The sequence below is a fragment of the Brassica napus genome, chromosome A1 (assembly GCF_020379485.1).
Source record: "Brassica napus cultivar Da-Ae chromosome A1, Da-Ae, whole genome shotgun sequence".
Classification (NCBI taxonomy): domain Eukaryota; kingdom Viridiplantae; phylum Streptophyta; class Magnoliopsida; order Brassicales; family Brassicaceae; genus Brassica; species Brassica napus.
In genome coordinates this window covers 28,712,490-28,822,710 of record NC_063434.1, presented here as the reverse complement: position 1 = coordinate 28,822,710, position 110,221 = coordinate 28,712,490, and the positions used below count along the sequence as shown (strand labels likewise).

General features: G+C 35.0%; 17 protein-coding genes, 3 long non-coding RNA genes and 1 pseudogene across 22 annotated transcripts in view; 7 read left to right on the top strand and 14 right to left on the bottom strand.

The window, feature by feature from the left end:
* Positions 1-366, top strand: part of LOC125579188 (probable glycosyltransferase At3g07620) — a 2,330-nt gene extending 1,964 nt beyond the window's left edge. Inside the window, exon 4 of the mRNA XM_048742955.1 lies at positions 352-366. Within this exon, the coding sequence (XP_048598912.1) occupies positions 352-366 (15 nt within the window). The remainder of the gene's footprint in view (positions 1-351) is intronic.
* An 850-nt stretch (positions 367-1,216) lies between these two features.
* On the bottom strand, positions 1,217-6,633 carry LOC106404135 (LRR receptor-like serine/threonine-protein kinase RPK2). Its single transcript, XM_048758251.1, is given in 21 exon segments — positions 1,217-1,613; positions 1,616-1,663; positions 1,666-2,397; positions 2,400-2,423; positions 2,426-2,720; positions 2,722-3,467; positions 3,470-3,541; positions 3,544-4,429; positions 4,431-4,513; positions 4,516-4,826; positions 4,914-5,011; positions 5,083-5,192; positions 5,285-5,326; positions 5,329-5,434; positions 5,536-5,621; positions 5,624-5,675; positions 5,774-5,835; positions 5,838-5,983; positions 6,073-6,214; positions 6,288-6,417; positions 6,515-6,633. Coding segments are annotated over 21 exon segments (4,512 nt in total). The 5' UTR covers positions 6,599-6,633; the 3' UTR covers positions 1,217-1,356.
* An 8,026-nt stretch (positions 6,634-14,659) lies between these two features.
* Positions 14,660-15,050, bottom strand: LOC125587566. Its single transcript, XR_007323843.1, has 3 exons — positions 15,021-15,050; positions 14,823-14,911; positions 14,660-14,728 (listed from the first exon to the last, which is right to left on the bottom strand). It is a non-coding gene; the product is annotated as an uncharacterized LOC125587566 (long non-coding RNA).
* Positions 15,051-16,140: 1,090 nt separating this feature from the next.
* On the bottom strand, positions 16,141-17,601 carry LOC106404157. Its single transcript, XM_013844900.3, has 5 exons — positions 16,901-17,601; positions 16,744-16,810; positions 16,589-16,660; positions 16,455-16,507; positions 16,141-16,369 (listed from the first exon to the last, which is right to left on the bottom strand). Exons 1-5 carry the CDS (start codon positions 16,931-16,933, stop codon positions 16,286-16,288), a joined length of 309 nt encoding a protein of 102 aa, XP_013700354.1. The 5' UTR covers positions 16,934-17,601; the 3' UTR covers positions 16,141-16,285.
* A 25-nt stretch (positions 17,602-17,626) lies between these two features.
* Positions 17,627-19,310, bottom strand: LOC125587504 (protein SPIRAL1-like 3). The gene is made up of 2 exons (XM_048758168.1): positions 18,562-19,310; positions 17,627-18,468 (listed from the first exon to the last, which is right to left on the bottom strand). The coding sequence occupies exons 1-2, from the start codon at positions 18,835-18,837 to the stop codon at positions 18,370-18,372; spliced, it is 375 nt and encodes a 124-aa protein (XP_048614125.1). The 5' UTR covers positions 18,838-19,310; the 3' UTR covers positions 17,627-18,369.
* On the top strand, positions 19,112-21,440 carry LOC125579170 (annotated as a pseudogene).
* LOC125587481 (probable mitochondrial-processing peptidase subunit beta, mitochondrial) lies at positions 21,163-24,237 on the bottom strand. Its single transcript, XM_048758082.1, has 9 exons — positions 23,456-24,237; positions 22,763-22,927; positions 22,552-22,689; positions 22,322-22,473; positions 22,142-22,250; positions 21,935-22,033; positions 21,788-21,853; positions 21,601-21,708; positions 21,163-21,502 (listed from the first exon to the last, which is right to left on the bottom strand). The coding sequence occupies exons 1-9, from the start codon at positions 24,113-24,115 to the stop codon at positions 21,416-21,418; spliced, it is 1,584 nt and encodes a 527-aa protein (XP_048614039.1). The 5' UTR covers positions 24,116-24,237; the 3' UTR covers positions 21,163-21,415.
* Positions 24,238-24,361: 124 nt separating this feature from the next.
* On the top strand, positions 24,362-25,730 carry LOC125587494 (40S ribosomal protein S19-1). Its single transcript, XM_048758119.1, has 4 exons — positions 24,362-24,578; positions 25,014-25,104; positions 25,199-25,382; positions 25,474-25,730. Exons 1-4 carry the CDS (start codon positions 24,495-24,497, stop codon positions 25,544-25,546), a joined length of 432 nt encoding a protein of 143 aa, XP_048614076.1. The 5' UTR covers positions 24,362-24,494; the 3' UTR covers positions 25,547-25,730.
* A 1,041-nt stretch (positions 25,731-26,771) lies between these two features.
* On the top strand, positions 26,772-28,112 carry LOC125587468 (membrane-anchored ubiquitin-fold protein 1-like). Its single transcript, XM_048758043.1, has 3 exons — positions 26,772-27,248; positions 27,500-27,664; positions 27,752-28,112. Exons 1-3 carry the CDS (start codon positions 27,116-27,118, stop codon positions 27,808-27,810), a joined length of 357 nt encoding a protein of 118 aa, XP_048614000.1. The 5' UTR covers positions 26,772-27,115; the 3' UTR covers positions 27,811-28,112.
* Positions 27,875-29,897, bottom strand: BNACNNG29080D. Its single transcript, XM_048758020.1, has 5 exons — positions 29,516-29,897; positions 29,281-29,430; positions 28,862-29,120; positions 28,499-28,717; positions 27,875-28,427 (listed from the first exon to the last, which is right to left on the bottom strand). The coding sequence occupies exons 1-5, from the start codon at positions 29,798-29,800 to the stop codon at positions 27,979-27,981; spliced, it is 1,362 nt and encodes a 453-aa protein (XP_048613977.1). The 5' UTR covers positions 29,801-29,897; the 3' UTR covers positions 27,875-27,978.
* A 725-nt stretch (positions 29,898-30,622) lies between these two features.
* LOC111209479 (lamin-like protein) lies at positions 30,623-31,787 on the top strand. Its single transcript, XM_022709402.2, has 2 exons — positions 30,623-30,913; positions 31,170-31,787. The coding sequence occupies exons 1-2, from the start codon at positions 30,739-30,741 to the stop codon at positions 31,523-31,525; spliced, it is 531 nt and encodes a 176-aa protein (XP_022565123.2). The 5' UTR covers positions 30,623-30,738; the 3' UTR covers positions 31,526-31,787.
* Positions 31,788-32,406: 619 nt separating this feature from the next.
* LOC106425534 (cyclin-dependent kinase C-2 C-like) lies at positions 32,407-35,782 on the top strand. Its single transcript, XM_013866260.3, has 8 exons — positions 32,407-32,982; positions 33,095-33,379; positions 33,468-33,785; positions 33,867-34,100; positions 34,207-34,307; positions 34,400-34,502; positions 34,592-34,948; positions 35,028-35,782. Exons 1-8 carry the CDS (start codon positions 32,623-32,625, stop codon positions 35,157-35,159), a joined length of 1,890 nt encoding a protein of 629 aa, XP_013721714.2. The 5' UTR covers positions 32,407-32,622; the 3' UTR covers positions 35,160-35,782.
* Positions 35,552-38,771, bottom strand: LOC106404104 (SNF1-related protein kinase catalytic subunit alpha KIN10). 2 transcript variants are annotated; one of them, XM_013844857.3, is made up of 11 exons: positions 38,753-38,771; positions 38,035-38,227; positions 37,759-37,943; positions 37,509-37,691; positions 37,280-37,411; positions 37,008-37,193; positions 36,826-36,915; positions 36,646-36,729; positions 36,429-36,566; positions 36,109-36,342; positions 35,552-35,927 (listed from the first exon to the last, which is right to left on the bottom strand). In XM_013844857.3, exons 2-11 carry the CDS (start codon positions 38,222-38,224, stop codon positions 35,814-35,816), a joined length of 1,536 nt encoding a protein of 511 aa, XP_013700311.2. In that variant the 5' UTR covers positions 38,225-38,227; positions 38,753-38,771; the 3' UTR covers positions 35,552-35,813. The 2 variants fall into 2 exon arrangements, with proteins under 2 accessions (XP_013700311.2, XP_048613917.1); XM_048757960.1 differs by lacking the exon at positions 38,753-38,771 and adding an exon at positions 38,633-38,650 and having other exon boundaries at positions 38,035-38,228.
* Positions 38,772-40,481: 1,710 nt separating this feature from the next.
* LOC106404096 (transcription factor MYB34-like) lies at positions 40,482-41,881 on the bottom strand. The gene is given in 4 exon segments (NM_001315542.1): positions 40,482-40,939; positions 41,009-41,343; positions 41,411-41,540; positions 41,613-41,881. Coding segments are annotated over 4 exon segments (1,014 nt in total). The 5' UTR covers positions 41,746-41,881; the 3' UTR covers positions 40,482-40,523.
* Positions 41,882-44,117: 2,236 nt separating this feature from the next.
* LOC106404079 lies at positions 44,118-48,018 on the top strand. Of its 2 annotated transcripts, none has more exons than XM_022706001.2 (4): positions 44,118-46,117; positions 46,280-46,627; positions 47,417-47,646; positions 47,731-48,018. In XM_022706001.2, exons 1-4 carry the CDS (start codon positions 45,211-45,213, stop codon positions 47,992-47,994), a joined length of 1,749 nt encoding a protein of 582 aa, XP_022561722.2. In that variant the 5' UTR covers positions 44,118-45,210; the 3' UTR covers positions 47,995-48,018. The 2 variants fall into 2 exon arrangements, with proteins under 2 accessions (XP_022561722.2, XP_013700291.2); XM_013844837.3 differs by having other exon boundaries at positions 47,728-48,018.
* Positions 48,019-48,248: 230 nt separating this feature from the next.
* Positions 48,249-48,732, bottom strand: LOC125579161 (starch synthase 2, chloroplastic/amyloplastic-like). Its single transcript, XM_048742865.1, has 2 exons — positions 48,455-48,732; positions 48,249-48,366 (listed from the first exon to the last, which is right to left on the bottom strand). The coding sequence occupies exons 1-2, from the start codon at positions 48,730-48,732 to the stop codon at positions 48,249-48,251; spliced, it is 396 nt and encodes a 131-aa protein (XP_048598822.1).
* A 166-nt stretch (positions 48,733-48,898) lies between these two features.
* LOC106404087 lies at positions 48,899-49,953 on the bottom strand. Its single transcript, XR_007323697.1, has 3 exons — positions 49,531-49,953; positions 49,288-49,460; positions 48,899-49,200 (listed from the first exon to the last, which is right to left on the bottom strand). It is a non-coding gene; the product is annotated as an uncharacterized LOC106404087 (long non-coding RNA).
* Positions 49,954-59,893: 9,940 nt separating this feature from the next.
* LOC125587409 (starch synthase 2, chloroplastic/amyloplastic-like) lies at positions 59,894-61,091 on the bottom strand. Its single transcript, XM_048757846.1, has 4 exons — positions 60,743-61,091; positions 60,584-60,661; positions 60,401-60,499; positions 59,894-60,306 (listed from the first exon to the last, which is right to left on the bottom strand). Exons 1-4 carry the CDS (start codon positions 60,743-60,745, stop codon positions 59,995-59,997), a joined length of 492 nt encoding a protein of 163 aa, XP_048613803.1. The 5' UTR covers positions 60,746-61,091; the 3' UTR covers positions 59,894-59,994.
* A 671-nt stretch (positions 61,092-61,762) lies between these two features.
* Positions 61,763-62,560, bottom strand: LOC125587428. Its single transcript, XR_007323699.1, has 2 exons — positions 62,108-62,560; positions 61,763-61,987 (listed from the first exon to the last, which is right to left on the bottom strand). It is a non-coding gene; the product is annotated as an uncharacterized LOC125587428 (long non-coding RNA).
* Positions 62,561-63,138: 578 nt separating this feature from the next.
* LOC106435636 (peroxidase 27) lies at positions 63,139-64,565 on the bottom strand. The gene is made up of 4 exons (XM_013876546.3): positions 64,280-64,565; positions 63,996-64,181; positions 63,747-63,906; positions 63,139-63,680 (listed from the first exon to the last, which is right to left on the bottom strand). Exons 1-4 carry the CDS (start codon positions 64,490-64,492, stop codon positions 63,280-63,282), a joined length of 960 nt encoding a protein of 319 aa, XP_013732000.2. The 5' UTR covers positions 64,493-64,565; the 3' UTR covers positions 63,139-63,279.
* Positions 64,566-65,299: 734 nt separating this feature from the next.
* LOC125587383 (pyruvate, phosphate dikinase regulatory protein 2-like) lies at positions 65,300-66,941 on the bottom strand. The gene is made up of 3 exons (XM_048757697.1): positions 66,487-66,941; positions 65,611-66,250; positions 65,300-65,522 (listed from the first exon to the last, which is right to left on the bottom strand). Exons 1-3 carry the CDS (start codon positions 66,853-66,855, stop codon positions 65,416-65,418), a joined length of 1,116 nt encoding a protein of 371 aa, XP_048613654.1. The 5' UTR covers positions 66,856-66,941; the 3' UTR covers positions 65,300-65,415.
* Between the last annotated feature and the right edge of the window lie 43,280 nt (positions 66,942-110,221).

Below are 110,221 nucleotides of genomic sequence, written 5' to 3'. Positions count from 1 at the left end.
TTGTAAAACTCTTTTCATGGTAAATGAGAATCGTTCAATTGTTGTACATCAATGATTTAGTAAAACTTATAATATTATTCCTAAATCGATGGAATAACCACTATAAATTATTATTTTCTTGATAAACGGAGATGACAAAGCCTCCCAACCTCTTGGACATCTATTTAGTAGTGCTAGGTATGAAACTATTGCATTAAAACAATATTGTAAATATTTTTGAATTTATCTCAAAATCTATGGGCATTTAATCTTTAGTGTTGTTTAAAATTTCGAAATCACATTCTTTAGTGTTGTTTTATTTCGAACCACATTCTATAATTTGTATCTAACCTTTTTCATGTACAACAAAAGTTCAAACCTCTTTGAACATCATCATATATTAGTGCAGGATGCAACTAGGCATTAAAACAATATTGTCGTATTTTTTGAATTTTCTCAAAATCTATGTGTTAACCCCTACGAAAATATGAGTTTTTGGTAAATGTTTTATATACTGAAGCCTATAATTTTTATTGTTGTTTAAAAATTTCTAACCACATTCTAATTTGTATTAATGTATTTAAGCTCTTTTATGGTATATGTAAAGCGTTATAGTTTTTTATCAATTAATTTAGTAAAACTTCATAATACTCCATAAATCGATGGAAATAACCACTATAAAAAACACTATTTTTTGAAAACGGAGACAAAGAGGCTTCATACCTCTTTGAACATCATCATATGTTAGTGCAGGATGAAACTTTGCATTTAAAACAATATTGTCGTATTTTTGACAAATTTTCTCAAAATGCATGTGTTAACCCCTACAAAAATATTGAGTTTTTGGTAAATATTTTTATACTAAAGCTATAATCTTTAGTGATGTTTTAAAATTAGAACTCACATTCTAAAATTTTTATTAATGTATTCTAAGCTCTTTTTCATGGTACAAAATGAATCATCTACATTGCCGAAGTAAACTAAATACTGTTGCAGTTTCTAAATTTGATTCTCTTATGAGATTTTGCAAAACTGATTGTGCTTATTGTTTCGATTAAACTTCAACTTTGTTACCTGAAAATTTTATTGACAAAAATGAGAGGTATATTATTTTAAATTAAGCATTGAACATATAACAACTCTTGCTACTATGAACTTCTCATCCTCCCTACATAGCCTCTGGGGATTTCTGGCTCTGCAGCCTAATCAAAGAACACAAGTTCCTGCCATCATCAACTCAGAGATCAAACTTTCTATACCTTTTTGTTAATATATACATCTCTTCTTCTAACTACTACACAACATGTTAACTACACAAGTATGTTTACAACTGTACAAATAAAAAAAATAATCAAATACAAATTACTGGGGGAAGAGCTAACACGGCGGCTGAAGCTGCTTCAACCGCCGTACAACTTGCTTCATCGTCGGCCTCGTCGATAGAGAATCCACAGTACAAATAACCGCTAAATGCAGAACCTCAACGAGATCATCGTGCGGACCAGCATCCCATAACCCTGCCGTGAAAAACTCCTTGGCCCGTCCTTGTTTCAACAACATACAACCCCACTGCACAATGTTGAATCCATTACCGTACGAAACAAACGACGGATCAAGCGCTTTCTTGTCTGAAGCAGCTCCAGAAGCACCACTCCGTAGCTGTAAACATCCGCTTTATCTGAAACCGACAAGTCATCGCGTACTCAGGCGCTACATATCCGAACGTACCAGCCACGCCCGTTGTTGCGTGCGTCTCTGATGTCCCGAGCAACCTCGCTAATCCAAAGTCCGATAAATATGCGTTGTGATCATTGTCTAAGAGGATGTTGCTTGGTTTGACATCACGGTGAAGAACTCGTGGGACGCATTGGTCGTGGAGGTAAGCGAGAGCTCTAGCTATGTCAAGCGCGATCTTGTGAAGATTTCTCCAATCTACAGCTCTTGTGGATCGCTCTTGGATGAACTTCTCGAGGTTGCCTCCCGGGAGATAGTTGTAAACCAAGAACATCTCGGTTTCGCTCGCGTGGTAACCAATGAGAGTGACCAGGTTCGGGTGTCTAAGCCTACCTAGTGTTTTTATCTCTGCATGGAACTGTTGGACGCCTTGGAACCGTCCAATCGAGAGGCGTTTAATAGCGACGATAACCTCTTGAGAGATCTCAGCTTTGTACGTTGCTCCAAACCCACCGTTACCGATCAGATTGCTCGCATTGAAGTTTCCCGTGGCTCTAACAACGTTGTCGAAGGTTATTGCAACTCCCATGTCCATGAACATAGTGACTTCTCGTTTTGTAGTAGCCATGACCTTCGATTTCGGATGCCATTTCCTCGTGTAGAAGAAGAGAATCACAAGAGCGATCAGAACTGAGACAATGGCTGACGCAGATGCTATGGAAGCAATCTCTAGCGAGTTGAACCGTCTCTTCCTGAGTTCTGAGACGGATGTTTTCGACAGGGGAAGATGCGTAATCCTGCGTGCTAGAATCTGCCATGGGGCCTCTGGGATCCGAAGATGGTGTTGTCAGGGAGAACACACGGCAAGGCTGAAGATACATGTTTCCGACCACACTGCTGCATTTGGTCAATCCATTGGTTGGAGGAACAGGACCTGACATATTGTTGGAGGAGACATTGAAAACCGCAAAAGTAGAGAAACCCGTGGGGATTTGTCCAGAGAGGTTGTTGTTGTTGAGAAGCAGCACAGTGAGATTCTTCAAGTTGACGAAATCATGAGGAATACCCGCCGGATAGAGAATTTGAGGAGAGATCAAGAACTTGCAGGGAATGCAACTGACCAAAACCCTCAGGGATTTGCCCCGTCAGGTTATTATTCGCAAACGAAAGAAACGTCAAAGCATTCATCTTCTTCCCCAGGCTTCCCGGTAGATGACCTTGCAACTGATTCCAGCTCAGATTAAGTGCAACAAGCGAAGATAGATCCCCAAGGCTCGATGGAATTGTCCCAAAGATCTGATTCAAGGAAGCATCAAGAATCTTAAGAGAAGGACACATGTTGCTGAGCCCTTCAGGAATCCGACCTGAGAGCTTGTTGAAGCTTACGTTGACGTAGACAGCTTTGAGTTTGTCGCAGCTATCAAACAGATTCCCAGGGAATTGCCCGTACAACTGATTCCCTCCACCAGAAAATATGAAAGAGATGTTCTTTCCCAACCGCTCTTGTGCAATTGGTACAGACTTGAGAGTTCCAGTGAAGTTGTTGTCTGCGAAGTTATGAAACACAGCAGGACTTCCGTCACCTCCAACAGCAGTCAGGGAAGCTCCAACTTGAGCCTGCTCGGTGAAGAAGGAGAGATAAACAGACGAAGGGTCGGCGTTATAAGATTCAATAGAAAACCCGTCAAAGTAAACAACAGGAGGACAATGGGTTGTGGTATTGCTGAGAAACTCCGGGATTAAACCCGATAAGCTGTTTCCGCCAACGTCAAAGACACTCATGCAGGGAACCGACATCTCTTTGAGAAGCTCTCGGTAAGCATATTCGAGCTCAAGTCAAGAAGACGAAGGTTCTTGCATTTACTAAGACCTACAGGAATCTCCCCTTAAAGAAGTTCTGACCCAAATTAACCATCTCCAAGCTTTGACATGAACCCCAATCTCGTGGAAACCTCCCTTCTAATGTAGCTCTCGGCACCCAAAGTATCTTTAGCTTTGGAAGCCTAGTGATTTCCTCCGGAATCCCTCCTTGATAGAAATTGAAATCTTCGGTCATGGAGGTTAAATCAGCGCCTGGAGGTTGATCTGACTCCCCTCTGACGCTGCTAATGTCTTCATACACATTGTACAGGTTCGATAGCACAAGAACAGACAAGGAAGAGCAATTCCCAAGCTCTGCAGGTAACGGACCACTAAGAGTGTTCTTCGAAACATCCAAAACCTCAAGCTTCCCAAGATTCCCAAACTCTGAAGGGATGGTCTCTTCCAACGTATTCATATACAACAACAATGACTTCAAACCACGACAACTCCCCAAACTCTCTGGAATTCTCCCAGATAAGAAATTACCAGACAGATCCAAATGCTCAAGCTTTCCACAGTTATCACCAATATCTTTAGGCAGAGAGCCTTCAAGCCAGTTTAACAGCAAGTGCACCACTCTGAATCTCCCGACAAAACCAGGAACAGTTCCATTAAGCTTGTTACCACCTAAGTTCAGAATCTCCAACTTGGAAAGATTCTGCAGAGAACTAGGGATTTCACCTGAAAATCTGTTAAACCCTAGATTCATGACCCGCAAACTCCGTAGCCCCGTAAACTGAACAGGCAATGACCCGGACATCAAATTCCCTTCAAGATCAAGAACTTCCAGCTTCTCCATTTCCCAGATTCCAACAGGAATCTCTCCGCTAAACGAATTGAAGGGCAGAGACAAAACCCTAAGTTCTGTGAGACCCACAATGACAGAAGGCAAATTCCCAACCAAAGTTCCCAAGCTTTCCGGCGCAAACCCTCCGAATACCAAACCCATACAGAGGAAACTTGCCAATATCAGCACAAGTGAAACGGTTTCGACTAATTTAGAGCTCCCCTTATCGCTTCCAGAGCCACTGATGTTAAGAGCCATGACTCGGGAGGTCGAGTCGCAAGATACGCCAAACCAGGAGCAGTAATCTTCGCTCTCATTGACCCAACTAGCTAGAATCGAACCAGGATCCGATACCGTTTCCTTAAACCGAAGCAGCACCGATTTGTCCGAATCAGCTAATACTGTGATTCTTCCGGGGAGACAGGTTGTGATACAGAGTAACCAGAAAGAGAAAAATATGATCGGAGGCATCTTTCTAGGGGGAGAAACGCCATCTGATCCGAATTTACGCTCAGAACAGCGGCTGAAAGATATGAATCATACCATCAAATTATGAATGAATGAGCATCCATAGACATATAAATACAAAGTTTCTACTGATGCAACTTGCCTGATAATGACAGCTTGGTTTATCTGATCCATTTTACAATCAATCAGCTTCGCAGTTATTGCCTTCACGATCCATGGTTCAACCTCCTCTCCCTTTAACTGAAACACACAGAACAGTAAGAAACTAAAAAATATATTACCATTATTTCAGGGTTTCTGAGTTTGTATACCTGTAGAGTGTCTTTAATTGAGGTGTAAGGTATTTTGCCAAATTCATCAGACGCTAAGTGCACTAGTGACAACAATCTCATCTTTGTTACACAGTCTTCATCGACAAGTCCTAAGGACCACCAGAAATAGAAATTAAGGATTTTCTCCGGAGATGGGACGTGTTTACAGAAAAAGCAGTAAACGGATTTACAATTTGGTTACCATAGCTTTGCAGACATTCTGAATTTGCAGTTTGGAATTCCTGTAAGCATTAAGCCTCTGAGTTAGAAAGATCTTCAGCAGCTGGTGAACTGGTCCATATTTAGGATCCTTCTCTAGTTGTGCTACGGCTGGCAAGTCCAATAAATCACACTGCAGTTACAGAAACATTGATGTAATTATGACGGATCTTAGACATGAAAGACAGGATCCTAGACATCCCAATCACACTATGTTTTTACGAATTATGATACCTGGAAGATGTTGGGAGCTTTTACAAATTCAATAACTGCACGCACAGCCTCTTCCTTAGCTTCACCTAAGGCCTGAGCATCCTCTTGGAGAAAGTCGTTAGATACTTTGTCAAGAACTTGAGGGATTCTTTCACCAAGCTGGATGTGTATAAGAGAAGACAAAAATCATGATGGAAACGAAAGAAGGAAACCAGGTAGAGAATTACTGATGATGAAGTAATAATTATGGTGCAGTACCTTTGTTTTCTCTCAGCACATTAGCAATGGCAAGGAAGAGTTCCCTCTGATCTTTAATGTCATACTCCACTCTTCCAAAAAACTATCAATCTTCTTAAAAGAAGGAATTACATACTCGGTAACCTTCCCAGTAACAGCTAGGGATAAAGCTTTCATGTAGACTTGAAAACGAGCATACGGGTGGTCCAGAAGGCTATATAGATTGAAGAGGCTATACAAATACCAAAAAAAAAGAATGAGTAAGTATGTAACTTATAAACAAATCACTTTTTGAACTTATAAGCTGGAAAGAAAGCATACATCTTCAAACGAAGTGAAGCTTTATCATTTGGTTGCTGAACAAGCTTAGCAGAAATAACTTTCACGATATCCAGGACATCATCCTCAGGGCTATTGGCATTCTTGACAATGCTGCAAATGATGCTGTATGTACACTCAAAATCTGAATCAAAGATACACACAACTGATGAGAGACGACAACACACACACGCAAAAATGAGTATAGAGAAACAGACCTTGCTGAGAAATCTTGGAAGATGCCAATTCAGCTGAAGCTACTAGTAAAGAAGCTAACTCCAACCACTTTCGTGCTACTATGAACTCCTCGGCTTCTTTGCAAAGCCTGGCGATTTCTGGCTCTGAAGCCTAATTGAGTTCAAAAATCAGCTGAAGCTATTCTAGTCTACCACTCAATCAGATCTACGAAACGAAATGGTTTATGATGTTAGTGAGGTGGTGGTACCTCGGCGAGCTGAGAAGTGAATCGGACGACGGAGAGAAACGGATCTCCTTCGGAAGTGGGAAGAATCGTCGTCGTCGTCGTCATAGCGCAGCCGAGCCTTAGAGAGAGAGAGAGAGACGGAAAAGGAAAGAAAACCCTAATCTATTATTTTATCTTTTCCGGTTATGTTTAACCGCGATTGGACCGGGTTCGCAAAAATTAAACGGTTTATCCAAAAAAGAATATCCAACGGTCATGATTGAGCTTTAAGATCCGTCGTCGTGTTCTGCCGGATGGTCACCGTTGCCACCGATTGAGACTCGAAATTGGCACTTAATAATAATATTTCACACCTTATTAATTTCACGATCAATCATTTGATTTGACTCGGCTTCTAGTTTACGATGGAACATATATTATTTGAGGAGTAGATTGTGAAAAATGATCTTATTTGTTTAATTTTTATTTAGATTGGTAACATGTTTGTTTTTTTCTTCTTGAAATTTGACATTAAGGTTTCTAGTAGAAACTCGTAATGAAGTCTGTGTAAAGTCGAGATCAAGCCTTGGCTCTTCTTCAACAAACGAAAAGGTTCCAAGAATCTAGAGGCGTGTGATGTTTATTGGGATCTCTCGTCTGCTAAATTCGGATCCAGCCTGAACCTTTAGGTGGGTGTTGTTGTGGATAAAGAAATGGTTCTTCTTCTTGGTGATATGAAGAAAGAGGCTTTCAAAAAGACTAAATGCTGCAGCTGCGCTGTCTTTTATCTATTGGTGCTGTGTTTATTGCCAAGAAAGAACATGTTTTGGGTAAGAGAACGTTTGCAACAAAGGCTCAGTTCTCAGGTGATGGAAAAACACACGATCTTGTCATCGAGTGTGACACAAGTGTTTAGTGATCCTAACCTCAGTGTTTGTGTTGATTGGAAAGATCTTGATGCAGGTGAACCGGCAAGTTCCGTGGTAATCTACACTTACGGTTGCACAAACAATTCTGTCGGATATAAGGGTCAAACTAACTAAAATGTGACATTCTTGCCAATATCACACATAACACAAACCGTACAAAGAAACCATATACTAATAAAGAGTCGTAGGAGGCAAGCCTTGGGTTTTGAGTGTCATCTATGTGCAATTAATAAACATAAAACATATGGTTATATATGTGGTAAGAGGAGCTCGAGAAGTAGCATTAAGAAAACATAAAAGCATGCCCAACAACATATGGTTTAGTAGCATTAAGAAAACATAAAATCACACACATGAGTTTTAGCATTCTGACAGAGCAAAAAAGAGAAAACAACCTGAAAGAACAGTTTTTCGGTTTAGACAGAGACCATAGTTATTACATAGACCACCAGACAACTTTTCGGATTTCTTGAATGATTCACCCGCTTCTTCGACGTAGAGTTAGAAAATTTTCTTGATACAAAAAAAAAAAAAAGAAAGCATTAGAATTTGTTTAAGGGAATAAAAATCTATGTCCTCTCTCTCTCACTCGACGTACCAACGTAAAGTCCCGTAATAGCTCCTAGGGTAGCAGCTACTAGGGATTGAGTTACAAAAGATTTCACTGCAGATCTTTTCTTTGGCTCTACAATCACAAATCAACAAAAGAAAATCACAGACTCGAATTTGGTAGATCAATCACACAACTTTTTTTTTACCTTTGCCGTCACCTGCGGGTGAAGAGAAATTGCGGCGATACCCCACTGATTTCGACGTCTGATGTACCTGTCGAGACCCAATCGAACAAGTCAGAATCTCTAACAGATAATTAATAGGATTATTCAGGTTCTCGACGCACCTAGCATAGATCGATCTCATATTCGGCGGCATGGTCGTGAAATTAGGGTCCTCCGCTGTTCACAAGTTTCTGCCAAAGCCTTTCATAATTTGAAATTACTTTTTGTATAAAATATTTAAATTATTTGAATTATTCTAAAACAAAAAAAAAATCAAGTAGATATTCATATATTTACTCTGAAATTCTATCTGAATAAAATATTTTCATTTTTTTTTCATTTTTTCACTAAATATATATATTTCATTTTTTATTAAAATAACCATTTTAAATATTTAAGTAATTTTAAATTTATATTTTATTTTTCACTTAAAAAAAACTTTTAAATATTTAGTTAATGTCGTGTTTATTTTTAAATCAAATTTATATTTCATTTTAACTAAAACAAACTTTTAAAATATCTAACTAATTTTGTAATTACAACTAAACACATGTATAGATTTGTATTAATCTGTGATATAATTTAATATAATAATACTTTTTTAAATGATCTTTCACCAGTAAAATTTTTCAATTTATAATTTTGTATCACATGATTTAAAATGTGCTTTCACTAAAAAATTTAAACAATAAAATAAATTATTGCAAGTGAACTATAAAATTATTATGTTTTAAAATGTTTTATAAACAATTAGTAATATTGTAAATATAGTGGAAAATTTTGTAAATTGACAAATTTGAAACATGTACGTGCCGAAAAAGAATCTAGTTGATTTATAAAAGTAAAGCAAGGATAAGAAAAAGACCAAGGCCACAATTTCACCACACACAACTGAATCAATTAGTTTAGGACAGAAACCACATAGCAACTTACATGAAGAGGAAAACATTAGAAATCCCTCTTCAAGAGATGAAGAGACAGACAATCAGAAGATGCAAATTACAGACAAAAAAAAAGAAATACAATGCAAGCATCAATCCCTTATATATTAATTGATGAACATTTGAAAAGATGTAACCTCAATTTTGTATTAATTAAAAGAGGCCCTAATGCATAGGTAGCACTCAATTAGCAATTACATTCAATTGAAAAATAAGTAGGTCCACATTCGATTTTTATATGTTGTTAGATACATAAGTTGGTCAAACTATATGATATAACTAGGATAAGACCCGCGCCTTGCGCGGGATTAAGTTATTCTTTTTATTATATTTTGGAGAATGAAACAATAGTTTGGCTTCATTTGGATTAGGGGTGTTCAATCCGAATATCGGGTTGGTTTCGGTTCGGTTCGGTTTTTTTCGGTATTTCGGTTAGTAAAATATAATTACTATTCTAAAACCATATTTACTTTGACTTTAGTCTTTCACATACTTTTGAAAGATTTCAACTGGACGACTAAATTGATCAGCCAATCTTGTTGCTTTAGATCATTAGTATTTATATATATATATATATATATATATATATATATATATATATATATATATATTATTTAGTTTGAATATTTATTAAATAAAAATTCATATGCGTTATATTTTATGATCATTTGTAACTTATTATAACAAAAAAAAAATCTATTAATCAAAAACTTTTCAGAGTGGGAATATTCAAATTTCTAATAATATATAAACGTTTTGAAAAATTCAAAATAAACATATAAGAAAAAATATAAATTTTTATTATATATTTAATGTGATTTTTTAATATCTTTCAATAATATAAAATTAAAAAAAAAACTAAGATACCAAAATTGTTATCAAATATTTATTATTCATAATAATTAATTTTCATATATATGTTAATCATATTAGGTAATTTCGTAGTTTCTAATTAAGGAAAGTGCAAAAACAAATTTGATAGATTATTATCAATTCGATAGTTAGTTTTAGGGCTGTTCAATATGGTAAAACCGAACCGTACCGAACCGAACCGAACCGAAATAGACAATATGGTTGGTTTGGTATATACCATATAAACCGAATGGATATAATTTTATAAAAACCGTAGGATTTGGATATGGTTTGGTATATAACCGATTAAACCGAATAAACCGAACAAAACCGATTAAAAGTAAAAACATGTAAATATGTATCTATTTTAAAACAATACATAAAATCTATTTGTTACATAAGTTAAATTTGTGTTAATAACTATTACCATAATTTTATAGTAATAAAAAACCTTAATTTGTAAAACACTTGAACTATAACTAAATAACAATACATCGCAATTCATACATCTTATTTCTAAGTTTTTTTTGATCTTTTTGATTTATTTTAGTCTTCACTTAATTAATATGAAGATTATAAATTTGATGGACAATAATTAATGGAAAATTTTCAATTGAAAAAGCATGACTTTAATGAACACTAAATATGGAAGAGTGGAAAAACTTTTCTTTTATGTTTCTGTTTTGTTTCATATTTTTATTTTCAAAATTTCAAGCTTTGATTTTAGTTATAGAATTGATTATTTTATTTGATGGTAGAAGCATTTTTACTTTTTTGTTCATCTATTTGAACATGTAATATATTTTAATAAATAAATGTGTTGACAATATGACTCTAAAATTCATATAATATGATCTCAAACAAAATAATTATGTTTTTTGGTATAAAATCGAATAAACCGAAAACCGACGGTATATAAACCGAACCGAACCGAAGTAAATATGGATTTAGAATGGTAGTTTATTTTACTAACCGAAATACCGAAAACCGAAAAAAACCGAACCGAAAACCGAACCGATATCCGGATTGAACACCCCTAGTTAGTTTAATAAAAAATATAATGTAAGTTAAGATAGTTCAACCTATTTTTCTAAGAATAGTATATTTTATATAGTCATTTATTAAATGAGAATTTATAATCATACAGTTCTATGATCATTCATATCATTTTATAACTGAATATTTAAATCATCGATAACAAATTTTCAATGTGAAATCTTTAATAAGTTTATAATTTATAAATGTTTTTGAAAATTCATTGAAAGTTTTAATATTAAAATATTTATGTAATCTTATGGTATATAGTATAATCTATATATATATATATGTGTTTTATTTTTAAATGATATTTTTTACTCATATGGTTTTAAAATCATGTGTATCTTCTTATAATATTAAATAAAAATTCATATTAATACAATTTTATGATCATTTGTAACTTATTATGACAAAAAAATAATCTATTGATCACAAAATTTTCAGAGTGGGGATCTTCAAATTCTAATAATTTATAGACGTTTTGAAAAATTCAAAATATAACATATAAGAAAAAATATAAATGTTTTTATTATATATTTAATGTGATTTTTAAATATATTTTAATAATATAAAATTAAAAAAAGAACTAAGATACAACAATTGTTATCAAATATTTATTATTCATAATAATTAATTTTCACATATACGTTAATCATATTAGGTAATTTCGTAGCTTTTATTTAAGGAAACTGCAAAACATTTTTTGGTACGTTATTTATCAATTCGATAGTTAGTTTTATAAAAAGTGTAATATAAGTTAAGATGGACCAACCTATTTTTCTAAGAATAGTATATTTTGTATAGTTATTTATTAAATAAGAATTTATAATCATACGGTTCTATGATCATTCATATCGTTTTATAACAAAATATTTAAATCATCGATAACAAAATTTTCAATCTGAAATCTTTAATAATTTTATAATTTATAAATGTTCTTGAAAATTCATTGAAAGTTTTAATATTAAAATATTTATGTAATCTTATGGTATATAGTGTTTAATCTATATATATATTTATTTATTATTAAATGATATTTTTTACTCATATGGTTTTAAAATCATGTGTATCTTCTTATAATAAAAATGTTAAACCATTGATCATTAATTTTTAACATAATAATTTTAATAGTTTTAGTCATTTATTGTCGTTTTTAAAAATTCAAAATATAACATATACGAAAAAATCTAAATTTTATTTTTATAGCTAATTTGATTGTTTAATTTATTTTAATAATATAAAATTAAACAAAAAATGATGGAGGAGATATACATTGTTATCAAATCTTTATTATTAAACTCATTAATTGTCATATATATATTAGTCATTTATGGTAATTCTGTAGGTTTTATTTAAGGAAATAAAATATCATATCATATCATCCCCTATATATTAATTGAGGAACATTTGAAAAGATGTAACCTCAATTTTGTATTAATTAAAAGAGGCCCCAATGCATAGGTGGCACTCAATTAGGTAGTCAATTACATTCAATTGAAAAATAAGTAGGTCCACATTCGATTTTTATATGTTGTTAGATACATAAGTTGGTCAAACTATATGATATAATGATATGATATGTTATTTTCTTTCCTTAAATAAAACCTACGGAATTACCATAAATGACTAATATATATATGACAATTAATGCTTTTAATAATAAAGATTTGATAACAATTTATATCTCCTCCATCATTTTTTGTTTAATTTTATATTATTAAAATAAATTAAACAATCAAATTAGCTATAAAAATAAAATTTAGATTTTTTCGTATATGTTATATTTTGAATTTTTAAAAACGACAATAAATGACTAAAACTATTAAAATTATTATGTTAAAAATTAATGATCAATGGTTTAACATTTTTATTATAAGAAGATACACATGATTTTAAAACCATATGAGTAAAAAATATCATTTAATAATAAAATAAATAAATATATATATATATATTAAACACTATATACCATAAGATTACATAAATATTTTAATATTAAAACTTTCAATGAATTTTCAAGAACATTTATAAATTATAAACTTATTAAAGATTTCAGATTGAAATTTTGTTATCGATGATTTAAATATTTTGTTATAAAACGATATGACGTTCATAGAACCGTATGATTATAAATTCTTATTTAATAAATGACTATACAAAATATACTATTCCTAGAAAAATAGGTTGGTCCATCTTAACTTATATTACACTTTTTATTAAACTAACTATTGAATTGATAAATAACGTACCAAAAAATGTTTTGCACTTTCCTTAAATAAAAGCTACGAAATTACCTAATATGATTAACGTATATGTGAAAATTAATTATAATGAATAATAAATATTTGATAACAATTTTTGTATCTTAGTTCTTTTTTTAATTTTATATTATTAAAATATATTTAAAAATCACATTAAATATATAATAAAAACATTTATATTTTTTCTTATATGTTATATTTTGAATTTTTCAAAACGTCTATAAATTATTAGAAATTTGAAGATCCCCACTCTGAAAATTTTGTGATCAATAGATTATTATTTTTGTCATAATAAGTTACAAATGATCATAAAATTGTATTAATATGAACTTTTATTTAATATTATAAGAAGATACACATTATTTTAAAACCATATGAGTAAAAAATATCATTAAATAATAACACATATATATTATATATATATAGATTATACTATACACGATAAGATTACATAAATATTTTAATATTAAAACTTTCAATGAATTTTCAAAAACATTTATAAATTATAAACTTATTAAAGATTTCACATTAAAAATTTTGTTATCTATGATTTAAATATTCAGTTATAAAATGATATGAATGATCATAGAACTGTATGATTATAAATTCTCATTTAATAAATGACTATATAAAATATACTATTCTTAGAAAAATAGGTTGGTCCATCTTGACTTACATTATATTTTTTATTAAACTAACTATCGAATTGATAAATAATCTACCAAAATTTTTTTGCACTTTCCTTAATTAGAAGCTACGAAATTACCTTATATGATTAACGTATATATGAAAATTAATTATTATGAATAATAAATATTTGATAACAATTTTGGTATCTTAGTTCTTTTTTTTAATTTTATATTATTGAAAGATATTAAAAAATCACATTAAATATATAATAAAAACATTTATATTTTTTCTTATATGTGATATTTGAATTTTTCAAAACGTCTATATATTATTGGAAATTTGAATATTCCCACTCTGAAAATTTTGTGATCAATAGATTATTTTTTTGTTATAATAAGTTACAAATGATCATAAAATATAACGCATATGAATTTTTATTTAATAAATATTCAAACTAAATATATATATATATGTATAAACACTAATGATTTAAAGCAACAAGATTGGCTGATCAATTTAGTCGTCCAGTTGAAATCTTTCAAAAGTATGTGAAAGACTAAAGTCAAAGTAAATATGGATTTAGAATAGTAGTTATATTTTACTAACCAAATACCGAAAAAAACCGAACAGAACTGAAACCAACCCGATATCCGGGTTGAACACCCGTAATCCAAATGAAGCCAAACTATTGTTTCATTCTCCAAAATATAATAAAAATAATAACTTAATCCCGCGCAAGGCGCGGGCGGGTCTTATTTAATTATTATTTTGGTTGTTGTCCACAGCAACAAACATTTCTTGAGAGTTCATCCAACTTCGACTGCGCCCACTGAAAGCGTGAGAAATAAAATAAAAGTACAAGATGTAAATTCTCCATTGGTCTTTCAAAAGCAGACACACACACACATGTAATCAAATCATACCAGTTCTTTATGACGTTGTAACATGCGTTCATGTTCTTCCCTACATATCAGGAACTTGGGATAGTAGTTTTTATAAACCTTGTACACCGCTGAGGTAAGAAAAAGGAAGACGCAGTAAATCACAAATGTGCAATTTTCTTGTCATATATATATGTAATATGTATATATATTATTTTTCAGAAGGAAGGAATTATCTACCAAAACATGCAGAAGCAGCGAATCCAAGCTAAACCGAAATGCCAGGGCTAAACAGATTGTCCCACTCAGCACGTTTCGAAGCTGCAATCGGAAAAAAAAAAAATCACAATTATACATTCAAACAAACATCACGATCCAAGGAAAGAATCAGAAAACCTGCGGATGAAGAAGAGAAATCCCGGCGAGACCCCATCGATAGCGATTTCAGATGTACCTGTGGAGGAGACAGAAAGAGCACAAAAAAAAAAACAAAAAAAGGAATAGTAATATACCGTGATCGGATTCTCGACAAACCTGTGCAAAGATCGATCTCAATTTCGGCGACATGATCGGAGAAATTTAGGGTTCTCTCGCGATATTATCAATCAGCTCGTGGATAGAGTGAATCGGCCTTGGGTTTCTTTTATATCTTAATCTAAAGTAAATCCAAGCCCGCTTGTCTATTAGGTCCAAAGTGGATAATATCGTACTAATAATATCAGAGCGGTTTGACAAAAATTTGTAAGAACACCAAAATTAGGGTAAGTAAGAACGGGATCCTTTAAAGACGAAAAATGAGATTTAGCAGATATTAGTCCGAAGATCTTGGAATCTGTGATGTTGTCATAGAAAGAACATTCTCAAAGGAAGCCATGCAATTACTGGTAAAGAAGATTTAGCAGATATTAGTTGGAAGATCTTGGAATCTGTGATGTTGTCAGAGAAAGAACATTCTCAAAGGAAGCCATGCAATTACCGGTACAAAGTAGTGTCAAAGATGATTCACCGAAGGAAACATACGAGACGGATGTGATAGAAGTATTGGGAAAACATTCTAACCTTAAAAAACATAATTCCCAACAACATATATATTACTCCCTCCGTTTTTTAATATAAGTCGTTTTACAGCTATGCACGTAGATTAAGAAAACCATTAATTTCTTATATTTTCTAAACAAAAACATCATTAATTATTTACCTAACCACAATTCAACCAATAGAAAAATATAAGATATATTACCATTGGTTATACAACATTAATTATTAATAAATTTTACATAGAAAACCGAAAACGACATATAATTTGGAACAAAAAATTTTCTCTAAAACGACTTATAATAAAAAACGGAGGCCCAGAAAACACACACGAAATTAAAATATTTTGACTGAGCGAAAGAAAGCAATTGCAGAGACAAGTATTTCAGTTTAGACAAAACCACAACGGACACATAGTTGTCATACCATACGACACATACATCTTATACATAATAATTAGCAAAAGCCAATTAATTGGCTGACCTAGGCAACTTTGAAAGATGGGACAATATCGCTTCGCTTCTCTTGAAGTATTCCTCATCCTTCCTCATATCCTGTCAACACAGACGATAAAGATTAGAAGACATCATCGCAATTATGGTCACATCGAGGGCGGGCTTCTTTGATTTTATTTTATACCTCTTCCAGCCGCTCCAAAAGCTTCTTATCAAAATCACCAACTACATAATTGCCTTGACCAAAAACAAAACAGAACAAAAAGGGTATTAAAAGCTGATTTAAGAGGATAAAAGAATCTCTGTCACTCCACGTACCAGCGAGAAATCCGGAAGCAAAACCTAGGGTTCGAGTAACAACATAAATCCCCATAGCTGTTTTCTTCGACACTACAATCACAAATTATTGAAGAAAATCACACTCTTCTTCTTTTTCTTTTTTTTTAAAGGTCTCGAATTTGGTACAACTTTACCTTCGCACTTGGTTGAGGATGAAGAGAAATTGCGTCTATGCCCCGCCGATACCGATTTTTGATACACCTGTGTCGAGAGATACAACCGATCGAACAAACAAAAAATTTTAGAGGATAACTCAATCGAACAAATATAGGATTCAGATTCTCGACGCACCTGAGCAAAGATCGATCTCATTTTCAGCGACATGATTAGGAAATTTAGGGTTCGTTTCTCACACCGTCTCGTTTATTTTATCCCAATCTATTATTTGGCCCTAGCCCTACCTTACTTCAGTATTATATAAGCCCATTAAAATTTGTAAATGAAAGGAAAATTGTTTTGCCGCGAATTCTGGATGCATCTAGTTTTTAGAGTTTACTATAATATATCTAAGAGGTAATTTTTTATAAACGTTGGTTTGGTGCTGCACTCGAAAGCCATTGCTCGGTCTCCTTATGTGAACCATCTTCTTGCTTCAACTGGTGTGACTCCTGATAGATGCATGCGCATACGTGTATTTTCGAATAAAAAGACTGGGTTGTGGCATTGCTGAGAAACTCAGGGATTAAGCCCAATAATCTGTTTCCGCCAACGTCAAAAACACTCATGCAGGGAACCGCGCGATATCTCTCTGAGAAGCTCTCCGGTAAGCATATTCGAACTCAAATCAAGAAGACGAAGGTTCTTGCATTTACTAAGACCTACGCCCTTGAAGAAGTTCTGACCCAAATTAACCATCTCCAAGCTTTGACATGAACCCCAATCTCCTGGAAACCTCCCTCCTTGATAGAAATTGAAGTCTTCGGTCATGGAGGTTAAATCAGCGCCTTGAGGTTGATCTGACTCCCCTCTAACGCTGCTAATGTCTTCATACACATTGTACAGGTTCGACAGCACAAGAACAGACAAGGAAGAGCAATTTCATATTTGTTACACAATCTTCATCAACAAGTCCTAAGGACCAACCAGAAATAGAAATTAAGGATTTCTCCGGAGATGGGACGTGTTTACAGTAAGAGCAGTAAACGGATTTACAATTTGGTTACCATAGCTTTGCAGACATTCTGAATTTGCAGTTTGGAATTCCCTGTAAGCATTCAGCCTCTGAGTTAGAAAGATCTTCAGCAGCTGGTGAACTGGTCCATATTTAGGATCCTTCTCTAGTTGTGCTACAGCTGGCAATTCCAATAAATCACACTGCAGTTACAGAAACATTGATGTAATCTATAAGAGCTGTGTCAAAGCAAGAAATACGGATCTCAGACATCCCAATCACACTAAGCTTTTACGATTGATTGAGCTTTAAGAGCCGTCGTCGTGTTCTGCCGGATGGTCACCGATTGAGACTCAAAATTGGCACTTGATAATAATATTTTTTCACCTTATTAATTTCAGGATCAATGATTTGATTTGACTCGGCTTCTAGTTTACGATGGAACATATATTATTTGAGGAGTAGATTGTGAAAAATGATCTCATTTGGGCACTGTTTGTTTATTTTTGATTTAGATTGGTAACATGTTCTTTTTTTCTTTTTGAAATTAAGGTTTCTATTAGAAACTCGTAATGATCACAACAACAACCATGTTTATGGAAGATGTACATTTGATTAATTAAAAATCTTGGATTGTCGGAAGCAGCTTTCATTTCTTTACAGAATCAGCAGCATTTGGTCCTCCAAAGAGATAGCCAAGAGATGATACGCCACCAGGAGCTGAACGAACCTTAGTAGATGGCCTCTCCTGTGTCACATTTTGGCATTTCTATCAGTTTTCAAATTTAAAGTTTCATTTTTTTTTTCATTCTGAAAATGTAACATAATATCTCTTCCTTACCGTGAGAAAGTTTCCAGAGTTTTGACCTTCTGATCTGAAGTAGTTATTAGGACTTCCTCTAACACCTGCAGCAAATCTATTATTATTATCAGTGACGGTGGTGGTCGTGGTCGTAATTGGTCTTCTTCCGGTTCCGTCTGTGGTAGTTGTGGTGGTTGTCGTGGTTGTGGTCCCCATTTTTGTAGCGGCAGAGGATGGAGAATCCCCGGAAGAACCAAAGAGATAACCGAGAGAGCTTTGATGAACACCACTATTTACTCCTCTTGCTTTACCCATCTTTTGCTTCTTTTTTTTTGTTTGATCCTGCTAGAGATAGAGAGATCTAAACAATTTGAAAAATGTTTACAAGTTTTAAGTTTGTGTTCAATGAGTTGGGGATATTTAGAAGAGGAGAGGTTCCAAATAGTATTGTTATATTGAGTTATTACAGACACGTGATAAGACAGATCAAAAGAATTGGTGTTTGTTTACCTCTTCTGGCTAATCTTCTTTGCTGCTTCTTCTTCTAGATTTGGCCTCAAATCAAGGAATAGAAACAAACAGGTGGAAAATGGATATTCACAGTAAGAAAAAAAAGTAAATCTATAATGGGCTTTATGGGCCTTCTTCCGACTTTTATATCTAATGAAGCCCCTCTCAGTTTTTGATTGACTATTGCCTCTACGTCTACCTATCAAAAACTTCGAAAAGTCTAGTGGTCTATGTGTTACATCATTTGGTCGCTTATCAGAAGGGTTGGATCTGAACTTCAGTTTGTTAACTAGACAATAAATTCATTAGTTCCATAGACATACCAAACTTTATTTAGTTATCCTTTTTGAAAAGAAGAAGCCATGTCTGCAAAACTTATGTATAACTTGTCAGATGAGAACCCAAATCTGAATAAACAGTTTGGATGCATTGATGGAATATTTCAATTGTTTTACCGGCAGCATTATCCGGTGAGACCAGTCTCCGTCTCCGACAATGTAGAAAAGTCTTCAATACTGGCGACAGCCGCACCGGTATAACTAAACCAAGAACCAATCCCTCTAAATCACTCATGGTTTACCTTAACCGATGACTCTGTTTCTTCTTATTGCAGCTAAAGATTCACTTCAGTTTCTTGTCCAATGGCTTCACCGGTTTCCGAAATACAACCGCCGTGAAATTTACATCACCGGCGAAAGTTACGCCGGACATTACGTCCCTCAGCTCGCTAGAGAAATCATGCATTACAACAAACGATCCAAGAATCCAATTAATCTCAAAGGAATCATGGTAATATTTAAAAAATTCAAAATCCTCTGTTTCCGTTACCGTTATTGAATTTTCGCGCGTAAAACCGTTTCGTTTGGAAGGTTGGAAACGCCGTGACGGACAATCACTATGACAACCTCGGAACGGTGCCGTATTGGTGGAGCCACGCGATGATCTCCGACAGGACGTATCATCAGCTGGTGAACACTTGCGAGTTCAGTCGACAGGAGGAATCTGATGAATGCGAAACGGTTTACTCTTACGCAATGGAGAAAGAGTTTAGTAGCATCGATCAGTACAACATCTATGCACCGCCGTGTAACAAGTCAAGCGACGGTAGCTGTGGGTTTCGGTGGTTCTTCTGATCGCGGGAGGATGCGTCTCCCTCATCTTCCCCACTCCGTAAGAGCCTCTTTCCTCTGCTTTTCTCTTTCGGTTTGGATCCGGTTCAATGTTCATAAGCAATGTAGCCGGTTATGTCTACTGAGAAGGTACTGAGGAAAATATTAGGGTATGATCGATGTACCGAGAGATATGCAGAAGTCTATAACAACCGGCCTGATGTTTAGAAAGCTCTTCATGCCAACACCACCAAGATTTTGTAAAAATGGACTGCTTGCAGGTTCATTCCATAACTAAGATCATATGTTAAATTTAGTTGTCGGTTTTAATTATAGTTAGTTTTTTGTTGTCAGTGAGGTGCTGAACTGAGATTGGAACGACACAGCTTCATCGGTTCTGCCTATATACCGGGAAATGATTGCCGATGGGATCAGGGTTTGGGTTTTCAGGTCTGTGGTTTTTCATTCTTTCATTGATATTACCTTGACACATTCCCTAAGTCGTTACGTTAGTCTTTTTGTTATGGTTAAGTGGTGACGACGTCGATTCAGCTGTACCGGTGACAGCGACTAGGTACTCATTGGCAAGACTTAGTTTGAATACCAAAGTTCCTTAGTATGTCAAGAAACAGGTACTTAAAAAAACAAGCTGGTTCTTATTTTGTTATCTCCGGTTTAGAAAGAAAACATGGAATTTGAACAAACATTGTGGACTTAGATGGGAGGGTGGCGGAAGTGTTCGAGGGACTAACGTTCGTGACGGTGATAGGAGCAGGTCACGAGGTTCCACTGTCCAAGCCACATGCTGCTTTTGAGCTGTTCAAGTATTTCTTGAGAGGCAAGCCACTTCCAAAGTAGGTGACCATTTCTATATGAACTGTTTTTAACCTTTTAGTTCAACTGCTGTTGAGTTTAAGATGATATTCTTTTTTTCCACTTGATATAATAAAATCTAGAGCCAATGCATACTACACATATTTATATGGACGAATGCAGAAGAAAGGAGACCAATCATTCCAAATAAGTTTCAAACCAATATTCAACTTCTTATTAAGTTGTATGAGAAATTATGGAGAACCAAACAAAACAATAAAACAGAGGATCTCTAGTATCTTCTTGTAGAAGAAAGAAAAAGAGTGGATGGTACATTTATTTTACCAGCGATGGGAAATTAAGAAAGATTACACTAAAAGGAAACCCAAAAATAATGAATCCATCGCCACCTTGTTCTTGCTCTCTCCCCATGGGTGTTATGTGACCGTTCTTTCAGAGGCTTAGTAACGGTTAAAGTAGGTTCTGCGTCTGAACTTGTTGTAGTCTGGCAAATCTTGGATCGGACCAATGGCTGAGATTGCAATGTCCTGCGCATTATCCCCAAAAACATTCCCTTTCATCACCCTTTAGTTTTAAACTCTGTGTAGATAGATAAACAAGACGAGGGAGAGAAAAGATAACTTACCTTGTCATAGACAAACTTGTTGGCCACACGTTTAACGGTGCTGGCATCAACAGCATCGATCCTAGCAAATAGTTCAGCGGTTGGGATTCTTCTCCCATAGGTCAGCAGCTACAAATATCACAAAGTCTCTCGGGTTGTTATCTTTGACCAACGCACATATTTTATAAAGATGTTATTGGTATCATACCTGACGACCAATATCTTCAGCAATTGGGCTAGTTCCATCCATGTGAAGCAAAAGCGACGATTTGAGCTGAAGGGATTATTTAAAATCAGTTAAACAAACAAGTGAGTTAGACGCTGAATCTTGGGAAAGAGATGGGTGTTAGTAAACCTGATTCCGTGCACGGGTCACATCATCGTCTGAAACTCGGAAGGCCAACTTCGTTACCTCATGCATAATGGCATATGATAAATCATCTAAGCAATCGGCCTGCAAAAAGTAGCTTACAATATGTTAAAAGTGATATGATAAGACTGCTTATCCCTAGAAAATTTCAACAAAAGAGATAAACAGCTATGTGGATTATGTTTGGTTGACCTTAGCAACTGCGTACACGCCAAACAATCCAGTATCCTTGTAGTTGGTGTTGAATGCCATTATGCTTTCCGCTATTTCATTAATGGCAACCCTCTGGATCAGAGCAGAACTGCGCACACACAAAGAAAACTTTATCGTTGAATCCATGCTAAGCAATATAGACAGAAAGCAAAATCTCACCCCGTGTGTTTGCCACCACCAACATTCTTGTTCCATGAACCCAACATGGTTTGCATAACCATAAGAGCAACAGAATCTGGATCTGTCCAAGATGCTCCTTCAAAGGCAACAGCAAATTGTGCAAGGGGTAGGTCGTCATCAATCATTCGAACCTGACAAAATGAGATTTAGACAGCAAGCAAAAAAAAAAATTAAAGGAAAGACAAAATCACAAAGGGCTGTGTATTTACCTCAGAACCAGTAAAACTAGCAGGTTCTTTGGCGACTAGTTGAGTGGTAGAAGTTGGATCAGATGACAACTTGTTAAATAGCTTCTTCACTTGCTCAACAACTTCCTCATGCTTGACAGCTCCTGCCGCAGCAATCACCTGAAAAATATATTTGCATGATCCAACATAAGAATACAAACAAAATCAATAATTGATTCAAGAAATGTTATACCATCCTGGAAGCTGTGTAGTGAGTCTTAATGTAGTTCTGCAGATCTTCTCTGGTGATAGACTTGACATTCTGAGCAGGTCCCAGAATAGTTCTTCCAAGAGGTGTGTATTGGAACGCAGTAGCATGTAGATGGTCAAGAACAACTTCATCGGTTTGTCCCTCCACCTACAGAAGAACCAAATTACAATAAAACTAGAGCTTAACAGAGTGAACAAACAAATAAACCATAACGAATAGAAGTAATAAAAGACTCAAATATCACCTAAATAATGTAAAATTCAAACGTAGTTACTTCTTGACCTTGCCAACATATGATTAACTAAGTCCATAAATCAATAAACGAAGAAGCAGATACATGTAAAAACGACACGTAATTTAAAAGTATATAGAACATAACAAAAGGCATAGAGAACTACAGACCATAAAGTTCGAATTTTTAAGACATAACTGAGTGAAGAAACCGAACAGACACATCAAGAAACAAAAGACTCACAATTACTCAAGACACACTGATTAATATAACATCTAACTTGAATATATATAGAACAGAACATAAAGTTCGAATTTTTAAAGAAGACGCAACTGAGTGAAGAAACAGACACAAGACTCACAATCACTCAGACAAACATAAATAAATAGTGATACAACATCAGAACATCAAAGTTCGAATATTTAACAAGATAGAGTAATTACCTCTTGCATTTCCCTGAGGATGACATCACGCTCCCTGTTAATCCTCTGCTCCTCGAACTTAGAGTTCTGCAAGATATCAGCCAACACATCCAAAGCCTGGTTCACATCGGACTCCATCACCTTGGCATAGTAAGTGGTCTGCTCCCTCGACGTATACGCATTCAAATGACCACCAATGTCCTCGATCTCCTCCTCCAACGCCCTCACCGTGCGCCTCTCCGTGCCTTTGAATATCATATGCTCCAGAAAATGCGCCGTCCCGTTCGTCTCATCGGACTCGAACCTCGATCCGGCGTCGATCCACACCCCGACGGTGGCGGTCTTCGCGGAGAGATTCGATTCGGTGGCGACTCGGAGGCCGTTGGGTAAAGTGGTGACGCGTGTCTCGGGAGATGACAAGATGTGGTTGTGAGAGGCGAGGATTGGATGAGGGGATGCGTATTTGAGGAATCTCTGATCGGGATTCTCCAGCCTCTTGAGCTTCTCTTTGGTGATCTCGGCGGCGTGGTCGTAGGGCATGAGAATCGGCGTCGCCGGCGGGGGAGGGGAGTGAGTCGCGGAATCGAGAGCTGAGATCGAGGAGGAAGCTCGTGTCGCTTGATTGAGAGCGAGACGCCTCTGAGATCGGAGAGCCGAGGTCAATAGATTCTTAATCGCCATTGCTGATGGGCTCTACACTCTCTCTCTCTCTCTAGGGTTGGTGTTTTTTTTTTAATTACTTTGTCAAGAAAAATGGAAGAGACGACTCGAGATGCGAACTATTCGCCAGTAGTTATGCGATGATGATGATTCCGACAGCTTCTAGACGACGTCGTTTTATAATGGATAGAATAATAAGGCCCAATTAATAATTGTGGCCCATCAAAATGGGCCCATTTTGTTTCTCCGGATTGGGAGAAAAACCCTAAGCAAAATGTAATGACGACATATATATAGACATTGTTCTTGGAGATTGAAAGCCCTAGCCTTTCGAGGAGTAACGTGAGAAGATTCAGCTGCCTTGCGCAAACTTCCCAGACGAAGATCTCTGCTTTTAGATATGGCAACTGGTAAAACAGTGAAAGACGTATCTCCACATGACTTTGTCAAGGCTTACGCTTCTCATCTCAAGCGATCTGGCAAGGTTTGTGCTCTTCTTTCGTGTTTTAGGTGTGTTTAATGCGGACTTAGAACTTTTTAGGGAGTTAAATCAATCCAATTCTCCACATTTCGACGTTCTGTTTCTTCTTCACCATGTGTTCTTCTGTTATGCTGTGTTTGAGATTTTTGTTTTTTATTGTTGGAATGTTGATAAATGGATCTTACACTGTCTAATTAAAGTTACAAATACATATTTTATTAGTCTGTCGTATTGAAATTAGTTTCTTTTAGCTGGCAATGTTTGTTCATGCTGAGTTCATAACCACTTAATAGTGTCTTTTTGATCAATTGAAAATGTAACGAATGTTCATTGAAAGCAGGAATGTTTAGTGATTGGTCATCGTCATTACTAGTTTGTTTGCTGCTTCGTAACTTTGTGTTTTTTTTTCACCTGACTCGTATGCTTTCAATTACGCAGATCGAGCTTCCCTCATGGACAGACATTGTGAAGACCGGTAAATTGAAGGAGCTTGCCCCTTATGATCCCGATTGGTATTACATCAGAGCTGGTAAGCTCTCTCTTTCCCCCTAGTCTCAGCTTTATTTCTCAATACTCATATAAATAAAAGTTCTTAAGAAGACTATACTCTTTTATAATGGCAGCATCTATGGCAAGGAAAGTATACCTGAGGGGAGGTCTTGGAGTTGGTGCTTTCCGTAGAATCTACGGTGGCAGCAAGAGAAACGGCAGTCGCCCACCTCACTTCTGCAAAAGCAGCGGTGGCATTGCCCGTCACATCCTCCAGCAGTTGGAGACTATGAACATTGTTGAGATAGACACCAAAGGGTAATAAACTTTCTTCAAATAATAGCTATCTTCTATATCCATTCTTTGAGCTTGACGCTGATGGTTACAATCTGTTCTTCTTCTTCTTCAGAGGAAGAAGAATCACTTCCAGTGGGCAACGGGACTTGGACCAAGTTGCTGGACGTATTGCTGTTGAAGTTTGAACATCTGAAATGTTGTTTTGAGGCTCTACTACTTTTCCGAAACCAATGTTCTGTTTTTAGTGTTTATTTTTTTTTCTCAAAGAACAATTTATTATCAATATCATTGCTGAAGACTGCTCCCATAATGTTTAGAAACCTTCTTTGTTTTGGTTCTTTGATTAAATATGAAGTTATCATCATCTAAGATATAGGCAAAACAAAATTAAATCCTTTGGGATCAAACCTGCTGAGGATTTATACCAATCAATTGACAGAATGAAAGACATTACTCTACCATGTAGATTCAAGTTCAGGTTATAACTAAATGTAAAAACTGAAACAAAAATCACAGCAAGGTCCTTCACCTGGTAATTAACACACAGCACTGTAATGTCAAATGAATCAGACAGATTAAAACTGAAGTGTATGCATATAATGAAATCTCCATTTGATTACATGTCGTCCCATGCAAGAAGAAGAAAAACTGAAAGGTGAGGTTGTTGTTATAGTCCAAGGTTGGTAGCTGTTAAAACCAAGTGAATTGGTCTGTCTCTAGACACTTAGGCTGCTGCAGCCTGCAGGCTCATCCCATTTCTTAATCTTCTTATCCTCTGTTTTGTTTCCTTTTTCCTTATATGTTATTGCCTTTGGAAACGGGAAGCAAGTAAGCTTTGTTAAGGTCCATGTGTTGACCAAATCATGATGAGACTATTCCTGATGCAGAGGATTATTGTTGTTGGTCAGATTCTTTGTTGCTTTCTCCCTTTGTCCTATCTTTTCTCTCGGATCTCATGTTACATTATTTTGTACGATGATGACTTCAAAATAAATGATTTTGCTATAACAATGAAACATGAATAACAAGATTTTCATAGTTGTGATTAACACTATTATAGGTTCCTCACTATAAGCTTTCACATTCAAGCATACAAATTGGATTGAGAAGTGGTCGGCCTTCTCTTCTTCTTCTTTCCTTTGTGATTGATTCCAATAAGGGAGAAAGAGAGAGAGATAGGGGCAGGTCCAAAGGCGCATAGATGGGAAGAATATCAGATAAATATGGAAAACTTTGACCCCGCCCCGCCCATTTGATTGATTCAATACACTGACTCTCTTCATCTCATCTCATTTCCCAACTCTCACTCTTTACTTCTCTCTCATGCGTGTTCTTGTTTGATTCATCGGCTCACATCAGTCACATAGCCACAGTAAGTAATCAGTCACCTAATTTTTTGAGAGTTTTTTATTCTTTTTCTCCTTTTTCAAATCTGGATTTGTTGTTTTAGACCAGCAGCTATACATGATGAGGACATGTGTTCATTTTGTTAAAAATCCTCTGTTTTATTGCTCTGTTGCATTTCATGCGATCCATTTATGAATCAAGATTCTGTTAAAGAAGATTATTTACTAAGTACCCACTTATACTTCTTGAGGCTTCTTCCCAGTCACTAATTATTGTTCTTTTATCATTGCAGATAAAGAGTAAAGAGCAAAAGAAGGCCCTGTGGGATTTTGATACTACTGATAAACTGCAAAGTCTTTTTGAACTCTTCTTTGTAGTTGTTTGGTTGGTTCTTTTTGGCAATATAGATGGCAGAAGTTGATGATCAACTAGAGATCAAGTTTCGCTTAAACGACGGTTCTGATATCGGTCCTAAAGCATTTCCGGATGCTACCACTGTTGCTGCATTGAAGGAGACTGTTATCTCTCAATGGCCTAGAGGTCAGTTTCTTAATGGCTTACTTTACCCTCCTCATGCACTTTGCGTTGTAAAGGCTTGAATGTTTCCTGTAACCAATGGTTATGGCATGATTTTCTATGATTACTTGTGAGAATCATGTCACTCTTTAGGATAATCTTATGCTTAATGTTTATCCTAATGGACACTTGCTGAGCCTGTGCTCAAACAACTCTTTTGTCACTGATCAACCTACTTGTGTCATTTGTTCTTGTCTGTTCATGATTCGAGCTAGAGAAGGAAAATGGACCGAGGACAGTGAAAGAGGTGAAGTTGATAAGCGCAGGGAAAGTTTTGGACAACAACAAAACGGTTAAAGACTACCGAAGCCCTGTCTCTACTCTCGTTGACGCTGTCACCACAATGCACGTCATCATCCAACCTCTGCTTACTGAAAAAGGTATTCAAAGAGAAACAAAGCCTCTACTTAAGCTTCAAAACTCTGTTCTCGACTTGACATTGTTTCTTTGATTATGTTTTGGAACAGAAAAGAAGCCTAAAGATGGAGATCCTAAGATGAACAAATGTGTCTGTTCAATCATGTAAGAGTGTGTTTCAGATTTGTGGTTTGGTTTTAGATTGTTTATCGATACAGATACATGATCAAAAGAGTTGTTGAACGTTTCTTTTATAAAGTATAAAATCAAATCTCTTTACAAGACCGAATCGTTTCTATATTCTTTATAAGACTAACGATGAATACTATTTGTTCCATCATCTTCGTTTTCTACCAGAGACGGTCTTCTTAACAGCACCAACAGAGACTAAGAACTGATCAAGAGAAGAGAGAGTCCTCATATCATCCGGAGGAAAATAGCTGGCCGCTTTACCCATCAGCGAAGTGAAGAGAATAGAGAGCGAAGGAGGACGGTTCACATATCTCTCCCCTAGAAGATCATCAAGAAACCCGAACGCAGCTAGAAACTCTGACCTCCCTGCGTTTACCGGAGCCTCGAAATGAGCTGGGATTATCCTCTTGAATCTCCAGTCACTCGCTATCTCATCGATCCAATCCCTCACCTTCTCGGGGACTTTGCTAAAGACCAGAGTCTTGACAATGGGAGAAACTATCAGCTTCTGTGACATTTGTGCAAAGCTCGCGTTTGGCTCCAAGAGATTAGACGGGCCGAGAAACAGGATTTGCAGAACCATTCTTTCCCATCCTGCACGTTAAAAGACACTCATTGAGATCTTTTGTTTGATGAATTTGAATTTCAAGAAGTTGTTGGCTGACCTTTTTGGCGGGTGTTTGGGGTATCAACGACAGGGTCATTAGGTACTTGTTTGCCTTTGCTAAGTATCTTCACAGCCAGTCCGTTCTTAGCCGAGGCCAGCAAGGACTGGCTGCTGATACTCGACGGCGGCTTCCGTGGGACGAAGATGACAGCATCAGTGACTAGTAGAGTTCTTGAACGCTTATGGTAGAACGCTACTTCCACATACGGTCCAATTCCTGTATATTATTTATTCCATAAGTACAGGGCCGACCCTCAGATTTTGGAGGAGTATAGACGATTTAATAAATGATTTTTAGGCGAATGTTTCATGAGGCTTGGCTAAGGACCGCCAACAGGATTGAAATAGTGAAGGAACGTACCGACTTCAGGAGAGCTTAAGACTTTCTGCTCGATCTCATCAGCCCACGGGGTAGATAAGTCTCCGTCTTTAATGGTTTTGGCGCGAAAGATACCGAAAAACTCGAGTGGTAAGTTCAGTGGCCAGCTCCATTGTCTTGGCGCCACCCATACTTGAGCCTTGGGGAACTTTCTAGAGAACGGACCGACGAATATCTTGTGCTCGTAAGCAAAAGTTGGCAGGACAATGTACTCAACCGGAGCTCCCAACTCCTCAATAAGCTGCTTCAACATAAAAGTAAGCAAATAGAGTTCAGACATCGTTTAAAAGTAAATTATTCACAACCATGTGTTTATGAAACTAAAGCATGATACTTTTATCATTTTAACAATTCTCTGGAGATAGTAATCAATCAATAGATTAAATAAAAAAAGGGGGAACCTGAATACACTCTTTGGTGGGAGCAATGGGAGCATGAACCCATAAACCACCGGATTTGAGTTTGATGACAGTCATTCTTATATTCGTTGAGACACTGCTGAAACCTAAAGCTTGTTCTTGTTCAAACATCCATATGCTACCTTTTACCGCCTGCATAACAAGCAAAGGTTCGAAATTCGAGATTGCTAATTGAAAGGCACTGTAATGGATTCTCAAACGAGTTCGAAAGCCAAACCTCGGTTCTGATGGTGCGCCGGTTAAGGAAAGGACCAAGAGGAAATGGGAATCCAGTGAAGTTTATGTAAAACTGTTTGCTTCTATCGCCATCTGTAACGACTGTCTTGCTCGTCGAAGCAGCAGAGACCGTAACCGGACCTTTCATTTTCCGGTTAACGGACATGGGTCGACCGATCTTCAAGGACACACCGAGAAAGTTAGAGTTTTGATTCAATGGAAGCTTGGGATTAGGAAGAAACGATGCATGTTTCGGGAGATGAACGGCTATGGCCGCTGCCGCCATTTCTCTTGCTTCCCTTCTTCTTCCTTCTCAGTTCGATGCTCTGTTTCTATTGTTCGTTCAGGTAATGGAACTAGAAGCTGTTATGAGAACACGTGGATGGGTGTAATGGATAGTCGTTCCTACGTGGATTTTATGACTGATATCGTGTGGACATAAACCAATGTGATGACGTCAAAAACAAAAGATAAAAGGAAATTTAAGAAATATTCGTGGTCAACAACACGACGTCGTCTTATCGAATTACAATATCCATTGGTTGGTTCGCGGAAATGGTTACGACGTGCTATTATCAGTTGCGTGTGCATGTTATTGCGGGAACATATGATCTGCTTTTTTGTATGCGACGAGCCATTACATATCTCGTTATTTTACTAATTAAGAAGTACAACTAATATAAGTACTCACATATAGTTTTGGAAATTTTGATATGTATCACTGTTATAGTAATTTATTTTTATTTTAGTTATTATTTTAAATATTCAAAAGATATATATATATATACTCATTTCGTATGTTAATAAAGGAATTGAATCTTTGAACCCTTGAAAGAAGAAAATGGAAATAAATTCCCGCCAAAAAGGTGAGAAAATATTACTACAAAACAGAATAATGTAATAACCAGAGAAAAATAATAATAATGCCAGCAATTAAAGCCTAATTACTCCCTTAACTATATAACGCGTACCTTTAATTAAAGTGTACTTCATCGTCAACATCGAGGTTGATTAAAGTAGTAATAAGATTCCAAACGTTAGTTGAAGAAATTACGGATCTTGAGAGATCTTTTCCCCGTAAAACGAGAAATTTGTATGTCTGATTTGACTTGGAAACAGCCCCACTCACTCATATACATTCATTCATAAAACTGCTATTTCTTGAGAGATAAGACTAAGAGTCATTAAGCACTGAGCTTCTTCTTTTTCTTTCTAGAGTGATCGATGGCTAGACTTGCGTTGATGGCTGCGGCAGTGGTTCTAGCTTTTCTTGCGGCAGTTCCGGTGACTGAGGTGGCCGCTAAGAGATGGATAGTGGGTGATAACAAGTTCTGGAATCCCAATATCAACTATACCATTTGGGCTCAGGACAAACATTTCTACCTCGACGACTGGCTCTGTACTATTCTCCCTCACTCTCTATCAACGTTGATTCTTGTCACACTCTAGATTATATGATTTTAAAAACTTTGTGTAAGATCTTGTCCAACACAATCAATCTTATCTTGTCTGAAAAGGACCACTAGATTCTTTCCTAGTCGTTTTCTTACAGTAAAAGGATAGTAAACTAAGATTAATGTTTATCCTTTCACGTATCTTGTTTGACTTATATAGTTTCTATCCATGTGTCTCTATTTGTTTTTTTTTTCTTTCAGATTTTGTGTACGAGAGAAACCAATACAACGTTATAGAAGTGAACGAGACCAACTACATAAGTTGCAATGCCGATAACCCGATCGCTAATTGGAGCCGTGGATCTGGAAGGGACGTTGTTCATCTCAACGTGACCAGACATTACTATCTCATTAGCGGTAGCGGTGGTGGATGTTACGGTGGTATGAAGCTCGATGTTTTAGTTGAGAAACCGCCTCCCCCACCAACCGCAGCACCTATCAAGAACAATGCAAGACGAGCCTTCTCCAACTTTGGTTTTGCACATCAGTTTGTCATTCCAGTAGCTGTTTTTACAATGATCGGGACAATGTGGGACGCGGTACTGCGGTTTTGTTAACGAGTCTTGACTTCTTTTTATGAATAAAAAACGATTGTTTAGATTCTTAGCAAAGTGAAACTCCTTCCTCCGTAGCTCTTAGTGTTCGTTACTCTCTATTATGTTGGTTTCTTGGATCTTCAGTCATTCGTTGTGTCAGTGTGTCTGTGCCTTGGGAGATTGTTCATGCTTTGCTTTTGTTGGTGGGAAATCAATTGTTGAAACCTGAAAGATAAGTGTAATTTGCTTTATATGATAAGAAAAAAACTTTATTGGACCTATATTTTGGGCTTTGATTTGTAAGGTATATAGGTATTTCAGTTTAGAACCATTGTAATGGTAGTTGCCACTATTACACTTTATATGATGTAACATGTCAATGACATCTATACACAACTATATGATAAAATAATATTTATTTCTAAACTCAATAAGTGCATACCGATAATCTGGCCCATGAGTCAGACAATATATGTATTTGATGTTGGAACATGACTAAGTTTTTCCCAAAGACTTGTTAGTTGCTATTTTAAAAATTTATCCAAAAGTTTTTCCCCCATATCTATAGTTTTTCTTCACATCTATAGTTGTTTATTCACATTTACAGAAATTATATGTTCTCATCCAGATATAATTTCTGTAAATGTGAATAAACAACTATAGATGTGAAGAAAAACTATAGATATGTTGTTAAGCAGTAGAATTTGGGGGAAAAACTTTTGGATAAATTTTTTAAAACTTTCCCTTTAAACTTTAGTAATTTTTCGTTTTTTTTTGTTTTAAAATGTGCTTGTATGATATATATAAATCTATTGTAAATTACAAAGACAAATAGTAAAGATAAGAAGATTAAATTTTCTTTTCTATTTCTCTTCCAATGTATAAGGAGGATTGTTTTATTCTCCGTAATTATCTCTCTCTATTTTACATCCAAACCTATTTTCCTCTCTTTTGAGCAAAACCTAATTTCCTTTCAGTTTTTGAATTTTCTCACTTTTTTTTTCATTTCTTTATGGTCTAATGCGGGGATTGTCCTCCCTGCGTTGGACCCGTTACCCGACTCGGGTCCATACTCACGCCACCCGGAACCTCTCCTTTGATAATTAGCTTTCGTTATTATGGGTTGCTTCCACTCCAAGCATTCTTCTCCCGCTGGTCCTCCACGCCATCTCCGCCGCCGTTTAGACACCGCTGTCCACCGGAGTCATCCCCAAAACAACCACAAACCTCATGTTCTTCCTAGTCCTCCACCTCACCGCCGTGTTGTTAACTCATCTCCAAAAAAACATCGCAATAAAGACGATGATGCTCCAAGATCAAGGACAACCGGAGTTAGCCTGAGATCGGGATTGACGCATGGTAATGTAGAGGCTGAGCAGGTGGCGGGTGGTTGGCCTTCATGGCTCAGCTCTGCCGCACCGGAGGCCGTTCATGGATGGAGCCCATTACGCGCGGAGGACTTTGAGAAAAGAGAGAAGGTTTAAAAAATAACCCTATATCTCTAAACATTCCTTGTAATACAAGAGACAGCCACTATCTATGATGTCAACAATTAATTTCTTCTTCCATTTTTTTTCTATAAAATCTTAGATTGGGCAAGGTACGTATAGCAACGTGTTCCGGGCTTGTGAGGTATCGACGGGACGAGTTATGGCTCTAAAGAAAATAAGGGTTCAAAATTTCGAAACTGAAAACATAAGATTCATTGCGAGAGAAATCATGATTTTGAGAAGATTAGATCATCCAAACATCATGAAACTCGAAGGGATCATCGCGTCACGTAACTCAAATAGCATGTACTTTGTGTTCGATTACATGGAACATGATCTCGAAGGCTTATGTTCATCTCCTGACATCAAATTCACTGAGGCACAAGTAAGAAAGACACACAAGAGAAAAAAACATGACGTCTGGCGCAAGTAACTCTGTTTTGTTTTACTGATAACCCTAATTTCCTTTTCAGATCAAATGCTACATGCAGCAGCTTCTGTTGGGAGTAGAACATTGTCATTTACGAGGGATAATGCACAGAGACATCAAAGCAGCAAACATTCTGGTAAATAACAAAGGAGTTTTGAAGCTAGCTGATTTTGGACTAGCCAACATTGTAACGCCAAGAAACAAGAATCAGTTAACAAGCCGGGTTGTGACGCTATGGTACCGTGCACCTGAACTTCTAATGGGTTCCACGAGTTATAGCGTATCAATCGATCTTTGGAGCGTGGGATGTGTTTTTGCTGAGATTCTTACCGGAAGGCCACTTCTTAAAGGAAGAACAGAGGTGAGGAAAGGGACCCAAGCTATATATATAGAAATTACTCATTCCAAATAGAGATAATATTTATTTGTTTGTTTTATGTAGATTGAACAACTTCACAAGATTTATAAACTCTGTGGACCACCAGATGAAGAATTTTGGGAAAAGAACAATAAGCTTCATTCTCAAACTAAGATGTTTAGACCACAACATCAATATGAAGGTTGTCTGAGAGAAAGTTTTGAGGAGTTTCCAAAAACAGCAGTTAGTCTTCTGGAGAAATTATTATCTACTAATCCTGAGAAACGAGGAACTGCCTCTTCTGCTATCATGTCAGAGGTGAAAAAAACCCCTAAACTTTAATCAAAAATATCAAATCAATTACAGACATATATATAACCTAAACTAATAACATGTGGTCTGTTCTGTGGTTTTGTTATTTCAGTACTTTAACACAAAGCCTTACGCTTGTGATCCATCGACATTACCTAAGTACCCTCCTAACAAAGAAATGGATGCTAAGTACCGTGAAGAACTTCAACGAAGGTTTCAATCAATATCGATTTTCACAAACTCTTTATATATATGGTTGTCTATGTCGTTACGTGTGTTGTAAGATTAAAATATTTGTATTGCAGGAGAAGAGTTGTTATAAGGAAAAGAGATAACTTGGCACCCAAGAAATCAGGGAAATCACGTAGAACAATCAAAGAGCCTACTAACAAGTTACCAACCCAACAGGTATATATCGAAGCTGGAATTAGACCGGAATAAACCGATGCTTTAAAACCCTGGTTCTTTATTCGTAATTTGGTTAAATGTTAACGCAGGAAGGAAAGAAGGAAGCCGAGACGGAGATCATTGTCCAGACACCATCCGAGACATCTCAAGCGACGACTCGAAGCGAGTTCCCGTACATTGGTTTATCTCAAACCACGGCACCGGCAAGCGGGTTCGCATGGGCTGGGACTAAAAAGAGGAAAGAAAACGACGCAGCTTCAACGCTGACGTATAATCAGCCTGCAGGATCTGCGAGTCATGTCAGTGGTATGAGCATGGCTTTTGCTAAGAACACTTTTGGGTTAACAATGAATGAAGACAAACCGAGCTTGCTTAGGCCGCACGTTTCTCTAGACTCCTCTGACGTGTTGTTGTTCCCTGGCGTGCATCACAAGAAGTCGGATACGGTGAGTCTATCATTTTGAATTTGGAACGATCTTTCATGATTTGGCGCCTTAATTTTATTGTATGACGATATCTTTTTAGGGTTTGACGAATGCTGGGGCGAATCCGAAGATTTTTCAAACTAATGGGATGAATGAGATACTACGGAGGACTGAAAGTGATGCCATTGTCGATGTTCGAAGACCGCCAAGAATAGAAAGAGGTTTAAAATGACAGAAATAATCAAATATTACGTTTAGCAAATGTCATATTTATATATATCTTCACTTGGCATCATTTGTAGTTCACACATTAAAAACTTGTCACAAACAAACAAACAAACAAACAAACAAACCAAGAGGGGTCTGAAAAGTTCATTTGCATATATATATATATACATGCACGTTTGCTTATTATACACATAAACACACACCTATCATGTTCGGTGGTCACCATGTTGTGAAACAATGGTTCAGCATTTAAGAATGTAGTTGCAACATTGTCAGATACGTTAACATTGTCTCACGATTCCATGCAATGAGCCTATTTTCTTTCATTGCGAGAATGAAACAAGCGAATGTCCTATTTTCTTGAGACTGCCTAAAAGAGACTGGCTAGAAAATTTATGTACAAATGGCGCTACAAATATCATATATATAAGTCGAGAAACTTAAAACTATAAATTATGTACAAAGCTGCTCCTGGTTATTTCTTTTACTCGAGTTGCCCGGTCTTACATTATAAATTAAACGAGGTATGTTTAGATGAGTTCCAAAAAAAAAAAAAAACTGAAAGAAGTTAAACGTTTAATGTCTTTGTGAACATTTCTTAGAAGGAGAAACAAAGGAAAGTGGGAAGATTATTCTTGAAGCGGTCCGGTTTGATTATTCAGAGGACTCGGAGCTGAGCAAGAAAAGCAGCACAGAGGTCCAAGAACAGGAACTGAGGACCATGTACTCTCTGCAGATCCAGCAGATACTTGTCGTCCCGTGTTTTATACAACTGTTCCACCATCAACAACAAACATTCATCAGCCCCAGAGATTCTTATCATATCCATATTGAACTGAACAAGTTTAGTTCTATTTCTATTCACACATCATAAACAGCGTGCAAGCCCCATCTGAGTCATAAAAATGTGTGCTTATCAAGAAGTGCTCCAAATGAAGAAGAGGATTTATTACCTGAATTTCAAATTTGACAACATTTGGAGACTTAACAGCTGCGTCGTTTTCTACTATGCTGGAGTCATCTCCAAAGTAGTTGTTATCGTGCATCGAGTTACTGAGCATTCCATCTGAGTTGTTAGGAACCCATCTGCACTTCATGTTGTAAGGCCCTATCTTCTTCCAACACACACTCAGATCTTGCAGGGCTTTCAGTACCTCTGTCATTATTTCACGCGGATGAGCCCTAGACTGTTGGATCCAGTGGTTTGAATTATCAATCAAACGGAACAGATAAAAAAATCAAAAGCTATAAACTCAGAAAAAAATATAAAGACCTGAAGTCCAAGAGCCCATTTTCTCTCAACAGGGTATTGAGATCTCAAGCCAACTCCTTGGAACTCCATCAGTCCTGGAAGCCGATGGCTAACTGGTGAAGCTACGCTTTCTGCTGGATGCATTCGCGGAGTACCTTCCTGATTAATTTTTAACATTCAAGGATTAATTTCAAAGATCTTTTGCTGCAGTAAAAAAAAAGGACAGTGAGAGACCCACCATAGTCTCTTGAAACTCGGCCCCGAGATAACCAGCAGAGACACGGAACCGGTTGTCCAGTATCAGATAGTATGTCACAGTGCCCTGGAAGATAGCAGTCGATAACAATTGAATATTTTTTTTACTTTTGAATATAAGAAGCAAATAGCAAATGGCCTAGAGGCTGAGAGAAACACATACATCATTTTGAGTTCGGTTGCGGAGAGACTCAATGAGGAGGTTTCTGTCAAATCCCATATTGATAACTTCTTGGAGAATCTCCTCGTCAATCTACAAATGAAACCAATGCTTTTAAGCTATTTTGATAAAAGGGAAATATAAACAATCTCTGATGAAAATGAGAGTAGATACGTCAGGTTCACCTTTTTGGCCTGCTGCACCGTATCTGGAGGAGGAACAGCTAAATACCTAGGAAGATGAGCTTGGAACCAATTGTGTTGCCGGATCTCAGGGATGGTTACTCTTTTCATGGGGTCCACCACGAGCATCCTGGGGATCAAATCTCTAGCACCACCAGATAAATGGCTAGGCAGAGTATATATCCCTCCCTAAAAGACGTAAAGAGAAAATATATAACTTGAAGAACCCAAATATAACTAAAAGATCTCAAGTAACAGGACGTGTTTTGCAGTACCTTTATCTTCTTAAAAAGGTTTGGAATGTTCTCATCATCGAACGGAAGAGTCCCACAAAGAAGAGCGTAGAGTATCACACCACAGCTCCAGACGTCTACTTCAGGGCCAGCATATAGTTTACCCGAAATGACCTGAAACAATTGACTGATCTCGATTAAAACTGATCTCCAAGAATACTCCCTATATATAGACAGTGCTCCTCAGATACATGAAGGTTAAATAACTCACCTCAGGAGCAGCGTAATTGGGACTACCACAGCTCGTCTTCAGAAAATGACCATCTCGCATAATGTTGCTCAGTCCAAAATCAGCAATTTTCACATTGCATTTGGAGTCCAAAAGCAAGTTCTCAGGCTTAAGGTCTCTGTGAACTACCATATTCCGATGGCAATACTCCACTCCCGATATTATCTACATCAAAGTCAAGTCATGACTCATGGCTAGCTCTCAAATAAAATGATAAATAGAAAACAATTACCTGCTGAAAAAAGTTCCTGGCCTCGTCCTCCTGTAGTCTACCCTTCTCTACAATATAGTCAAAAAGCTCACCAGAGTTGACATACTCCATGACAAGATAGATATCAGTGGGAGTCTCAATGACCTCATAGAGACGGATGATGTGAGGATGCATAAAGAGTCTCAAGATTTTAATCTCTCTCCTCACTGCACCAAAGAGAAAACAGGAAAAAAAGCACAAAAATGAATGAGATTTGATCAAAAGAAAAGCTAATAATATCCAAAGCATATAGTGTACCTTTTTCCTCCATCTCCATGTTCTTGATTTTGCGACGGTTGAGGATCTTGATGGCAACTTTATGACCGGTCAAAGAGTGCTCAGCAATCTTAACCCTGCCAAAGGAACCGATACCGAGAGTTCTGCCAAGCTTGTAGTTTGGTAGAATCGATTCCACGCCGCCACCTCTACCTCCTCCTGATCCATCCATTTTCTACACAAAGAGCTAATAATATTAAATCTTCTACACAAGACTTTGAAACAAACTGCAAAGCATTGTTCAGTAGCGAGGATATAAACTTTATTATGAGTTAAACCAAACTCTATTCAATCTTAATTCTCCCGATTCTTGCTATGATAGAACAAGATAGAGCTTTAAAATAGCAATTTCTCAAAACTACATCCCCAATTCGTTATAAGAACCCTAACAATCCAATAATTACTAATTAGATCTCTAAGTAATTGGATCTCTCTCGTACCCCATAGAGAACCGACGGTTACAAAAGCGATCAAACACACTCGGATTTGCAAATTCAACATCAAAAAGAGAGACAATTAGTTTCCGAAAATAGAAGATTAGTTTCCGAAAATAGAAGATTTCAGAGAGATCGAGCTTGGCAAAAATAAGATAAGTCGAAATGCAGCAAAGAAACAAAAAAAAAGGACCTAAATTTCTGAGCTAAGAAAAGTAGAAATTGAGATTGGAAACGGAAAGAAGATGAAGAGATGAGCTCAATACCAGATTCTGAGAGATTCTCTCGCTCTCTTCTCCTTGCTCTTGCTTGCTTGCTTGCTTGCACAATTTTTTTTTATTTTCTCTTGTTTTTGTAAACGGGTTAATTATCGTTAATGTGGGGGACGTGGCAAAGACTCATCAGCTTTCATCTTTTCCCAAAATATTCAGACACACTTGTGGTAATGATGATTAGTCGTTACTTAATTAAATTAAATATCTAATAATTTAATGAATCCAAATGACAATAAAATGGATTCTTGATGTAACGTACGTTAGTGCCATGTCCTCCTTAAGCTTTATGTATTCGAGAATTTAGAAAAGGGTGTGAGATTCCATAAGAGAAAGTATGTGTAGACGATTCATAGGTTGTAGAGTAGATTCTTATATGGCTTTAAAAGAGTGTTGAGAAGCATCAATGTGAGAATGTACTCAGGCAATTGGAATCATTTTAGATTGTGAATTATTATTGGATACTCTCTTTACATAAAGAAACTAAAGGGTAGATGGATGACATATCAAAAGACAATATTAGACCAACAACAAGGGCAGAGTATCGATGGTGAATCAATCTCCGCCCAGACCAGAGTTGAAGAATAGGGCATGACTTCATAAGAAGAACAAAACAGAGCTTTTCTCAAATTTATTAAAATAAAAAAGACACCATAACCCAATAAGCCATTCATATGAAAAAAAAAAAGGCATTTGAGAATGCCTTTCATGTTGTAAGAGAGAGCGTAAGACTGTTAGATCAAGAAGATGGTGATGACCAATATTCGAACCAAGGCCTTGAGGATTCGGAACGTTAAGCTTTCTTACCACAAAGCTATGTTCATATTGGTCCCTCTCATGCAGCCTACTATTTTCTTTAACGTAAAAAGGTGGAGGCCTTTTTCTTCACGAACGGATTTAACTGTTTTAAGCCCATATTGAGAGCCTTGTTACGCCCACTTTTTTCTTGTACACTCCAAAAAAATGTATCCAAGCTTGGCTTAATATAACAAAATCTACAAATTAATATCCAAGAAGAGTGCATTTTTTTTGTAAAAAGAAGAGTGCATTTTTGTATTTAAAAAACGATGAATTTACCTTTGTTCAGTTTCTTATGTAACTTTTAGTTTAATTGAATCTATTTATTATAAAGAAAATGACATGAAACTACCAAGCATTAAATTTTGTTTCTTTTGACTCAGACATGTCAACGTGTTGATTTTTAAGTACACCCTCTACATCTCTTTACATACAAATTTCAGAACGATGAGCAACAAAGATGAGGTAAAACCGTAAAAGTATTAAACATGGTTCATAGTCCCTCTATTCAGAGGGCCGGTCTCGATCATAGGCGAGGTAACCAACCGCTTAGAACATCATATTTTAAGCAAAAAATTTAGTTGTATATAAAGCATAAATTTTTTTTACATGAATAACAAAGGCATAAAATTTTAAATGAGCTTAGGGCATCAAGAAAAAAATTGAGAATGTTGGACCGGCACTGCCTCTGTTTCATATAATTTACATGGATATTAAAGTATTGAAAACTAGTTTCAAAGTTAAAAAGGAAATCTGAAGACGTATTCAACGTAAAAGCATTGTATTGTAAATGGATTTGCTATCATGCAAATATCAAAACATTGGAATGTGAAATATTTTTGTTGTTGTAAAAATGGTCATTTTCATGAAGTTTCATTCCAACACCCTTTACGTAAATAAAGTAAAGAAAAAAAAGACAAAAGTATTGGGAAGCTATCGACATTACAAATGAAAGTGGACCATTAGATCAGAACATGGTTGATGAATCGGACGGTGTGGAATCAACCAAGTTGAGAATGCTATTCCAGTAGTTCTTGTTGTCCTCATAGTAGCTGTAGTCACTCTCAGTGACCTCGACCGCGCCTGCAACGGTCTCCTTGTCTTTTTTACCGGTGGAGAGACTCCGATCACCTGAATCACCGAGCAGAAGGAGGCTGGTGAATCCTTCTTCGATTCCTTCTGTCGGACAGTTGATCTGCCTCATCCAGTCTTGGTCAGAATCTTTGACATCGGAGGAGGTGGAAGAAGACAAGGCGAACTCAGTCATGTTCTGAATCTCAGAGGATTCGTTGTTATTCTCTCCCGAAGGCATGATCATCAGATGGAGATTCTCGGAGAACGTCACCGTCGACGTTGGTGATTCAAGCTGTTGATCTCCTTTTCCTGTCGGAACATTCATCATTTGTATATATAAGTTATCAATAAATATTTAGTTTTGAAGATCATAATTACCTTGGTTTGGTTTTGTCCAATTTGTTGATGATGCCTTGTGAGACAAGCAATTATTAGGAGCCGCTGCTTTGTTGTTTTGGTAATGGAGAAGCTTTGATTCTCTAGCTAGCCTTGCTTCAGCTTCGAGACGAGCACTCTCCCATTGAGCCATGTGGCTAAGCGTGGCTGCTGCGCTCTTGGACTGACCTGTGGAAGACATTAGAGTCTCGTTTTTGTGCTTGTGAGTCACTGGATCTATCCCCATTTTAACCAGACGTTTCTTCAAGTGTGTGTTCCAGTAGTTTTTTATCTCGTTGTCTGTCCTTTTTGCTAAGTGAGTTGCAATCGCTGACCATCTATTAGAAAAATCAAGAGGATCACATCAGAGATCAAGAAATGACAAAAAAGGTGATTGAGTCTCACCTGTTTCCGAGGAGAGCGTGGAGTTGAATGATGGTTTGTTCTTCTTGTACAGTGAATTTGCCTCTCTTGATGTCTGGTCTTAGGTAATTAGTCCATCTCAGTCTGCAACTCTTTCCACATCTTTGGAGACCTACATGGAGTTTGGATAAATTAGATTTGAATAGAGGTAGAAGAAGATAAAAGAAATGTGGAAGTTAGTTACCAGCTTTCTCAGGCAAAGAGCGCCAGCTTCCATGGCCATGTTCTTCAATGTAAGCCAAGAGTTTCTGATCCTCTTCTGGTGTCCATGGCCCTTTCTTTAGCCCAGCCTTATCACAGCACGGCGATCTTCCCATTACAAATTATGCTAAAGCTACTGAAGAGAGAGGCTTTTTCTTTTTGTTATCTTATAACATATCTTCAACGTGATTTATGGTGTAATGTAGTGTATGAGGTAGTAGTAGTAGTCATTAGATGATCATGATGGTCCACAAAAGCTGCTCTCTTGGCTTGAGTCTTGATTTATAGAGGGAGAGACACAACAGAAGATGTCTCTATTTAGGTTCTGTAAGAGCCTCTTTCCCACGGTCTTTGACATGGATTGACATTCAATTAGATGGGGTCGAGATGAGTTATTACCCTTGTGGTTCTAACACTTAATTTTCCTTTTAACGATTCAACAGAGCACCCAAAGATTAGCCATCTTATTGCACAAAGTAAATGGTTAATTTTCAGAACCTGGAGTAAGTTTTCATCTATCCATAGATGCTCTAGGTTTCTTATGACTGGTATCCTAATAAAGTATGGTTTCTTGAAAGCTACAAAGTGATCATTGTTCTCTCTCTCTCTCTCTCTTAGCTATAACTAGTTACCGTAATTAGTTACACTCCTTTATCAAAAACGTGTTTGTTGATTTCTTTCTTTCACATTTTTGCTAGCTTTTACTAGGGACTCCACAACAGTAAATGCTGTTAAATGGCGGTGAAGAAGAGGAAGCTGGCACTATAACTGGAAAAGCAAATCAGACAGAGAGAATTGATGAGATTTGGAGTAACTTAGAGCAAATTTTTTGGTTACGATCTATAGACTCTAATAATAGTAGTTGCAAGTAATTAGTTGGTTGTCTATCATGGCATTAACATAGACTTCTTCTTTATTCAGAAGGCTATAACCGCGGTAAAAACCAAGATATTTGAAAATTTACTGCTTAAGCATGCAGGCCACAGTAACTTTGGAAGAGATTTTTAACCTTGTTACTAAACAGATAAAGCATTTTTGTGGTGGGGAGCAAGAAGAAAGGAGATAAACAACTTTTCCTTGTGTGATTCCTTCATCATTTAATGAAAGTCCCACTAGCTGGTACACTGTTCTTGGTGTCAAGTCATCAAAAGATCCATTTTATCACAAAGATAAACAAATAAAGACAATGAATAATCAAAAGCATCCAGCTTAACCACCAAATAGCTAACTGGGTGAGGTAAAAGTCATCATTTACGATTTAGTTTTTTACCGTTAAAACAGTAGCATATCACAAAAGCTACAAAAAAATTGATTATATATGATGTCTGCAACAACATTTATCATAAGCCTAGCTGAGGAAACTGATTAACTCAGATCATATACCTTGTTTCTCAACTGTTCATCATGCAACGTTTTTTACCAAAACGGTTTGAGTTTTTCTATATCATGCATGGACTGGTTAGTTTACAAGTGATCAAATGTTGTCGACAAAGGTAAACTTTGGCTGCCAAGAAAGGTAGACGATTTATGGTGGTGACGGTGACATTAAATAGATTTTACTAGACCAAACAAAGAAAGAGTATCCTAGTGTGTTCCATGGCATCAACAAGAGAAGGAATTTATTGAGGTGGGCTCCTAGCTTGTAGGGCGAGAAGATAGTATCTTCATCGACTCTAAGAGAAACCATAAGACAATCATAGGCCTAAAGAATTCTACCAATATTAGTATTAATAACACAAGAATTGGAAAAATATCACAGTGGCTGCAAAAGATGTAAAGTACAATGGTCCACCTCCTTTAAATGTCTTGCTGATTTTCATTGTGACAGCTTCTACTTATGGTCCAAACAGTAGTCACTAAGCTAAGCTTCACAGATGATGATGATGATTATGCCACTTGTGAAGATCACATCCATCCACGTAGCTGAACCTCCCAAGCAAAAATTGAGAGAAGTAAGAACCAATGAGCCAAGAAGAGAGGTAAAAGCTTTTAAAGTCAACTGTTAACCATTTGCTTTCCTTCATCATCAGTTTTTGGACCAGCTCAGTACCATGGTAATTTCTTAAATTTTCATATCAATGGTCCAAGTCTTTTGCATTAGTATGCTCGTTCACATGTATGAAATTCAGTAGGAGAACAAGAAGTCGCACACATGAAAAGCTACAAACTGTTACCATTTTCCAACTCAAACTTGGTGATTCTCAGCTAAACCAACCTTTCATCATTATCTTCAGCAAGACATTACCCTAAATCATCCAAACTAAAAGTAAACAAAAAGGAAGGAACCGAACATACAACTTTGACATTAACCACAGTAGGCCAAGCCAAGCATATGGATCATTTACTTGAGAGAACTTACGGCAAGAAATAAGCCACACAGATTAGAAAAAGAGTGCAACAAACTTAGTACAGTACTAAGTTAATATTAATACAATTTAAACCAGAATTAATGGAAGAGTACCTTCACAAAATAGTAGTGACGAGTGACGACTTTTGAGACCCTCTGGACCAATCCAAGACTAAGGATATGAGAGTTAAGTAACAGTTAGTTCATGTAGGGCCAAGAAACAGCTCAAATTTATTAGCTTTTAGGTTTGATTTGGAATTTCTCTAAAGAGGTCACATTATTTTAAAATAAATTGATCAAAAATTGTATTGGACAAGGCAAGCAAAATCCATTGAGAAGATCACAACAACAACAACAAAAGAAAGGAACAAAAACGAAGAAAACAAACACACAACCACGGCGAGAGATAACTAAAATGTACTGGACTATTGGGCCCTTAATATATAGGCTAAATGGGCTATTATAGTCACGTCATTGCATGGGTATCTATCTATCCGGAAGCATAGTAATTTGTTTTAGGGGACTGATTTGCAATTTTTACAGATATTTTAGCTGTACAGAGAGAGAGAGAGAATCCTTTGAGCGCCCGCGCCTTTTTACCGGAGAGATGGCGAGCTCACAGTTCAGTTCAGGTATACGCAGATACAAAACTGTATACTTTGATTCATTTGCAGGGTGACGTGAATCAGGCAATATCAATGGTTTCTTATTATGCTTCGTCTTCAGAGCCGGCTCAGATTCGAGGGAAGACTGTTTATATTCAGTACTCTAATCGCCATGAGATTGTCAACAATCAGAGTCCTGGAGAGGTCCCTGGCAATGTCCTCTTTCTTGGTCACCTTTGAAGGAGTCCAATCTCACCAGTGTTTTAGTAGAAACCCGCAATGTTCAACTTGGCTCTTATAATTTTTAAAATACAGTTATAGCCTAATACATAACTTATACTAGGTTTTAGTGAAAAATAATACAACGTTTATTTGTTACAAATTGGTTTTAGTTTAATTAAAAATCTGTATATTTTCCAACATGTTTATAACCAAAAACTGCATCAAACACTCAAGATGACTTGACCTTTGAACAACTTTATTTATTATTAATAATTAGTCGTCTGAGGCCAAAATTTCCAACAAGGCTCTTTCTAGGCAGCTTCTTCTTCATCGTCATCTTCTTCTTTTTTCTTCTTTATAAAGACACTCTCTTGAGTGCCTCTCTTTCTCTCTCCCCTCCCTCTTTGATGGCTTTACTTTCATCATGTTGGCTAATCATAGAATCCATTGTGATTCAGGATGGTTTCTTGAAATGGTCCTACATGAGATTATACATGCACCCTCTTGTTCTCTTTCTTTGTCAACTTCTTCTATGGCTCTCTGTCTTCCTTTTATGGCTTGTCCCATACTTTCAAGCGTCTTACAGCTCCTTTTTATCGTTCTTGGTCACGTTCTCAAAGCTATTTAATAGTTTTCTACGAGTTATTATGAGTAGAAGGGAGGTTACTTATAATGTTGTGTCTAGGCAAGAGAACAAGAACACCCTTGTTAATTTCGAACTTTCTACGAGAATTCATAATCCTGTTCCTTCCTTTAGCTTTTCGTTTAAACATCAAGTTGATAGTCAATTAAAAGTTCTTCTAGTTCTCCAAGAAGGCAAGATTCTTGAAGATGAAGATTTTTGCAGTCAACTTGATCAAGAAGATGGTGCTGTTCATTTTCTTGATGCTAAGGAAAGCGAGGAGGAAGAAGACACTATTGACTTTGTTGACGTTGTGAACGTGGAGAATAATCTTGAGTTTGAACTTCAGACCATGCCAATGGATCAAGAAAATATATTTCCTTTAGTCAACAATGAAGAAGAAGAAGAAGAAGAAGAAGAAGAAGAAGAAGAGGAAGATATTGTTACCTCAAACGTTGGGAACTATCTATCTTCTCTAGAAGCTAGTGATGATATAAATTCACTCAATAGCGATGGAGATCAACCCTCTCCTTTTTCTATATCAAGCTTGGATTCAGTACTACAAGAATCGATTGTAATAGAGAATCCAACTCATCGAGATGAAGATGATGAAACCAATGAAGTATACAATACATACTGCCAAAGAATGAGATGGTATGACATCCTAAGCCGCGATAGAACATATGGACTAAGTAAGTCTTTTATTTTATTCCCTTTATTGGTTAGCGACCGTAATCTACACTTACTCTACGCGTGTCATTTTATTACAAGTTACCATGTCATTTTATTACAAGTTACAGTTTATATCATATCATAATGTCATTGATGTTAAAATCCATTATTATCATTCCTAGGTGTGATGATGAACCAAGAAACGGCAAGTACTTTGAGCTTATGGGGAATAACAGCAGAGAAGAGGCTAAAACAAAGCATAGAGAAGGATCTTGAGCTAGTTTATATTGCTCAATCATGTTTATCATGGGAAGCTCTCCAGCATCAGTACTTAACAGTGAGAGATAGAATGAAAGCCTCTGATTCGAAAGGCGGGTCATATGAAGATGATATCTCTAAAGAATTTCAGAAGTTTCAGGTTTTATTAGAGAGATTTTTGGAAGATGAAAGGTGTGAAGGGAAAAGGGTATTGAGCTTTGTTCAAAGAAGGTTTGAGCTCATGAGCTTCTTTCAAGTCCCAAGACTTTCAGGTAACTGATTGATTTATTTATTTATCATAAACATTCACATCATATCCCTATTAATAATACTAAGAATTTTCTATAAACTTATATATATGTACTACTTTTCTTGGCGGGTTACATCGTGTATGAATTGAGAGTTCATACTATATAGTTTTTAATTACGTTGGTTGGAATCATAGAAACCATAATCTCATTTTTTGTTAGTAATATTATTATTTGATTATTCATTTATTCTCTTTTTTTCTTACATAATAGTATATAAGTTGCGGCCAATTATAAGTTTTTAACAGGTTCCTTGACAATCAAAAGAGTAATGACTAAGCTCCTTAAGAAAGGTTTTAAAATTTCAAGCAGCTTTCATTTTAGATACGACGAATCTATCAATTAGTTTTAAAATATACTTGCAAATAAATTAAATATCATACAATATGGAATTGTAATTTGCATTAGTGATAGTCAAACTTCGGTTCTAACATGTAATGTGTCGACATAATCCTTTGACGTAGGTTGGTAGATAAGTCACACAACTCACAACAAGAACACACAACCTTATCTATTTTAACGTGTCTTATTCAACTAAAATCTCGAAGAATTGTCAACTCTATATGTTAACCAAGAAAAAATGTGCGACCATGATTCAAAGAAATGTCAATGATTAATTTGTTCAATTCATTTTGAGTTTGTCTTATAATTTCACATTACATCCTAGATTTTTTTTCATATATAAATTTCCAAGTTTATTTTAACTAACGTATCTAAGCGTTTTGGTCATTTTTTTGTTGTTGTCATTTTAAGGATATAAAAGGAAGGGACCACAGGAAGGTGGAAGAGAGAGTAATGAGAAACAAGTGCTGAAAGCAATAGAGAGATGCATTACAGTCTTCTATGACTTTGTGAAAGCAGACATCAAGAGGCCTTTGGTTTGGGAAAGACTTAAAATCTCATTCGTCAACTCTCCTCTTATGGAAGTGGAAGATCCTAGAGACATTATGCTTTTTCTTAACCTTAAAAATTTACTCCAAAAGGTAAAAATCTTCAAAAAAATGTACTTTTCCAAATTTTTTACTTTTCTTACTAAAAATGTTAAAACATCTGGATTTATGAAGAAGGAACAATCATTGAAGGAGGCACAAGGGAAGAAGAAGAAGAAGATTTGGTTCAAGAAGAAGAAGAAATCTCCTTACATGAAAGAAGATGAAAACTCTATGTTAGTAACATTTATAAAGATAGAGTTAAAGCTTGTGTCTAGAGTTTTACAAATGTCTTTGGTCTCATCTTCTCACCTCAAATGGTGTCAACACAAGCTCAACAACATTGATTTCAATGGTGGCAAATTCTCTAGAACTTCCTCACCTGTTTTATTCCCATCTTAATATTATAAACTACTGTTTTCTTCACTTGTAACCATTGTTCCACTTTGTCAAGTCTATCACTTTAGTGTTACCTTAGAGAGAGCGCAAGAGAGATTTATAAAGAAGCTGACCCTTTACCACAAGGAGCTTACAAAGCATGCTAATTTGCCAAGCTTTCACAAAATCTACACAACTATGCTTCTTAACAATTCCAAAAGACAGATTCTTTACAGACACTAAAAGAAGAAAAAAAAAGAACTTTTATTTATTAACTCTCACCATTGATACTTAGCAGCAACAAGAACTTCTTCATAATTCTCAGCAGCATTATCCCAACTCAAATCTTGAGTCATCCCTCTTCTCTGAAGCCCTTCCCAGCTCTCCTTATACTCTCTATACGTCAACAAACAGTTTCCCAAAGCATGAATCAGCTTACCTGCTGAACGGTTCCATACTTCATCGCGTAAATACGTCAACAAACAGTTTCCCAAAGCATGAATCAGTCAACCCTCCCACCGCATGGACCACCGGAACGGTTCCATACATCATCGCGTAAAGCTGGTTTAAACCGCACGGTTCGAACCTCGAAGGCATAAGCAGAACGTCAGCACCAGCTGTTATCCTGTGAGCTGTTCTAACCGAGAAACCAACCCATCCTCGTGCTTTGTCCCTGTACTGATACTCCATTCGTCTGAGGACCTCTTCAAGATCAGGTCTCCCTGAGCCTAACATAACCAGCTGAACATCCTGGCTCATCATCCACGGAACCGCCACAGTTATCAGATCAACACCTTTCTGGTGATCCAATCTTCCGATAAAACCGATCAGAGGAACGTCCGGTCTAACAGGTAAACCGAGCTCTCTCTGTAACGCAGCTTTGCATTGAGGCTTGCCGATGTGAAGAGTCTCCAAGGAATAGTTTGTGTAGTCGTCAGAGTGCAGGTGAAGATCAAATTTTGGGTTCCATTCTTTTGTGTCGATACCGTTCACAATGCCTCTAAACTTCCAGTCGTTTTCGCTTATGATGTTGTGAAGACCTCAGCCTCCTTCTAAGGTCTTAACCTCCCAGGAGTATCCATGCCTAACGGTGAGAACTCTATCCGCAGCTTTAAGACCAGCCGCGAAGATGTTGAAGTGCTCTCCTCCCACAGGGTCGTACAGCTTGAAGCTGTCCAAGTAATGCCCCGGTAGATCCACGTATGAGAAATCATCTACCGGTCCTCGACCCTATTTTACCACCAGCAGGTTAAAATATAAGAATGAAGTAAGATCATTTTTATTTTTATTTTTATGGAATGGAGAATTTTTACTAACCTGGTGAGCAATGTTGTGGATTACAAGAACAGAACGTGTGTATTTCATTAATCCGTGATCTCGGTAATAGGCTTTCAAGTAGACAGGGAGCAAAGCAGTGTGCCAATCATTTGCGATGAAAGCCAAATTGCCATCTCCATAGCAGACACCTCCACTGGAACATACCAAGGAACCTGGACACAGAAACCAAACCTGGTATAAGGAGAAAGCAAAATTATGATATTGGAGCGCCAGAGGTTTTACCTCAACAGCGGCTTTGCAAAACAAAACCATGCGCTTCAAGATATCCTGCATTCATTCACAAAAAAAAAACCATACTTTGTCGTTTGCATCAAAGAAGCCAGTAGATAGAATCCTTGTTCGGAAACTCGCTAGGCGCTACGCGTGCGGCACACCCGGGCCTAGCGATTTATTGAAAAAGCGGAAAAAAATCGGAGAGTACGCGGGACGGAATTTTTTTGTATTTTTATACATATAATACCATATTTTTATACATAAAATTAACATTTTAAGATGCAGTCGTTATATAATATGGTTTCACAATTGTACAGAGAATTTACGTAGCCAAAGTAGTTTTTGATGCATTGTAAATTGAAGAAGTGAAAGGTTTGATCATTTTAAAATCAGATCAATAAAAAAAGTTATCTTGTAAAGGTCTTATATTTATACGTTTATAAGTGTACAATGATTCTCTATAGCGTAATTGGTAAGTGTGCATTGGAAATTTCGACCTGGACAGGGTTCGACGCCCACTGTATACTGTTATGTTACATTTACGCATTTATTTAGTAAGGGTAAAATCGTAATTTTGTGTTCGTCTTCTCCCCAGACCTATTTTTTTTTTCTGTTTGCGGCCGCCATTGTTTCCACTCGAGGTTTTGACGACTTCATCATATAATCAAATAGATTTAGCATTTGCATTGTAAAACAAATACTAATCACGTGTTTCCACTCCAAAATTAACAAAATATGAGCTTTTTCTAGTGTTTACATGATTTGGACAAAGCTGGGTTTTATCAATTCGACGTCCGCGTTTTCTTATTCTACGCTCTAGTTGGAAATTCCGCGTGTTACTGTACAATACAACCGAATCAAGCATAATCGCCACGTTCATCATCCGTAGAGCGTGTAGGCGGCCGCAAAATCGGTAACGCGGCCGCGTTTTTGAACAGAGGATAGAATTCACTCTCGTTTGTCTACAGTAACATTTTAACACCTATAAAAATCTGTAAAAATATTATTTTATATCTCCATGTAAACATAGGGTTACAATCGTCATTTTGCCACTCACTTACACACCACGCGCTCCACTTTCCACCTTCTTGGTAGATAACTAATTTCGACATTCTTTTTGGTTTTTAGACTAATTCACTCTTGTTTTTTTGTGTGACTGTTCGTGTCTATTACACTATAGACAATTATTCTACTAGACAATTATTCTACTAGTGCGAGGGATTAATTATTCTACTAGTGCGAGGGATTAACGAATGAAAGCTTACCGGTAGTGGACGCGTGATACGGAGGTGAACCGGAGGCGGAGGTGACAAAAGCGGTGGCGGAGGTGACTTGAGCGGAGGCTCAACGTAGAAATATGTTTTTTATTTGTTGTATTTTATAATTAATTAATAAAAATATTTTTTTTGTGGTTCATATTACTAATGAATAATGAAAATTACAACTGTATATCTTTAAAAATATATTGTGTTCTAAATTTAGTAAATAAATACTTAAATTGATTTAGGTGGCTTTATAGTTTTCTTATCATTTTTATTAATTAACTATTAATAATACAGTATTAATAAATCTACATCGTTTATACTTATTCCAATTATATAGGAATATCAAGGATAAAAAATGATGAATAAATAATTTTATATCATTACTAAATGGTAGATGATTTCACTTATAGACAATAAGTATCAATCAAGAAATTTTGTCTATGTATATATAAATGTATGCATTATTTAGCATAAGCGAATGCATGTTTGTTATCTGTCAACATCCTAATCTATAGAGGAATTTAAGTATACCACGTAATGTTGATACTATAAGATAATTGAGTTCGATTGCATGTCACGTAACTAAAATTGAATTCCGTAATTCAACGCTTCGTAATGTCGTGGATTGCATGTCCCGTAATCGTTAACCGAGAGAGCAAATGTGGATGCAAGCCCGTGTCCTCCATCGCTTATTGAGTAGAGTATGTGTGGGCTCTGGACACATCGTCAAAGCGGTGATGATTCACAAAGCCTCTCAACCAGCAATATCAACTGGACTCTCAAGACTTTAGATTCTTCCGGACTCAATCGTCCCCTTCTCTTCCCTGCACTTAGGGATTGACTTGAATGAGATTACAGGTTTCTTGAGCTTCAAAAACCTTGTTCCTCTCTTCACTCTGTTATCATGTTGATACGTACGAAGCAGAACGACCTCCGATCCTGTTTCACTATAGGAGAAGAGGACAAACATCTGAGAAATGATGAGAAGGACAGCTGGCTAGCGAGTAGAGTCGAGTAAGAATAAAGGAATAAAGGTCGTTATCAAGAAGATCTGCAGCACATGGCCTGTCGAGGATGTGCTGACGTGACTCGCAAACGTTTGAGGAAACGCAGAACGCTTGTGGGCATTCACGAGATCCTAGGAGTCTATAAAAGAGAGGAGAGAGTAGTTTGTTATGTTTATCATTGGATTGATCAAAGTTGTAGTAGGGAGAGAGAGTCCTTTAACGTCTCTGTAATACTTTGTTCAGTGAATACAAACAATCTTTTCTCCTAAGTTCTGAGAGTTCATACTTAAGAAATAAGTTGATCTTATTAACTTGGTATCAGAGCTCGTAGATCTAAGGGAAACGATGGCACCAAAGAGAAACAAGGCAGAATCAACCGCGGACCAGATGCAGCAGCAGATGGGTCGCATCTCACTTCTGGAGCAGAGCATGACCAAGGTCGATGCGATGGAGCAGACCTTGGCGGTGATGCAACAGCAGATGAGCGCTTTCTTTGGCCGGTTGGAGCAGGAGAAGAACGAGCAGGCGAGAGAGAAGGCTCGTTCGCTCGAAGCCGCCAAAGGAAAAGCTCATCAGGAAGAAGAAACATCAGTCGGAGAAGGATCTTCACCGGTAACGACTAAAGCCGGCCAGGTCCTGGATCAGACACCGATTTCGGTGGAGGAAGAAGGATCGGAGAGGAAGGGAGCGTTTTCTCAGGGATCCAGTCAGATGGAGGAAGACTATCGGAACAAAAGATTGGCCCGCCGGCTTGAGCTACCCTTGTTCGATGGCGAACAAGCAGATAGCTGGGTGCTGAGAGCGGATCAGTATTTTGAGATCAGTGAGTTCACGGAAGAACAGAAGCTGAAAGCGGTGAAGATGTGTTTCGTTGAAGACGCACTTTTGTGGTATCGTTGGGAGCGTGATAGAGACCCATTCCGGAGTTGGAGTCAGCTGAAGGAGAGGGTGTTGGAGCAATACTCGACGGCGAGAGATACGTCAGCCGGCGAGAGGCTCCTCCGCCTCCGACAGGAAGGGTCTGTCAAAGACTACTGTCGGGAGTTTATATCGCTGGCGACAAACGCACCGGAGCTGACGGACGCGGTGTTGGAAATGGCGTTCATGAATGGGTTAAAACCACGCATCCGAGCGGGAGTGAGAATGTTCGAGCCAAAGACGTTGCAAAAGATGATGAGTTTTGCTCGGAAGGTGGAAGAATGGGAGGGAGACAACGGGGAAGACGATTCGAAACCCTACCCCAGTTTAGCAGGCCGTAACCCGAAACCCAATAACCGCAGTGACGAGACGACTAATAAGTTGAGCTTTAATGGGCCTAATCAACAAAAGTCCAAGCCCAACTACACGTCAAGCCTGTCACCGCAGAAGGACAAAGGGGTTGCGGGAAAGACTACGACCTATCACAATAGGGTAAAGGCTCCGTTTCGCCGTCTGACGCCGGCAGAGATCAAGCAACGGAGGTCGGCCGGTCTCTGTTTTCGCTGCGACGAGAAGTTCTTCCGGAACCACAAGTGTCCCAAGCCGGAACTCACGATATTGATTATGCACGACGATGGGAAGGAAGAGGTGTTCGACGAAGAGCCGTGTGAGCTGCTAGATGAGGAGGAGAACGAAGTCGAGGCAGTGGTGGCAGAGGTCTCAATTAGCTCTGTTGTCGGTCTGACCTCATCTCGCACGATGAAGTTGAAAGGGGAGTTGGGAGGAGAGGAGGTGACTGTCCTTATCGACAGCGGTGCCTCTCACAATTTCATTTCGGAGAAGATGGCTAGTCGAATGGGACTCATAGCGAAGAACACAACACGCTACGGGGTAATGGTGGCTGGTGGAGTTAAAGTGCAAGGGAGAGGGGTGATTACGGGAGTAGAGTTGAAGTTGCAAGACTGTACCATTCACACGAGTTTTCTGCCTCTGGAGCTGGGTATAGCAGACGTGATTTTGGGAGTACAGTGGCTCGACACACTGGGTGAAATGCGAGTTAACTGGAAACTGCAGAGGATGAAAATCAGGTTGGATGGGGAGTGGGTTCTGATACAGGGAGATCCCAGCCTTCACTCAGCAGGAGTGTCTTTGAAGTCGATCTGGAGAACGTTGGAGGAAGAAGGAGAGGGTATTGTAGTGGAGTTTGGAGGATTGCAGGCTGGGGAAACGGGATTTCCCGTGACCGTCGATCAGGAGTGGCAGGCCGTGTTGGGACAGTACGCTGGGGTGTTTCAAGTACCCACAGGACTGCCACCATCAAGAGGGAAGGAGCACGCTATATTGCTGGAGGCAGGAGCCAGTCCCGTTAGTGTCAGACCATTCCGTTATCCTCAAGCACAGAAGACGGAGATTGAGAAGCAGATCGGTCTGATGCTGGCAGCAGGGATTATAAAGGAAAGCAATAGCCCATTCTCAAGTCCGGTGTTATTGGTGAAGAAGAAAGACGGAAGTTGGAGGTTTTGCGTAGACTATCGAGCTCTCAATCGAGTCACCATAGCAGACAAGTACCCAATACCAATGATCGATCAACTCTTGGATGAGCTCCATGGCGCCGTGGTGTTCTCGAAGCTCGACCTCCGCTCAGGCTACCATCAAATTCTGGTAAAGGCTGAGGATGTTCCAAAAACAGCTTTCCGCACGCACGACGGACACTACGAGTTCCTCGTCATGCCATTTGGGCTCTCCAACGCTCCAGCAACGTTCCAGTCTCTTATGAATGATGTATTCAGACCTCATTTGCGCCGGTTTGTCCTGGTCTTTTTTGACGACATCCTGGTCTACAGCAAGACAAAGGAGGAGCATGAGAGGCACTTGGAGATTGTATTGGGGCTGCTGGAGAAGAACCGTCTCTACGCAAACAGGAAGAAATGTCACTTTGGTTGTGAGAAGGTAGAGTATTTGGGTTATGTGATCTCAGCACAAGGGGTGGCGGCGGATCCAGAAAAGATACGAGCGATGGTTAACTGGCCAGTACCAAGAGTAGTGAAAGAGTTGAGAGGGTTCCTTGGTCTCACCGGCTACTACAGGAAATTCGTGCTAGGCTATGGGAGTATAGCACGTCCTTTGACCTCTCTGTTACAGAAGGATCAGTTTCTTTGGAACCAGGAAGCAACAGAGGCATTCAGGGGGTTGAAGGAAGCCATGACCACTGTCCCGGTCTTGGCGATGCCAAATTTCGAGGAGCTGTTTGTGGTAGAATCAGACGCGTCTGGTGTAGGGTTGGGAGCGGTATTGATGCAGCAACAGCGGCCTATAGCATATTTCAGTCAAGCGTTGACTGCTCGCCAGAAGCTCAAATCAGTCTATGAGAGGGAGCTCATGGCGATAGTGTTCGCTGTGCAGAAATGGAGACACTACCTATTGGGGCGAAGGTTTGTAGTAAAGACGGATCAGAAGAGTCTCAAGTTCCTGCTGGAGCAGCGAGAGATCAACATGGAGTATCAGCGCTGGCTCACCAAACTGTTGGGGTTCGAGTTTGATATAATTTACAAGCCAGGACTGGAGAACAAGGCAGCGGACGCCTTATCACGCAAGACTGAGGTCTCGGAGTTGTATGCGGTATCAGTGTCAACTGCTTTACAATTGGAAGAAATTGGCAGTGAGGTTGACAAGGATGTGGAGTTGCAGAAGTTAATAACGGAGCTCAGAGAGGACCCTTCTAAACACCCTGACTACTCTTGGGTACAAGGGCGTTTACTGAGGCAGGGGAAACTAGTGCTACCTAGAGACTCACCGTTGGTGGGGGTGATCCTTAAAGAACACCATGACAGTAAGATGGCAGGGCACGGAGGAATGTTAAAGACTCAGAAGAGGATTGGAGAGTTGTTCTACTGGAGGGGGATGATGACGGATATAAGGAGGTATGTGGCGGCGTGTCAGACTTGCCAGAGACAGAAATACTCCACACTGGCTCCAGGGGGGTTGCTTCAACCGCTGCCGATTCCAGGTCAGGTGTGGGAGGATATCTCGATGGATTTTGTGGAAGGACTTCCAAAATCGGATGGTTTCAACGCAGTGTTAGTGGTGGTTGATCGTTTCACGAAATACGCACATTTCATCAAGATCAAACACCCCTTCACGGCGCCAGAAATCGCTCAACTCTTTGTGCATGGGATCATCAAACTACACGGGTTCCCTCGCACAATAGTATCGGATAGAGACAAGGTCTTCACAAGTTCGTTCTGGAAGGAGTTATTTAAGCTGTCAGGGTCAAAGCTGTGCTTCAGTACCGCTTATCACCCACAAACCGATGGGCAGACTGAGGTAACCAACAGAAGTATGGAGACGTATCTGAGGTGTTACGCAGGGGATAAGCCAAGAACGTGGGCTAAGTTTCTGGAGTGGGCTGAGCTGAGTTACAACACCTCCTATCACACTTCGATTCAGATGTCGCCGTTCCAAGCTCTGTATGGAAGAGTACCTCCGACGTTGTTAAGGTATGAGAACGGGTCTACGGTTAATGCAGAGTTGGAAGAACAGTTGAAAGAGCGAGATAGGATGTTGGATAGCATTAAGGAGCAACTCCATCGCTCTCAGCAGTTGATGAAGGAAAAGGCAGACATCAAAAGGCGTGAGGTTGAATTCACAGTGGGAGATATGGTGTTGGTAAAGATCCGTCCTTACAGACAGCGCACTCTAGCCAAACGCATTAACGAGAAGCTGTCTGCTAGGTTCTATGGACCATTCGAGGTATTGGCAAAAGTGGGGCGTGTCGCTTACAAGTTAAAACTGCCCGAAGGTACCAAAATACATCCAACGTTCCATGTCTCACAGCTCAAGAAGATGGTCGGAGAGTTGGTGGAGACTGTGGCTATACCACCACAATTATCGTCGGAAGGGGTGCTGGAAACTGGGCCTGCAGCGGTATTAAAGAAAAGAAGGAATGAGAAAACTCAGCAGGAGGAGGTGCTAGTTCAATGGGAAGGGTTGCCGGCTCATGACTGCACATGGGAAGAAGTTAGTGTGATGAAAGATCAGTTCCCACAGTTTGACCTTGAGGACAAGATCAATTTCGAAGGGCCGGGTATTGATACGTACGAAGCAGAACGACCTCCGATCCTGTTTCACTATAGGAGAAGAGGACAAACATCTGAGAAATGATGAGAAGGACAGCTGGCTAGCGAGTAGAGTCGAGTAAGAATAAAGGAATAAAGGTCGTTATCAAGAAGATCTGCAGCACATGGCCTGTCGAGGATGTGCTGACGTGACTCGCAAACGTTTGAGGAAACGCAGAACGCTTGTGGGCATTCACGAGATCCTAGGAGTCTATAAAAGAGAGGAGAGAGTAGTTTGTTATGTTTATCATTGGATTGATCAAAGTTGTAGTAGGGAGAGAGAGTCCTTTAACGTCTCTGTAATACTTTGTTCAGTGAATACAAACAATCTTTTCTCCTAAGTTCTGAGAGTTCATACTTAAGAAATAAGTTGATCTTATTACATGTGTTTATAATCTACGCACAACATTATGTTCAGCTGTTGCTTTTGCAAACCAGACTTTATATTTCAAGTACTCTGCTGTGAGTTGGATATGAAATAAAATTGTTGACAAAAAAAAAGATATAACATGTGAATAACAATAATACACCACAACATGGCTGTCTAATACCATGTGCAAGTGGAACGGTTGAACATATCTCAAATATAAAAACAAGAAAAAATAAGCAAAAATTAAGAACAAAGTAAGAATTTTTTTAAAATATATAAATACATTATGATAAAAACTTTAAAATTTTAGATATATTCCTAGATTAGAGTTTATAATTTTAAAGAAACATCAAACATAATTATTAACTTTTAAAATTTCTTAATTAATTAAATCGTCAAATATACTATTAATATTTTTTGAACAGGATCTAGAAATAACAATTATACTGTTATAAATGACACTTCCGAGAAACATAAATTGTAACATGTGAATGATTAATGTATAAGAAATGACTCATAATGTTGTTTTATATAGGAAATAATTGAAATATGAGTGATTTTAAGATGGCAAATCAAAAGAGAAAACTTATTTGGGTCCAACTTAATCAATGGTAATCCATGAGGTTATCTTTAATATTAATGGTAATCACTGAATGATCACACAATAAAAACGCTGATGTCAGCTGAACCATCCCATTGTATTTGTAAACATGCAATTGTATGCCATAGGTTTTAGTCTCTTTGTTTAGAGTTGACGTAAGCGGAAGCCTCTGATAAGATCATAATCATAACCAGATTAAACCAGTGTCAATTTGGTCAAAGGAAATAAAGAAATGGCGTAGTGTCTCCCTACATTGGTGGGAGGAAGTCTTCCACTTACTTGTTCAATATGTTAGTTGGAAGTTATGTGGTTATTGTGTCTGTGTATTAAAGAAACGTAAGTCTTATTAAAGAAACGTAAGTCTTATTGAATGATATGAAGAGAAAATTGTAGTATCTTATAGTATCAACATTACGCGGTATACTTAGAGTCCTCTAGATTAGGATGTTGACAAATAACAAACATGCATTCGCTTATGCTAAATAATGCATACAAGGAGACAAAATTTCTTGATTGCTACTTAACTAGCTAATCAATTAATTAGGGTCTTCCTATAATCTAGCTAGCTAATAAATATTGTCTATAAGTGTCTACCATTTAGTAATGATATAAAATTATTTATTCATCATTTTTTATCCTTGATATTCCTATATAATTGGAATAAGTATAAACGATGTAGATTTATTAATACTGTGTTATTAATAGTTAATTAATAAAAATGATAAGAAAACTATAAAGCCACCTAAATCAATTTAAGTATTTATTTACTAAATTTAGAACACAATATATTTTTAAAGATATATAGTTATAATTTTCATTATTCATTAGTAATATAAACCACATAAAAAGAATCATTTATATAATATATTAATAAACATAAATGTACATATATTATTTTATGCATACTTTTATACAAAATAACCCAATATAAGTGTTGAAGAGTATAAAATTATGATCCGTAAAAAATAAAAATACATTCGTGTGGATGTTCGGGTCAAATTCTAAAAATGAGTGATAAGATCGACATCTCAAAAATAAAATATAATTACTCAATATAAACTATAAAATTATTATGTTTTTGAAATGTCATCTTAACCAATTATTTAATATAGATAAAGTTCTGAAATTTATATTAATATTTGTTTATAAAAGGTAAAACTAAATACCCGTGCGGGTGCACGGATCAAGCTCTAGTTTGTTTTTTATGCAGTGGCATAGACATGTAATTATTTAAGAAAAATCAGGGTTAAATATCAAATGTATTTCAGTTTTAATAGATTAGATTTCCAAAATTTATAGGTTTATATATATGTATACTCTAGATTAGGATGTTGACCAAAGGAAAAGATAGCAAACCTTAATCATATGTATACAAATCAGTAATACTGAATAATGAACGGATGACATAGTTCTCAAAACTATCATGTTCTCTTTAATTAACAAACGAACAAATTATCCGCGTAGTAATTATATTCCAACAAAAAAAAGCAATTGTACTGTTATTGTTATAAATGACACTTCCGAGAAACATAAATTGTAACATGTGAATGATTAATGTATAAGAAATGACTCATAATGTTGTTTTATATAGGAAATAATTGAAATATGAGTGATTTTAAGATGGCAAATCAAAAGAGAAAACTTATTTGGGTCCAACTTAATCAATGGTAATCCATGAGGTTATCTTTAATATTAATGGTAATCACTGAATGATCACACAATAAAGACGCTGATGTCAGCTGAACCATCCCATTGTATTTGTAACATGCAATTGTATGCCATACGTTTTAGTCTCTTTGTTTAGAGTTGACGTAAGCGGAAGCCTCTGATAAGATCATAATTATAACCAGATTAAACCAGTGTCAATTTGGTCAAAGGAAATAGAGAAATGGCGTAGTGTCTCCCTACATTGGTGGGAGGAAGTCTTCCACTTACTTGTTCAATATGTTAGTTGGACATTATGTGGTTATTGTGTCTGTGTATTAAAGAAACGTGAGTCTTATTGAATGATATGAAGAGAAAATTGTAGTAACTTGTTTTTTTAAGTATCAGCCTCAAAAAGAATAATCAAAACATTTATCAATTAATACGGCATGTTACTAAGAGCACCTTCTATATATGTTACTTCTTATTCAAGAACTATTGAACTGAAGTTCTACAAGTTTGAGATATCCAACAATAATATTTAATCAGTATTTTATATTTTAATGTTTGTCGAGAAATTTATTGAGAACTCTTCGATGGAAGTCCTATATATCTTAAAACTCTTCACGATCCCTCTAAACTTCCAGTCATTTTCGCTTATGATGTTGTGAAGACCCCAGCCTCCTTCTAAGGTCTTAACCTCCCAGGAGTATCCATGGCTAACGGTGTGAACTCTATCCGCAGCTTTGAGACCAGCCGCGAAGATGTTGAAGTGCTCTCTTCCGACAGGGTCGTACAGCTTGAAGCTGTCCAAGTAATGCCCCGGTAGATCCACGTATGAGAAATCATGTACCGGTCCTCGACCCTATTTTACCATCAGCAGGTTAAAATATAAGAACGAAGTAAGATCATTTTATTTTAATGGAAAGGAGAGAAGAGGGTGAATAAAATAATCTTACGAGTCTGTTTCCACCGTAAATGTTATTACTGAGATGCCGGAACACAGGACTATCAATGAAAACAAAATCCACACCATGGAAGTACATTACTTCCATATCCTGCAGTAAAGTAAAGTGTGCTCCATATGAATATACACTCTACCTCAAATATTTTAAATGTTAATTTATTAACAGCTGTTATACCTGCCCAGCCACCTCATATCTCTTCCGTACCCCTACATCTTTAGCTTCTTCATACTCTGCATACCGAGGAACCACAACCTAACAAGCAAAGTAACGAAAAATGATATTCACTAACAAGTTTGAGTGAGACGGAAACTTGCACTCTGTGATGAATATTACCATAACCCTATGTCCAAGGCGAGCCAAAGCCTTTGGCAAAGCACCTGCTACATCTCCAAGGCCACCTATCAAATCAAACAAAACAACAAGGGGGAGTCATGACCTGTTTTGGAAAATGGAGCACACTCTGCTGCTACCAGTATCACATTCATGACATTTGCTTCGGCCAGTGGAGATGGCTTCTCTTCATCCCTCACAGGTTCATTAGTATCACTGCTGGCTTCTTCTTCATGTGTTTTTTCCTCTTTTGTTTCCATGTACTCCTCGGTCTTTATACTTGGTGTTTTTGTCAGGTAAGAGGATAGTGGATCTGACCAAAACGCACCAGCACGAGAGTTACAGGATCAGAAGTGTGACAACCCGCCCCGTGGGACTACCCGTCCATGGGCCCCAGGCTCACAGCGCTGCAGCGCACCGACCCCAACCCCTCTATTATGAGTTCTCTCTAACTCCATAATTAGGTTGTTGGTGAGCCTCGAACCCAGGACCTCACCCTTTAACAGCATTCCCACAGGACAAGCTGTCACCAATTGATCTGCAGATCAATTGGTGACAGCTTGTCCTGTGGGAATGCTGTTAAAGGGTGAGGTCCTGGGTTCGAGGCTCACCAACAACCTAATTATGGAGTTAGAGAGAACTCATAATAGAGGGGTTGGGGTCGGTGCGCTGCAGCGCTGTGAGCCTGGGGCCCATGGACGGGTAGTCCCACGGGGCGGGTTGTCACAAGAAGTTTGCTTAGAAGACGGTTTATAAGGAGGATCTACACTAGAGGCTACTACGCTAGACCAAGGTTTCCCACTACTGGCTACACCGGATGGGGAAGAAGATTGCACAGAGGCTGAGCTTTGTTTGCTTCTCTCTAGAGGAGAAGTCTTGTTAGCTTCTGGTAATTTGTTCAAAAATGACTTGCCATAATTGCTTGGGCTAACACTAGCGTTTCCATTCTCCTCTTTCTTAATTGCACTCACAGAAGAAGAAGAGCCATAGTCTTCTTTGGCAGAAGGTTTTGCATGATCCAAGTTAGGAGTGGTGTCTTTTATAGATGAGACCAGCTTCCTCTGAAAGAGTAACAGGATTAGGTGAAGTGAAAGAATCTTAAAGACAAGTGGCAAAGAGCAATTCAATGCATCCCATCTTAAATATACTCAAGAGCAGCCTCCAGCAAAAGCAGATTAATTAGAGTAGAGTTAAGCATCGAGTTCATTCAGATCCTTGCACAATCACCATATCTTCATCACATTCTCACTAACAGCTCCGGAATATGAAAAAAAAGAAAGAAAGAATAAGACTTTTTTCACAATGTAAGTTGAAACGCAATCTATCAAAGTCAGTTCCAAAATTACAAGGAAGGATCGAAATATCTACCTGGTGACGGAGGTTTCTTAGCATATCAAGAACCTTCTTGCTCTTGTCGATGTGAAGAGGAACTCTTTGCCCAAATGGGGCCCTGAGAAGATATCACCATAAACTCACTTTCATCGCGTGATAATCAATGAGAGTATAATATTTTATTTTTGATAATAATAATAATAATATATACCATAAATATTCATCTCTTATATTTGTGGTTCATCTGATTATAATGTTTTTGTTACTAGTTTTATACCTGGTTCATAGTTGAACACCGTCCAAATGTTTTAAAAGATACACTATACAATAATAGACATTTTACATTTTAAAACATGAAAATTTATAGTAATCACCCTCCCGAAAAGTTTATTGCATTAGGATAAACACCTTCCCGTTTGGTAAATAATGTTGAGGTTTTATTTTTGTTTCACAAAAATGTCCTCTTATATTTCTAATGTAGAATTTGTCAAAAAAAAAAAAATTCTAATGTAGAATTTTAAATAAGAATTCAGTTTTTTTTCTTATTATTTTATTAATTAGAAAAATATATTTATTTAGTAACATAGGATAAATTAGAGTTTTAAAATACTTTTTAATATGTTTGGAAAATTTTCAAATAACACTTCTTATGAAAAAGATATAAGTATATATATCATATTGTAATGCTCCTAATAGCTTTTACCATATACATTACTCATAGTGAATTTCAGAAACAATATTCTTTCTTTTTTCTGTCAGCAAACAATATTCTTTTAAATTCAAATTTTGATCTCAATTTTCTTTTTCTTTTTTAAAGATTATCTCAATTTTATAAAAACTTTATGACATGTACTTTTGCAAGAAAAAAAAAATTGAATGCATATAAAGCTTATCAATTCAATGTTCATGCAACTTTATTGAAACTTTTGATAAACTGAAATATTTCTAAAGAACTTTATGTATTTCGAAGACTATACGTCGAGGAACCTACATGCTCTGGAAGTAATAACTGAGATATACGATTTTTATTCAGAACAATCAATAATACAATCTCTTTTGGAAAAAGTACAAAGGCTTTATGTTTGACAAATTAAATACAGCTTTATTCCCAAGAAACACCAATCACATATAGTTTTTTAACGTTTTAAAAAGGAAGAAGCAAACCATAAGAATCAAACTCGGCGAGAGATCGTCATTCTTTTAATCTCTTAGTTAGGAACACGACACATCTTGCGGATCTCCCCGGTACGACCAGTAAGAACCCCGATCCGACCCATTTTCACCATTGAGACACCAAAGTCATGAAAGAAGGTTGACCCACGTGCCTGCTGCAAGACATAAGCCCTAGTCTTTGAGTTGTCCAATAGAGCAGCATCCGACTGGAAAAGCCCTCTTCTCTTAGCCACTAACTTGAAGTAGCTCACGTCGAATGTCTTGAAACTTCCTGGATCCATCTCTAGAGCCGTCGTTGTATCTGTTGGCTTGCATTTCTTCCTGAGGTTAGCTGCGTACTCTGAGTCCAAACTCGGGTCGCTGTCTCCTCTCCCGGTGAAGTTGTAAAGACGGTTTGTCATTAGAGGACAATGTCCCATCCCAATAGTGTGTCCACCTTTATAAAAAAACACAAAATAATTTGTTTTCCATATACCAAACTAAATCATTCACTTGTCCGTACCTGAAAGGATGACCAAATCTTTCTCGCTGAGTCCCTTTGTGCGAAAATCAATGATAAGCTTGGCGATGTTATCAAAAGGTGATGGCAAGTTGACCTCATTGATATTAGAAACCCTACCGTCTCTTCTTCCCGTTTCAACTTCCCATGACGGTCCTTCAAGCTACATATATATATATATTCGTAGTTAATTCAAAGAAGTCTTTTAATGTAGATTTTTTTTTTATGATTGATCATATGAAGGTTACTTACTGCAACCATTGCGTCCCTAGCGATAAGGGCTAAGATATCAGAGCATGAAACTATTCCCGGACACACTTTTTCTAAAGCCGCCTTGGAATCGTCTATGATGCCAAACCCTCGAAGGCTTAGGTTAGGAACCGCATTTTTCTCGGCTTGATTGTTCGATGAATCTAACAAAACTGATCCATCACAACCCTGTTGATATTTATGATCCACTCATTAGACTATCGCTTCACCCACAGTGATAACAAAGTGCGATGTAATGAAGTATATTAAAGTCAAGAGTCACTTACCCTAACGAAGCAGTCGTGGAAGAACATTCTGAGCAAAGGAGCACCAAGTGTAGGAGCTTTCTTCATGGCAGCAAACACGACCTTTCTAACTATACCCTCGGCATGTGGGCATGTTTTGCTGTAGAAGCCTACTTTCAAGCCTTGTGCATTGGCCTCAGCTAGCAACAACACTAAGAGAAAGCAAGAGACCACTAGTCGCTTCGATGCAACCATTAAAAAAAAAATGCTATTTAGCTATCTTAGCTTTTGTTTTTTTGCTCAATTGGTGATGAATTGTTGATGAAGACTGAAGGTATTTATACTGAATTATGTAAACAGAAATTGTGAATTATACTATGAGAGTTTGTGGTTAGAACATTGATATTAATTTAACATCAAAACGTAGTTGACTATCATAGGTCTGCGGTGGAATGCTTGTTGTCTTTATGATGTTTGTTATGCTCAAATCATTGCTCACAGAAATAAAATGAAGGCAATTTGACAAAAGTCGTCTCTTGTTTGTGTATATACTATTTGTATGTTTGCATAGATATAATACTTATGTTTTTGTTTTCAAATGCATGATGCTGCCACTGGCACCAGAAGGAAATGGCTGCCAAATTTTACAAAATCTCAAAAACACAACGTTAATTTGTGTGTTAACTACGGGAAAACACACAATATAAACTTTTTTTTGAAACAAGACAGAAAATATAAACATATGTTAAAATAGTATACTAATTAAACACTTGTAAGTATTTAATTAAATTTATATTTTTAATCTTATTAAGTATTTACATATATTAATTCTCGGACGTTATAGCAACGTGTATAACATTTGTCAACGAAATGTTTGAGTCTTGGACGTTATCGCAAACAATTATTTGCATGTTCTTCCAATTACAACCATCATTTGACCGCTACGTTTTAACCTTTTTTCTAGGTAGCAAGCGTCATGTCTTAGCATGCTATTACTCATGTGGATGAACAGATTAACTAGCAATCATAAAATCATAATCAAATAGAAATAATTTACTAAAGTGACGACGTAAACAGTATTACTATTACCTATAGAAAAGTTCGTGAAGGAATCCAAAAACGTCAATTTTAACACATACAAGTTGCAGTTTTATGAAAACTCTAGCAAACTGTTACGCTTAGAAGCGTTTTGAGATACAAGGTACAGAAGTACTACTGTCGCTACTGTCATGGTACAGCCGCAGAATCACAGCTGCGGTTTCTTCTATCGCTTTATTCGTCACATCTGCAACCCCCCCAAAGAATAACTATGATGATATTGAATGAAGAAAAATAGTAAAATCAGAGTGTGCAACAGCTGTTATTGTTATTACCTATTACCGCCCATCCAGGGTTTTTTGCATAGATCTTTGACGCGAAATCAAGTTCTTTCCGAACGAGATCGAAGCCAGAGTATCTGTTCTCTCCTTCCGTATCCACGCCTAACGTTTTAGCCCTTGTTCTCCTAATCGCTTGCAGCACAACAAGTTGAATCGTCAACGCGAAAACTTTCCTCGGTTCAACCTCGAAAAGCGTCTTGGGCGGTTCCACACCCATCACAAACGGTACATTAGCGACTTTGTAACCCTTTTGAGCAATGTAAGTGGACAGCGGCGTCTTTCCGGTCCGGGAAACACCGACAAGAATGATGTCAGCCTTGCCTAAGTTCTCGGGCAAAGTCCCATCGTCTTGCTTGATGGTAAACTCAATGGCTTCGATTCTCTTGAAATAAGCATCGTTGAGAGTCTTGACCCTCCCGGGCGCTCCACGGGTGAGACCAGACGGAGAAACACCCAAGTGAGACGCTATCCCTTCGATGATCGGTCCCAATATATCAACGGAAAGCACTCCCAACTGATCACAAGCTTCTTTAGCGGATTTGGACATAGAAGGATTGGCTAAAGTGTAGAAACACATCGCCTTTTGCTTCGCCGCCTGATTTATAATCTCTAACAGCTTCTCCTCATCCTCCACCTGACCAATCCCCAACCCGAACCAAACCAAAAGTCATGATAATTCCCCAAAAAAAACGGCATCCAGTTCCCAAAAACATACAATAGCATAGGTTTAAAGTTCATGTCTTTTTTTTTTTCCAATTCAAAGCCAATAAAAAAATACAAACTTTCACTAAAATGTAATAAAAAGTCAGAGAATCCCATAAACAGCATCTCATTTTGATAAAAAGGATGAGACTTTAAGTGTTTAAGTACCCAAGAGAAGAGATGGGTGTTGACAGAACATCCGCGATTGACCAGTCGATCTTCGAATTGCCCCAACGCGGCGTTGACGGAGTGCTCCGCCGTCCACCCTGTCCCGTCGGAGACCAAATATATAGACTTTCCCGCCGCCACGTCATCGCCGTCGACCGCAGACGTCTTCCTATCAGACTCCTCCGTCGTTGCTTGACGGTGAGGTGCGTTGATCGGACGGTCAATGACCTTGACGCCGGAGCGTAAAGCTCGGGCCATGGACCATCGGTTCAGTTTGGAGCTAGCCTTCAGCTTCGGAGAGCGAGGACTCGAAGCTGCCACCGGAGGAGATTCGGAATCAGGTTCGGGATGGCCTTGTCGTGAATCCATCGTGAAATGATCAACACATTCGTCTGTTTACGTCTCTCCATCTTGTTTACGCCGGTCTCAATTCTTATCCAATCACGCCGCCCCCAAACGCTTTTTACCGCTAAATTGAATCTTAAGCGTTTCAATCACAGATTTTGACGGAAATGTCCTCATTTGATACTTGGGCTTTCAAAAGTCCAGTTCAATCTAGTGTGGCTTTTATGGTTGTCAGATTATTTGGGCCTTAATGCAGAAAAAACAGCCCATATGGGTGGTGGAGGAAGCGTTTCTTCGACATGTATTATTGCTTTTGGGCTTCTTTGTCTGAAAACATCTATTCTAACAAAATATTAAATCATGACTTCTTGTTCATGTGTGATTTTTTTTATAAAAAATGGACTATCTACTAGAGTTGGTCACATTACATTTTTCAATCATTGATAATCTTGATATTAAATAAGAGACATTAATATAATCTGATGTATTCCCTTAACGATCAGAACCAACTTATCTCACGGTTATGTTTTAAGAAAACTACTATTCCTTTTGGTTTAACGCTAATTTGAATGATTAACATATATTACTTTTTTTTTTCTTGGACGACACATATATTACTTTTATCATACCCATATCAATGATAAAATAAAATCATTCTACGAAAACATATGAAAAAAAAGCAAGATTACTTTTGTTGTTCAGTATGAATACTTTTGTTTTATCAGTCAAAGACATATAACCTATAACTCGTATGCCAGTTTCTTATTTGTAATGAATATGAATTTTTATTGTGTTTTCGTGGTGTTTTTTTTTTTTTTTTTTTTTTGTTTGTTTTGTTTTCGTGGTGTTGTTTTTTCAGTATAAATACTTTTGTTTTTCAGTCAAAGACTTATGACTCTATAACTCGTATTTGGACCGAGTTTATGATTGTAAGCGACATAAACAAAGATTATATGATTGTAAGGTCTGACCTTCTCAAATGGTTTCCTATATTTTTCGAAACAGAATCAACTATAAGCTAAGGAGGCATGAGGAGGTATGTGATTTAAATAAATACCTTAACATATATTACTAAATGCTGTGACTGTTTTTTAAAAAGTTCTAAAACGTCAGAGGTGTTTTCATTTTCCAGAAACTCCAACCGATATTCACTTCTCGAGGAGAGGAGAATTGGTTATTATGGTACCTGAATTTCGTCAAGCTGTTTTTTTTTACTTACTTATGAATTGAAGTTTTTTTTATAAGTCCGTATGTTTTCTACCTATTTAGGTTACAGAGGAAACAGAAGGGACGATGAAGATCACCGAAAATACACCCAATACAAGTTACAAAATATGTTAGGTGTACTGTAATAACCCTCATGAGCCAATAAATTTTTTGTTTGAGAAAAATCCCGCTCGACCAGTTTTTAGTTGGTTCAACAAGGATTAATAAAAATAAAGATCGACCCGGTAGATTAATTTCTCGAAGGGACTGTCTTGTGGTTGAAAGACCTTCACTTGATGGTTTGGTCGAGTCTTAAATATTTTGGTCGAATTTTTATTAAACTGGAAGAGAGTTTCCGAGAACAAGACGAGAGCCAAAGACAAGGAATATTTGGTTGAAAAATTATTGAAAATTATCAACCAACTGCTACAAGTAATTTTGGACCAGACTCATGTCTTCCACCAGCCTGCTTGCTCAGTCTTTAGTCACATGACTTGCACCTGCCTGCTTGCCTAGCTTCTTCAGTAACTGGCACATGACAATCACAAGCTGCCTGCTTGCCTTGTTTCTTAGATTGTCATGTGAGAAGCACATGAAAGGGCTGGAGTTTCTTCAGGTTAAGGAAAGGACAGCAGCTTGTGCTGAGAGTGCTGAAGCAGCTGGCCAGCTGTCCCCACTCAGCTTAGCTTTGTCCTGAGTGAAACCCTCACCTGAAGCAAGCTCACCTCACATTTAACCCCTCTCCAGCTGCTTCCCACGTTCAGAACCCTGCAGAAAAACCTAGAGAATTTCAGTGAGAAAGAGAGAAAGAAGAACAGAAAAATCAGAGAGAAAAATCAAGAAAATAAATCAAGAAAAAATTGGTGGTGACCTAATCTTCAACCTTAGCTCAGTTTCTTACCTTGGGAAAGATCAGAAGGTGAGATTTTTAAATAAAACCCTAGACCTAGTTGAGTTCAGATCATGATCAGACCTTGATCTTTCTCTTTGATCAGTCCAGCCACAAGCTTACCTTGGAGAAGAGGATCAGCTGAGGCCATCTAGTCCTTTGGTTCATCTTGGTAAGCTTTGGTCTCCTTGCCTCAGTCAGTATCTGATCAGAACAGTTGATGTTTAGTTTAGGTCTTGGTCGGATCAGTTGTATAAGTTCTGATACAGTTCAGTTCTTGTTAATTTCGGTTTGAATCAACCTCTTAGAACAACCAGCTATGATATTTTGATCTGGCTTTGAGTAAACCGATTTGAGCTCAGTCTGATCTTGTCCTGAACTTTGGTAGACTGACTAGAACCGAGCTGAACTTGTATAGTCTGAGCAAAACCAAGCTTGAACTGATCTGATCTAAGGTGTTAAGGCATGAACCAACTGATCTTGTGATCATACCACTCTGTTTCAGGTCAGAGGTAGAGTAAAGCTTGAAGTATCCAGTCCTGTCCATTCAGCCTTGTTCAAGTGGAACTCAAGTCTTGTCCAAGCCAGTTTCAAGACTAATCTTTAGGTGAGTCTAGAGAGAAGATGAGATAGATCATGAATGTGTACATGATTGAGTTTAAATTGTAGTATCTCAATTAGATAGTAAAGTCTTTGAATCCTTTAAGAAGTGTATGGGTTTACTTAGTGTAAACACTTACACTTAAAGATTAATCAAAAGGTTAAAGTGAGGTTAATCATAATCATAGTACTTGTTCCCAAGTACTAATCTTAATTATGAAATAATCATGGTTTTGATTAAGGATTAATCATGGTTTGATTAAGGATTAATCATGGTTTAATTAAGGATTAATCTTGGTTTAATTAAGGATTAATCTGAAATTAATTAAAGAGTAATCATGATTAATTAAGTACTAATCTTGGATTAATTAAAGATTAATATGAGATTAATTAAGGATTAATCTAGGATTAATTAAGAGTTAATTATGATTAATTAAGGATTAATTATGGATTAATTTTGGAATAATTATGGAAGTAAAAGCATGTGAAATCTTGTTATATTCACTATCCCTAAAGCCCCCGCATTACCGTGACTTGGTCCTGCGAACGGAACAAGGTCATGAAGACACGATGATGGGGTAGCTCCCTGGAGACCGTGTACTGCATGACGATGCAGTGTCGGATTGTTCATACCGGACATTCGACAATGATGGTGATGCTAACTCACTAGTCTCGGTTAGCCTTAGTGGTTTCTCGGGTCTAGTATATATATTGTATTATATGAGTATGGTAACGGGCGGGTGTTGTGGAAGTGATGTTTAAAATAAGAATTCACAATGATGATCGATATTAAAGTATAGTACTAGTACTTGCATGATCATGTATATCCATTTGATAATTGTTTGGTTTATTATTGATTGTGTTTTGATTCTAGATTCACTGAGTAAACTAGTTGCTCATGACTCATTCGTGTGTGCAGGTAACCCTTAGGCGGGAGACACTTTACTCTTTTGGACGGAAGGAGCGGCCAACCAGCGGTAGTATTTTGTTGTCCTTGCAACGTACCTTTTGATGTATATTTACTTAAAACGTTGTTGGGCGATAGGCCGTAGGGTAAACTATAACACTTTGTAAGATGTTTAAAGTAAATAAATAATGTATAAAAGATGTTTATAAATCACGAGTTCTCATATGATATTAGTCCTTGTCCGGGACGAACTAACTATTGAATATTGCTTTATCGGGTTGAAAAGCCTAGAGTAATATCCGATAGGAGTGTCTCTGTTCTTTGGTTGTTGGTCTAAGGTGATCGGATTTATTTCGAGAACCTCGGGTCGACCATCAGAGAACATTGACCGTGTCATTTCCGGTTATCTACGATCGGGGGTGTCACAAAGGTGGTATCAGAGCATTGTTATACGATGCTAGAATGGGACTTGTTTTAAAAAAAAACTTTCGAGTCAGAAAATGTGTCGCAAGGATAATTAGGATATGCTGGTTTGTTCCTTCTTTTATAAATAGATAGACCTGGGTAGAAACTTACCATGATCTTTTGTTGCAGATGCCACCGAGACAGGCACATCGTGGTGGACATTATCTACCGATACCTATTTCATCATCTTCAGACTCCTCGCCGCCATCTACTCCGGCACCACTTCCGACTCCTAGCTTTGAGGCTACACCTTCAGGCTCTAGCTTTGAGACTGACCCGTCTGAAGGGTCATATGATCAGACACCGGAGCACATTCCTTTGTCTCCAGACCCATACTTTATGGACATCGAGGTGGATGTGGTACACGATAGTCCAGTGCATGGAGATCATCCCGCAGCTCCTGCATCTCCTGCCGCTGATATTCCACCAGCTCCTGCCGCTCATATTCCACCGGGCCCTGCCGCACCTATTCCGGCAGCACAACCTCAACCAGCGCCAACCGATCCAGCTATGATAGCACTTCTGGAACTGATGGCTGAGATGGTGAATTTGCAATATCAAGCACTGAATGCACAGCGAGAAGCACAGCGTACTCAGCCAGCTCCAGTACCTACCACTTCTCACCCGGACTTCCTGAAGATAGTCATGATTATGAAGAACTTGGGGACGAAGCATTACCAGGGAGGCACTGATCCCTTTGAAGCTGATGCATGGCTTCACAATCTCGAGCAGAACTTTGCTGCAACCCGTTGTCCGGAAGAATTTAAAAAGGACGTGGCTGTTTACTATCTAGAGAAAGACGCCATCAGTTGGTGGTTATGCGTAGAGAGGAACTTTGGAGACTTCAATCTGAGTTGGGCTGACTTCCGTACAGCGTTCGTTCGAAAGTACTTCCCACCGGAAGCCCGTGATCGATTGGAGATTAAATTCATGGAGCTAGTTCAGGGAGGATTATCTGTTAGGAAGTATGAGGCAGAGTTCACCCGTCTCAGGAAGTATGTCCACTATGGTCGAGAGGACGAGATGATGATTATCCGTAAGTTCCTTCGAGGACTTAACCCATATATCAGGAGCAGACTTGAGGCAGTAGAGTTTCATCGGCTTGCTGATCTTGTTGAGCGTGCTGTGAATGTTGAGGAGGCCATTGCTGCTGAGAGAGCTTCTTCTAGCAATGCCACACAACCTAGACGTCCATCTGTTCCGTTCCAGCCTCAGCCGCATTCTGCTATGCAGCGAGGACGAGGAGGTAGAGCTTTTCGGGGAGGTCGTTCTGGAGGTTCTAGACCTAGAACCCCGACTTGTTTCACTTGTGGCCAGCTGGGCCATGTTAGGAGGGATTGTCCGACCGTGGGACAGTTCCAACCGGCTGTACCATCTCACATCACTTGTTTCACGTGTGGAGAGCGAGGACATTATGCGACATCATGTCCACGCACTCATCTTGCTCAGCCTGTTGTTTCGAGTGCTCGACCCGCCAGACCAGTTAACCCACCTTTACCCTTACCTCCTGCTAAGCGTCAAGCCACTGCTGGTAGGGCTTACGCTTTAGAGTTACCAGGACCATCCGGACCACCTCAGGGTCCGATTTCAGGTTTGTTTTCTTATCCGATTGAGTGTTGCATAAATTATTAAAAATAAAAAAAAATAATTGATTTGTGAATTAGTGATATAAAAATATTATAAAAGTGGTTGAGTAAGTAATTGACGGTAAAGTCAATTATTGACAGGGACTTTGCTTGTGGGTGGAATATCCGCCCACATCCTTTTCGATTCAGGAGCAACACATAGTTTTGTAGCTCCCGAAGTAGCATCCCGATTCGATGGAGAATTCACTAAGGTGAATTTATCCATTCCTGTTCTAACTCCCGGAGATCAAGTTCTTGAAACTGAAGGCTGTATTCTAAGAGTTCCAATCATTATCCAAGATATGGTTTTTCCGGCTGATTTGTTAGTTCTCCCCTTAGAGAGGTACGAGGTAATCTTAGGGATGGATTGGCTGTCAAGTTACCGAGCTCACCTTGATTGTGGTCGAGGGAAGATTGTTTTCGAGAGAGATACCCAACCCCCTTTAGCTTACCATGGCATAGTACCAAGTGATGGAGTGTCATTAGTGTCAGCATTGAGAATTGAAAACGTTTTGGAGAAGGGTGAAGAAGTATACTTAGTGACCTTAGTTGCTGGACCAGTAGAAGACGAGAAAGAGCAGAACATGGAAGAAATACCAGTAGTCAGAGAATACGAGGACGTGTTTAAGGCATTAGAGGGATTGCCGCCGTCTAGGAGTAACCCCTTTAGTATAACCTTAGAACCCGGATCAGCTGCAATAGCAAAGGCACCATACCGAATGGCACCAGCAGAACTTGCCGAGTTGAAGCAGCAGTTAGCTGATTTGTTAGACAAGGGTTTCATACGTCCTAGTTCATCACCATGGGGAGCACCCGTGCTATTTGTAAAGAAGAAAGACGGAAGCATGCGGTTATGTATTGATTATCGTGGAATCAATAACGTAACCATAAAAGACAAGTACCCACTCCCAAGAATTGATGAACTATTAGACCAGTTACAAGGTGCAAGCTGGTTTTCGAAGATTGATTTAGCTTCGGGTTATCATCAGATTCCGATTTCCGAAACCGATATCATGAAGACCGCCTTTAGAACCCGCTATGGACACTTTGAGTTCGTAGTAATGCCTTTTGGTCTTACCAATGCCCCAGCTGCATTTATGCGACTGATGAATGAAGTATTTCGGGATTACCTGGATGAGTTTGTTATCATATTCATTGACGACATCCTCATATATTCCCGATGTGCAGAAGAACACGAAAGGCATCTACGACTAGTTTTGGAGCGTCTCCGAGATCAAAAGCTTTTTGCTAAGCTTAGTAAATGTCGTTTCTGGAAAAGAGAAGTTGGCTTCTTAGGACATCGAGTGTCAGAAGGAGGAGTTGCCGTCGATCCAGAAAAGATAGCTGCTATTAAGGAATGGCCGCATCGACTTCTGTTACCGAGATTCGAAGTTTTCTCGGATTGGCCGGCTATTACAGAAAGTTTGTTCAAGCATTTGCAAGCGTATCAAAGCCTTTGACTCGTCTTACCGGTAAAGGGATTGCTTATGAATGGAGTATAGAAACCGAGAAAGCATTCGAAAAGTTAAAAGAAGCTTTGACGACTGCACCTATCTTAGCATTGCCTAAGCCTAACCAACCATACACCGTGTATACGGATGCATCTCATGTTGGTTTAGGTTGTGTGCTGATGCAAGAAGATAAGGTAATCGCCTATGCATCTAGGAAACTAAGAAAGCATGAAGTGAATTATCCGACACATGACCTAGAGATGGCTGCAGTAGTATTTGCCCTTCAGATTTGGCGATCGTACTTGTATGGTGAGAAGATCCAAGTGTTCACTGACCATAAAAGCCTTAAGTATCTTTTCACTCAACCTGATCTGAACCTAAGGCAAAGACGATGGATGGAGTTCATAGCTGATTATGACATGCAGATCCTATATCATCCAGGAAAAGCCAACGTTGTTGCAGATGCATTGAGCAGAAGGAAAGTTGATGTAGATGTTGAAAAAGAACTCCAGAACTTGGAAGCGGAATTCAAGATGATTAGTTTGGCTGCCTTAGAAGGAGAGGAAAGAGAACCTCTAGGACTACAAGCAGTAAGCCAAGCTGGTTTACTTTCTCGTATCTGAGAATATCAAATGAGAGATGTAAACCTGAAGAAGATACGAGAGCAGTTGAATGAAGGAAACTTCGGAGGATATCAAGTTGCAAGTGATGGAACTTTGTTACTCAATGGTCGAGTAACTGTTCCGAAAGGAGAAGGACTTCAAGAGGAGATTTTAAGGACTGCACACCATTCTCTCTTAAGCATTCATCCCGGGAGCACAAAGATGTATCGAGATATCAGAAGATATTACCACTGGCCAGGGATGAAGAGAGATGTTGCCATATGGGTTTCTCAGTGTCAGAGTTGCCAGCGGATAAAAGCTGAACACCAAGTCCCTGGTGGCTTACTTCAAAGCCTACCTATCCCTGAATGGAAATGGGATGCAGTAGCGATGGACTTTATTTCTGGTTTACCTCGAGCACCCGGCCGTGGGAATGATGCAGTTTGGGTGATTGTCGATCGTCTCACCAAATCTGCTCATTTCCTACCGATGAAACTTACAGACAAAGTTGAGACTTTAGCAGAGCTGTATTTGGAGGAAATAGTAAAGCTTCATGGGGTACCAGCAAATATAGTTTCAGACCGAGACCCGCGCTTTACAGCTGAATTTTGGCGAGCCTTTCAACAAGCCTTGGGAACTGATTTGCATATGAGTACAGCGTTTCATCCAGAAACCGATGGCCAAACCGAAAGAACCATTAGAACTCTGGAAGATCTGTTAAGGTTGTGTATCTTAGACTGGAATGGTCCGTGGGAAAAGTTTTTGCCGCTGATAGAATTCTCCTACAACAATAGCTACCACTCTAGTATTGGTATGTCACCATACGAAGCATTGTAGAACGCCCGTATGTTGGGCAGAAGTTGGTGAGAGAAGAATTCTTGGTCCAGAAATAGTAGATGAGGCTGCAGAAAAAGTAAGGATAATTCAAGCCAATATGAAGAAGGCTCAAGACCGACAAAAGAAGTATGCAGACCGCGGTAGAAGAGAAGTCATTTTTGAAATAAATGATTTAGTCTTCTTGAAAGTAGCTGCACAAAAAGGAAAGGATCGATTTGGAAAAATTGGGAAGCTAGCTACTCGTTACATTGGGCCATACCGAATTGTCGCCAGAATTGGAGAAGTAGCCTATAGACTGGAACTTCCACCCGATATGCCTATGCATCCGGTATTTCATGTGTCGATGCTGCGTAAGCATATACCAGATCCGAAAATGGTCGAGCCGCAGCGACCAGAGAACTTGCAACCTAACCTCACTTATCCTGAAGGTCCTTTGCGGATAGGCGAGCGTCGAATCAAGAAATTGAAGAACAGGGAAATTTCCCAAGTTCAAGTATTTTGGGGAAAGCGACAGAGAGTTGTTATAACATGGGAGGATGAAGATAAGTTCCGAGTTGATCATCCAGAACTCTTCTCAGATACCCCAGTCGTCCAGTAAAGGGTGTACACTTGTATTTTGAGAATTCGGGGACGAATTCTTTTAAGGGGGGAAGAGTGTAATAACCCTCATGAGCCAATAAATTTTTTGTTTGAGAAAAATCCCGCTCGACCAGTTTTTAGTTGGTTCAACAAGGATTAATAAAAATAAAGATCGACCCGGTAGATTAATTTCTCGAAGGGACTGTCTTGTGGTTGAAAGACCTTCACTTGATGGTTTGGTCGAGTCTTAAATATTTTGGTCGAATTTTTATTAAACTGGAAGAGAGTTTCCGAGAACAAGACGAGAGCCAAAGACAAGGAATATTTGGTTGAAAAATTATTGAAAATTATCAACCAACTTCTACAAGTAATTTTGGACCAGACTCATGTCTTCCACCAGCCTGCTTGCTCAGTCTTTAGTCACATGACTTGCACCTGCCTGCTTGCCTAGCTTCTTCAGTAACTGGCACATGACAATCACAAGCTGCCTGCTTGCCTTGTTTCTTAGATTGTCATGTGAGAAGCACATGAAAGGGCTGGAGTTTCTTCAGGTTAAGGAAAGGACAGCAGCTTGTGCTGAGAGTGCTGAAGCAGCTGGCCAGCTGTCCCCACTCAGCTTAGCTTTGTCCTGAGTGAAACCCTCACCTGAATCAAGCTCACCTCACATTTAACCCCTCTCCAGCTGCTTCCCACGTTCAGAACCCTGCAGAAAAACCTAGAGAATTTCAGTGAGAAAGAGAGAAAGAAGAACAGAAAAATCAGAGAGAAAAATCAAGAAAATAAATCAAGAAAAAATTGGTGGTGACCTAATCTTCAACCTTAGCTCAGTTTCTTACCTTGGGAAAGATCAGAAGGTGAGATTTTTAAATAAAACCCTAGACCTAGTTGAGTTCAGATCATGATCAGACCTTGATCTTTCTCTTTGATCAGTCCAGCCACAAGCTTACCTTGGAGAAGAGGATCAGCTGAGGCCATCTAGTCCTTTGGTTCATCTTGGTAAGCTTTGGTCTCCTTGCCTCAGTCAGTATCTGATCAGAACAGTTGATGTTTAGTTTAGGTCTTGGTCGGATCAGTTGTATAAGTTCTGATACAGTTCAGTTCTTGTTAATTTCGGTTTGAATCAACCTCTTAGAACAACCAGCTATGATATTTTGATCTGGCTTTGAGTAAACCGATTTGAGCTCAGTCTGATCTTGTCCTGAACTTTGGTAGACTGACTAGAACCGAGCTGAACTTGTATAGTCTGAGCAGAACCAAGCTTGAACTGATCTGATCTAAGGTGTTAAGGCATGAACCAACTGATCTTGTGATCATACCACTCTGTTTCAGGTCAGAGGTAGAGTAAAGCTTGAAGTATCCAGTCCTGTCCATTCAGCCTTGTTCAAGTGGAACTCAAGTCTTGTCCAAGCCAGTTTCAAGACTAATCTTTAGGTGAGTCTAGAGAGAAGATGAGATAGATCATGAATGTGTACAGGATTGAGTTTAAATTGTAGTATCTCAATTAGATAGTAAAGTCTTTGAATCCTTTAAGAAGTGTATGGGTTTACTTAGTGTAAACACTTACACTTAAAGATTAATCAAAAGGTTAAAGTGAGGTTAATCATAATCATAGTACTTGTTCCCAAGTACTAATCTTAATTATGAAATAATCATGGTTTTGATTAAGGATTAATCATGGTTTGATTAAGGATTAATCATGGTTTAATTAAGGATTAATCTTGGTTTAATTAAGGATTAATCTGAAATTAATTAAAGAGTAATCATGATTAATTAAGTACTAATCTTGGATTAATTAAAGATTAATATGAGATTAATTAAGGATTAATCTAGGATTAATTAAGAGTTAATTATGATTAATTAAGGATTAATTATGGATTAATTTTGGAATAATTATGGAAGTAAAAGCATGTGAAATCTTGTTATATTCACTATCCCTAAAGCCCCCGCATTACCGTGACTTGGTCCTGCGAACGGAACAAGGTCATGAAGACACGATGATGGGGTAGCTCCCTGGAGACCGTGTACTGCATGACGATGCAGTGTCGGATTGTTCATACCGGACATTCGACAATGATGGTGATGCTAACTCACTAGTCTCGGTTAGCCTTAGTGGTTTCTCGGGTCTAGTATATATATTGTATTATATGAGTATGGTAACGGGCGGGTGTTGTGGAAGTGATGTTTAAAATAAGAATTCACAATGATGATCGATATTAAAGTATAGTACTAGTACTTGCATGATCATGTATATCCATTTGATAATTGTTTGGTTTATTATTGATTGTGTTTTGATTCTAGATTCACTGAGTAAACTAGTTGCTCATGACTCATTCGTGTGTGCAGGTAACCCTTAGGCGGGAGACACTTTACTCTTTTGGACGGAAGGAGCGGCCAACCAGCGGTAGTATTTTGTTGTCCTTGCAACGTACCTTTTGATGTATATTTACTTAAAACGTTGTTGGGCGATAGGCCGTAGGGTAAACTATAACACTTTGTAAGATGTTTAAAGTAAATAAATAATGTATAAAAGATGTTTATAAATCACGAGTTCTCATATGATATTAGTCCTTGTCCGGGACGAACTAACTATTGAATATTGCTTTATCGGGTTGAAAAGCCTAGAGTAATATCCGATAGGAGTGTCTCTGTTCTTTGGTTGTTGGTCTAAGGTGATCGGATTTATTTCGAGAACCTCGGGTCGACCATCAGAGAACATTGACCGTGTCATTTCCGGTTATCTACGATCGGGGGTGTCACATGTACAGCACATTATTTTCCCAGACAAAAATTAGTTACCTGATAATTTTGGGCTTACCAGAAATTTTTATTAGCCTATCAATAATTAGATTTAAACAATAGATGATCCCTTGGATTTATAGATTGTATAAATTAAATAGATATAATTTAATGTTATAATAGTATACCTTCATATCTTAATTATTTAAATATTATCGATTTTAACTTTTAAAATTATAAAGATTTTTTTTAAATAACAAAAATCATCATTATCTAACAATGATTAATCTATACTACCTTAAACCAATGAAAACAAATTTAAAACTGTATAGTTTATTTTTAAAAAATTAAACAAAAACTAAATGTTTGATTATTTACTCGATAATATAAATATATGAAGCTAAAAGTTTAATTTTTTAAAAAACTTTCTTGTGAAATGTTACAATATTTTTGAAGATGACAATAAAAAAATATTTTACCAATCTTTATATATATAGTTATGATTTCAATAATGAAATAATAATCCAAAAAAATATATAGAAGAAGATACAAATAGATGTGAAAGTTTCAAACAATCTATTCAATAAAAAAATATACAGTAAAATTATTATGTTTTAAAAATTGATAGACACACCTCGTACATATTATAATATATACCAATTTAGAATTGAAAACAAAATTTTTATAAAAAAAATAAAAACAAAAACCCGCGCGGTTGCGCGGATCGAGATCTAGTAATTAATTATATGCCAATCTAAATACAATATGAGAGGATTTCAAGCATATAAAGATTAAAGATGGTGGGGGGAAACATCCTGAATATATAATACTACGTAGTAAGCCGCGCTTTGCTTGGGATTAGATATCTATATCATTGTTGATTGTATATATTATGATTATGTATAACATAAGGTGTACCTAAGTAAACGGTGCGTAAAAACTAAAGGTATGATTCAGTTAACTATGATGTTATCAACTCTTAGATTATACGTGATTAATATGTGTAACTCCGAGTCTATGACTCGAGTTTATTTTGACTTGATGTTGATATACATGTTAACTATTCGGCAACCACTGTGATTATACATGTTTTTTTGATAAACTGTATGTTAATAAACTTCGAAAAGATAGGTCAAAACACTCAAAATTTGTTTCTTTCGGTAGATTAATGAAAATAAAAAGCAAAACCATTACTGTGTGAAATAAATAAAATATAGTCTCGAAATTCAAAAAACAACATTGAAGCATAAAAACAATTGAAGGTTATTCGACCCTCAAAAACATATAATTAGTTTTTAATCAAAAAAATCCCAAAATAACATAAAGCTTTCATAAGATAATATATTAAAGTCTTCAACTCTCTTGAAGTTGAATCAAAATGAGCAGAATGGAATCCTGGAAGTAAAAAAAGAAATAATGTCAATACTATTAACATATACTAATTATGTTAACTCTTGTTAGATTAAAAATTGAAGTCAGTATAAACTCACATTGATTTGTAGTACTTTATTTGAGAAATCTTAGGATCAAATAAAATATCCGAACAGCCTTTAACAGTTGTTAAATGTCTGAAGCGACCTATAAAACTCAACCATTCAGTTCTGATCATAAACAATAAACAATTTTGGGCGGGATTACTAATAGGGATTACTACTATTCATTAAAAAAAAAACTTACCATTAGCCCTCTCAATTCACCATAGCTTTAGTACACAGATGAAAACATTTGCATTTGAAGCAATTCTGTGTTGATATAACTTCTCAGCTACAGATCCATAAGAAGCACACCTAATCTGAGTTAAACTGCAAAAGGATGATTTTTATGTTAGATAATATGAAGTTTTGTAAACATAATATATTAAAATATATAGCACAGACTCAGTATCTATCATGGAGAACCGAATTCGGATTTGATTGTTTGCAAAAATCTGGTTGCCTTGCATTTCTTGTATATCTTCGATATCACCTACTTCAACCATAGCTCCACATAAGTCTGTGACGTATAAAAAGGTAGTTAAACATTAGCCGAGAAAATATAATTTGGGTGCTATAGAAGTAAAATATAAAAGTAAGAAAAATTGTCTAAAATAAATTGTCATACCAACACAAAACTTAGGATGAGATAGACCACGGAGAATATCCATGTAACGCGCACAGCAAAGAAAGTTACAGTCTGTGATAGGCTGAATCGTTGAGAAAAATGGTTTTCGCGTGATGCTGATATGGTATTTGTTCTTTGTTGGACGTATCAATGCAAAAGCATGCATTAGTTTAAAATCATTGATCTCAAACCAAGCACCTTCTTCTAGGTTTATTCCAAACGGCAAATTGACATACCAAGGAAAAGTTGCTTCAATCGTTGCACCCTATTGTAATAAGTTAGACTATATATTAGAAAACTTTAGTATATAACAATTTACATAAGTATGAAATAGTATACTCACATTTTCATCTCCAACGATCAAACATGTATTGGCTCGAATTGAACCAACGGGTGACTATAAGCAAAAGAATATAAAGCCAACACCAATAAAATACTTATAAGAATAACTAAAAATGCCTCTTTTCCTTGTAGTAACTCTTCAGCCACTTTTTTCAGTCTTCACTTTCTTGATCGAATCTGAAGGTCCATGTTTGTTAGCAGTACTCTTGTAAAAGGCTGCCTCTAAACTTTCGATTGGGGATCCTTCACATTTAGCAGGAGTCTTTACATTAGATTTAGAGTCAACAGAAGAACTACCAGTTAGCAGCGTAGAACCCTGAAACACACGAATTGTTATTTAAATAAAACACTTCGCCGTATTCAAACATAGTTAGTAGAGATCAATCAATATATTACCTCTGGGTCTTCAGACCCACTAGAAAAATCTGGGTAGGACATGTTTGAACCTCCCTAATCATATAAAGTTAAAAGTCTTTAAATTATCCAAAAAGTTTATAGGCTTCAGTATATAAAATATTTACCAAAAACTAAATATTTTCGAAGAGGGTACACATGGATTTTGAGAAAATTTCAAAAAATATGAAAATATTGTTTTAATGCATAGTTGCATCATGGACTAACATATGATGATGTTCAAAGAGGTTTGGAGCCTTTGTTGTATCCATTTTTTCAAGAAAATAGTTATCTTATGGTAGTTATTTGATCGATTTAGGGAGTATTATGAAGTTTTACTAAATTTATTGATAAAAAAATTATAACGATTCTCATATACCATGAAAAAGAACTTAAAATATATTAATACAAATGTAGAATGTGGTTAAAAATTTTAAAACAACAGTAAAGACTATAGGCTTCAGTATATAAAGTATATACCAAAAATTCAATATTTTCGAAGGGGTTAACACATGGATTTTGAAAAAAATTCAAAAAATATGACCATATTTTTTTAATGCATAGTTTCATCCTGCACTAACCTATGATGATGTTCAAAGAGGTTTGGAACCTTTGTTGTCTCCATTTTTCAAGAAAATAGTTATTTTATAGTAGTTATTTCATCGATTTATGGAGTATTATGAACTTTTACTAAATTAATTGATAAACAAATTATAACGATTCCCATATACCATGAAAAAGAGCTTAAAATACATTAATACAAATGTAGAATGTGGTTAGAAATTTTAAAACATCACTAAAGATTATAGGCTTCAATATATAGGTTATTTACCAAAAACACAATATTTTTGAAAGGGTTAACACATGGATTTTGAGAAAATTTTTAAAAATATGACAATATTGTTTTAATGCATAGTTGCATCCTGCATTAACCAATGATGATGTTCAAAGAGGTTTGGAGCCTTTGTTGTCTCCGTTTTTCAAGAAAAAAATGATTTTATAGTGGTAATTCCATCGATTTAGGGAGTATTATGAAGTTTTACTAAATTAATTTAAAAACAAATTATAACGATTCTAATATATACCATGAAAAAGAGCTTAAAATACATTAATACAAATGTAGAATGTGGCTAGAAATTTAAAACAACACTAAAGATTATAGGCTTTCAGTATATAAAGTATTTACCAAAAACTCAATATTTTCGAAGGGGTTGTTAACATATGGATTTTGAGAAAATTTCAAAAAATATGACAATATTATTTTAATGCATAGTTGCATCCTGCACTAACATATTATGATGTTTAAATAGGTTTGGAGCCTTTGTTGTCTCTGTTTTTCAAGAAAATAGTTATTTTATAATAGTTATTTCATCGATTTAGAGAGTATTATGAAGTTTTACCAAATTAATTTATAAAAAAATTATAACGATTCCCATGTACCATGAAAAAGAGATTAAAATACATTAATACAAATGTAGAAAGTGGTTAGAAATTTTAAAACAACAGTAAAGATTATAGGCTTTCAGTATATAAAGTATTTACAAAAAACTCAATATTTTCGAAGGGGTTAACACATGGATTTTGAGAGTTTCAAAAAATATGACAATATTGTTTTAATGCATAGTTGGATCCTGCACTAACATACGATAATGTTCAAAGAGGTTTGGAGCCTTTGTTGTCTCCGTTTTTTTTAAGAAAATAGTTATTTTATAGTAGTTATTTCATCGATTTAGGGAGTATTATGAAGTTTTTCTAAATTAATTGATAAACAAATTATAACGATTCCAATATACCATGAAAAAAACTTAAAATACATAAATACAAATGTAGAATGTGGTTAGAAATTTTAAAACAACAGTAAAGATTATAGGCTTCAGTATATATAGTATTTACCAAAAACTCAATATTTTCGAGGGGGTTAACACATGGATTTGGAGAAAGTTTCAAAAAAATATAACAATATTTTTTTAATGCATAGTTGCATCCTGCACTAACCTATGATTATGTTCAAAGAGGTTTTAGCCATTGTTGTCTCCGTTTTTCAAGAAAATAGTTTTCTTATAGTAGTTATTTCATCGATTTAGGGAGTATTATGAAGTTTTACTAAATTAATTTATAAACAAATTATAACGATTCTCATATACCATGAAAAATAGCTTAAAATAAATTAATACAAATTTAGAATGTGTTTAGAAATTTCAAAACAACACTAAAGATTATAGGCTTTGAGTATGTAAAGTATTTACCAAAAACTCAATATTTTAGAAGGGGTTAACACATGAATTTTGAGAAAATTTCAAAAAATATGAAAATATTGTTTTAATGCATATTTGCATCCTGCACTAACATATGATGATGTTCAAAGAGGTTTGGTGCCTTTGTTGTCTCCGTCTTTTAAGAAAATAGTTATTTCATCGATTTAGGGTGTATTATGAAGTTATACTAAATTAATTGATAAAAAAATTATAACGATTCTCATATACCATGAAAAAGAGCTTAAAATACATTAATATAAATGTAGAATGTGGTTAGAAATTTTAATATAACACTAAAGATTATAGGCTTCAGTATATAAAGTATTTACCAAAAACTCAATATTTTCGAAGTGGTTAAACACATGAATTTTGAAAAAATTTCAAAAAATATGACAATATTCTTTTAATGCATAGTGGCAACCTGAAATAACCTATGATGACGTTTAAAGTGGTTTGGAGCCTTTGTTGTCTCCGTTTTTCAAGAAAATAGTTATTTTATAGTAGTTATTTCAACGATTTAGGGAGGATTATGAAGTTTTACTAAATTAATTAATAAAAAAATTATACCGATTCCCATATACCATGAAAAAGAGCTTAAAATACATTAATACAAATGTAGAATGCAGTTAGAAATTTTAAAACAACACTAATGATTATAGTCTTTCAGTATATAAAGTATTTACCACTCAATATTTTCGAAGGGGTTAACACATGGATTTTGAGAAAATTAAAAAAAATGACAATATTGTTTTAATCCATATTTGCATCCTGCACTAACATATGATGATGTTCAAAGAGGTTTGGAGTTTTTGTTGTCTCCGTTTTTCAAGAAAATAGTTATTTCATCGATTTAGGGTGTATTATGAAGTTTTACTAAATTAATTGATAAAAAAATTATAACGATTCCCATATACCATAAAAGAGATTAAAATACATTAACACAAATGTAGAATGTGGTTAGAAATTTTAAAACAATACTAAAGATTATAGACTTTCAGTATATAAAGTATTTACCAAAAACTCATTATTTTCGAAGGGTTAACACATAGATTTTGAAAAAAAATCAAAAAATATGACAATGTTGTTTTAATGCATAGTTGCATCATGCACTAACATATGATGATGTTCAAAGAACTTTGGAGCCTTTGTTGTCTCCATTTTTCAAAAAATAGTTATTTTATAGTAGTTATTTCATCGATTTAGGGAGTATTATGAAGTTTTTCTAAATTAATTGATAAAAAAATTATAAAGATTCCCATATACCATGAAAAAGAGCTTAAAATACATTAATACAAATGTAGAATGCGGTTAGAAATTTTAAAACAACACTAAAGATAATAAGCTTTCAGTATATAAAGTATTTACCACTCAATATTTTCGAAGGGGTTAACACATGGATTTTGAGAAAATTTCAAAAAATATAACAATATTGTTTTAATGCATAGTTGCATCATGCACTAACATATGATGATATTCAAAGAGTTTGGAGCCTTTGTTGTCTCCATTTTTCAAAAAATAGTTATTTTATAGTAGTTATTTCATCGATTTAGGGAGTATTATGAAGTTTTTCTAAATTAATTGATAAAAAAATTATAACGATTCCCACATACCATGAAAAAGAGTTTAAAATACATTAATACAAATGTTGAATGTGGTTAGAAATTTTAATACAACACTAAAGATTATAGGCTTTCAGTATATAAAGTATTTACCAAAAACTCAATATTTTCGAAGGGGTTAACACATGGATTTTGAGAAAATTTCAAAAAATATGACAATATTGTTTTAATGCATATTTGCTTCCTGCACTAACATATGATGATGTTCAAAGAGATTTGACGCCTTTGATGTCTCCGTTTTTCAAGAAAATAGTTATTTCATCGATTTAGGGAGTATTATGAAATTTTACTAAATTAATTGATAAAAAAAATTATAACGATACCCATATACCATTAAAGAGCTTAAAATAAATTAACACAAATGTAGAATGTGGTTAGAAATTTTAAAACAACACTAAAGATTATAGGCTTTCAGTATATAAAGTATTTACCACTCAATATTTTCGAAGGGGTTAACACATGGATTTTGAGAAAATTAAAAAAAAATGACAATATTGTTTTAATCCATATTTGCATCCTGCACTAACATATGATGATGTTCAAAGAGGTTTGGAGCCTTTGTTGTCTCCGTTTTTCTTGAAAATAGTTATTTCATCGATTTAGGGTGTATTATGAAGTTTTACTAAATTGATTGATAAAAAAATTATAACGATTCCCATATACCATGAAAAAGAGTTTAAAATACATTAATACAAATGTTGAATGTGGTTATAGATTTTAATACAACACTAATGATTATAGGATTTCAGTATATAAAGTATTTACAAAAAACTCAATATTTTCGAAGGGGTTAACACATGGATTTTGAGAAAATTTCAAAAATTATGACAATATTGTTTAATGCATATTTGCATCCTGCACTAACATATGATGATGTTCAAAGAGGTTTGGAGCCTTTGTTGTCTCCGTTTTTCAAGAAAATAGTTATTTCATCGATTTAGGGAGTATTATAAAATTTTACTAAATTAATTGATAAAAAAATTATAACGATTCCCATAAACCATGAAAGAGCTTAAAATACATTAACACAAATGTAGAACGTGTTTAGAAATTTCAAAACAATACTAAAGATTATAGGCTTTCACTATATAAAGTATTTACCAAAAACTCAATATTTTCGAAGGGGTTAACACATGGATTTTGAAAAAAATTCAAAATATATGACAATGTTGTTTTAATGCATAATTCCATCATGCACTAACATATGATGATGTTCAAAGAGTTTTGGAGCCTTTGTTGTCTCCGTTTTTCAAGAAAATAGTTATTTCATCGATTTAGGGTGTATTATGATGTTTTACTAAATTAATTGATAAAAAGTTTTAACGATTCCCATATACCATGAAAAAGAGTTTAAAATAAATTTATCCAAATGTTGAATGTGGTTAGAAATTTTAATACAACACTAAATATTATAGGTTTTCAGTATATAAAGTATTTACCAAAAACTCAATATTTTCGAAGGGGATTAACACATGGATTTTGAGAAAATTTCAAAAAATATGACAATATTGTTTTAATGCATAGTTGCATCATGCACTTACATATTATGATGTTCAAAGAGGTTTGGAGCCTTTGTTGTCTCCATTTTTCAAAAAATAGTTATTTTATAGTAGTTATTTCATCGATTTAGGCAGTATTATGAAGTTTTTCTAAATTAATTGATAAAAAAATCATAACGATTCCCATATACCATGAAAAAGAGCTAAAAATACATTAATACAAATGTAGAATGAGGTTAGAAATTATAAAACAACACTAAAGATTATAGGCTTTCAGTATATAAAGTATTTACCACTCAATATGTTCGAAGGGGTTAACACATGGATTTTGCGAAAATTAAAAAAAAAAATGACAATATTGTTTTAATCCATATTTGCATCCTGCACTAACATATGATGATGTTCAAAGAGGTTTGGAGCCTTTGTTGTCTCCGTTTTTCAAGAAAATAGTTATTTCATCGATTGAGGGTGTATTATGAAGTTTTACTAAATTAATTGATAAAAAAATTATAACGATTCCCATATACCATGAAAAAGAGTTTAAAATACATTAATACAAATGTTGAATGTGGTTAGAAATTTTAATACAACATTAAAGATTATAGGCTTTCAGTTTTTAAAGTATTTACCAAAAACTCAATATTTTCGAAAGGGTTAACACATGGATTTTGAGAAAATTTCAAAAAATATGACAATATTGTTTTAATGCATATTTGCATCCTGCACTAACATATGATGGTGTTCAAAGAGATTTGGAGCCTTTGTTGTCTTCGTTTTTCAAGAAAATAGTTATTTCATCGATTTAGGGAGTATTATGAAATTTTACTAAATTAATTGATAAAAAAAGTTATAACGATTCCCATATACCATGAAAGAGCTTAAAATACATTAACACAAATGTAGAATGTGGTTAGAAATTTTAAAACAATACTAAAGATTATAGGCTTTCACTATATAAAGTATTTACCAAAAACTCAATATTTTCGAAGGGGTACACATGGATTTTGAGAAAATTTCAAAAAATATGACAATATTGTTTTAATGCATAGTTGCATCATGCACTAACATATGATGATGTCCAAAGAGTTTGGAGCCTTTGTTGTCTCCATTTTTCAAAAAATAGTTATTTTATAGTAGTTATTTCATCGATTTAGGGAGTATTATGAAGTTTTTATAAATTAATTGATAAAAAAATTATAACTATTCCCATATACCATGAAAAAGAGCTTAAAATACATTAATACAAATGTAGAATGCAGTTAGAAATTTTAAAACAACACTAATGATTATAGTCTTTCAGTATATAAAGTATTTACCACTCAATATTTTCGAAGGGGTTAACACATGGATTTTGAGAAAATTAAAAAAAATGACAATATTGTTTTAATCCATATTTGCATCCTGCACTAACATATGATGATGTTCAAAGAGGTTTGGAGCCTTTGTTGTCTCTGTTTTTCAAGAAAATAGTTATTTCATCGATTTAGGGTGTATTATGAAGTTTTACTAAATTAATTGATAAAAAAATTATAACGATTCCCATATACCATAAAAGAGCTTAAAATACATTAACACAAATGTAGAATGTGGTTAGAAATTTTAAAACAATACTAAAGATTATAGACTTTCAGTATATAAAGTATTTACCAAAAACTCATTATTTTCGAAGGGTTAACACATAGATTTTGAAAAAAAATCAAAAAATATGACAATGTTGTTTTAATGCATAGTTGCATCATGCACTAACATATGATGATGTTCAAAGAACTTTGGAGCCTTTGTTGTCTCTATTTTTCAAAAAATAGTTATTTTATAGTAGTTATTTCATCAATTTAGGGAGTATTATGAAGTTTTTCTAAATTAATTGATAAAAAAATTATAAAGATTCCCATATACCATGAAAAAGAGCTTAAAATAAATTAATACAAATGTAGAATGCGGTTAGAAATTTTAAAACAACACTAAAGATAATAAGCTTTCAGTATATAAAGTATTTACCACTCAATATTTTCGAAGGGGTTAACACATGGATTTTGAGAAAATTTCAAAAAATATGACAATATTGTTTTAATGCATAGTTGCATCATGCACCAACATATGATGATGTTCAAAGAGTTTGGAGCCTTTGTTGTCTCCATTTTTCAAAAAATAGTTATTTTATAGTAGTTATTTCATCGATTTAGGGAGTATTATGAAGTTTTTCTAAATTAATTGATAAAAAAATTATAACGATTCCCATATACCATGAAAAAGAGTTTAAAATACATTAATACAAATGTTGAATGTGGTTAGAAATTTTAATACAAAACTAAAGATTATAGGCTTTCAGTATATAAAGTATTTACCAAAAACTCAATATTTTCGAAGGGGTTAACACATGGATTTTGAGAAAATTTCAAAAAATATGACAATATTGTTTTAATGCATATTTGCATCCTGCACTAACATATGATGATGTTCAAAGAGATTTGGAGCCTTTGTTGTCTCTGTTTTTCAAGAAAATAGTTATTTCATCGATTTAGGGAGTATTATGAAATTTTACTAAATTAATTGATAAAAAAAATTATAACGATACCCATATACCATGAAAGAGCTTAAAATACATTAACACAAATGTAGAATGTGGTTAGAAATTTTAAAACAACACTAAAGATTATAGGCTTTCAGTATATAAAGTATTTACCACTCAATATTTTCGAAGGGGTTAACACATGGATTTTGAGAAAATTAAAAAAAAATGACAATATTGTTTTAATCCATATTTGCATCCTGCACTAACATATGATGATGTTCAAAGAGGTTTGGAGCCTTTGTTGTCTCCGTTTTTCTTGAAAATAGTTATTTCATCGATTTAGGGTGTATTATGAAGTTTTACTAAATTAATTGATAAAAAAATTATAACGATTCCCATATACCATGAAAAAGAGTTTAAAATACATTAATACAAATGTTGAATGTGGTTATAAATTTTAATACAACACTAAAGATTATAGGATTTCAGTATATAAAGTATTTACCAAAAACTCAATATTTTCGAAGGGGTTAACACATGGATTTTGAGAAAATTTCAAAAATTATGACAATATTGTTTAATGCATATTTGCACCCTGCACTAACATATGATGATGTTCAAAGAGATTTGGAGCCTTTGTTGTCTTCGTTTTTCAAGAAAATAGTTATTTCATCGATTTAGGGAGTATTACGAAATTTTACTAAATTAATTGATAAAAAAAATTATAACGATTCCCATATACCATGAAAGAGCTTAAAATACATTAACACAAATGTAGAATGTGGTTAGAAATTTTAAAACAATACTAAAGATTATAGGCTTTCACTATATAAAGTATTTACCAAAAACTCAATATTTTCGAAGGGGTACACATGGATTTTGAGAAAATTTCAAAAAAATATGACAATATTGTTTTAATGCATAGTTGCATCATGCACTAACATATGATGATGTCCAAAGAGTTTGGAGCCTTTGTTGTCTCCATTTTTCAAAAAATAGTTATTTTATAGTAGTTATTTCATCGATTTAGGGAGTATTATGAAGTTTTTCTAAATTAATTGATAAACAAATTATAACTATTCCCATATACCATGAAAAAGAGCTTAAAATACATTAATAAAAATGTAGAATGCAGTTAGAAATTTTAAAACAACACTAATGATTATAGTGTTTCAGTATATAAAGTATTTACCACTCAATATTTTCGAAGGGGTTAACACATGGATTTTGAGAAAATTAAAAAAAAAATGACAATATTGTTTTAATCCATATTTGCATCCTGCACTAACATATGATGATGTTCAAAGAGGTTTGGAGCCTTTGTTGTCTCTGTTTTTCAAGAAAATAGTTATTTCATCGATTTAGGGTGTATTATGAAGTTTTACTAAATTAATTGATAAAAAAATTATAACGATTCCCATATACCATAAAAGAGCTTAAAATACATTAACACAAATGTAGAAAGTGGTTAGAAATTTTAAAACAATACTAAAGATTATAGACTTTCAGTATATAAAGTATTTACCAAAAACTCATTATTTTCGAAGGGTTAACACATAGATTTTGAAAAAAAATAAAAAAATATGACAATGTTGTTTTAATGCAAAGTTGCATCATGCACTAACATATGATGATGTTCAAAGAACTTTGGAGCCTTTGTTGTCTCCATTTTTCAAAAAATAGTTATTTTATAGTAGTTATTTCATCGATTTAGGGAGTATTATGAAATTTTTCTAAATTAATTGATAAAAAAATTATAAAGATTCCCATATACCATGAAAAAGAGCTTAAAATACATTAATACAAATGTAGAATGCGGTTAGAAATTTTAAAACAACACTAAAGATAATAAGCTTTCAGTATATAAAGTATTTACAACTCAATATTTTCGAAGGGGTTAACACATGGATTTTGAGAAAATTAAAAAAAAAATGACAATATTGTTTTAATCCATATTTGCATCCTGCACTAACATATGATGATGTTTAAAGAGGTTTGGAGCCTTTGTTGTCTCTGTTTTTCAAGAAAATAGTTATTTCATCGATTTAGGGTGTATTATGAAGTTTTACTAAATTAATTGATAAAAAAATTATAACGATTCCCATATACCATAAAAGAGCTTAAAATACATTAACACAAATGTAGAATGTGGTTAGAAATTTTAAAACATACTAAAGATTATAGACTTTCAGTATATAAAGTATTTACCAAAAACTCATTATTTTCGAAGGGTTAACACATAGATTTTGAAAAAAAATAAAAAAATATGACAATGTTGTTTTAATGCATAGTTGCATCATGCACTAACATATGATGATGTTCAAAGAACTTTGGAGCCTTTGTTGTCTCCATTTTTCAAAAAATAGTTATTTTATAGTAGTTATTTCATCGATTTAGGGAGTATTATGAAATTTTTCTAAATTAATTGATAAAAAAATTATTAAGATTCCCATATACCATGAAAAAGAGCTTAAAATACATTAATACAAATGTAGAATGCGGTTAGAAATTTTAAAACAACACTAAAGATAATAAGCTTTCAGTATATAAAGTATTTACCACTCAATATTTTCGAAGGGGTTAACACATGGATTTTGAGAAAATTTCAAAAAATATGACAATATTGTTTTAATGCATAGTTGCATCATGCACTAACATATGATGATGTTCAAAGAGTTTGGAGCCTTTGTTGTCTCCATTTTTCAAAAAATAGTTATTTTATAGTAGTTATTTCATCGATTTAGGGAGTATTATGAAGTTTTTCTAAATTAATTGATTAAAAAATTATAACTATTCCCATATACCATGAAACAGAGCTTAAAATACATTAATACAAATGTAGAATGCGGTTAGAAATTTTAAAACAACACTAAAGATTATAGGCTTTCAGTATATAAAGTATTTACCACTCAATATTTTCGAAAGGGTTAACTCATGGATTTTGAGAAATTTAAAAAAAAATGACAATATTGTTTTAATCCATATTTGCATGCTGCACTAACATATGATGATGTTCAAAGAGGTTTGGAGCCTTTGTTGTCTCCGTTTTTCAAGAAAATAGTTATTTCATCGATTTAGGGTGTATTATGAAGTTTTACTAAATTAATTGATAAAAAAATTATAACGATTTCCATATACCATGAAAAAGAGTTTAAAATACATTAATACAAATGTTGAATGTGGTTAGAAATTTTAATACAACACTAAAGATTATATGCTTTCAGTATATAAAGTATTTACCAAAAGCTCAATATTTTTGTAGGGGTTAGCCCATAGATTTTGAGAAAATTTCAAAAAATATGACAATATTGTTTTAATGCCTAGTTGCATCCTGCACTAACATATGATGATGTTCAAAGAGGTTTGGAGCCTTTGTCGTCTCCGTTTACCAAGAAAATAATAATTTTATAGTGGTTATTCCATCGATTTAGGGAGTATTATGAAGTTTTATTAAATTATTTGATAAAAACAATTGAACGATGCTCATTTACCATGAAAAAGAGTTTAGCATACATTAATACAAATGTACAATATGTTAGAAATTTTAAAACAACACTAAAGATTATAGGCTTCAGTATATAAAGTATTTACCAAAAACTCAATATTTTTGTAGGGGTTAGCCCATTGATTTTGAGAAAATTTCAAAAAATATGACAATATTGTTTCAATGCCTAGTTGCATCCTGGACTAACATATGATGATGTTAAAAGAGGTTTGGAGCCTTTGTCGTCTCCGTTTACCAAGAAAATAATAATTTTATAGTGGTTATTCCATCGATTTAGGGAGTAATATGAAGTTTTATTAAATTATTTGATAAAAACAATTGAACAATGCTCATTTACCATAAATTCAAATTTAGAATATGGTAGAAATTTTAAAACAACACTAAAGATTATAGGCTTCCGTATATAAAGTATTTACCAAAAACTCAATATTTTTGTAGGGGTTAGCTCATAGATTTTGAGAAAATTTCAAAAAATATGACAATATTGTTTTAATGCCTAGTTGCATCCTGCACTAAAATATGATGATGTTCAAAGAGGTTTGGAGCATTTGTCGTCTCCGTTTATCAAGAAAATAATAATTTTATAGTGGTTATTCCATCGATTTAGGGAGTATTATGAAGTTTTATTAAATTATTTGATAAAAACAATTGAAAGATGCTCATTTACCATGAAAAAGAGTTTAGCATACATTAATACAAATGTAGAATATGGTAGAAATTTTAAAACCAAACTAAAGATTATAGGCTTCAGTATATAAGGTATTTACCAAAAACTCAATATTTTTGTAGGGGCTAGCCCATAGATTTTGAGAAAATTTCAAAAAATATGAAAATACTGTTTTAATGCCTAGTTGCATCATGCACTAACATATGATGATGTTCAAAGAGGTTTGGAGCCTTTGTCCTCTCCGTTTATCAAGAAAATAATAATTTTATAGTGGTTATTCCATCGATTTAGGGAGTATTATGAAGTTTTACTAAATTAATTGATAAAAACAATTCAACGATGCTCATTAACCATGAAAAAGAGTTTAGCATACATTAATACAAATGTAGAATATGGTAGAAATTTTAAAACAAAACTAAAGATTATAGGCTTCAATATATAAGGTATTTACCAAAAACTCAATATTTTTGTAGGGGTTAGCCCATAGATTTTGAGAAAATTTCAAAATTTCAAAAAATATGAAAATATTGTTTTAATGCCTAGTTGCATCCTGCACTAACATATGATGATGTTCAAAGAGGTTTGGAGCCTTTGTCCTCTCCGTTTATCAAGAAAATAATAATTTTATAGTGGTTATTCCATCGATTTAGGGAGTATTATGAAGTTTTACTAAATATTTGATAAAAACAATTCAACGATGCTCATTTACCATGTAAAAGAGTTTAACATACATTAATACAAATGTAGAATAAGGTAGAAATTTTAAAACAACACTAAAGATTATAGGCTTCAATATATAAAGTATTTACCAAAAACTCAATATTTTGTAGGGGTTAGCCCATAGATTTTGAGAAAATTTCAAAAAATATGACAATATTGTTTTAATGCCTAGTTGCATCCTGCACTAACATATGATGATGTTCAAAGAGGTTTGGAGCCTTTGTTCTCTCCGTTTATCAAGAAAATAATAATTTTATAGTGGTTATTCCATCGATTTAGGGAGTATTATGAAGTTTTACTAAATTAATTGATAAAAACAATTCAACGATGCTCATTTACCATGAAAAAGAGTTTAGCATACATTAATACAAATGTAGAATATGGTAGAAATTTTAAAACAACACTAAAGATTATAGGCTTCAGTATATAAAGTATTTACCAAAAACTCAATATTTTTGTAGGGGTTAGCCCATAGATTTTGAGAAAATTTCAAAAAATATGACAATATTGTTTTAATGCCTAGTTGCATCCTGCACTAACATATGATGATGTTCAAAGAGGTTTGGAGCCTTTGTCGTCTCCGTTTATCAAGAAAATAATAATTTTATAGTGGTTATTCCATCGATTTAGGGAGTATTATGAAGTTTTATTAAATTATTTGATAAAAACAATTGAACGATGCTCATTTACCATGAAAAAGAGTTTAGCATACATTAATACAAATGTAGAATATGGTAGAAATTTTAAAACAACACTAAAGATTATAGGCTTCAGTATATAAAGTATTTACCAAAAACTCAATATTTTTGTAGGGGTTAGCCCATAGATTTTGAGAAAATTTCAAAAAATATGACAATATTGTTTTAATGCCTAGTTGCATCCTGCACTAACATATGATGATGTTCAAAGAGGTTTGGAGCCTTTGTCGTCTCCGTTTATCAAGAAAATAATAATTTTATAGTGGTTATTCCATCGATTTAGGGAGTATTATGAAGTTTTATTAAATTATTGATAAAAACAATTGAACGATGCTCATTTACCATGAAAAAGAGTTTAGCATACATTAATACAAATGTAGAATATGGTAGAAATTTTAAAACAACACTAAAGATTATAGGCTTCAGTATATAAAGTATTTACCAAAAACTCAATATTTTTGTAGGGGTTAGCCCATAGATTTTGAGAAAATTTCAAAAAATATGACAATATTGTTTTAATGCCTAGTTGCATCCTGCACTAACATATGATGATGTTCAAAGAGGTTTGGAGCCTTTGTCGTCTCCGTTTATCAAGAAAATAATAATTTTATAGTGGTTATTCCATCGATTTAGGGAGTATTATGAAGTTTTATTAAATTATTGATAAAAACAATTGAACGATGCTCATTTACCATGAAAAAGAGTTTAGCATACATTAATACAAATGTAGAATATGGTAGAAATTTTAAAACAACACTAAAGATTATAGGCTTCAGTATATAAAGTATTTACCAAAAACTCAATATTTTTGTAGGGGTTAGCCCATAGATTTTGAGAAAATTTCAAAAAATATGACAATATTGTTTTAATGCCTAGTTGCATCCTGCACTAACATATGATGATGTTCAAAGAGGTTTGGAGCCTTTGTCGTCTCCGTTTATCAAGAAAATAATAATTTTATAGTGGTTATTCCATCGATTTAGGGAGTATTATGAAGTTTTATTAAATTATTGATAAAAACAATTGAACGATGCTCATTTACCATGAAAAAGAGTTTAGCATACATTAATACAAATGTAGAATATGGTAGAAATTTTAAAACAACACTAAAGATTATAGGCTTCAGTATATAAAGTATTTACCAAAAACTCAATATTTTTGTAGGGGTTAGCCCATAGATTTTGAGAAAATTTCAAAAAATATGACAATATTGTTTTAATGCCTAGTTGCATCCTGCACTAACATATGATGATGTTCAAAGAGGTTTGGAGCCTTTGTCGTCTCCGTTTATCAAGAAAATAATAATTTTATAGTGGTTATTCCATCGATTTAGGGAGTATTATGAAGTTTTACTAAATTATTTGATAAAAACAATTGAACGATGCTCATTTACCATGAAAAAGAGTTTAGCATACATTAATACAAATGTAGAATATGGTAGAAATTTTAAAACAACACTAAAGATTATAGGCTTCAGTATATAAAGTATTTACCAAAAACTCAATATTTTTGTAGGGGTTAGCCCATAGATTTTGAGAAAATTTCAAAAAATATGACAATATTGTTTTAATGCCTAGTTGCATCCTGCACTAACATATGATGATGTTCAAAGAGGTTTGGAGCCTTTGTCGTCTCCGTTTATCAAGAAAATAATAATTTTATAGTGGTTATTCCATCGATTTAGGGAGTATTATGAAGTTTTACTAAATTATTGATAAAAACAATTGAACGATGCTCATTTACCATGAAAAAGAGTTTAGCATACATTAATACAAATGTAGAATATGGTAGAAATTTTAAAACAACACTAAAGATTATAGGCTTCAGTATATAAAGTATTTACCAAAAACTCAATATTTTTGTAGGGGTTAGCCCATAGATTTTGAGAAAATTTCAAAAAATATGACAATATTGTTTTAATGCCTAGTTGCATCCTGCACTAACATATGATGATGTTCAAAGAGGTTTGGAGCCTTTGTCGTCTCCGTTTATCAAGAAAATAATAATTTTATAGTGGTTATTCCATCGATTTAGGGAGTATTATGAAGTTTTACTAAATTATTGATAAAAACAATTGAACGATGCTCATTTACCATGAAAAAGAGTTTAGCATACATTAATACAAATGTAGAATATGGTAGAAATTTTAAAACAACACTAAAGATTATAGGCTTCAGTATATAAAGTATTTACCAAAAACTCAATATTTTTGTAGGGGTTAGCCCATAGATTTTGAGAAAATTTCAAAAAATATGACAATATTGTTTTAATGCCTAGTTGCATCCTGCACTAACATATGATGATGTTCAAAGAGGTTTGGAGCCTTTGTCGTCTCCGTTTATCAAGAAAATAATAATTTTATAGTGGTTATTCCATCGATTTAGGGAGTATTATGAAGTTTTATTAAATTATTTGATAAAAACAATTGAACGATGCTCATTTACCATGAAAAAGAGTTTAGCATACATTAATACAAATGTAGAATATGGTAGAAATTTTAAAACAACACTAAAGATTATAGGCTTCAGTATATAAAGTATTTACCAAAAACTCAATATTTTTGTAGGGGTTAGCCCATAGATTTTGAGAAAATTTCAAAAAATATGACAATATTGTTTTAATGCCTAGTTGCATCCTGCACTAACATATGATGATGTTCAAAGAGGTTTGGAGCCTTTGTCGTCTCCGTTTATCAAGAAAATAATAATTTTATAGTGGTTATTCCATCGATTTAGGGAGTATTATGAAGTTTTATTAAATTATTGATAAAAACAATTGAACGATGCTCATTTACCATGAAAAAGAGTTTAGCATACATTAATACAAATGTAGAATATGGTAGAAATTTTAAAACAACACTAAAGATTATAGGCTTCAGTATATAAAGTATTTACCAAAAACTCAATATTTTTGTAGGGGTTAGCCCATAGATTTTGAGAAAATTTCAAAAAATATGACAATATTGTTTTAATGCCTAGTTGCATCCTGCACTAACATATGATGATGTTCAAAGAGGTTTGGAGCCTTTGTCGTCTCCGTTTATCAAGAAAATAATAATTTTATAGTGGTTATTCCATCGATTTAGGGAGTATTATGAAGTTTTACTAAATTATTTGATAAAAACAATTGAACGATGCTCATTTACCATGAAAAAGAGTTTAGCATACATTAATACAAATGTAGAATATGGTAGAAATTTTAAAACAACACTAAAGATTATAGGCTTCAGTATATAAAGTATTTACCAAAAACTCAATATTTTTGTAGGGGTTAGCCCATAGATTTTGAGAAAATTTCAAAAAATATGACAATATTGTTTTAATGCCTAGTTGCATCCTGCACTAACATATGATGATGTTCAAAGAGGTTTGGAGCCTTTGTCGTCTCCGTTTATCAAGAAAATAATAATTTTATAGTGGTTATTCCATCGATTTAGGGAGTATTATGAAGTTTTATTAAATTATTTGATAAAAACAATTGAACGATGCTCATTTACCATGAAAAAGAGTTTAGCATACATTAATACAAATGTAGAATATGGTAGAAATTTTAAAACAACACTAAAGATTATAGGCTTCAGTATATAAAGTATTTACCAAAAACTCAATATTTTTGTAGGGGTTAGCCCATAGATTTTGAGAAAATTTCAAAAAATATGACAATATTGTTTTAATGCCTAGTTGCATCCTGCACTAACATATGATGATGTTCAAAGAGGTTTGGAGCCTTTGTCGTCTCCGTTTATCAAGAAAATAATAATTTTATAGTGGTTATTCCATCGATTTAGGGAGTATTATGAAGTTTTACTAAATTAATTGATAAAAACAATTGAACGATGCTCATTTACCATGAAAAAGAGTTTAGCATACATTAATACAAATGTAGAATATGGTAGAAATTTTAAAACAACACTAAAGATTATAGGCTTCAGTATATAAAGTATTTACCAAAAACTCAATATTTTTGTAGGGGTTAGCCCATAGATTTTGAGAAAATTTCAAAAAATATGACAATATTGTTTTAATGCCTAGTTGCATCCTGCACTAACATATGATGATGTTCAAAGAGGTTTGGAGCCTTTGTGTCTCCGTTTATCAAGAAAATAATAATTTTATAGTGGTTATTCCATCGATTTAGGGAGTATTATGAAGTTTTACTAAATTAATTGATAAAAACAATTGAACGATGCTCATTTACCATGAAAAAGAGTTTAGCATACATTAATACAAATGTAGAATATGGTAGAAATTTTAAAACAACACTAAAGATTATAGGCTTCAGTATATAAAGTATTTACCAAAAACTCAATATTTTTGTAGGGGTTAGCCCATAGATTTTGAGAAAATTTCAAAAAATATGACAATATTGTTTTAATGCCTAGTTGCATCCTGCACTAACATATGATGATGTTCAAAGAGGTTTGGAGCCTTTGTCGTCTCCGTTTATCAAGAAAATAATAATTTTATAGTGGTTATTCCATCGATTTAGGGAGTATTATGAAGTTTTATTAAATTATTTGATAAAAACAATTGAACGATGCTCATTTACCATGAAAAAGAGTTTAGCATACATTAATACAAATGTAGAATATGGTAGAAATTTTAAAACAACACTAAAGATTATAGGCTTCAGTATATAAAGTATTTACCAAAAACTCAATATTTTTGTAGGGGTTAGCCCATAGATTTTGAGAAAATTTCAAAAAATATGACAATATTGTTTTAATGCCTAGTTGCATCCTGCACTAACATATGATGATGTTCAAAGAGGTTTGGAGCCTTTGTCGTCTCCGTTTATCAAGAAAATAATAATTTTATAGTGGTTATTCCATCGATTTAGGGAGTATTATGAAGTTTTACTAAATTATTTGATAAAAACAATTGAACGATGCTCATTTACCATGAAAAAGAGTTTAGCATACATTAATACAAATGTAGAATATGGTAGAAATTTTAAAACAACACTAAAGATTATAGGCTTCAGTATATAAAGTATTTACCAAAAACTCAATATTTTTGTAGGGGTTAGCCCATAGATTTTGAGAAAATTTCAAAAAATATGACAATATTGTTTTAATGCCTAGTTGCATCCTGCACTAACATATGATGATGTTCAAAGAGGTTTGGAGCCTTTGTCGTCTCCGTTTATCAAGAAAATAATAATTTTATAGTGGTTATTCCATCGATTTAGGGAGTATTATGAAGTTTTACTAAATTATTGATAAAAACAATTGAACGATGCTCATTTACCATGAAAAAGAGTTTAGCATACATTAATACAAATGTAGAATATGGTAGAAATTTTAAAACAACACTAAAGATTATAGGCTTCAGTATATAAAGTATTTACCAAAAACTCAATATTTTTGTAGGGGTTAGCCCATAGATTTTGAGAAAATTTCAAAAAATATGACAATATTGTTTTAATGCCTAGTTGCATCCTGCACTAACATATGATGATGTTCAAAGAGGTTTGGAGCCTTTGTCGTCTCCGTTTATCAAGAAAATAATAATTTTATAGTGGTTATTCCATCGATTTAGGGAGTATTATGAAGTTTTACTAAATTATTGATAAAAACAATTGAACGATGCTCATTTACCATGAAAAAGAGTTTAGCATACATTAATACAAATGTAGAATATGGTAGAAATTTTAAAACAACACTAAAGATTATAGGCTTCAGTATATAAAGTATTTACCAAAAACTCAATATTTTTGTAGGGGTTAGCCCATAGATTTTGAGAAAATTTCAAAAAATATGACAATATTGTTTTAATGCCTAGTTGCATCCTGCACTAACATATGATGATGTTCAAAGAGGTTTGGAGCCTTTGTCGTCTCCGTTTATCAAGAAAATAATAATTTTATAGTGGTTATTCCATCGATTTAGGGAGTATTATGAAGTTTTATTAAATTATTGATAAAAACAATTGAACGATGCTCATTTACCATGAAAAAGAGTTTAGCATACATTAATACAAATGTAGAATATGGTAGAAATTTTAAAACAACACTAAAGATTATAGGCTTCAGTATATAAAGTATTTACCAAAAACTCAATATTTTTGTAGGGGTTAGCCCATAGATTTTGAGAAAATTTCAAAAAATATGACAATATTGTTTTAATGCCTAGTTGCATCCTGCACTAACATATGATGATGTTCAAAGAGGTTTGGAGCCTTTGTCGTCTCCGTTTATCAAGAAAATAATAATTTTATAGTGGTTATTCCATCGATTTAGGGAGTATTATGAAGTTTTATTAAATTATTTGATAAAAACAATTGAACGATGCTCATTTACCATGAAAAAGAGTTTAGCATACATTAATACAAATGTAGAATATGGTAGAAATTTTAAAACAACACTAAAGATTATAGGCTTCAGTATATAAAGTATTTACCAAAAACTCAATATTTTTGTAGGGGTTAGCCCATAGATTTTGAGAAAATTTCAAAAAATATGACAATATTGTTTTAATGCCTAGTTGCATCCTGCACTAACATATGATGATGTTCAAAGAGGTTTGGAGCCTTTGTCGTCTCCGTTTATCAAGAAAATAATAATTTTATAGTGGTTATTCCATCGATTTAGGGAGTATTATGAAGTTTTATTAAATTATTGATAAAAACAATTGAACGATGCTCATTTACCATGAAAAAGAGTTTAGCATACATTAATACAAATGTAGAATATGGTAGAAATTTTAAAACAACACTAAAGATTATAGGCTTCAGTATATAAAGTATTTACCAAAAACTCAATATTTTTGTAGGGGTTAGCCCATAGATTTTGAGAAAATTTCAAAAAATATGACAATATTGTTTTAATGCCTAGTTGCATCCTGCACTAACATATGATGATGTTCAAAGAGGTTTGGAGCCTTTGTCGTCTCCGTTTATCAAGAAAATAATAATTTTATAGTGGTTATTCCATCGATTTAGGGAGTATTATGAAGTTTTATAAATTATTGATAAAAACAATTGAACGATGCTCATTTACCATGAAAAAGAGTTTAGCATACATTAATACAAATGTAGAATATGGTAGAAATTTTAAAACAACACTAAAGATTATAGGCTTCAGTATATAAAGTATTTACCAAAAACTCAATATTTTTGTAGGGGTTAGCCCATAGATTTTGAGAAAATTTCAAAAAATATGACAATATTGTTTTAATGCCTAGTTGCATCCTGCACTAACATATGATGATGTTCAAAGAGGTTTGGAGCCTTTGTCGTCTCCGTTTATCAAGAAAATAATAATTTTATAGTGGTTATTCCATCGATTTAGGGAGTATTATGAAGTTTTATAAATTATTTGATAAAAACAATTGAACGATGCTCATTTACCATGAAAAAGAGTTTAGCATACATTAATACAAATGTAGAATATGGTAGAAATTTTAAAACAACACTAAAGATTATAGGCTTCAGTATATAAAGTATTTACCAAAAACTCAATATTTTTGTAGGGGTTAGCCCATAGATTTTGAGAAAATTTCAAAAAATATGACAATATTGTTTTAATGCCTAGTTGCATCCTGCACTAACATATGATGATGTTCAAAGAGGTTTGGAGCCTTTGTCGTCTCCGTTTATCAAGAAAATAATAATTTTATAGTGGTTATTCCATCGATTTAGGGAGTATTATGAAGTTTTACTAAATTAATTGATAAAAACAATTGAACGATGCTCATTTACCATGAAAAAGAGTTTAGCATACATTAATACAAATGTAGAATATGGTAGAAATTTTAAAACAACACTAAAGATTATAGGCTTCAGTATATAAAGTATTTACCAAAAACTCAATATTTTTGTAGGGGTTAGCCCATAGATTTTGAGAAAATTTCAAAAAATATGACAATATTGTTTTAATGCCTAGTTGCATCCTGCACTAACATATGATGATGTTCAAAGAGGTTTGGAGCCTTTGTCGTCTCCGTTTATCAAGAAAATAATAATTTTATAGTGGTTATTCCATCGATTTAGGGAGTATTATGAAGTTTTATTAAATTATTGATAAAAACAATTGAACGATGCTCATTTACCATGAAAAAGAGTTTAGCATACATTAATACAAATGTAGAATATGGTAGAAATTTTAAAACAACACTAAAGATTATAGGCTTCAGTATATAAAGTATTTACCAAAAACTCAATATTTTTGTAGGGGTTAGCCCATAGATTTTGAGAAAATTTCAAAAAATATGACAATATTGTTTTAATGCCTAGTTGCATCCTGCACTAACATATGATGATGTTCAAAGAGGTTTGGAGCCTTTGTGTCTCCGTTTATCAAGAAAATAATAATTTTATAGTGGTTATTCCATCGATTTAGGGAGTATTATGAAGTTTTATTAAATTATTTGATAAAAACAATTGAACGATGCTCATTTACCATGAAAAAGAGTTTAGCATACATTAATACAAATGTAGAATATGGTAGAAATTTTAAAACAACACTAAAGATTATAGGCTTCAGTATATAAAGTATTTACCAAAAACTCAATATTTTTGTAGGGGTTAGCCCATAGATTTTGAGAAAATTTCAAAAAATATGACAATATTGTTTTAATGCCTAGTTGCATCCTGCACTAACATATGATGATGTTCAAAGAGGTTTGGAGCCTTTGTGTCTCCGTTTATCAAGAAAATAATAATTTTATAGTGGTTATTCCATCGATTTAGGAGTATTATGAAGTTTTACTAAATTAATTGATAAAAACAATTGAACGATGCTCATTTACCATGAAAAAGAGTTTAGCATACATTAATACAAATGTAGAATATGGTAGAAATTTTAAAACAACACTAAAGATTATAGGCTTCAGTATATAAAGTATTTACCAAAAACTCAATATTTTTGTAGGGGTTAGCCCATAGATTTTGAGAAAATTTCAAAAAATATGACAATATTGTTTTAATGCCTAGTTGCATCCTGCACTAACATATGATGATGTTCAAAGAGGTTTGGAGCCTTTGTCGTCTCCGTTTATCAAGAAAATAATAATTTTATAGTGGTTATTCCATCGATTTAGGGAGTATTATGAAGTTTTACTAAATTAATTGATAAAAACAATTGAACGATGCTCATTTACCATGAAAAAGAGTTTAGCATACATTAATACAAATGTAGAATATGGTAGAAATTTTAAAACAACACTAAAGATTATAGGCTTCAGTATATAAAGTATTTACCAAAAACTCAATATTTTGTAGGGGTTAGCCCATAGATTTTGAGAAAATTTCAAAAAATATGACAATATTGTTTTAATGCCTAGTTGCATCCTGCACTAACATATGATGATGTTCAAAGAGGTTTGGAGCCTTTGTCGTCTCCGTTTATCAAGAAAATAATAATTTTATAGTGGTTATTCCATCGATTTAGGGAGTATTATGAAGTTTTACTAAATTATTTGATAAAAACAATTGAACGATGCTCATTTACCATGAAAAAGAGTTTAGCATACATTAATACAAATGTAGAATATGGTAGAAATTTTAAAACAACACTAAAGATTATAGGCTTCAGTATATAAAGTATTTACCAAAAACTCAATATTTTTGTAGGGGTTAGCCCATAGATTTTGAGAAAATTTCAAAAAATATGACAATATTGTTTTAATGCCTAGTTGCATCCTGCACTAACATATGATGATGTTCAAAGAGGTTTGGAGCCTTTGTCGTCTCCGTTTATCAAGAAAATAATAATTTTATAGTGGTTATTCCATCGATTTAGGAGTATTATGAAGTTTTACTAAATTAATTGATAAAAACAATTGAACGATGCTCATTTACCATGAAAAAGAGTTTAGCATACATTAATACAAATGTAGAATATGGTAGAAATTTTAAAACAACACTAAAGATTATAGGCTTCAGTATATAAAGTATTTACCAAAAACTCAATATTTTTGTAGGGGTTAGCCCATAGATTTTGAGAAAATTTCAAAAAATATGACAATATTGTTTTAATGCCTAGTTGCATCCTGCACTAACATATGATGATGTTCAAAGAGGTTTGGAGCCTTTGTCGTCTCCGTTTATCAAGAAAATAATAATTTTATAGTGGTTATTCCATCGATTTAGGGAGTATTATGAAGTTTTATTAAATTATTTGATAAAAACAATTGAACGATGCTCATTTACCATGAAAAAGAGTTTAGCATACATTAATACAAATGTAGAATATGGTAGAAATTTTAAAACAACACTAAAGATTATAGGCTTCAGTATATAAAGTATTTACCAAAAACTCAATATTTTTGTAGGGGTTAGCCCATAGATTTTGAGAAAATTTCAAAAAATATGACAATATTGTTTTAATGCCTAGTTGCATCCTGCACTAACATATGATGATGTTCAAAGAGGTTTGGAGCCTTTGTCGTCTCCGTTTATCAAGAAAATAATAATTTTATAGTGGTTATTCCATCGATTTAGGGAGTATTATGAAGTTTTATTAAATTATTTGATAAAAACAATTGAAAGATGCTCATTTACCATGAAAAAGAGTTTAGCATACATTAAACAAATGTAGAATATGGTATAAATTTTAAAACAACACTAAAGATTATAGGCTTCAGTATATAAAGTATTTACCAAAAACTCAATATTTTGTAGGGGTTAGCCCATAGATTTTGAGAAAATTTCAAAAAATATGACAATATTGTTTTAATGCCTAGTTGCATCCTGCACTAACATATGATGATGTTCAAAGAGGTTTGGAGCCTTTGTGCTCTCCGTTTATCAAGAAAATAATAAATTTATAGTGGTTATTCCATCGATTTAGGGAGTATTATGAAGTTTTATTAAATTATTTGATAAAAACAATTGAAAGATGCTCATTTACCATGAAAAGAAGTTTAGCATACATTAATACAAATGTAGAATATGGTAGAAATTTTAAAACAACACTAAAGATTATAGGCTTCAGTATATAAAGTATTTACCAAAAACTCAATATTTTTGTAGGGGTTAGCCCATAGATTTTGAGAAAATTTCAAAAAGTATGAAAATATTTTTTTAATGCCTAGTTGTATCTTGCACTAACATATGATGATGTTCAAAGAGGTTTGGAGCCTTTGTGCTCTCCGTTTATCAAGAAAATAATAATTTTATAGTGGTTATTCCATCGATTTAGAAGGTATTATGAAGTTTTACTAAATTAATTGATAAAAACGATTGAACGATGCTCATTTACCATGAAAAAGAGTTTAGCATACATTAATACAAATGTAGAATATGGTAGAAATTTTAAAACAACACTAAAGATTATAGGCTTCAGTATATAAAGTATTTACCAAAAACTTAATATTTTTGTAGGGGTTAGCCCATAGATTTTGAAAAAATTTCAAAAAATATGACAATATTGTTTTAATGCCTAGTTGCATCCTGCACTAACATATGATGATGTTCAAAGAGGTTTGGAGCCTTTGTGCTCTCCGTTAATCAAGAAAATAATAATTTTATAGTGGTTATTCCATCGATTTAGGGGGTATTATGAAGCTTTACTAAATTAATTGATAAAAACAATTGAACGATGCTCATTTACCATGAAAAAGAGTTTAGCATACATTAATACAAATGTAGAATATGGTAGAAATTTTAAAACAACACTAAAGATTATAGGCTTCAGTATATAAAGTATATACCAAAAACTCAAAATTTTTGTAGGGGTTAGGCCATAGATTTTGAGAAATTTCAAAAAATATGACAATATTGTTTTAATGCCTAGTTCCATCCTGCACTAACATATAATGATGTTCAAAGAGGTTTGGAGTCTTTGTCGTCTCCGTTTATTAAGAAAATAATAATTTTATAGTGGTTATTCCATTGATTTAGGTAACATGTGACTTCGTTTTTGGATTGTAAGTAGAATTTCTGGAATGAAAAACTGGAAAATGGGTTTCCTTCCAAGAATACGTTACGCAATGAAACCAGACGAAGCTTATGGACTTGTATTATCATGGGACAATGTCGTGGTAAGTCTTTTACACCATCTTTGTGTTTGTAAGTTCGATACTCGAACCTTCCTCTTCTGGCGGGAAGTGAAGATTTGTCTTATTAAATATATCTGTCTTTAGTTTGTGTTGCTGACTCGGTCCTATTATTTGGTAAATCTCAAAAGTTGTAGATTAGAATTGTGTGGATTATGCATATACTAGTTCTGGACCTAGTAGATTAGTTACAAACTCTTTTTTTTCTTTTATTGCACGAGATTTTTCTGTCAATATTGGTTTATTGCTTATGATGTTTTCATGTTAGTCCATGATGTTTATTGCTTATATATTTTTGGAATTCAAGCCCTTTTCTCATGGTATAACGAGATCTATGTTTCTGCTAGATTCATATCCTCTGCTTGGTTATATATTTGCTGATGCTTTTGTATTCATTATCCGTTCCAGGCAGTAGTTTCCGAGGAAAATGATATGGAATCGATAGCTCATTGTTTTCTTTCCGCAGCTGTGAGGGTAAATGCCAATCTTAACCAGTTTTCTCTGAGAAATGTTGTCGAAAAGTTTAAAGCTTTATCGCAGTTGGATAGGAAACCATCAAAATGTGTTGTGTTTGAGGATGATCCTAGTGATATAACCGCTGCTCACAATTGTACTATGATGGCAGTTGGATTAATCAGTGTTCATTGAGAGTAAGTATATATGTTAACCTTCTTTGAGGAACAAGAAGTATCTCCAGCATGTAACTTTTTTTATCAAAAACAACTCTGCAGGTATGATCTGATTCAGGCTGATCTTGCAGTTGGATCACGAGATACAAATCATAGAAAAATTGCCGCTGGAAAGAAAAATAGCCATCGCTACCATTTTCTAAGCATTTGGTCGTGGCATATAAGTGTTTGATACAAGGCATGAACCGGATATATCCAGTGAAATTTCAAGCTTATATTGGTCCTTTTCTTTTATGTTTATCTGCTTCAAGATCAATGTTGTAATATCTTTGAGCTGTACATGTTTTTGTTTTGTGGATTTTCATGAGAAAGCGATGGAAAGTGGACCCAAGAAAACATTCTTGGGAGCTTTGGACAATGGCATCAATGGTGGGCTGTTGAAACCGAATCAGATACTTTAAAGTAGAACCCAAAAAAAGACAAAAACTAAAATAGTGACTGTTCATGCAAAAGTGATGAAACTGAAGTATATACCCATTTGTGTATTAAAGCAAACAATATTTTGATCATTGGAGATTATGAAGTTCAAGTTCTCACTTACTCTACTATCTCTATGGTGAAGAAGATTCTGGCTACACAATCTTGGGTTTACTAATCTCTAATGAAATATTTTGTTACGTCGAAATAGCATTTTTTATATATTAGGCCATATTAAAAGAGAATGATTAGAGAATAAGAAAAGAGTAAAGAGATTGTTCTTTTGAGAAATGGATAAATGGAAATTTGATTGTTACAAGTAAACCTAAAAGGACCTTTGATTCACACTGCGAATTTGATTGACATGTGCTCTATTAGTTGTAGGTACTCCACAGAATCGCACAAATCACATAACTTTTGTAAAGAATCTCTCCTGAATTATTTTTAGATTAAGAATTATTTAGTAAATAATTAATGTATTAATTCATTTCGGCATATTATTGGCATGGTTTAAAAAAAAAACGAAAAAGAAAAGTGGGGACATGTTTTGTAGTACTACTAATTATAATCAGAATGTTCTTTGAGAGACTTCGTTTCCCTTGTTCAATTGTGGCATTAGCTTAAACTCGTAATGATTAGATTCTCCAGTGTCCCAACTGTCATTACTAGCTATTAGTGGCTTTTGGTTAACATATTTTTATGCTCTGAAAAAAGTTTCAAACACATTGTGGTTGAGTGAAATTGGTTTTGTTGGTTTCAACTTTCAACCCAAGTTTATTTTCTATAATGATAATAATGAATACTTCTTACATTTGTTTGCGTTTTGTTGAACTAATTTGAATTAAGTCATCCCTAGTTATGTATATAAATTGTTAAAAAGTTTGTACATATGTAAGTTTGTTCCTTATAAACCCTAAAGTCTTCCATAATTAGTATTTTGTCTCTGGATATTAACATGAAGGATTGAAGGTCTCATCCTACAATAGTAAATGTTTGTCTTGAAATGGGGATTCAATATATTTTCAAAAAACAATTAGTGATGTAATGACACGTTTATGTAAAAATAAACAGGGAGAAAAGTTATAAATTTGAATTTTGTATTCATCCGGTTGGATCTTAGCTTTATTTATCTTAATCAATACTTCTAATTAAGTGGATGTGATCGTAATGCGACTTTTGGACAAATTTGTACCAACAAAAAAATTGGGTCCATTTCTCCCCAGCCAGCAAAATAGTTGATTTTGACACAGACAATGATATAGAAATTAACCAAAACAAATGGTATGGTGAACTATCTAGCATTTTCCCCACTTTTTTTTTGCCATACTTAAATGATAATTAATCTGCTAAAATAGGCTTCTAAAGACCAAAGAAACTGAAACAAAACAAAACCGAGAAAATAGAGTATATATATATGTGAGGTAGTTGACCAAAAGAAAATACGATATGTGAGGTAAACTGTTCAATATTTTCTTTCCACGTTGTTTGAGACAACATTTATACAAATTACTGTGCTGTTGTCTTCTTTCACATATGTTTTCCAAATGGAGAGACCATCGGCTAAGTAAAATAATCCAACTAACATACAAGAAGACAAGATATGGTGCTTGTGTTGCCTACACACTTGCGATAAAATGAGACAAAAGTCTGCATCCAATTAGTATCGAAATCTTGAAAAGTTAGTAATATCTTTCTTAGGATCGATTCATTCAGGCTTCGAATGGTGACCATTGTCCCGCCCCGCCCCGCAGTTAACAGTAACAAAAATTTCTACATATACTATATATCTATACATTTTTATAACTGTTAAAACTACACCACAGTTGAACTGCTTGTCCCGCACCGCTCAAACCGCAGTCACCATTCGGAGCCTGAGTTCTGTAAAACACCGTAATCATGTTTTACCCGTTTACTATATAGAGAAATAAATTCGAAACTAAGTTATGTAAGATGGTGTGGCCAATAGTCTTGATAAAAATAGTTGCATGTATCATTGCTTTTTTGAAAATATGTACTAAAATATTAATGATTAACAATTGACAAAATTAAGATTAGCGAGTTTTTGTGAAAAGAAGAAAG

Bases quoted from the DNA above. Each gene is read 5' to 3' on its own strand.
- LOC106404157 (XM_013844900.3), bottom strand. From the start codon at position 16,933: ATGTCGCTGAAAATGAGATCGATCTTTGCTCAG. The intron at 16,811-16,900 runs GTGCGTCGAGAA...CTCTCGACACAG, and splicing joins TGAGATCGATCTTTGCTCAG to GTGTATCAAAAATCGGTATC. The intron at 16,661-16,743 runs GTAAAGTTGTAC...TTGTGATTGTAG, and splicing joins ATCCTCAACCAAGTGCGAAG to TGTCGAAGAAAACAGCTATG.
- LOC125587504 (XM_048758168.1), bottom strand. From the start codon at position 18,837: ATGGGTAAAGCAAGAGGAGTAAATAGTGGTGTTCATCAAAGCTCTCTC. The intron at 18,469-18,561 runs GTAAGGAAGAGA...AATGTGACACAG, and splicing joins ACTCTGGAAACTTTCTCACG to GAGAGGCCATCTACTAAGGT.
- LOC125587481 (XM_048758082.1), bottom strand. From the start codon at position 24,115: ATGGCGATTAAGAATCTATTGACCTCGGCTCTCCGATCTCAGAGGCGT. The intron at 22,034-22,141 runs GTCAACCAAACA...TACTTTTTGCAG, and splicing joins GCGTGTACGCAGTTGCTAAG to GCCGATTGCTTAGATGATTT. The intron at 21,503-21,600 runs GTAAGTTATCTT...GATAATGCGCAG, and splicing joins ACAAGTTTGTCTATGACAAG to GACATTGCAATCTCAGCCAT.
- LOC125587494 (XM_048758119.1), top strand. From the start codon at position 24,495: ATGGCAACTGGTAAAACAGTGAAAGACGTATCTCCACATGACTTTGTC. The intron at 24,579-25,013 runs GTTTGTGCTCTT...TCAATTACGCAG, and splicing joins ATCTCAAGCGATCTGGCAAG to ATCGAGCTTCCCTCATGGAC. The intron at 25,105-25,198 runs GTAAGCTCTCTC...TTATAATGGCAG, and splicing joins TTGGTATTACATCAGAGCTG to CATCTATGGCAAGGAAAGTA.
- LOC125587468 (XM_048758043.1), top strand. From the start codon at position 27,116: ATGGCAGAAGTTGATGATCAACTAGAGATCAAGTTTCGCTTAAACGAC. The intron at 27,249-27,499 runs GTCAGTTTCTTA...GATTCGAGCTAG, and splicing joins TATCTCTCAATGGCCTAGAG to AGAAGGAAAATGGACCGAGG. The intron at 27,665-27,751 runs GTATTCAAAGAG...GTTTTGGAACAG, and splicing joins ACCTCTGCTTACTGAAAAAG to AAAAGAAGCCTAAAGATGGA.
- BNACNNG29080D (XM_048758020.1), bottom strand. From the start codon at position 29,800: ATGGCGGCAGCGGCCATAGCCGTTCATCTCCCGAAACATGCATCGTTT. The intron at 29,121-29,280 runs GTTCCCCCTTTT...ATGTTGAAGCAG, and splicing joins CCACCAAAGAGTGTATTCAG to CTTATTGAGGAGTTGGGAGC. The intron at 28,718-28,861 runs GTACGTTCCTTC...AATAATATACAG, and splicing joins CTTAAGCTCTCCTGAAGTCG to GAATTGGACCGTATGTGGAA.
- LOC111209479 (XM_022709402.2), top strand. From the start codon at position 30,739: ATGGCTAGACTTGCGTTGATGGCTGCGGCAGTGGTTCTAGCTTTTCTT. The intron at 30,914-31,169 runs GTACTATTCTCC...TTTTTCTTTCAG, and splicing joins CTACCTCGACGACTGGCTCT to ATTTTGTGTACGAGAGAAAC.
- LOC106425534 (XM_013866260.3), top strand. From the start codon at position 32,623: ATGGGTTGCTTCCACTCCAAGCATTCTTCTCCCGCTGGTCCTCCACGC. The intron at 33,380-33,467 runs GTAAGAAAGACA...TTTCCTTTTCAG, and splicing joins TCAAATTCACTGAGGCACAA to ATCAAATGCTACATGCAGCA. The intron at 34,949-35,027 runs GTGAGTCTATCA...ATATCTTTTTAG, and splicing joins ATCACAAGAAGTCGGATACG to GGTTTGACGAATGCTGGGGC.
- LOC106404104 (XM_013844857.3), bottom strand. From the start codon at position 38,224: ATGGATGGATCAGGAGGAGGTAGAGGTGGCGGCGTGGAATCGATTCTA. The intron at 37,944-38,034 runs GTACACTATATG...TCTTTGGTGCAG, and splicing joins CATGGAGATGGAGGAAAAAG to TGAGGAGAGAGATTAAAATC. The intron at 37,692-37,758 runs GTAATTGTTTTC...ACTTTGATGTAG, and splicing joins CCAGGAACTTTTTTCAGCAG to ATAATATCGGGAGTGGAGTA.
- LOC106404079 (XM_013844837.3), top strand. From the start codon at position 45,211: ATGGCTTTACTTTCATCATGTTGGCTAATCATAGAATCCATTGTGATT. The intron at 46,118-46,279 runs GTAAGTCTTTTA...TATCATTCCTAG, and splicing joins CGATAGAACATATGGACTAA to GTGTGATGATGAACCAAGAA. The intron at 47,647-47,727 runs GTAAAAATCTTC...GGATTTATGAAG, and splicing joins TTAAAAATTTACTCCAAAAG to AAGGAACAATCATTGAAGGA.
- LOC125579161 (XM_048742865.1), bottom strand. From the start codon at position 48,732: ATGATGAGCCAGGATGTTCAGCTGGTTATGTTAGGCTCAGGGAGACCT. The intron at 48,367-48,454 runs GTTTGTTGACGT...GTTGACGTATAG, and splicing joins GATTCATGCTTTGGGAAACT to AGAGTATAAGGAGAGCTGGG.
- LOC125587409 (XM_048757846.1), bottom strand. The intron at 60,500-60,583 runs GTATAACAGCTG...ACTTTACTGCAG, and splicing joins GATATGAGGTGGCTGGGCAG to GATATGGAAGTAATGTACTT. The intron at 60,307-60,400 runs GTAAGATTATTT...ATGGTAAAATAG, and splicing joins TTTACGGTGGAAACAGACTC to GGTCGAGGACCGGTACATGA.
- LOC106435636 (XM_013876546.3), bottom strand. From the start codon at position 64,492: ATGGTTGCATCGAAGCGACTAGTGGTCTCTTGCTTTCTCTTAGTGTTG. The intron at 63,907-63,995 runs GTAAGTAACCTT...ATATATATGTAG, and splicing joins CTAGGGACGCAATGGTTGCA to CTTGAAGGACCGTCATGGGA. The intron at 63,681-63,746 runs GTACGGACAAGT...TTTTTTATAAAG, and splicing joins AGATTTGGTCATCCTTTCAG to GTGGACACACTATTGGGATG.
- LOC125587383 (XM_048757697.1), bottom strand. From the start codon at position 66,855: ATGGATTCACGACAAGGCCATCCCGAACCTGATTCCGAATCTCCTCCG. The intron at 66,251-66,486 runs GTACTTAAACAC...GGGATTGGTCAG, and splicing joins ACACCCATCTCTTCTCTTGG to GTGGAGGATGAGGAGAAGCT. The intron at 65,523-65,610 runs GTAATAACAATA...GGGGGGTTGCAG, and splicing joins CCCTGGATGGGCGGTAATAG to ATGTGACGAATAAAGCGATA.